Source organism: Melopsittacus undulatus, chromosome 4, assembly GCF_012275295.1.
Source record: "Melopsittacus undulatus isolate bMelUnd1 chromosome 4, bMelUnd1.mat.Z, whole genome shotgun sequence".
NCBI lineage: Eukaryota > Metazoa > Chordata > Aves > Psittaciformes > Psittaculidae > Melopsittacus > Melopsittacus undulatus.
This window is the reverse complement of record NC_047530.1, coordinates 27,820,300-27,960,438: the sequence shown is the minus strand read 5'-3', so window position 1 is coordinate 27,960,438 and position 140,139 is coordinate 27,820,300. Positions and strand designations below refer to the sequence as shown.

The following is a 140,139-nucleotide window of genomic DNA, read 5'->3' as shown; positions in this document are numbered from 1 at the left end:
CACCCTTTTGTGAAGGACACAGTCTGTGCTTCTCCATTTTTTTATTATAGAATTAGATTTTCAGTAAAAGAGACTCCAGACTGTTTTATAGCTCAATGTTTTTCAGCAAATTAGTTGTGACCCCTTTAGCCCCATGTGAAGTAACCAAGAGGGCTGTGAGATGCTGGAACTTTACTACACTATAAAATAAGTCCTGCTCCATGCTGCCCTCTTCATGTCTGAGGTCAGCTATGCTCTATCAGCTTCTCCAAACAATCAAGTCAGTCCAACAAGCACTGATAATTATTTCTCTTGCTTTTATAACAAATATACTGGGGTCAATGGAATATTTGTGTTACAATGAGGGGGCCACCACCCAGTGGAGGCTGTTAAACATAGATCCAGCTTGCAGAAGGCTCATTTAGTGTAGATAAACCTATTTGTGTTTTAATTCTGTATTTAAACATATAGGTGATTTTTCTTTTAAGTAAATTCACTGATCTGTTGTTTACATACAGGTAAGGGACTTGCCTATCATTACTAAAGATTCTAATCTTGCTGAGTTACACATACCTGACAGAAGATGCATTAAATGCACTTTCTTAAATCCTACCTGAACCCATTTAAGCATTCCAGGTCTTTGGGTATTCAGACCAGTTCTGGCTTAAGTGATAATTCTGCACCAAATGTTTTATCAGCAAGAGCTATTTAACACCTAGTCAGGTGTTAAACCTATAAATAGTTTCTCTCTTGGCAACATTTAGATCTTGTGCCATGAAAAGTCACTGGCTTGCTTTCACTGTGAGGTCAGGTCTGTTAGAAGGAATAGCCTGTTTAAAGGACACAGAAATCCCTATGCAGGCTTAAAAAAACCCAACCCAAAACCGCAGAAAATGTCCAAATGACCAAAATGAGAAAAAGAAAACAACCAGAAAACCCAAATCAAAACCCAAAATAAACAAGTTCTCTTAAAAACCCATTTCACTTACTGGTGTGAAGTCTTACAGTGGATTAGTTTCCTTGTTGGGTCACTACAGACTCTGCCTGTATTCATTCTCTATTCACAGAGCGATGCGTTACTTGGTGAAATTTTCTTCCTTTCCATCCTTATACTTTTCCCTGACAAAACCTTGATATGAAATCACTTCACCACCTCATTTTCTTACCTTTCCACATCCTCTGAGTAGAATAGTAGAATCCACCAGCAGAGGCACTTTACATAATTTTCTCACACCTCAGAGTAGCTGGTGCTTTGGACTCAGCAGATTAAGAAGTGGTCTTCACTCTTCAGGCAGGGGTGGGGAAGGAGGCATGGTGTATTTTTTTCCAAAGGACTCTGTTTCAAGCCTCTTCAAAGTTACAGGGAAAGGACCTGAAAACATGAAACTCACATTTAAAAACTGTCAAGCACGAAGAACTCCCAGTATCTATTTTTGGAATTCATGACTGTGGAGATGACCTCCAGATGCAGTAGAGGGGAGCAGGCTGAGTGCTGAGATACAAGTGCTCCTAACTAATCATTTTGAATTGATTCCCACTGCTAGACACACTCCCCAGCAGGGAGATTAGGCTGTTATGCAGAGGTCCTGGTCCTTCATGGATTTTGTGAGGTGCAGGCACTTCCTCAGAGGTGTATGAGCATTCAGAATAACATATCCTGCAGGAGGAAGCCTGTACCTCAGCAGGATTTGGTCCCTACTGTGCAAAGAAAGGACAGAAAGGTATATGTGATAGATGGTAAGTGGCACCTATAGTCACTTTATGGTCCATTTCCCTTGTGCCCTTCTACTGCTTATTTGGAACACAGTGGGAACCCCTTGGTGAGACCTGTCATCAGAAAGCACAGGAGTGTCTCAGCTACAAAACAGAACTTGATAAAGAATTTAGTTATCTTGTCAGATGACTAAAAAAAAAGCCGGCATGACCTTGCTATGGGAACATGGTACCACAAAAATCGTAGTATTATTAAGCATGTTATTTATGCTTTATAGAGTGTTATTTAGGTCAACAGAGTCACACCACCTAAAAATCAAATTCCCTGTGGTGCTGAATGTCATATTCTTGCAAGAAATCCTTAGGGCCAAGAGTCACATGTAACAGCTGACGAGGGGAATGTTTCTCTAGTTATTGCTGACCATAAATATTAAATATATCCCACTCATTTGAACAGGTTAGAAAAAAAATCCCTGTTGTTAAACGAGTGGTGTCAGTGGCCACTTCACAGCCTGGTTTCCGTCCCTGCTGGAAGTCTCTCTGGATATCAGGTGGCTTTCTGGAGGGGATTCAAGCGCAATTCAGGCCACAGTGATACACAGACATGGTTACTGAAGCCTAATTTTGACCCGTGTTTACAGAATGTTGCTACTGAAGCCAACTCTGTGGTTAAAAGACCACTCCTGATATTTTCAGTTAAATCAGTCACCCTTATTCATTATTTTAACTGGGTTAAATTGAAAGACCAAGAGAAAGCTGTCCCACAAAAGCTGCAGATCATTGCCCTGGATCTGATTCTCCAGGCCAGGTTCCAAGGAGGCTCAAGTGGTGCTCACCAGGTTTGGGCTGCATCCAGGCAGCACTCCTCCTGTCACTGACCTTTCTGCTCAGCAATGGCCTAGAGCTGACAGCAGAGCTGCATGAGGCTTACCTCAGCATTGGTGGTAAAAGAAGAAGGTGGCCCTGACAGCAAAGGCAGAGATCACAGCCCCCTGAACAGCCTTGGTACTTGTGGCCCAACCTAGCCTATGCTTGCTCCAGCCCAGCCCCAGGACCAGGCTTGGTAAATTTGCAAAGACATTCATAGCCACTTGGAAAGTCATTTTGTAACTGGAAGCCATCACAGCTGGCTACCTCTCTGCAAGTGAGAAGCACAACAGGAGAGAGAGAGCTTTCTGCTTTCTTCATCCAGATGCTGATGAGTGAGCTTTACCTGCTTCAGACAATGGGCAACAGCTCATGGAAAAAAAACAAAGACCTGGAGCTACACATCACCCAGGAGAAAGGTTGCTTCAGACAGCAGGTGAGCAGGTTGCACAGAGGCCAGCCCGAGTCACAAGGAGGAAACAGGGACAGGGACAAAAGCTGCAGTGCCATCAGGAAGCTTCCAGAAGAAAACCAGTATCTCCCAGAGATTTGTACCGGGCTGGATCCTTCTCAGTCCCCATGGGGTCAATGTCCTTTTCTGGGAAGTTGGCAATCCTAGACTTACTGTGGGGGACAGAAATTCATGCAAGGGTTTAATGCTGGGGCAGAGCCAGGAACAAGGCAGCTACTGTCAACCACCCATCATATGCAGCCTTGGCAGGAGGTTGGGTTGCTGTCAAGCCGGGTATGAGACAGGTAAGTGACAAAAACACTTTGAGCATTGCTGTGTGTGGCACTGCTCCGGGAGGAGCACACACACCCTCATGGTCAGCTAAACACCCAGCAACTCATCCTGTCCACCAAATTGCTCTGCAATGGCACTACCACCCAGTAGAGCAGCATCACTGAGGAGATCAGGAGTATTGCAGTGGTGGGCAGTGTCTTGCACAAACAGCCAGGAACAGGAAGATCCAAGCTTAGCTCCACTGACGTGTTTGTTACGAAGAGTGTGAAAAAGTCGTGTAACCCCATGCTTCATTTTCCCCACAAAAAGAAAAAAACAGCTTTTCTCCACCTCTCACATTTTCTCTGGAAGTTAATAGATGCATTGAACAACTGAAAAACTGGGTGGAAAGGTGCTAAAAGGGACTATATATCACCAGTAGCACATGAACCTATGCATGTGTGGTATACACACTGCACAGAGCATTGCTAGTCTGATCTTGCTGCTAGTCTGTGAAACAAACAGCAGTGGATAACTCTCCTTTCAGATGATCTGACAACAGCCAGAGTATAAAGCCAGGAAAAGAAGACTTGTATTTCTTGGCCAAGATATGTCACAACATGTTTTTCAAAGTTGATCTTTTCAGGATTCAGCCCCTGGGAATGTAAACCTGAGGAACAGAGTATCACTGGAGAAATTCACAGCGCATGCAGTCTGCTGGGATAAATTCATCAGCTTGGACACTAAGTTTAGCTATATATGGACATTTCTAGAAAGTGAGAACTGCAATGTTTTTTCCATCAATATTTTAAGGGCTTTTTCCAGCCTTTCCCAAAGCCCTGTATTAAAGTGGATTAGCAGAATAATCCTGTCTTGACAGAGATAACAGAGGCATAGAGAAGTGCTTGGTGAGAGGAGGAGCCATGGAAATTGCCAAGTGTAGTATCTAAAGACAGGTCTCAAACTGTTACAGCTTTGGGTCTAACTCTGAACCTTGCCTCATCTCTCTCAATCTTCAGTTGAAATCCTGGCCTTACTGAGAATAGACAAATCATTTTACCTTGCAAACATAAAAAGGAGGAAATTGGTTCAGATTATGGTCTCAAACCTGTATCATGGACCTAGTCTGCATCTATATGCATTTTATAGCAAGGACAGGAAAACCTAAAGATAGGATATGCTAATAAATAATCCCAGTACTGTCCAGTTAATAGGGTACAGAAACAGACTCCTTTGTTCACTTTTTCTGATCCACTCTGCCTGCTTTCCTGGCTACAGCACATTCCTGCAAGGCACAGCACAGCCCATGATGAGATCATGTTGAACACACAGGCTGAGGAGAGCAGAGCTGTAGACTCAAATCCTGTAGGTTAGGACAGGACTTGAGGCAATTAATGGTTTCCTGTGGAGGAATCCTCTCATTTTCATCAGCAGAATTCAATTCTGAAAAGATTAATATGTACTCCTGGTGACACAGTGAAGAATTTGCAAAGTTGCAGTCTGACTTCAGAGACAAGGCTCAGTGCAAGGTGCTGTGAAGAAGGCATGAAACAGGCTACTGGTAGGCAGTGGCTAGAAAAAATGGAAAGCATATCTTAGGTTAATGTTCTGCTGTTTCAACTGCTCCATCTCATTTTGCCCACGGGGTTTACATTAGTGCCTTTAAATTCCTTGAACCTGATGTTGAACAAGGCTGCACTGAGTCTGGACCCTCATCCTCCCTTCTCTCAGGGCACACCTCCCCAGTTCATTATTCAAGGGCTGAGACCACCCAGCAGCTCTGAAATCACCAACAGCCAAAAGAAGAGAATGGTATGCAATTCTGTTCCACTCATCCTCCTTCCTACACTCCCTCCTCAGTGGCAATCCAGTCCTTGGGGGGCTCCTCAGCTCTGGTGTGGAATAGGTAGAGGAGGGCATCAGGAGCAGAGGTTCTCTAGGGTCAGATGTTGTGAGCAGGAATGAAGGAGCAAGAAAGGGCAGGATGTGTGCCCAGCACTGCAGATCCCATGATACTATGGCAGTACTTGGGTACTGGCCAGTGACACACACACTGCATTGTGTTATTACAGCATCCATTACTCTGTATGAGAGGTGACTCATTACCTACAAAACACAGGGGCTCTACTGACTTATGCCTGGTGAACATCTTGCCCAAGATTTCCAATGTTGTAACAGCACATTCCATTCACAGCATTCCTGCAAGCTGCCAAATATCTATACTAGAGCAAGCTTGCTGGAAAACACTACCAAATTGGAAAGGAAGCATCTGACAGTGCTTTGCATGAAGCTGCAGTGAAACAAGCCCTTGACTTCTTCTTCACACCAGTCTAAACATGAGAGCTGGTTGCTAAAGTTTTGTTTCCTAGGTGTCACTGAATTAGATGCTTCGAAGTGACTCACCAGCTGATGAAGCAAAAGGCACTCATTGCAGGCAGCTTCAAGTTCTTTCAGATCTAGCCTCAAACTCTTTATCTGTTGTCTTAGTCTAAAGGAGGCATCAATTTTAATAGCTCTGGCATCAAACCACTCCTCAAGACCAGCCCTCCTTGAGTCACCAATTATCCAGCTAGTAAAAGGCCTGTGGGACAGCAGCTGAGTACTGTTCATGCCCCGTGCTTGTTGCCAGGCTCAGCAAGGAGTGGTACTGGTGCCGAGGATGCTAACCTTCAGGACAGGTGGGCAAACAGTAGTAAGAGCTAGCACTGGTGCCTTGGCTGGCAGAGGTGGAGCTGGACTCAGTGCATCTCACAGATGCTGCTAGCAGTGGAGCCAACAGGTGTGTCAGTTCCAGCCAGCCACACCGCGGACTGTGGAGGTTTCAGTCCACTGGAAATTCAGGAAAATGTTGGTTCCTGCCCAGTTTGGATCAAAACCAGGTTTTTAAGAAAAAAAAAATAAAAATTTCCCAAGACCTTTAACTTTTTTTGGTTGGCTCTGCTTATTACCTGTACACACAGCGCTTCATGCGGGGACCCTAACCTGGAGAGAGGTCAAAGATGTACAGTGATACCAAGCACAGAATACCAAGGCCAAGATCCAAATAGACAAATAGAGATTTGCCTCAAACCAAGCAATCCCAATCTTGTTTTATCCCATTGAAATTTAATCCATAGCTCACTCAGTATGAGAGCAATGGGATCAAACAATTGAAGCTTTATATTTTTTAAGCAAGACTGATTTTGTTAAATGAATATAAAAATTCATCAAGAACACTGAAATCCTAAACAAGTTTTTTAATAGCATCTGTCAAATTAATTACTCAATGGAAAAGGCAGCAAGAACAGTTTGTTTTATTTTTATTCTAATAAACGCTCACCAACCAGTGGGATAGCAATCTGATGAAGCTGTATCTGTTTCCAAAATTATCTGCTTCAAAATATTTTGTGTTCATGAAGTGAGATCATCATGCACAAGAGAGATTTTTTTTCATCATGTATCATGTTCTGCATAGAACAGCCATATCCCTTCCACCCAAAACATATTCTCCAGGGACAAGGGAAAGAAAAGGAAGGGAATGGGAAGAGAATAGGGTAAAAATCAATCTCCCACAAAGTACAGCAGATGCTCACAATGCTGGGTTTCAAAGTTTACTCCAATCTCTAATTTCTGGGATCAGTACAAGACCTCTGTGCAGGACCAATTAACTTGTGTCTGCCTGTCCCGAGTTGCTGGGTTTTTTGCAATGTTCCTTCTCAACAGCTGCCTCTGATTGCTGTCAGTGATGGAAGTTGGTCTACTGCTGCAATCCACAATAGCAATTCCTACATTTCACAGATCAGCCTATTGCCAAATGGCTGCATGCCCTCGGTAGCTACAGGTACATGTGTATCTCATTAAAACAAGATAATTATCACGTCAACATTATAGGTTTAAACACAGCAATCACAATTCAGTTCAGTTTCCTAGCTGAAGAAGCATTTTTTTATAACTTGATTGTCGTTCAGGGAATGTCTCTTGCTCTCAGTGTTAGAGAGAATTAAACCTGGGTGGTGTTTGATGTTACAGATTGAACTAATTCCAGTCTACTTTTGATTCGTACTCTCACTCTTTCATAGGAACCTGAGAGGGAATTGTAAACTTTGACTCTTGCTTTGGTCCTATAAAATAGGAAAATGACTGAAAACATTGAACACTGGTGGCAAAAATGTTCTATCTGACTTACTTTCAGGTAACAGAAGTACAAAAAACTGAGTATAAGCACTGACTGTTTAAAAGCTCCTGAAGCTTGAGAGTGAAAATTAAAAACAAGTATCTGGTAGATTCCCCTTAAATTTAAAATCCCCCATGTTTGTAATAGCAATGACTTGAATCTAGATTTCTGTATTTCTACAGCATTGCTCTGGCTCAGTCATCCCACTAAAGGGTTCTGGCAACTCCTGGACAGGCTTTCCAGGATGGCAGTGTGAGACCAAATGAAGAAGTGGGAATCCCTAAATCATTGTTTGCTGAGAAATACGTGGATGTATCAGGTGCAAGCAGGCACTGTAGTTGCTCTATTTGTTTCATGTCTTTTATAGGCTGGCTTCTGGTTTGAGGTTTTTGCTGTCAGTGTTTGTAGCAGGAGCAAGAAATCAAAGCCAGGAGAGGGCAGGTGCTGTGGGAAGCATCCCCTACTGTTTGTCATGGCTGTGCCAAATGCCCCAAGGGTACATGGGGACTTGGCTGGAGAGCACATCCCTATGGCTTTTCCCTGGGTTTGTGCTTTTGCAAGCACCAACAGCACTTAAGCAGATTGGGATCCAGCTCCTCCAGCATCTTGGTGGAAGCTCAACAGAGGGGTAGCCTGTGGATATCCACACCAAGATGTGCTTGGCAAACAGCCCCATTGCAAGCACCAGAGCTCCCATGGTGCTACTGTTGTCTCATGCCAGATCTGTATGCAGCTGACCAGTATAAATGGTGACCATCACAATCAGGACTTTACAGAGTGTAAGTACCAAAAAGTTAAGCAGCTGAGTGAGAATTGCCTAAAAGAGGAACCCACAAAAGCACCCACATAAGTGTGGAGAGTTAAAATATCCTTGTTTCAGGCCGGAGGCACATGGGGAAATAAATCAGCCCAGAAATGCTGTGACTGGACAGCTCTGGAACAGTAACAGAAGTTTGTTCATCTGATTAAATAGTGTTGGTCCTCACTGTCAAGACCCACATCTGCCTGCTTGCTCCACACCACTATTTTATTTAGGCCTTTTCCAGCTTCCTTTGCCCTGCCTCACTAGGGTAGACCCAAGGCACAACTGCAATAATTTTCATTCATTATCATCACTCAGTGTGACTGAACAGTGCGCTGCAGTGACAAAGAAAGCCAACGGGATGCTGGGCTACTTTAAGGGCATCACCAGCAGAGATAAAGAAGACATTATCCCACCCTACTCAGCACTTGTCAGGTCACATCTGGAATGCTAGGTTCAGTCCTCATCCCTGCTATACAAAAGATATGTGAACAGGCTGGAGAGGATACAGAGAAGGGCCAAAGGGATGATCAAAGGACTGGAAATCCTGTCATATCAGGAAAGGCTGAGAGGGCTGGGTTTATTCAATCTAGAGACAAGAAAGTTCAGGGGAGACCTTACCATCATGTCCCAGTATTTAAAAGGTGGCTGTAAAGAAAACAAAGACTCTTTACAAGGAGTCATATGGAAAAGATGAGGGGTGATGGGCACAAGTTACTGATGAGATTCTCTTTGGACACAAGAGGAAAATTCGTCACAATAGGAACATCAGACATTGGAATAATCCTCTCACGGAAGTGATGGATGCCGCAACATTGGATACTTTGAAGATTCAACGGGTTAGGGTGCTGGGCAACCTTGCCTAGGCTGTGCTTTTGCCAAGAAAGATTGGACCAAATGATCCTTGAGGTCCCTTCCTGGTACTTTATGTATCTATGGTTTCTGGGACTGAGCACACACAGATCAACACAAGTACACAAGAGCAAACTGCTGATGATTTAAGTGAGACTGAAGTCTAGTCTGCTTCATGTTCTTTGTGAAGTTTGGGCAAGTACAAGGGGCAGTGTTGGTATCCAATCCTCATAATTTAATCCATGAATCAGAGAGGAACATTTACAGATAATTTATAAACTTGGCCTATGACACTTCTTGCGGAAGCTAACGAAGCAGAACGTATTACACTGGTGGTTAATAATTACCCTGATTACACTCCCTTATGTTTCCCACCCAGGCACTTTCGCTGCAGAGGCCCAGGTTTGGTTCACGGGAGAGGAGAGGATGCTCAGGGCTCAGCCTAGTCCAGCCTTCCTCTTGCTTTGCAAGTGCATTTCTGCCATCTAGCGTCTGTTCTCCTTCACTACCGAAATGTCCCATTTTGAGCAGCCATGGTTGTGGTAAAGACATTCTGAAAAGTACTTAGTCGGCTAGTTGCTAAGGAGTTTACCTGGGTAAAGCTATACCTGAGACAGAAGATACACAAACTGCATTGCATCCATAGGTGCACAATCATCGAGTCATTAAACTAAAGGGAGAGATGGACAGAGTTACTTCTTTCTGCCTGTCTCTTTTTCTGCTACCTATAGAAAAGAAAGTACTGCAGTTTTGTCCTCTGGGAACCATGCAATGAAATTCAACTCAGAAGGCATTCAAAACTCTCTCAATGTTTTTTTAAAGTGCTTCAGAGCACTTGGATATTTCCCTCTGGAGAGAAAGCACAAAGTTCTGTTAAAACAGATGTTAGAGTTGACATTCCAGAGATAAATGAAATATGAAGTGCCTTAATATATTTGCCTTTTCATTAATTAATAAGCTGCTATTTAATCATAGCTTTCATAAGCCTCTGTTCAGATGGATCTGCAAGAACAAGATGGCATCTGCTTAGCAGAGCCCAAAAACCCCTTACATATATGCATCAAATGGGATCTTCAGTACAAGATGCCAAAACTATGTGTGAGCAGAAGAGAGCAAAGGAAAAAAGGCATCTTTGGTGTTGGTGGTTGCAGCTGTGGCACAAGCTTTCATAAGGGTCGTATAGATGTCTTCATCTAAAAAGTCGTCGCACTCCACGACACAGAGGAAGGACACCCACCCCTTTCCCCCCAAGTAATCCCACAAACCCACCAATTCCAGTCAGTCTGAATTTTACTATCATTTTTTAAATAAGACACCAGAGTTTCAATTTTATTCTCTTTCCCAAGCCCATTGAAATAATAAAGCATTTTATCTGAGGTGTGTGGCTTCAGAAAACACAAACAGGCTAAAACCTTACAGAAAAGTCACTCCCTGGTGTTTGCAGATTCAGTACACTCTGAAATACAGAACCTGCTGCCCCCTGCAGCAACCCTTTGACCCAGGTACTGGTCTAGGCAACCCTTTGACTCGGGCAAACAAGGTGTCCATGAGCTCTACCTACCATAGGCAGAACAGGAGAGTCACTTGCTAAGCGAAACTCTTGCAAGCAGTGCTGACATTTTGATGGGAATTTAAAAAGCACATCAAAGCAGCAACATGCAGCAGCCTGAAACATCTTTAATGATATGTGATGCTTTCAGTATGGCTAAAAAAAGCCCAGCCAGGCTGCTGTGTTTAGGTTCAGAGCAGCTGAACACATCTTTAAGGCATTGAGTAATATGCTGCAGAGGTGCTGGAGATTAGGATCTCCTGCTTGATGCACCTCCAGGTGATGCTGCAGCTGCTGAATGGATCAGCAGATGGATCAGCTGCTCAAACACAAACTGTTTCTTGCAGAAACAAGCCAAGAAGCAACAGCCAGTTGCAGAAAATTGGACAAAATATGGACAAAAGTGATGATACTTTGAGAAACCAGAAGACTCCAGGGAGCTTTCCTACTTGTATTGTGGCTGTGTCCAGTGGGTCAGGATGTAGAACTGAAACAAGCCAGGCTATCCCAGAAAAGCCTCTCTTTTCTCTTTTTCTGTCTGTGTTTTTGGGCCTTCCCAATCCTCTGTCGGTCCTGCTCCTCCTCACTGCAGGTAAGGTGGAGGTGGGTGCCAGCAGAGCCACCAGCGCCAAGGCCAGGTCAGAGGCACAGCTATAGCCACTGGGAGGGTGACGGGAGGAGTAGCCAGCCTTCTGCTCCACTCAGCAGCAAGGTATGGGGGCTGTCCAGGAGGTGAAATGTGGGAGATTTCAGCAATACAAGCAGCTGACATTTTAATGCTAGATAAACAGGAAGAAAGGACAAGTGTAGGCCCTCTCTTAGCTTCCCTTAACATGCTCCTGCATGCTTGGGAAAAGAGCTTTCCACAGAGATGAGCTGACAGGCAGGTACAGAGGATTTTGCCTGGAAGAGTAAGGGAAGGGAAATATGGCGCCCAGACTAGGAGTCCCCTACAATTATTAGGATTAAATTCAATTGTGATTTTTTAAAATACCATGTTAGCAAGAGACACTTTAACAACTCAGATGTTTGCTGTGTTACTGTTTCCATGAAGTGAATTATCAGCAGTAGTAGTTCTGTGAGTACTCATCTTCCAAGAACTCTCCTTGTCTTCTCAATCACTGCAGTGAAATGACAACTAGGAAGACTTGGGTTTAATGCAATAGCTGAATAAATAAATATGTAGAAAGCTGCAAATGTAAAAAGGAGAGATTGATAGGGATTTATATTCAGCATGGTGGTAACCAGCAAGAGACAGAGTAACAACTCATGCTCTGTTATTGTAATAATGCCTAGGGAAGAGGGGCAGAAAGGTAGAGGGGTAACTACAGCCAGTGGTGAGGGACCTTGAGACAGAAAACACTAAGGCAGAACTGGGAGGAGTGCAGGGCTTTCTTTCATCTTACTGTATTTCATTTCCCTCTTGCAAGGAAGAGGTGGGAATCCACAAAGAGAATATCTACTGTTTATGCAGCAGCACCACCCTGGTTAAGTTTTGTACAAGGGACAAAACAGTATCTCCATAAGAGATCTCTGCATGAAACTAATACAGGAGTTAATCACTATACCAGCTTATCTCTCAATGTATCCAGTGCTGCAATGTGCTGTGCACTTTATAATCTAATAGCAAAATCAATTTGTTTGTTTAAAATTCAGTGTTAGCTAGGGAAAAATGTACTATCAGATTTGCCAAGATGGATAAAGCCAACATCTGAAGCAGAGAGAAGGCCTGTTTACTTCTCACAACTGCAGCAGTCTTTTGAATGTGAGGGTTTCCTTTCAGAGCCTGATAAAAGTTTTTGAACGATTATGGCATTTTTATCCAAGGGGCACACAAACATGGTGTCTGATAGTCACCATTGACCAGATAAAGCCAGATTCTTTTAATGTGTTAATTGAGAATGATGCCTGTCTATCCCCTGGACACAATGCAGCCTGCTGAACTGCCTGGGTTCTAAAATGACAGATGATTTGACACCCAAACAGGCTCAGGCTTACAGGACTTGGACAATCTTTTGCTCAGTGTTTGTTATGCAAAGAGCACACAGAGACCTGGTCTACACCTGGTGATTCTGGCTATATTAGTGGTATTGGATCAGTAACTAATGAGAGCTGTCAGGAACTGGCAAGCTCCACTTGTAAAGCTGTCTCTTGAATCCAGTTCTGTGCCCCAACACTCCAAGTTATTTAATCAGTTTTCCTAAATGAGTGTTTACTTTTCACATTAACTTGTTTGGAAAGTTATGCTGATAGCTTAAAGACAAAGCAGAGAGGGAGAACATGTAGTTCTAGCAACTGCAAGGTCACAGAAAAGCTTTTTATTGAACTCCCTCCTCCTTAACTCCTCTACTTTGGCCACTCAGTAAAGCAAAGTGCATAACCAGCCCTGTGCATACCTGTATGTTAGTCCTCTCTTGGGGAAATGATGCTGTTCATTCAGGAGCCTGACTTGCTTTTCAGAGCATATAAAATGGTCATAAATAGAAGTACACTAAAGAGCAGGAATGTTTGTTTATGGCATTTGTGTGCCCAGCACTGGAACCAGTGTCTCACAGCTGTTTGTTCTTGCAACATAACCCAACCCTGGGAGGCTGTAATTCATTGTGAACTGAATTCTGGTTTCACCCTTTGTATATGAGGAACAGTTTAATTAAAATGCAGGAATAACAAAGGCAGCTTCTATTGACATACAGTAGATAACCCGTTCTCAGTCAGATTTCTTATGAGAGGCAATTTTCCCAGTATAGGTTTTTGGTTGTTTTCTGGTTTTTGTTGTTTTCTTCTGTTTGGTTGTTTGGTTGTTTTTTTTTTTTTAAATAATAAGGCATTGCAGCATAATGAAGTATAACAGAAAATGAAAGTGTTTTCTTCACTGAAAGCCAAAAGCAGCCCCTGGCTATTAGTACACCTGGACTTCTGTGTACTGAAAAGTACTGATAAATGATGGGAACCCTTTTCTAATGAAACAGTTCCTGATAAATGTTACTCAATGCTTATTTTTGAGATGTCATTCATCATACTTTAAATAGGAGAAAACAACGTGGAATTTCAACTTGATAAAGCTATCCTGGTTTTTACACTCCAAATATCAGGTCTTGCTTTCCTTTTCCTTTTAATGCCAATGAGCCAATGTCACTTTTGTCCTTGGATGGGAAAGAGCAAGAAGTAACAGTAAATCAGTATTGGGGATCCTGTTTCACCTTGGAGGAATGTGCATTTTTTAAGCTGAGGTTTAGTTGAGATTGAATGTTGAGGTTTTCTTGTTTCTTTTGAAAAGTGCAATGTCAATAGTTTTTCCAGCTCACATGCATTTATCATTTGGTAATCCTTACTAAAAAGCTAGATCCACACCACTGCTTTGTGGCTTATTACACAACTCAACTGGATCCTGAAGTGGCCATAAGTAATTCCTGTGTTAAAGCAAACCAATCAACAAACAGTGACTATCATAGAAAGAAGTAGATCATTAGTCCTGGATCACCCAACAACTGTGTATATCCTGCACGAAGTAGAAAATGATTCTTAAGTAACATGCTACACAAGCATCCCCACAAACAACACATTGCTATGAATTGATGATTTTAAATGTGGATAATATTATTTTAGAAAGATGTAATGTTTTGAAAACAGCAACTTCACTGCATGTTCCCTCAGATAGTGAACCATACCATGATTGCTTTTCACTAGAGCCACTTACAGGGTCAATCGCTAGAGAATTTGAATCTAACCCTTTTCACTGATGCATCTTCATACTATGTGAATGGAAAATAACACACAGGGTATGAAGTGGTGGGAAACATAGAGGCGTTTGGAGCAGAACCTTTACAACCCTTCATGAGTGCCCAAGGGGCTGAATGAACTGCAACAGCATGAGCAGTCTTGTGGGGATGTAATCAGTGGACAATTATTTACACTGATTCTGAATACACTTTTGTAGTGTGTCATGCAGTGGTTATGCTATCAAAAGAGTGAAGGTTCCTTACTTCAATGGGAAAGAGTATTTCTAATGGAACTGAAATCCAAATGCTATTGGAAGCTATAAAACTTCCGAGGGACATCCCTGTAGTACGCTGCCCAGATCATATCAAAGGATCCAGCAAAATTGAAATCAATAAGCCAGCTCAAATGTATGCACAGGCTACTCAGGAAGAATATGCTTAATGGGAAAGTTGAGAGGCTTTGTGAAATATGAAATATGAAACTGGAATTTGGAATTTGGATTACTGAGGGAAAACCCATTTTACTAAGAAAACAGACTAGGTTTCATGAAAAAACACATAGACAGTTGACAGCAATTGTTAACCAGATTGAAAAAATGTGGGAAGCCCCCTGTAATACATATGGCAGTAAAAAGGATTGTGAGTTCTTGTCGCACATGTTGGAAGTTTTCAGATACAAAACCCAAACAGGAGGTTGGAGGATGACCATGAGCACACTTCCCATTCCAAAGACTGTGAATTGATTATGCTTACATGCCTCTTGCAAGTTAATGTAAGCACCTACTGGTAATTATGGATCAGGATGGGTAGAAGCTTTTCCCACCAGAAAAGCTGATACTATGGGAGTGGTCAAAGCACTCTTGTGGCAAATCATTCCCAGATACAAAATAGCTGAAACTATATCATCAGATAGGGGTTCTCATTTTTCAGTGGGAATATTAACAGTATCTATAGAAGTTCAGCAATACAGTGACAACTACACACTATCATCCCCAGTCCTTAGGACAGCTGGAAAAAATGAACAGGACTCTCAAAAATAAAATTGCTTGAGCTTGTAGTCAGGTAGGTTTGAAATGGCCTGAAGTTTTAGGGGTCGTGTTATGGGATATTAGAAATACCCCTCACCAACTTCTAGCACTGGCATTAGCAGAAATGGTGTTTGGCAGGTACTTAGCTGTAGCCAGGACCTTTGTTCCTGCTAGGACCAGCCTCTTGGATGGAAAAGAACAAGGTACCAAATTTGTACTGGGATACAAAAACATCTACAGGAGGGGACAAGCCAGAGCCTTTCAAGCAGTATTAAGCAGTATCAGCTGGACTGCATGACATCCTGTCTCAGGATGCAGTAATGATAAAAGTCAACCCCTTGCAAAACAAATTTGAACCCTAAATGGGAGGGTCCATATACTATGTAATTAACTTCTTACTCTGTTGTAAAGGTTGCAGAAAAAGATAACTGGATTCACTAGTCTTATGTTGAATGACTGCCCAAAGAATATGAGTTACATTGACCACCATCAATACCACAGGACTCAGTCAATCCTAACTTGGAGAATGAAACTGGGACTGTTTGATTTTACAAAGGCTGAAAGAAATCCCAGAATAAGGTATTTTTTCTTCTCCTTCTAGAGCAACCTGGACCAGGGAGTCACCCATTTCTTGACTGAGTAGACCATCAGAGGCCATAAATCAAGGGCAATGTACTGTTTGATCCTTATGGAGTGGCAATCACCTCAGGATCAGATCCAAGAAGGAAAGGTTTGAGATGACACAAGCACAGTTGGCTTTGGCTATCCTGCAATAATTGTGGCCCATGTCATCCTGGAGTAATAAATAAATATAATCAGAAGAGGTGCAGCAGGATAGATAAACTGATGCTGTGTATGCAGGTGGTAACAGGTTGCCCAGTGAAGGAGAGTTAGCCATGAGGCTTGATGGTTTATTATTAGATTAAGATTATCCTCTATACCTTCTTAAAACAGGAGTGGTTACCCTAGTTCTGGTATCAATCCTCCTTTGCAAGGAGGTTTTAGATCCTTTTCTTTTCTAGAAACCAAGAGAATGAGTCAACTTCACAAGACCAGTCTAGCAACAGTGAAAATGAATAAGAAATCAAAAGATCATTGACCAGAATTAAGGGATTAGGGATTGAGTGATGGTTGGTACAGGTATAACTGAGAGGCGTGATCTGGGGCTGGGGTCCCTCTCCAGACCCAGCTCAAGTTGTAACCTCAAAACTAATAAAAGAAGACTTGGAAACTTTCACTCAGGCTTTACACTAACCAGTGAGATCCTAGGGTGAGACCCTGTTGTGGAGAGACTGGCATGTGTAAATCTGTAACAGTTGAGTGCTAAAATTGCTTATACTGGTGTAAATACTTTCATGAGAGAAGGAAAATAAACTCTACTCCTACAGAAGGATTCACAGTACTGATTAGACTGATATAATTACATCAATAATAAAAGAACATCAGACCTCTTATTAGCCCAGTGGTACCAAAGCCTGTGTGTACTTGCAGTGTTTATTCTCCTTTTCCAACCCAGTATTTGGTTCTGTGTTCTGCAACTGCAGCCCTCACCTACAGAGATTTGGCAATTTGTACCATCTAACATTGGTTGCTCTGGAAACAGGCTACAATTTCTTCCAGCTTCTCAGCAAGAGCTGTTGAACTCCAAGACAAACAAGCACAGCAGCCCTGTTCACTGGCTTCCCCAGGTCAATGAATGTGCCTCAGGAGTTGCAGATAATTTTTCTCTTTATTACCCACTCTGTGAGGCCAGCTTTTGATTGACTTGAGAAAACACTGAAGTTTTGAAGTACCTTTCACAAAAGGAAGCTAGAATAAGAAACCTCACTGTCCAGAAAAATATCAGACATCTGCCCAAGTATCAGAAGGGGGTGTGGAAAGGGTCTATGGATGGTTACAGAAGCAGGACCATTTCCTGAAAGACAGCCCTTCTATCTGGTGCCTTTCTTATTCTCTCCAATCCTATGACCTCTGATGTCCTACTTTTCTGCAAGGACTATTGGATATCACTTATATACTGTTGTCTACCATATTATCAGTCTGTTACTAGTCACTCAACTCATGGTCTTCTAAGCCCCTTCATTCATCAAGCGTTCATCACACTGGAATCACTCAGCCATCAAAACTACTGCTAGCACAGGACAAAGCAGTGGGTGTTTTAACACTCAAGAAAGCACAGCTTCTTTTTTTTTTTTACCAGATTTTCCTCCTGGTGTCAGGCTGCACCAAGCGTCCTTTCCCAATCTTCTCTCCCCCTTAGGAACCTGGATACATGAGTGACTGCAGGAAGTGTGCCACACACAGTCCTTTCCAGTAAGGTGCAAATTACCTCCCCTATGCCACATGGCCAGCCATGTGCCCGGGCTGCTGGCATATGGCAAGGCAGCATTCCAGATCCTGCTTTGCTAACTTGCTGGATTATTAACATACAGGAGAGAAGGGAAAGAAAAGGCATGGGGAAATGGGAAACTTTGCTTTTAGTATGTAAGGTCCTGTCCAAACTATCTCCTCAGCAGATGCCTTACATTAGGGACTCTTCCTTTTCTTCACAGGAGTATGACAGACCAGGAGCTCTGCAGCAAGGATGTCAACCGGCCTCTCCTACTCACAAAATGAAAAATGAGGGCTTAGAAGCTATCAGGGTTTCGGCTTTCTACTACATACAACTGGTTGCTCTGTATCAGTTTGTACCCTACCAATATTCTGCAGGACTCACACTTTTAATAATCTACTTGGAAGTTGCTGTGACAGCCTAAATAGACTTAATTAGTCCTTTAATTAATGGGTATTTTAGCAGACATAAGATGCCACAAAACACAAGATTACATGTTTGAGGCCTTAGTGTAACTGCTGTGTCAGCAGAACATTACAGAAACAATTTGATACTATGTATTTCTTAAAATACTAAAATAAACTGCCCAAACCTATATGATATAAAAATCTTCATGTTTAATGTGCACCAGTGATGCACTTGCAAATGATCAGAACTGGAGAAAACATTCTCCTTGGCCTTCCTCCCTTCCTATAGTAACCTGGTTCCCATTGGAGGAGGGCAGCTAAGTGGTAGTATTTTCCAGTTACTGTTTAATAACTTATTTAAATGAGGTAAAGCAAGTATAAGGTTTTTCTCTAGGTAGAGGACTCCAGGTGTGCTGGTAAGGACAAGGCAAAGCAGGAGGCCACAAGAGAGCTTTCACAGCACTAGACAAGTATTCTTTTTAAGACACAGATATATTTATACAGTCCAAGCTCTTCTTGAGCTCCTGTGGGGGTGCAGCATCGGCAGATTAAGCACTGAGAACTCATGCTGAGTACATCAGAGGCTGTGGGAGAAAACCAGCAGCAAAGCACGCCCCACAGGCGAGCATGAATGTGGTAAGAATGGCAGAAGTGTCAAGCTCCATCTTGGGGGGACTTAGCAAGACAGTGGGCTAGGAGTGCGAGAGCTAGGTTGGTAAAACACAGGTTAACAGAAGCAGCTGAAAAGCTTGACAGCAATGATGGAGAGGAAATAACAACCCCCTCACTGTCACCCAATTCAGTTCTCATAATTACATGGAATTATAAATTGCCAGAACTGTCCTGCCTTATGCAGATTTCAAACAAGGGAGGAGATGCAGAGCTCTACTGTCAGGATCCAGCCTTGATTTTGCTGATGAATTGTAAGCAGTAATATATCACAAGACGCAGAAAAGGCTCACCTGGTCTTTAATCCCTTCAGGGATGCAAAGTCAATGAAAGTTTCCTTTCTATAATGTAAGAATGTGATTAAAAAGACACAGAAAATGAAGGCATGCTTGCTTTTGCTCAGTTTTGGTTTGTTTTTTTTTTTCAGCTTTCCTTACAAGGCACATCCTTTAAATTAGTTTTTTTCAAATGTCACATTAACTTCAAAGATGTGTCATCTTTTCACATGGGTGAGGAAGCAGAACCCTACCATCTCTTCCCCAACAAAACTTCCCCCTTTTACTCTGACGGGCATTGGACAAACAGTGCAATGCAAGCAAAGCTTCATACATAACTGATTAGCTCTGTATGCTTATGTCACAGCTCTTCAGCAAGGCAAGAAAGCAAAAGAAAAGCCTTCCAGAGATAAGAGGTTGGAGGGGGCTTAATTACTTACATAGATGAAAGAGTAAAGGCTTTGCCGTTCTCACATAACCAGCAAGTAGCTGGAGGGGGGACTCAATGCCACAGATCGTTCTTTCACTAGCTGAGTAAATTGGTGCCTTCTATCCTGGCAGCAACACTGGTTCTATACTGTGTGACATGCAAAATCTCAGCCCAATCTACAGCTCACAGCTGAAGATTCCCTGTGCTCCCATCAGCACAGATGCCACTGCTATTTCTTACCTTTTGGGTGCTCTTCCCCTCCCCTTGCCTGCTAAGCACAAACAGCGTCTGCTACAAGGAATTTAGAAATCTCAAGTGACTGAAAACAGACACAGTCTTTGGGTTTTATAGCAGATATATTTTAACAAAAATTAAAAATATACTTTTCTGACATATTTTTAAAAATATGTTTTTAAAATTATTTGCTCAGGTCAGGTAAAATGATTTACAAGCATAATTCTTAGGAATCACTCTTCAGAAGTGACATTTCACAACATCTCTCCCACCCAAGCAAAGGTTCTAATGTGTTTTCAAATACAGACTTAACTCCAGATATTAATTAATAAAATACTGAGTAACAACATTAATTCCTCAAAAATCTACACACCTCCCAAGGTCAGTCATGGCCCACTGTCACCTTGACTTTTCCTGCACATTCTAAAACATATTAACACAGGACTAATGGAATTAGATCCAGTGGAGAAAAGAACAGAGAGATATTATCAGAGGAGAAAGAAAATTGGAAGAGATTTCCATAAGCACAATTATAGACTTGCTGCTAACACTGCCTGCATTTGCTGCCTTTCTCACTGAACTGGCTGCAGGAAAAGACAAACCTTCCACTAATACCAGCTCAGACTGTACTTGTACTGTATACAGCCTATCTTCCCCTGTCCTTTAAGGACATTAAATTTCAGATCAAGTTCTGTTTAAACCAAGTTTAAAATTTAAATCAAGCATGCCCACAGGGAACTTTACCCAGTAGCTTTTACCCACCTCACAAAAGGGAGTAATAAACAGTTATTTCAAACCAGATTAACTACTATTAATACACAAAGTAAGAAAAAAATCAGTAGAAAAAAAAAAGAAAACAGGATTCAAGATAAGATTCAACTGTAACCACCTGCATGTTAACAGAGCCCTTTAAGTCAACATTTTGCTTTGTGCCTGCACAACCAAGACACAGGCAATATCCTCTGATACTACGTGTCTTTCAGGTGAGTTCCTCCATAAGCACTGACAGCCTTGATAAGGATTGTCCTTGCTTCCATCACACTAAGTGATCCCACTCAGTTACCTAAATTAATTTTATTGATTTCTTCTTCTTGGCTTTTTGTTTGGACACGGTACCCAGAGCAGATTCTGAAATGCTCACTGATGTCTGAGGCAGAAGTAGTTTTCCAGACTGTGTTGGGTACTTGGTTTTCATAAGAACTTTAAACAGTGGCTGGGACAATGCATGTTTTAATTGTTTTTTCATCCCCTTCAACATCTTTTGCTTCTGGCTTTCTTCTTCTTCACTAGTTTTTCTTCCTTTGGGCAGAAAATAAAGACACAGAATGTTACAACAAGAGAAGAACTTACATTGGCCTCTTTCACCAGGCTTCTGTAATGCTATAGTGAGATGATAATCTCATCTTCCTCTAACAAGGTCACAACTCCCATACAGTCTGCCAGTCATCTGTGACACTTTCAGATCAGCAAGGCTGCCCACAAGATAATAAGATCAAGAAGAATCCTGACTACTGAGCAACTATAGCCAACGTAATATTCTACTAAATCATTCAGTGGACTCTTAACCCTGAACAGAATCAGGAACAAAAGGAAAGGGGGTCCAAAATACAAGGCATTAACCCAGAGCTTCTACCCCAGGCAGAAGCTTCTTCTGTGTATTTTGTTAGTTTATGCAGCCTTATTTCAGCATCTGTAAAACAGGAAGCTCTTTCCTCCTTATACATGAACACCACCGAGGTGTTCAGATATAATAACATAGGAGAAAGAAGGGCACAGAAGAGATTTGAGAGTTAATAGGGTCAGAGGTTTGAACTGGAGAAAATAAATTAAATCAAGGTTGCTGTGATGTAAATTGAAAGAACATTACTAAATCCTTTGTAACAGCATAAGAGGCATTTACTTTATGGGAGAAATGACTGTGATTTTAATTGGTCTCCAACAAACAGCAGAAGAATTAGAGAATGAATACATTTTAAAGCATGAATATGGCAAGATTCTGCGTGGCAGTTACAAAGTGCTTCACTTGAGAGTCACAACTTACTTGGACTGGATGTGCTGTTTTGAAATTCATTCCAAAGCACAGCACACTCAGATTATGTCAAAACAAGACAGCAGAGTGCTAATTACCTGAGAGTGCTCCTGAACAATTTGGACTGAGACAATCAGTGTTTGCTTTCAAAGTGGTTGAGAACAAGTTAGTCCAGCAATGAATAAAGAAAAAAATTAATATGAACATCCTTCAAAATTAAGGCATCTGCATATTTAGCAGCTAACACATTAGAGACACCTTAAGCTGAAATGGCCCAGGCAGCATCTACTCAGCATGCTTTAAAAGAACTGGTAAGAAATCATACCTTCAGCTCCTAAAACTTGAATACAGTGTGGCACTTTGCAGTGCATCTAAGCATTGCAAAACTTCATGGCACTGCACTAATAGGCACCTCTAGCTACACAGGGCTATTCTGTGCACAGCGGGCATTCTCTCAGGCACAGACTTCAGAACATTTAATTTTTAAAATGTAAGAAATTATTTACTTCTATAACACCACCAAAAACCTCAGCAATTTAAATCCAAGTATTGGTTGTTTAGCCCACACAGCTCAACCTAAGTAAGGCTCACACAATTTTGGTGTTAGCTAGCACTTCCTGGGTGTTCCCACACAGAGCTGTCAGGCTCCTGTCCTGCTGCCTGACTACAGGGGGCTGACAGAGATAAACTGAAGTAGAGAAACAGCTTTTTCTTTGACACAGAGGGGACAAAACTCAAGCAGATAGTTCTGGGCTCCTAAATTACTCTAAAATGTTTGCCAGAAGCTAAATGGTTCTTGTCCTATGACATGTGGACTTGTTTGCAGCTTGCCAGAATTGTCGCACCTCACTCCCTCAGCTCCAGCACTATCTACTGCACAACCTGGAAATACCAGCATCACTATATTCTAAGTAATGACAGTAATTTCCTTCCCCTTCTGCCCTGCAGGTTTTAAGAATTATTCTGCCATGGTGCAGCTGCTTCTGAATACCAGTTTTACCAGAGCACCTGAGTCCATAGGTTTATATCCATAAACAAGCAAAAATTTCCACTTGCCCATAAGCATGTCATCATCAAGATCAATCTCAAGAGCCTCTGCAGCTTGCTGGAGCCAAGAGTTGTGTTGCTTTGCACGACTGTTGAAAAATTCTGCCTTCTCAATCTGCCATGCCAAATTCACCCGCTCCTACAAAAAAGTACATTTTAGACACTGTGATCAAGTTTAAATGTGGGGCACTTCAGCAGAATCAGCGCTTGAGAACATGCATTACAATGCAACCAAGATGCAGAGAGACACTTCTGTTCCCTATTGATATCCCAAGCCAATGCCTCATATAATAGACCATTTGCTGAAGCATTCTCCTCCTGCAGTTCCATGATAGAATCTGACTTCTAAAATACCTCAACCACTAAACATGCCAAAATGTTAACTCCTGCTTCTTCAAATGAAACATTACAAACACTTCAGTGAGATAAAGGACAAACCATGATTCAGACATTTCCAAGGTACATGATGCACCTTATAGTAAAGTTACTAGTCTCAGGAGTAAAGGGCAGCCACTACCTTCATCCCACTCTGAAGAAGTAAGCTCCTGCCACCCATATGGAAGGTACTCCTGTTTTCAGAAATGCACCTGGATCTTGTTTAGGCACAAAATGTCCTGTCCTTCTCCCCAGCTGCACACAGATAGAACAAAGATGTCCAGCAAACCTAACATGACCTGCAGCCTTCAAGTTGGGCCAAGCTGTCTTAGATCTAACTCGTTATGGAAAGAAAATCTGCACTGACAATAATGGCCAATCCATCAGCAAGTTCTATGGCTTGGAACATGCCTGTGGATACACAAAACGAACCCTGTGCTGGACACCCTGGCCACCCGTACTGAATAATCTGGTGCTACACAGTAACTGCACCAGCTAGAACTGCCAGATAATTAAGAAGCAGAGAGAGAGGAAATTAAATGGTGTAGTAGCTAATAAAATAAACCAGTCACATCTTTTTAGACTATTACAAGAAATTTTAAACAGTTTTTCCATCTCTGTAAAACCTGAGTTCTCTTTCAATCTTTCCTCTACCATGGTTCACCGATTCTATTCCTCTCAACTGTGAAATCCCTTCAGACTTTTCCTGAAGGGAGGCAAGCAGAACCAGGGAATGGGCATGCCAAAGGGACAGACATAAAGACCCAGCAGTACTAGTTGTCCCAACTACAGTGGCTTTGTGACTAAGCCCAGGGCAAAGTGTAAATGAGAACTGACCCATTATGAAGGGACTGGAAGGCTAAAATCCTGTAATTACAATTACAGGCATCATTTCTGGGGAGAGGAGCACTACATGTAGGAGAGACCGTGAGATGATGGCAGTAAAATTTGAGTGTGGAAACAGTATCTATTTACTCATTAATTGACAGAGCATGATAGCAGCCAAAAACCACTTATCAAGAAACACAGAAGGGACCTCTGAAGAAACACCCTAAAAACAACAGATTTCTTTCAGTAACCAGAAACTTTTGGTGGGTGGAGGGGGCAGATGGAGGAGGAGATGCAATTAAAAAAAATAATTATCAAATTCTCTTTGTTACAAGAGGAGAAACATGAGACTTTGGAAGCATTTCTTTGATTCCTTCCTCTTTCAGAAAGCTGCATCTCCTGAAAGATTCATACTAAATACTGTTTTGATGGGGTTCAGTAGCCTCACAATATAGGAACTTTTAAAAACAGCAGACAATTCACTACATCAACTGAGAAAAGGTAGGCGAAGCCCACTGAAGATCCCTGGACCTGCTACTGTTCTCTAGTCTAACACTTAACAGAGCCATCCTAGCACCTGAGCCACAAACCATAGCTGCTTCCCTGTTCTCTCTTTGGGAAACTAGTCAGGAGAAGCTCTACATATCAACATGCAAGAAAACTGTAAGTGATATGTATGTGTGAACATCTTTCTTTGGCCAGTTATTGAAATCATAAATATTGTTTAAAATAAGATGAAATGCAATTAACTTCATTTTCAAATCCAGGCTCTGAGGAGGAAATTTCATCTGAAATCTAGAAAGAATGTGATGGGCAATGTAAACATATATTATAAGTAAGCAAGCAACTACTCAGGCTACAAAGAGACTGCTGTTCCTTTACCTTGATAGAAGTCATGCACTTAGTTTCAACTGGGAAAAATGGCAGTTCTTCACTTTTCTCCAATGTCTTATAGATTTTCCTAAAATTGATTAAGTCATCTGGGCCAATAAGCAGCAGGCTGAGGCCTTCATTGGCAGCTCGAGCTGTCCTGCCGCTTCGGTGCACATACAGCTCAGAAGTACGAGGGACCTGCAAATATTCAAAAAATACCATGAAGCTCACCATGGAAAACTAGCAGCAACCCAGTGTGCTCTGGCCAAGAGGTTGCCACAGGACATTGTTTTTTATATATGCATGGCACATTGCAAGTAATGCAGCTGAAGGTAATATAAAAGATGACGTCTGGAGACACTTCCTCTTCTCTAGTCCACTATTCTTCCTTGTATAATCTTTTGAGAGTCTCTCCTAACTTTTCACCCTCTGTCATTTAATTTGCAAAAATCTGTATGGGTCTTGAGAGTTATCTGACACCTCTGTATATCAAGGTTAATTAATGCATCATCAAAAAGCATCATCAAAAAGAATCATCTGTTATGTCACTCCTCATATATAATCATATATTATATATAGTCAGTCACTGCAACAATGAGATCCTTAAGTAAAAAAGCTTTAAGTACAGCTGAATTAATGATGATTAAATCTCTATACTTGGGACGATACACAGGACCAAGAATCACAGATTCAGTGTCCAGGATCAGCAAAATTTAATTACAAAACCAAAACAATAAAAGCAAAAAAAAATAATATTTAACCTGGTAGTGGATGACATGCTGCACATTGGGAATATCAAGGCCGCGAGCTGCAACATCTGTTGTCAGGAGGACACAGCTGAGAAAGTGATAACATTTAATGAACACAAAATTGAACAGTAAACCATCTGCCAAGGAACATGAAATACAGCAACCTAGAATTCTGCCACAGCATTTTAAGGAACAGATTTGTACTATATCATCTGCTGGAAATACACTGTTTGTTTTGCCTTACAGAAAATAACACCCAGTATTATATCAGAGGCAGTCTTGAAACAGCAACTCTTAAAGTAAAACAAAAAAATGCAAATGCTACCTTCAGGAGGTCTACCCTGTTTACAGTAAAAAAATTCACTACCTTGCTGGATCCTGTTTTCCCATGCTTTTATTCTCTCCCAGTTCACAGGAACACTAGTTCAATGACCTAACCCAACCATCTGGAAAGGGGATATGCTCCCCTTCATTACATTTTTCAGTGCTTGGCTCAGGCTGGGTTTAATACCTTTAGCTTGATATGACATTACTATTAACAACACAGCTGAACTTTTGGCAGTACAGTTTCACCAGTTGAGAATCGCATTACTAACTTTGTAATTAAGAGCTTTTGGGGGCTGAAATATCTTCTACCAAGTTGCATTCGCGTAAGTTTTCTCAGAAAATTAAAAGCTAGAATGACGGGGGGGGGGGGGGAGATTCTGTTCTGACAATTAGTATTTCTCCTTATCCTAGAAATGAAGACCTAAAAAAATTAATGACCTTTTATATAAACAGTCTACTACAGAGAAGGATGTCTCCTTAGAGTATGGAACAATTAGATTTTAAAAATCTCCTATCACTGAAATGAGTTACTTGTAGGTGACAGGAATTTCTTGAGATTTTAGGCATCCAACTGTATACTCTATTGCCACAAGATTCAAAGGAGAAATAAACTCAGAAAAATCAATGGCTTGCAATCTGCAAGATGCCACGATAGAAGGCCTCACAGATTTATTCTTGCCTTGAATATGTGCAATCTCTGAAAATGCCCTATCTGGCCTAGACCAATGCTATCGATACTACATTTTACCAAGGAATACTGCAGATCTGTCATAGCAATTCAATCTCTGTTCTCCCTGCCTGAGTCTATTAAAAAGATACAAATTCCCACACTCAGCATGCAGCACTTCACAGCAGGACTAAATTGAGGTGTCTGGGTTATGGAAGTACTGAGACCACCAACCTCCTCCCAAAGGCCATTCCAAAGCCAGCAGGAAACAGTAACTCTTCAAATGGCAAGACAGGCCTGCATGGGGAAACCTGACCACCTACTGCTGCTGAAAGACATTACGGCCTCTTCTCTTGCATTGCTACAGAATACCTTGACCCTCAGAAAGCTAATTCATCTAATTAAACCTGCAAAATTCCAACCCAGCAAAAAGTAGTTAGCTTTCTGATGGCTTAGTGGGATGAAATTACTTACAGAAGTATTCAAATAAGCTGCAGAACTAGGGCACAGGGGCAGAGATATGTGCAGGATAGTTATAAGAACATATGGCTGCAAATGGGGCAAGTGACAGCTCCTTCAGCAGCAATGAGCTGCCAGACCATAGGATAATTCAGGCTCCTAGAGACCTAAGGAGGTCTCTAGTCCAATTTCCTACTCAAAGCACGATGAGCAATAAGGTTGGAAGAGGCTGCTCAAGGCTTTATCCAAGCGAACCTTGAAAATCTTCAAGAACAAGTAGCCTGTCCCAGTGCCTGACTGTCCTCACAGAGAAAAAGCTTTTTCTTATACCCAGAATCCGTTATTTTAACTTATACCCCTTATCTCTCACTCTCTTACTATGCATCACTGTGAAGAGCCTGGCTCCATCTTCTGGATAACCTTCTTTTAAGATAGCTGAGGGCTGCCATTAGGTCTTTTTCACAGGTGATATACAAACCCTCAGCCTCTCACCCTTACAAAGTCAGTGCTTCTTGACCATCCCCGGTGGCCTTCCACTGAACTTGTTCTAGTTAATCACCTCAACCATCCTATGAAACCTCATCCTTAATTTTTAATAACCTCGCTTCCCCAGTTACCTTCCCCAAGCCACTCCTACTCTAATAGAGTAGTTTTCTTTCCCTGCTACCCTTTACATGATTTCCTCTACTAGGAAGCAGAAAATTAATTCACCTCTCTCGCTCAGCAAACCTTTCCAGGTTTTTCAGCCTTTGCTTTTGGTGCATATTGGCGTGCAAAGGAAGAGGATCACAATTTAAGATTGTGAGGAGAGAACTGAGGCGTTTCACACAGTCTATGCTGTTCGCAAAGACCATGGTTCTTCCTGGATACTGAAGAAGAAAATAATACAGATAATAGTCCTTCTCATTTGTATTACAGTGGATTCTGGTTTCTGTCAGTGTCTCAACAGTAGCCTCTTTTCTTGTTAAGTCTATTACTTTGGGTTTGCCCTTTATTCCTATTTTTTCCATTAACAATTCTAGTTTGGTCTTCTTGTCCATCTTTTTGGCATTCTTCTTCTGTAAAACTCTTGTGGGAGTCAAATGGACTAAGGTCAAAGTGGCAGAAAAAACAAAAGTCTGTCGCTGAGGGTTATACTGTGAATCATTTAAGATTTCCAGCAACTGAGACAGCTCTAAGAAGTGACCTTTCTCAACCATTCTGTCTGCTTCATCAATCACAAGGCACCTGTCGAACAGAAAACATAGAGTAAAAATTCACTCACACAGATAAATACAAACCTGATATGCTTAAACTGAACATTTCCTGATGAATACATTAGGGAAGTTCTGTATCTAAAACCCAAAGAAACACCAGGTACACCAGGGTAGCTACAGTAGCCTTACACTTCTTTTTCTTTTAAAAAAGATTTTTAAAGGAAAAAGGGTGTTTTTGCTACTGGTTTAATTGACATTTAATTGACATTTCTCATCAATTGACCCTCCATCAACATAACCAATGTGCATTTCAATAAAACACTCTGGCAAATAAATATTTGACCTTACGTAGTTTAAATTATTTAATCAGTTAATAAACACAATTAGCATGCAGTGATGCCCAGTTCAGCATCCAGCAGTTAGTCTAAAAGGCACCGTTACCTGAGCTGCCGAAGATTTGAAAGATGTGGATGTCTCTCTTTAACTAACTCCCACAGGCGGCCTGGGGTTGCAATTACAATTTCTGGCTTTCGATTCAGCACACGTTCTTGCTTCTGTGCAGCCATGCCTCCAACTATAATTGCAGTCTTAATGCCTAGAACATGTAAATAACAGTTTTGTTCTCAATAATTTATAAGTGAATGTCTTTACATGCATCCACCCAAAAGAATTATTTTAAGGAGTCTGCAACGCAACTTTCAGCAAGCATTTCGGCCAGGAAACTTCAGGGGTTTTATGTAACACTGAATTCACAGCAATGCCCTTAATTTTACAGAAAAATCCTCATTATAGTTGGATGCCAAAAATAAAGTAGTCTTTCTTTTACTGTACCTATCTTCCAACAGCAGGAAGAATCACATATACCCTTCATAGCTGTTAGCTTTGCTAACCCATATTTCAGAATCTCATGTTTGGTCAATGATATCTGCATGAACAGGTATGTTCCTGTTAGGAACAACCAGCACGCCCCTCCAAAAATAAGACCAAGAAATGCTTGTCTTGCTAGTAACTGCTCATTTGCTATGGAATAAACCTAACAAGAATGCTTCTGCCTGATTAATGATTTTCTGGGCTGCACAGAATCACAGAATCCCAAGGGTTGGAAGGGACCTCGAAAGATCATCTAGTCCAACCCCCCTGCAAGAGCAGGGTAACCTAGAGTACATCACACAGGAACTTGTCCAGGCGGGCCTTGAATATCTCCAACACAGGAGACTCCACAACCTCCCTGGGCAACCTGTTCCAGTGCTGTCACTCTTACAGTAAAGAAGTTCTTCCTGATGTTAACGTGGAACATCCTATGCTCCAGTTTACACCCATTGCCCCTTGTCCTACCACTGGATATCACTGAAAAAATCCTAGTTCCATCATCCTGACACCCACCCTTTACATGTTTGTAAACACTGATGAGGTCACCCCTCAGTCTCCTCTCCTCCAAGCTAAAGAGACCCAGCTCCCTCAGCCTCTCCTCATAAGGGAGGTGTTCCACTCCCTTTATCATCTTTGTGGCTCTGCGCTGGACTCTTTCAAGCAATTCCCTGTCCTTCTTGAACTGAGGGGCCCAGAACTGGATGCAATGTTCCAGACGCGGCCTCACCAAGGCAGAGTAGAGGGGGAGGAGAACCTCTCTTGCCCTACTAACCACACCCTTGCTGCACAGCAGCATAGACCCTAAGTTAGCTTTAATCAGTTTGCTCAGGTACTAAAGGGAGTTTAGCTTTGGAAGCAGAGTCCACACATGGCTTATTTCACCCTATTTCTTCAATGACTATACTGGCCCACGACAAACTCAATGCTAGTGTGCAAGATTCCTCCAGTACCTGAGCTACCACTGCTCTCTCTTCCTATTTCTTGTGAAACCCCATTCTTCCAGGTGGGAATTCTTTTCAAAGTGAATTTGAGACAATAAAGAAAGCCCTGCTATTTCTCTTCTGTTGCAGCAACTATACATCTTTTGGTGAGCAGAATTTTATGCACAAATAGAACTGCTCCTATCAGAACTGTACTGACATAAATTGAAGAGTTAAAATTAGCCTTGCAATTAGCTGTAGACTGATGAGCACAGCAGGATGTACAGATACCAAAGGAAGATGTGCTTAAAAGCAGTTCATTGCACTACATATCCTCACCAATAATTACTGCTACTGGAGAAGTAAGCAGGGAGCTGTTTCCCAGTTATCCCTATCTTGAACAGTTTCACATCCTTACTCAGTCACTTAACAGATGTGCTGACCTCTGGTTTGGAAAAGAAAGGAACAGGATGGAATGTCTTTCATTGGGCACATTAACAGCAAAATGCTGGGGCCTGACTGCTGCAGGAGGCAAGTCAGACAATCCAGCAATACCTTCCTATACACCCTTAAAATGTATAGCCATCATTTCTTTTTCTGATACACAGATAGGTAGATGAAAATAATATATATAGATATATCTGTATCTATTAGCTACATAGATTGAAACATCAAAAAGAAAATTATGATCTATATTTTTTATATATATACAAATTATTTTTCATATATAACCCACAGTATCCAAAACCAGGACAAAGCTGTGGCTGTGTACTGATTCTGTGTTGCTAAATCACCAGCTAATAGCTATTTGAAAAAAGATACAATTTAAAGCAAAATATCCCGTATTAACTGTTTACTTCCACATGCAACCCATTGAAGACTCTTAATGCATTTCTCAAATATCAGGGACTACAAACCCTAGCCTTGCAAAAGCCACCCCAATCTTATAATGTGGAAGAAACTGTGGCACACATTCTGGCTCAACACAAATGCTAAGATCCAAACCCAGCATAATCTGGGACATGATCCATGGGGTCTACATACCTGTAAACTTTGCAACTGCGTCAATGTGGTGTTTTACTTGTACAGCTAATTCTCTTGTGGGCGTAAGGACCAGTCCTAAAAGTGGCCTCTTCTTATGGTAATCAACAGTATGAGTCTCGTCACCCGAATCAAATTCAAAATTTTCCAGCACCTTCACACAACCTGTTGTGAAAGATGCATCATCTTCATCTCCACCATCTTCAGCATGCTGATGGGTTAGTTTTTCTGCCTCATTCTCATTTTCCCAGCTCGTTTCATCATGATGCTGATGAGAGTCTTTAGAAACACTGTCATTTCTGGTTGTTGAGCTATTTGATTTTTGCCACTGCAGCACAGAATGAATCATTGGAATTGCAAATGCAAGCGTTTTGCCGCTTCCTAAAAAAAAAAACAAACAAAAATAATAACACAGACCAACAAGTCATTTATCTGAAAAGATGAGAAAAGCAACAATCGCACACTGTTCTTAAAACATACAGTTGTAACAGACACACACTATTGATTTTCAGAAGACCAAAAACTTGGAGCAATAGCATCTTTAAGTCTTTTATAAATCTTGAGGTCACCAACAGCATATTCCCTGGGGAACAGGCATTTTTCCAGTCACTAGCAGGTCAGGCAGATTCATTTGCTCTCAGAGTGTTTTTTAAAAACTGCAATTGCAGCCAAGGTATTTTTATGCCCCTAAGGAGAATATCATGCCCTAATTGACAGTTCCAATCCATGTTCTCCAAATAAGGGAATAGCAAATAAGGCCAAGGACAAACTACTTTAAGGATTTGCTTCCATCTTCAATTTACAGCACTGTGTTTACTACTTTCTAAGAAACTGTATCTGGAAATACTCCACCATCTAATTTCCTGATCTCTCACCAGCTCACATTTTTGCAATCAAAACACATAAATCTGATCCAAAACAGATAATGCACTCTGGAGACAAGAGAGTTGTCAAATACAAAAATGCTCCCTGACTTTAATTTCAGGGGTCCACTGTACCAAACTCTAAGTCGCATTCCTGCCACATATTCACAGAATCACAGAATCCCAAGGGTTGGAAGGGACCTCGAAAGATCATCTAGTCCAACCCCCCTGCAAGAGCAGGGTAACCTAGAGTACATCACACAGGAACTTGTCCAGGCGGGCCTTGAATATCTCCAATGTAGGAGACTCCACAACCTCCCTGGGCAACCTGTTCCAGTGCTCTGTCACTCTTACAGTAAAGAAGTTCTTCCTGATGTTCACATGGAACCTCCAATGCTCCAGTTTACACCCATTGCCCCTTGTCCTATCACTGGACATCACTGAAAAAATCCTAGTTCCATCATCCTGACACCCACCCTTTACATGTTTGTAAACACTGATGAGGTCACCCCTCAGTCTCCTCTCCTCCAAGCTAAAGAGACCCAGCTCCCTCAGCCTCTCATCATAAGGGAGGTGTTCCACTCCCTTCATCATTTTTGTGGCTCTGCACTGGACTCTTTCAAGCAATTCCCTGTCCTTGAACTGAGGGGCCCAGGACTGGATGCAATATTCCAGATGCGACCTCACCAAAGCAGAGTAGAGGGGGAGGAGAACCTCTCTTGCCCTACTAACCACACCCTTTCTAATGCATCCTAGGATGCCATTGGCCTTCTTGGCCACAAGGGCACATTGCTGGCTCATGGTCATCCTCCTATCCACCAAGACCCCCCAGGTCCCTTTCCCCTTCACTACTTTCCAGCAGGTCAACCCCCAACCTGTACTGGTACATGGGGTTGTTCTTCCCCAGCTGCAAGACTCTACACTTGCTCTTGCTGAATTTCATCAAGTTTCTCCCCGCCCAACTCTCCAGCCTGTCCAGGTCTCACTGAGTGGCAGCACAGCCTTCTGGTGTGTCAGCCACTCCTCCCAGTTTAGTGTCATCAGCGAACTTGCTGAGGGTACACTCGGCTCCCTCATCCAGGTCGTTGAAGAAAATATTCAACAGCACTGGTCCCTTCTGAACTGTCACTAATAAAGACAGTAGGAGAAGCCTGGTAGCACAACCACCCCAGTTAAAGTTCTCATCAATACCAGTTCGTCAGCCACAAAAGCAACATCCAGAGCACAAGACACTATTATACCACTCCTGTAATAGGCTGGCCAGTGCTGGGAAGCAGTCCTCTGGAAATCTCAGTTCCTTAAGCATTGTTTGTCCATTATCACAAACCCATAATGGTTTGCCAAAATTTAGTAACACAGGAGTTTGCCTGTTTAGGGGAGAACTTTCATATTAGTTAATACATAGCTAGGCCCAGGACCATTATTCAGACTAACACTGCTGTAAAGTCTCTTCATATCCCCTTCCCCATGTTTCTCAAAGTCTGGGAGGTCTCTTACCATTTCTGCCCTTGAAGCAGAAAAACGTTTATATATGGACTTGCCACTGATATGGTAAGATTCTGCATTACCAAAATATCTGTTTTTAAGGTGAAGAACACTGCTGATCCTGAATTAAATGTAATGCAATTTGGCTGGTGCAAATACCACTACTGCACCCAGCTAGATTAGGGCTGTGATATTCAGAACTATTCTGCAGGCACTAGATTCACCCACAAATTAATCAAATAATCCCCTCACAGTGCACATTATCTTTACAAAACACAGTTCACATACCATAGTCAGGCCTGCAAAACCAGGAGAAAAGTACATCTTAGCAATCCCCAGACACTACAGCTCAAGTTACTTCAAGTTTTTAATGGTTTTAAATGGTAAGATTTTTACACAGATAAAATTGGGTTCCTTAACCAAAAACCTCACAAGTTCTACCTGGTAATGAACAGAACTGGGTAGATCCACTGCAGAAAGAGTGAGCCCTGGTATTCCCTGCATCAGATCTCCACAGGAATCTACTGCTGTATACTGTGTGATACTGCCATATCAAAATCTTATTATCCTCCATGTTACTAACAAAAAGGGGACATGAGTAATTCTTTGACCTGTCATGCTTCTCCCTCAGGCCCAATGCTATGGGAAGTGCTAGAATGTAGGGGGAGGAGGAAGGAGAATGCGTGTTCCTTACAGACAACTGTCCCAGTCTTCTCCCAAGTTTCTACAGAAACACTGATGAACCACTGGGCTCTCTGGAGAGAACCTGGCTTTCTCTCACCAAAGAAGAAAATAAATGAGCAAACCAAAGTCCTAATGCCTCAGTGTGATGCAAAGCTAGACAGTAACAGCACAACCTGCCACCACCCATTCTGCAGCTAGAGAGGGATTTGCTTTCCAGCAGTGCCCAAATAGCACTTTATTTGCACCACAAAACCACCATTTAAATTTTCAGTTTTATTTTCAAAAACTCTCCCTGCAGGCCTTTCTAATCCTATTAAAGTTAAGAGCACCAACCTAGCTTCTAATTAAAATAAAAATGCAAATCACTACATATCTGATTAGTTACTATACCTTCATGCTCATGAGTAGCAAATGGCTTTACAAGACAAGCAGTGAGATAAGGCAACTAAAACAGATGAAAAGGATGCAAAGGAAGCCTTTAAACCAAGGAGCTTCTAATTATACTTTCACAGCTACAGGTTGCGCAAAGAGATTCAGAGCAGCCATGTGGAGAAGGACTTGGGGGTGTTGGTTGATGAGAAAATGAACATGAGCCAGCAGTGTGCACTCACAGCCCAGAAAGCCAACCGTATTCTGGGCTGCATCAAAAGGAGCGTGACCAGCAGGTCAAAAGAGGTGATCCTGCCCCTCTACTCTGCTCTTGTGAGACCTCACTTTTAGTACTGTGTGCAGTTCTGGTGTCCTCAACATAAAAAGGACATGGGAGTGTTGGAGCAAGTCCAGAGGAGGGCGACGAGGATGATCAGGGGACTGGAGCACCTCCCGTATGAAGATAAGCTGAGAAAGTTGGGGCTGTTCAGCCTGGAGAAGAGAAGGCTGCGTGGAGACCTCATAGCAGCCTTCCAAGTATCTGAAGGGGGCCTATAGGGATGCTGCGGATGGACTCTTCATTAGGGACTGTAGTGATAGGACAAGGCGTAACATGTTAAAACTTAAACAGGGGAAGTTTAGATTGGACATAAGGAAGTTATATCTTTACTGTGAGGGTGGTGAGGCACTGGAATGGGTTGCCCAGGGAGGTTGTGAATGCTCCATCCCTGGCGGTGCTCAAGGGCAGGCTGGACAAAGCCTTGGGTGGTGTGGTTTAGTGGGTATTGGAACTAGATGATCTTAAGGTCCTTTCCAACCCTAACTGTTCTATGATTCTGTGCTTCCTATTTTTAGGGGTTTTGAGAAAAAAAAAAAAGATGTTCTGCTGCTAAAGATGACAAAACTTCAAAGGTATGAGCAGCAATGCAATGCTCTGAGACTTCATAGCAGTAAGTATAGAAGGAGCTATAACAAATTTCACAAAGGCTAGCAATATTCAAAGACAAAGGTAGGAGCTCATCAGAAGATAGAAACGAGACAGCACCTCTCTGTTACAGTTGTATACATTACAGCTATCAATGTAATACTTCAAGCACAAGCAGTGAGAAGGGCTGGTGACCACATACAGGCCAAGCCCAGAGATAGAGCCTCTTTTGCTACAATAAAGACCTAGACCATATTCACACCTAACACTGTGCTCCAAGCTAGTACTGAGTCCTCTTCAAAGCAACCTACTCCTCTGCTTTGACTTGGGACATGTACATCTACATAAGTTAGGCTGCTAGAAAAATGACCCCATCTGTTCTGTTAGTTTCCAAATGAAGAACAATTTGAGAAGCAACACAAAAAGACTTCTGTCAAAAGCAAAAAAAAAAAAAATCTCATTGAGACTTCAAAGTTTTGTGTGTTGTACTTTGGAAAGATGGAAACTCCTGTATTTGTAAGTTACGAAGATGTAATACGATACAATGAATCATTATTAATATGTTGGATACACAGAAGATACAAGCTCTTCTTCTACATATAAATGCTGCTTCTGTTACATACGTAAACCTGTAACCATGAGCTGTGTTTAATGAGGGGAGATGTCAAGTTCCCAGCACATAAAGCTAGTATAACAGATCTGTACCTGTTTCTGCAGCACCAAGAACATCCATATTATCCCGGATGGCAGAAGGCAAGGCTAAGGCCTGAATAGGAGTTGGAGCACTAAACCCCAGGTAACTCAAGGCCTGCAACACTGGTTCAGGCACAAAGAGGTCTTTCCATGCAGACACATCTGCTTTGCGATCAGCTGAAGCAGACAAAACTTCTGTTGTCCAGTTTTTAACTTTTTTAGAAGTAGGTACCAAGGAAAGAGCTTGCTGAGCTTGAGAAGCCTTATTTTTGGCTACGTTCTTTTTCTTTTTCTTTGGAGCATCTTTTGTGCTTGACATATTCTCTGCCAGATGTCCATGGTCATCATCATCTACCAATTTGATTGTTTTGTTATGCTTTGCCTCTTTATCAACTGGCACACCAAATTCTGCTGCGGTAGCATCATCACTTTCATCCATCTTGCTTCTCAAATCTTTGGTTTTCTTCTTCTTTTTGGGAGGGATGACAGGTTCTTCCTCCTCCTCATTACCTTCTTCTGAAACACTCTCAGCCTTTCTCTTCTCTTTTACTTTTCCCACTTTGGAAGAACTTACTTGCCTGTAGTCTGTAAGTTCCTCCAAACATACTATATTTTTAAACTCCTCTTCAGCAAATAGATTTGGGTCGATTTGCACAGTTTTCCATTGTCCTAGTACTTCAATGCCTTTTTCTTTCAACTTAAAAGAAGATCTGAATCTCCCTCTTTTCCTGGCCTTCATTTTCACCTAAAAAAAAAAAAAAAAAAAAACAACCACCAGACCAAGGGGTAAAAAGAAAACAGCGAATTGGATCAAAAGAATGAGAACTACTCTGACGATACGCAAACAAATGAGAATGCAGGACATAATCAAGCTTCCCCTTCCCATTTTTTTTTTTGAGCTATCATTGCTATGAATGGCCTGGCGAGTAAATACAACAGGCCAGGCCTAAGGCTCCTGTTCTGGAGCAGCCCTGGAGATAACAGCAGAGTAGCCGGATAAATCCCCGTAGGCCGCGGAGTTCTTCCGCTCCTGCCTACCCCGAGCGTCATCGGGCCCGGCCCGGCGCGGCCTCCACCGCCACACAGGGCTGAACTCCAGGCACCAGCGGGAGGCCCGCGGGGCCCCCCCGGCCTGCAGCCCAGGAGCGAGAGTCTCCCCCGCCACTCGCAGCACTTACCGAGCTCTGCAGCCCCAGGACGGAGAGAGGGGGAGAAGGAAGGAGCTATCCCGCGGGACTCCGACCGCCACCGGCAGCTGCCACTACCACCACCCGCCGCCGCGTGCACTGCCGGCCGCCACCATTGCCATGTGACGTCACTCTGCGGAGCCACGAGCTCATTCCGGAGTGGACGGGCAGGCGGGGTTAGCGTGCGCATGCGCCCTGGGGACAGGCGGGGCGCTGCTCTCCTGAGGAAGGCCAGGGCTGGCGTGCGTTGGTCGCGATCATTGCTGGCGTCGCTCAGGGTGTTCTTTGTGTGTGGGCTCCGTGGGCTGGGAGTCGGCCTGCGGAGTGAGGACCGTTGCAGTTGCGGAGGGGAGGAGAGAGCCCCTGCGGGGGTGGGGCTCTCTGGCAGCCGGATACATCGGCTGGTCCCGTCCTTCACGGCGGAGGTTGGTCTTGGGTGACGAGGGTGCTGAGGTGCGCCGTGTGGGCGCCAGTGTTTGATTTCACTCTCAGAGGTAAAGCAGGTGTGCTGGTAGTTGGTGGGTTTTGTTCTCAGCGAGGCCTTAGTTTAGATGCCCTAACGTGGTCCCTAAGAGTACTCGGACTCCCTCAACATTTGGCACAACATTGACCTTAACGAGACAAACTTTCTAATACGTAAGCTACTAACATGGAAAAATGAGGATATACCCTGTTCCTTCCAGGTTTTGGATTATGGCAGAGTAGCACCTGCTTGCTAGCGTTACTATTACATAACTTGTTACTGAAGTCTACGTTTTGAACAAAGCAAACAGCAGGCTAGCCGTGGCTTGCAATCCCTTGGGCTGACAATGCAGGTTGTGACAGCCACTTCACCAGCATGAAAACATAGCTTTTTTCCTAGTCAGGCACTGCCCTTTCACAAGAACCTTAGTATCTATGGTATTGTTCATGTAAATAATAATACTAAAGGGTAGAGTTGACATACTGCTGCAGCCCTGCAAAGAAGAAATAGGAAAATTTGTTTACCTTACTGCAAGTGAACAATTTATTTCAGAATGTAATCAACATCTCTATAGAGTATTATTGTATGCATAATACATTTCATTCCAGAAAGAATACATAAAGGGCCTCTTAAATTTCAACTCTGAAATTAGCAGCTAAGGTTGAATGTCATCAGCATTGCTCATTCAATAAAAAACTTGTTATTCTTGCTTGCTTATGTGTTAATGTGTTCTTTATTATTCCCTATTCAGAAGACTCTTATGGGTAAAGTAATAAAATTTAGAGAGAAGTTGCAAACAGCTACAGAAGCAAGCATACCACTGAGGTCACAGCATGATTTTTTTTTTTCCTCCTGTGTGATCAAGTGCCCTTGGCAGCTTGATCTTGGTGTAGGAAGAAACATCATAAATTATATACTGTGATAATGGAAGATTTTTATTTCTGCTGAAAAACTGGCAAATGCTCTGAGTGGCTGCTTTTGCTATGAGAAATGGGGGAGATAAAAAGCAGGAGATTTTTAGATGGTAGAGGCTAGGTCAGTAGATTAAGGTGCAGTTACAGCAATAACTACAATTCTCTGTGGTGTCTGCAAGTGTTTCTTGGTTCTGTGAGGACACAGGGAAATGGAGGGTTGTTTTCTTTCCTGTGCTTTGAGGTTGTTTTTTTTTTGGGGGGGGGGGGGGTTTGGCTGGGGTTGTGTGTGGTTTTGCTTTGGGTTTTGTTTGTTCATTTGGGACTTTTTTGTTATGTTTGATTGGTTGGTTTTTGCTGGGTTTTTTTGTTTTTTTTTTTTAATGTTTTAAGGCCAAGGGCAGAAATAAACATATTAAATTTCTCCAAGGACAGTTTCAGCTCCAGGTACTCATTAATGATCTGCCAATGCACAACATGAGGAGTTGCTTCCAACTGGTATCCTTGTGTGAGCAAGGCTAATGAGCATTTGATGCTCTGCCATCATGTTCTGTAAGAAATTATTTGAAATTAGTGAGAGTCCCAGAGTGACTGGTACTTGATGCCTCCTGTGCTTTGCAGGCTGTAGAATTCGCTCCTTTGTCCTTTCTGGCATGCCAATGAGGCCAATCATCCTGGTCCTGAGGTAAGAAGGTAAAATCTTGGTTCTCTCAGGCTTGAGGCCTTTGCTGTCATATTCAAAAGTTCTGGAATACTGCTCCAGGGCTGGCAAGATCTTAAGACATAGCACCATAAAAAATAATAACTCTGTGAGATGGTTTGTTAATTGGACAAGAGTTTTAGGTTGGATTTTTCTGTCTCTCTTCTGTAGCATTCCAGAACATTTTTTCCTGTGTTTCTTCAATTTACTAGTTCTCTATTGTTAAACCTTATTTGAAAACATATCCCTTTGTCTGTGCTTCTTTTTATTTTTTTTTCATTCTTTTTCTCTTTGTTCTTTTTTCTAACTTCACAGATACATTGCTTACCTCTGAAACATTTTGGTATATGGTGTGCTTTGTCTAAGACAGTGTTGCTGCTTCAGCTAGTATATTCACAGAGCCAGGAGAACAAGATAATCTCCAGGCATGAGATTGAAGAGTACTAGCTCATTTAATTCTAGTTACAATAGCAAAGGCTTTTTCAAGTACAGATGTATCAAGGTAAAGATTTTTTTTTCTGTATGATTGCAGTATAGCAAAGACTCCTACATTTGATACAAGAGAAACATTTAGAATTGTTGCAAATGCAGTCAGATGCAATAGATATTTAAGCATGTATTTTGAAGGGGAGAATGGTAAAGGAAGTTACAAAGTAACAAAAAATGAAATAAAAGGCTGTAGTGGTTAACCAAAAGTGCTTAACCAAAAGGAGATACAAACCCAAGCTATGTCTGCTGATAGAGTAACTGGAATTCTGGCAGAAAGATAAGGTTTATCTAAGCTATCTGATCATCCTCAAAACGTTTTCATATGGGAAATAATTAATAACAAGGAATAGGAGAGAACTTGGAGGTGAAAGTAGTTGACTAAAGAGGAAGAGAAATGCATGTTTCATTTGAGGGAGCACATTAGTTAATATCTATATCAATAGATTAGCTTATCAGGTATATGGAGTTTACTCAAGGAGTTTCTTGAAGTCTTGAGGACTAATCTTATTCATTAATAACTGTAACACAATGTTAACATGGCTGATGACACAGTTACTAATACAGAGGGGAATTGTAATATCCAGCAGATAAAAAGTACCTCAAGGACCAGAATAATTCAGTTAGTTTAGTTATAAAAAGTGCAGCACCATTCAGCTAAGGCTAATACTGAGAATTTATACTATTAAGATGGGGGTTAATTAGTTTTAGATCACTGTTTATGACAGTATTTATTGATTACAAGATAACTGTGAGCTGCCAATGTAGTATATTTGGTAAACTAATTCCTGTACAGATATTCGTTCTTCACAGGAGACATTACTTTCCTGAAATGTTTATTTTCAATGCTATATTCTGACCTTAATTCGGGAGAGTTGAAGTCAAACTGCAGCAGATACCAAGGGGACTGTGAGGGTGATGAGGAGAATGAAGAGACTGTTTTGGAAGTGAAGACTAAATGCTAAACTTAGCTTGTTTAACTCAGGATTATAGCAGATAATGACTGCAGTCTTTAAATAACAGGAAAGGGAGAATAATTTAAAGGACAACACTGTCACAAGAAGAAACTCAGTAAACTGGCCAACAGTAATTTTAGGTAGGAAATCTGAAGTTTCTATGGCAACCAGTGAGTAAGGAGTACTTGAAGGCAAAAAGTTGTTAGTTTTAATATGATGTTTGACATATGTATGACAGATAGTGTTCATGGTTGTCATAGCAAGGAACTGGACTCATCGGCTTGCTCTATGTTATGAATATAGCAATGCCAGGCATTGGCTCTGAGACAGACTGCTGTGGCTTAACCAAGTCCGTACTGGTATACTCTCTTCCCCTCCCAAATTAGGGTGCTTGCATCCTTACTGCCTTGCAGGGAGATATTTTAGGGGCACTAATGCCTGGCCTGAGTCAGGGAGCTGTGTGGGAGTATGCAGGCTGGTCTCAGGGACCATTGCACGAATAATGGAGCTCCAGTCCCTGTACCATCTGTTGTTTAAGGCTATTGTTTAATCTGACACTGTTTGCAGAGATGTTTTCTCTTCCCTGCTTATTGTTAAAGGTTAAGAAAATTCGCAGTAGAATGTGGCACAGACCTCCCTGCTGAAATACGGATAGCCCTGAGATTTTTGTTGTTATTCCTAAAATGTAAACAAATTCTGCTTTATGCAGATATTTGGAAATTAGAAAAAGTAAACCTGGGAAAAAATGTTCTTTTACAATAGCAAATAATTAATTTAAACTTCATAAAGTAGTTAGTTATTAGATCCTACTCTCAGGTAAAAAATCCTACAAATAGCTGGAAGATATGAGGAAAAATGTCACTTTCTGTTTGCTCTGTTGTTATTCTTTATTTGTGCATGTGCTATAACTACTTTGGGACAGAGGGTAGCACATTAGTTACCATAGGTGAAGAACATTATTAGTTCATACAGAAGGACACAGAACACAGTGATTGTAAACTTACAAATTTTGTATATTGCATGAAAACAAATTTAAAGATTTGTTTTTCTGTCTTGTGAATAATCATTTTTGTTTTTTAGATCATATTGGAGGGTACTAAGTTACATGAGAGAGTATGGGAGACCAGGCTACATATGATGAAGGCACAGTGAATACACTCCAGTGTTTTTTTCCTTTATAACCCTTTTAATTATACAGCTATTAGAACAAGATGACCAAAGTGGCAAAAGAACAATCAGGCATTTTCTGCAAATTACAAAGTAGAATGAAGCAACAGTTTCTTAGCAACAAACTGGAAAATAACTAATACTTTTTTCCTGCTGAGGTTGTGTATGCTATGTTCCAGGCATTGTTCTGAAGTAGAACCTGATTTTTGTGTGTTTTGTTTAGATTAATATTTACAGGTTTGTCTCGACATGGAGTTTTTCTGCAGAACCACTGTTCATGCAAACATTTATACCTGTGAGTATGAATGGAAATTAATAAAAAAATCTTGTTTTGTAAGGCATTAGATGGAACATTAAAGCTGAGGGAGTTTTTAAGGGTTTAGTGGGAGAGGCTGCTCATTTGGATGGTGAGCAACAGTTGATACAGCTCTGGCCATCTCACAGTGGTGATGAACAGACTGAATTGAACTTCTGCACAAATTAGGTGCTGAGTCCTGAGCAGAACTGTGATTACAGAGTTCATGATCTACACAGTGTACAGTATGAAAGGCTATTTATTTTTTGTGGAGTATTAAATTGATAGAAAAAAGGAAATGAAGAATGAACTGTTCGATTTAATTTTGACCTTTATGGAAATTATTCAGGAGTCCAAATAATAATATTTTTTTTTAAAAAAGGATAAAAACTCCCAACCAAACAAAAAAAAACCCCACAATGAAACATGAAAGAAAGTATTGCTTAGAAGTTAAACCAAAATGTATTGGGATTGTTTTGTTTGTTTGTTTTACCCTTTCAGCATTAAAAACAAATATTATCCTGGATTTTTCCTCCTTTTTTTTTTTTTTCTGGTTTGGCCATTGAATAAGAAATTCTGGCTTTAAATCTAGAGTGCACACATTTTGCCTGAAAGCATTTTTTGACATGTCCTTCTAAACCCTCCAAACCAGTTCCTTTATATTTAAGCTGATTCAGGCATTGCAGTACATTCTGACAATTCCTACAGTTTCAACTTCTCTGTAAGCAATTTGATTTACAGCTTAATTCTTTGAGAATATGTAACAGGTAAAGTATGAATTACAACCTTTTCAGAGCAGTTTCCAGAAGGCAGACACTTAACTGCTGAGTAGCAAAGGAGAGCTGTGCATCTCTGCCACATGACAAATCCCTTCACCCAAGAATCCTTGGTCAAGTCAGTCCAGTTAGTGTACCTGGAGAATCCTTAAGGTACCTGAAGAATCCTTCAGGTCCTTTTGCTTTTTTTTTGGTTTTGATCTTCGTCTGTATTGCATTTAGAGTTTCTTGCTTTAGAAGGTATGAATAGCACTATTTCTTTTCTTCCACTAGGTATAAATGCCATTTTTTCAGGTGCTCTGCAGTTGTCTCCATCAAGGAAGGATTATTTAAAATCAGCCCTGTTTTGGCTTCACAAGACTTCACTAGTTCCTGAGTTAAAATGGAGGTTCCAATTCATTCTGGTTTTCACAAAGCAGTGTGAAATATTTCTATAGTCTATTACAATTAAGATAGCTATGCCAATGTTAGAATGAAGCTGCAAGCAGAGCTTTATTTAGGAGAAGAGTGGAAAAGGGAGGAGCTGAAATCAGTAGCAGTGAGGGGAAGTCATACGTGACTTTCACCACAAATGAGAATGACAGACCACTTGGAGTGAATATGCCCACAGATTTATTGTCAGAGGGGATTAATTTTTATATATGTGGGTTTGGAACAAAATATGCAAGTTTTTGGTTTGTTGGTTTAGTTGTTTGGTTTTGTTGGTTTTTTTCCCTGGCAAACGTGTGGACCAGAAGGAGATATGTTTATATGGAACCTGGGCAAGCTATGAATTTACAGTGTTTTCCTGGATTGAGTTATAAGGACAGATTTTTAAATGCATTAAAGGTGCTGTTTACATGTTTATAAAAACCCCTCTTCTTTAGTGGCTTACAAAATTTATGTAAAACATAATATAATATATCAGCTTAATTGTACCTCTAAACTCACTTTTAGTGTTTAGAACCGAGTTATGGAATACCTGATTTGAAAACTGCAATGAATTCTTAGTCTCATAAGACCTTTAAGATCCATGAGAACTTTTTGCAAGGTGAAATAACCACAAATCGGCAGTGAAAGAACTTGCAAAATAATTTTCCTGACTAACTGATTGAGATTTACTCTATGATTCTATGTTTCCCTTATACTTAATCATTGGCAGAGGTCTGCATATCAGGATTCTGAATTTTGAGAAGAGAACATTCTATAAATATATTTTCTTTTTTCTCTTGTGGAGCTGGTTAACTAACTACTCTGAGAGGACTTAGTTCAGTTATAATTATTATATTTGTTGTCTGATGATGTCTCCTGGTTAAAAGGATAATGCAAAGAAGATGTTCAAAATAGTGTTTCTCATTTTAATGTCATCATGCTTTAAAAACTCTAAATGGTTTTGGTTGTCTGTTATATAACAGTTTAATTATTTATATATACTTTGGATTAGATTCTTCTGCTAGTAGTTCTGTTGTACATTTGAAATTAATGGAGATGGTTTAATTTTTTACTGTTTTACTGGTTTAACTGAGACAGGATTTGGCCTGACAGGTACACAGAGACACAAAGACTATGCTTATTTTTTTGCTAACTAAAAGCTGAGGTACTTGCAAATTATAAAATTGAAGTTAATAAAATTCTGGGCAATGTATGGCATAGTATTATCTAATCCTTACATGTTTTGGAATTATTTTTATACTTTATCAACAAAACTTACTGGTCATATGGGCATTTCACAGTAATAGTGAAATGTTGCTGCCACTCAAAAAAGCCTTTGTGAAATATTTACAGGTTTTTTTAACTCCTGGTGTGAGTGTTGATTGTTTACTTGTGTTCCATACAATCATAGAATCACAGAATAGAATCATAGAATAGTTAAGGTTGGAAAGGACCTTAAGATCATCTAGTTCCAACCCACTTGTCATGGGCAAAGATGCTTCACCCTAGACTATGTTCCCCAAGACTCTTTGCAGCCTGGCCTTGAACACTTTCAGGGATGGAGCATTTACCACTTCTCTGGGCAGTCTGTTCTAGTACCTCACCACCCTCACAGGAAAGAACTTCCTCCTTATATGTAACGTGCACTTCCCCACCCTAAGTTCGAACCTATTCCCTCTGGTCCTAATGCTACCATCCCTGATGAAGAGTCCCTCTCTGGCATCCCTGTACGTAGCCTTCTCTTCTCCAGGCTGAACAGTTCATAGAATCATAGAATAGTTAGGGTTGGAAAGGACCTTAAGATCATCTAGTTCCAATCCCCCTGCCATGGGCAGGGACACCTCACACTAAACCATATCACCTAAGGCTTCATCCAACCTGGCCTGGAACACTGCCAGGGATGGAGCATTCACTACCTCCGTGGGCAACCCATTCCAGTGTCTCACCACCCTAACAGTAAAGAATTTCTTCCTTATATCCAGTCTAAACCTCTGCTGTTTAAGTTTCAACCCGTTACCCCTTGTCCTATCACTACAGTCCCTAAAGTCTGTCTTCATACAGGAGGTGCTCCAGTCCCCTGATCATCCTCGTGGCCCTCCTCTGGACTTGTTCCAACAGTTCCATGTCCTTTTTATGTTGAGGACACCAGAACTGTACACAGTGAGGTCTCACGAGAGCAGAGTAGAGGGGCAGGATCACCTTTGACCTGCTGGTCACACTCCTTTTGACGCAGCCCAGGTTATGGTTGTCTTTCTGGGCTGTGAGCTCACACTGCTGGCTCATGTTCAGTTTCTCATCAACCAATACCCTCGAGTCCTTCTACACAGGGCTACTCTGAGTTACTGCAAAATCCACTGTCTCGAGGCTTGGATAACTAATTAGCTCCTTAAACTCTATGTGCACCTTGGTGTGTTGATTCTTGACCTGTGTGCCTTTTGCATCACTAACCCCTCCCAAAAAGAAAAGTCTTATTAAATTAAAAAAAGGTGTTTTCATGCTTATTTGAACATCAATTAGGGGTAAAAAGAGTATACCTTTATTTTTAAATAAATACTTTCCTTTGTACCTGCAATGTAGCCTGTGAGCCAGAGTGGTGATCCTACAGCATACGATACCTAACTTCATGGACTGGGAAGAATATCCATGGCTAAATCTGCCCTGCTGTATGAGTGGTGTGTAACCTGAGCTGGGGAAAGGACTCTAAAGGTGACGAAGTTAGGAAGAACCAAAGTGGTGCCTTTGGTGCAGATTCACAAGTCACTTCCAAGGACGTCAAATGTTTTTCTGTGGTTTTTTTTTTCTGTGGATTTTTATTTATTTATTTTTTTAAGGTTAATATATAAAGGCACTGAGGCAGGACCCTGCTTTGGACTTTTCATCAAAATCAGCATGTTTATAGGTTTATTCTGTGTAATTCTGCCTTGAAATGGCTGTGACAGCGGGGCAGGACACCGGTGAGGAGTCCTGGCACAGCTGGAAAGGGACGTTACAGGAGCTAAGGGAACGGTAGCAGTGAACGAGGAGCTCCGCGGAGGCTGCAGCTGCAGCGGGGAAGCCCGGCGGGTCAGGCTCCGCTGCGGGCGGCGGCGGGGGGCCGGGCCCCGCGGGCGGGGAGCGGCCGCTGAAGGGGCGGCGCCCTCCGCGCGTTCGGGTACTGCCGCGCTCGGAGCCGTTTCGCCCCGCGGAGGCCGCCCTAGGGCCGCGTTGCCCCGGTGACCGGCTTGGCGGGGCGGGGGCGGCCCCACCGCGGGGACCGGCGCCGTACGGCGTCCTGCGGCCCCTGGTGACGCGGCGCTCGGTCCGCGCTGCCGCGGAGGGCGGCTGGGGGCTGCGGGACGGGGAGCGTCACTGCACCGCAGGGACGTCCCTCCTCCGGCTGTGGTACAGAGGCGGCACTCGGGCACCGCGCCCTGCCCTGCCCCGCCTGCCCCGTCGGTGAGGAGCGAGCCCCGCAGCCCGAGCACTGCGTGGGGAGGTTCTGCCATCCCCTCCCACGGTGCAGCCTACCCCATCGCCCCTGCGGGCAGGGGTGGCCAATGAAGAAGGAAAACTCATCTCCAAACTCCCCTCCTCCGAGGTACTACCGGCTGCACCGAGCTCCGGCCCCCATCCTTGCCCGCCCAGGAGAAAGTTTTCCGTCCGGAGGCTCGGCTGGGGCGAGAGGCGGCCGCTGCCGCAGTGTGTGAGCTGAGGCGGGCGGCGGGCGCGCTCGGAGAGGCGCTGCGCGGTGCCTGCGCTGCCTCCTTCAGTGCTATGTGAGAGACGCTCGGGGAAAGCATCGCTTGCCGAAGCCTTTAGTTGCTACATGCATCCAATAATCATCTTCTCCAAAATGGATTTTAGTCAGAGCAATTTGTTTGGATACATAGAAGACCTGCAGGAGCTAACTATTATAGAGAGGCCAGTTCGCAGGAGCCTGAAGGTATACACTTCAAAATACATTGATGATTTAAAATCCATTTGAAATTGTGTCTGATTTAGTTATGCATGGCTAACTGAATAGGCAGTTTATTTTTTACAGCATCAGGATACTAAAAACTGTTTTCCGTCATTTTGGAATAAACAGTCTTGAATTCTATATAGCAGGGGCTTAATATTGTCAGTATAAGAATATTAAGCTGGGAGAAAAATATACTTAGGTCTTTAGATTAATCTATATGTGAATTGTTTATACTTTAAGTGATTAGTAGTGGTAGTGTCTGACATGGAACTGTACTTGTATTATATTCCATCTTTTCCTGGTGAAAGATTTATTTGGTAGAATTTGAAATATTGGCTAAAGATTTAAGGGATTAAATTCAAACTACTCATGGAACCATCCCTAGATATGTTGGGAAGAAGGGGTTGTTTTAAGAAGATTAAAATGATGAAATAGTAAGGCATTGTAAACTCATAAACTCTATTTCATGCTTGACAGACACCAGAAGAAATAGAAAGGTTGACAGTTGATGAAGAGCTCAGTGATATTGAAAGGGCTGTTTATCTACTCAGGTATTTCCTAAAATATTACTCTGAAACACTGCTGGCCATCATGCTTACATACAGCTTTTTTAGTGCTTTACTCTTCACTCATTTTATTTTCTGTCTTTCAGTAGCAGTTCTTTTTTACTTTTTGCTATGTAAAATGTATAGGCAAGATAAAAATAGGTACTGTATTCTTATTCTTTTTTAAAATGCATAGAATAGGATAACTGTGTACATGTATAAACATTTCTGAGTTTCTGATATGGCCCTCACCAAGACTGAATTGTACTTCCTCTTCTTTTCCCCTGCAGCTGATTTTGCAAGATTCCCTGAGTGTTAACATTAATAACACCAATCATTCAGAGATTTTGTATTCCCTGTAAGAGAATATTCACTCCTGAACAGTTGCCACAGGCTGATAACAGGCCTGTTTGTGCATAATGTATATGTCTGGGCTTTCAGAAGAGAAAACTTGAGAGATTACTTTCATAGTCCTTAGGAAATACTGTAGAAGATACTATATTAATACTTGTGTTCTGGTTTGTCATTTTTTGTCTTCCTTCTTGTTCCTTAAAGTATTTATTTGCAGCTTTTTGAACAACTTATATCCGACAGTTAAAAGATCTTTCAACTACTATGTAAGTAATCTTTGAGAGTACAAATGTTCTGAGCGATTTTGAGTTGAATATGCATTTTTAAACAATATCTAGTAATTGGAGAACCAGCTGCAGCTCCCTCTCAGTTTGCTTATTCTGCTAGTTTAGATGCTTTTCTAGTTTATGCCTGTCATCAATGTTCAGAGCAGATATTCCCAGTGCCTTAATTTTCTCTTTTTCTGGCACGTGGCATTATTTTTAGGTAAGCATTGATGCTACTTTTGATACTGAGTTTGGGGGGGGGGGTGGAGTGTGTTTCTTTTTTGTTGTTGTTTGCTTGTTTTTTTTTTAAATATTGAACTTTACTAAATAGTGGGTTTTAAAACCTGATTTGCTAATAGCTCCTGTAATGAAAGCAGTCTGTTGACTCTAGGGAAATGCAGAGGAAATAGTTTTCATGTAGTGCATATAATTGCAAAAGATACTTACTGGTTTGGGTTTTTACCTCACAGTAATCAGCATAGCTGACTTCCCCTGTGTGGCAGCAAATTTCTTTGCTGTTTCCCTAATTAAAGGTTATGTTTCCAGCAATATGTCTTTACTGGATCATTGCCTTGTTAAAGGGTAAAAGATCCTACTTCATGTCTTTATCTTACTAATTGCTTTTCAACCTGGCCTTGATCTTCTCCTGACATCTTCATCTGCTTTCTCTCTACTTGAGCATCTGTTCTGGAAACATTATTTTCCTTGTGGTGAAATTTTCACATTTGCCTCTGCATTGTCCTCATTGCTGAAAGGTAGCTTCAACTCTGCTTGATAAGCTTTTTGTAAGGCAATCACTTGCTGTGATTGTCCAGGTATGTAAATACAATAATCCAGTGGAAGCTTTTACTGTTCAGTAGCATATTGCCTTCCCCGTACTGAGTGAAGTGTAAGCAGAGTTGAAAAGCTGCCTGTAACACAGGCAGTATCCTTTATATGATGTACAAAGGTATGTATTTTTGGCTTGTCTGGCATTTTTAAATCTATTATAGTAAAATAACTTTGCCTGTTCCTGTTAGACAGTAATGTCAGTCTGGTCTTTTCAGCCTCATTTTCTCACAAAGATTAACTATTTGCTGTCCTTTAGGTTGTCCCTGATGTGGAACTTTCCTTGATGTTATCCAGAAACACACTGCCTTTTCTGAATATCCCACTATAAAAATTGCTTTAATGAGATTAAAATGAATTGCTAGATATGTCAGTGTTTGCTCTATTTGGAAAAGATGATGCTACCTCCATATAATGAAATAATATGCAAGAACAATAATAGAAAGCAAATCTCACACCTTAAATATCTACAAATAGTATTAAAATACTTAATGTTGTGTCACATTGTCTTTTAAATTGTCATTTATGTAACCCTAACCTGCAAGGTGGTGATTTTTTAATTTACTGGGGAGGATATCTTTAGTGTTGCTTGTACAGTACAGTGGAGCTGACTGAGTGAAACCTTAGTATGATACAGCAAAGCTAATGTTTACTAATTATTTTCTGTGAAACTCCATGAGCAGTTCTCATATTTCAGTGGCTTCGCTTCTGAACAAAAAAAGCTTAATCATTTTCTTCTCTTTTTGCATTCTCCTGTCCCGCAAAAACCTGTCCCAAATTTCTCCTCCCCACCATAGAACTTGGATACATATATGCGGAGTTGTTGCATGTTTAGTAGATACTTGCCTTTTCTAGAGTTATGCTTCTGAAGGCTTTTACTATTGTATTCTGAAAACAGCTACACTGACATCCTAGTGGGAGAGAATAGTACAGCCTTTTATTGTCTGAGGCGTTTGGTGCCTGAATAGTGTGTGTGTGGGGGGGGGGGGGGTGGTGTTTGTTTTGACTTTATGCTTTTTGTTTGTTTGTTTGAATTTTGATATTTTACCCTGATTCTTGCCATACTGTGTACAGGAGAATGTATCAATTTCCCACTTAGTTTCATCAGTTAGTTCTTTTTTTCACCTCTTGTGTTACTTCTCATTTGTCAGGAATACTATGGATTTTTTTGGCATGCTCTTTTGCTGCTTAATACTGTAAAAAGTTACTTGTTTTGCTCAGCTGGTTGGTATCCAAATAATGATTATTTTGTGTTTCCACAATGTTTTGTCTGTCTGTATCTAGTCAGGATGTTTTGTCATAGATTTTGTAAGCTTCTGTTCATTGTCTTTTCTTATGTGTGACATAAATCCATATCTATAAATGTTCTTAGCACATAGTGAGTACATTCACACATTAGCCATGTTTGAGATCTTATTTTCATGGGGGTGTGGCTTCATTTTAGTTGGTTTTCTATTGTTACCTGTCATAGTTTGGTTTTACATTCTGAAGTGATAATTGTATTTTTGATAATCCTAACAATTTTCTTTCTCTCCCCTGCCTCATTCTTAGGGGATGACTTTGCTTTCAGTCTCCCCACTTCTACCAGTACTATTCTTCAAGTAACTATGCAGCTATGCTGAAGCTGATAATTTTTAGTCAGATTAGTTTTCATCTAAATCAACTCCTTGATTTGGCTCATCATGTGAATATGGAAACAGTTGTGCAAGCAAACAGCAGGGGACTTGGTAACTCTCCTAATGGCCAGAATCACTTCAATATGACATAAGCATGGGTGAACTTCAGCTTTAGATCATTGTTGCTCAGAGTGCTCAGTTTTAATTAGATAGTGTTGAGCAATTAGACTAAACAAGTTCCAATTTAATAAGAATGTGGTGGCAAATTGGGTCATCATTTGTTGTAATCTCAATTAACCTTGATTCTGGTTGAGGAACTGGGCTTCCTTAGACCAGGTTGTCAGGGGTGTTTGTGAACTTCCCATTGAAATCAAATGGCTTTAGGCACCTAAAGTGCAAGAGACGTCTGAGTGTCTAGCATCTATGTTTTTGAGCTTCAGCAAGTGCTTGGTGGTTACTGGAGGATCTGCCTGGAATCACCAAGGAGCTGTATTCTGACTGCGTTTTGCATGTTGCTGATGCCACAGAACAAGGAGAGCAAAATAGCTTTGTGCATCTCAGCCATGTTGATGTCAAGATTGATGGCTTATCATAAAGCCATCAGCAGATTAAGACTAGCTGCCAAACTGAACTGAAGGAAACTGAAGAGTTCGCATTCTGCTCTAGGACATTGTCACCTCTACTGGCACAGTGGCAATAAGCAGCCTAGGGACAGTAATTTTTATTCCTGCTATGCAGTTCTGCCTGTAGTCTTTATTTCCATGTTAGCTGACATTTGATTGATGTCATTACTGATTTTTATTAGTCTTACTGCAGCTTGCCCTTTTACGTCACACAGCCAATAGCAAAATATCTATTCTTTGACTTATGTGAACCTGTTTTGGATACAAAAATGTTTAGTTTTCTGAGGACTTTTCTGACAGATATCCCTAGGGTTTTGTCCTGGGTTCAGCAGTAGCAGTCATTTTTTCTCCTTGGTAGCTGGTGCAGTGCTGTGTTTTGACTTTTGGGCTGGGAACGGTTGCTGATAGCACGTACATTTTGAGTTACTGCTCAAATGTTTGGTTTGTCCAAGGACTTTCTGAGCCTCATGCTCTGCCAGGGAGGAGGGGAGGCAGGGAGGAAGGAGAGACAGGACACCTGACCCAGGCTAGCCAAAGAGGTATTCCATACCATAGCACATCATATGCAGGATGTAACCGAGAGCTACCCAGAAGGCCTAAGTGTTTTGGGGATTTGGAAGAGGTATCAGTCGGTGCTCGGTCTGGCAGGGTGGGGTGAGTTATGGGTCGGTGGCTGGTGAGATGTTGTATTCTCTTTACTTGTTATTTCCTTTATCATTATTATTATTAGTAGTAGTAGCAGTAGTGATTTATGTTATACCTTAGTTATTAAACTGTTCTTATCTCAGCCCGTGGGAGCTACATTCTTTGGATTCTTCTCCCCAAATCTCCAGGAGTTGGGGGAACAAGGGGGGGTGTGAGTTAATGAGCTCTGTGGCTGGTTTTAAACCACTATAGGTTTTTACATTGTTCTGTGTACTTTATTGATTTGTATTCAGCTACTTTTTGTTTGTTTGTGCTTGCTTAGTGCTAAAGCTTCCAGGCCTTGACATTTCTGTCATACTCAAAATAATGGCGTAGTAATGAGTTCTCAAGGTGGAAGACTGGGTTCACTCTTTTTGGAGTACATTGTACTTTAGTCTTGGGGTGGCCCTATCTCTCAGCTTAGAAAACACCACAGTCCCCCTCCAAAACATAGTTTTTGAAGACACAATGGATATTTTATCTAGATTCAACAGAATTCAATGCCTATAAACTTGGCATGTCTTTGAACAAAACCAAAACAAACTAAAGCAAAACAAAACCCCAAGAAGTCATGCTTTTGTTGTCATTCTTGATAAGCTAGAATGTTCTCAAATTCTAAGCACCTCTTCATACAGTGTATGTTGTTAATTGTGTCAATTCCACTACTGTTTAAACCGTTAACTTTTTTTCTTTCAGTTTTTAGGCTTCATCATGTTAATCTTGGAGATTTACTTTTCTCTATAGGTGCAGGCATCTCACCTTTGAATTTAAATGAAAGCTTTCTTTCAAATGTAACTCTGGAGCTGATCTTCTGGTATACATATTGTGGCATTTCTTTGTGCCACGTAATCATGAAAACTGGATAGTCTATTCTATTTATAGCACTTCTGAATTTATGGTACTGATGCATACATAGGCTATTGAAAGATCCAGCTGTCATGCTAAGCGCATTGGAAAGCAATTCTTCCAACTATACTGGCAAGCTGTAAATACTAACAATAACCATATTTCTTCAGTTGCTTCTCCTAACCCCATCTTATTTTGTAAACTACAAGTTAAGTTTTATAAAAGTTGCATTCCTGATTCACATAATTGAATGGTTAAATTAGTTGCCTTGCTCTGTTGTGCAAATAAATTTACATATATGGAATTGATTCTTTCACCTTAAAGTGAAAAGTGTACCTGGAGTTTTCTGAATTTACACTAAGTCACATACTTTATTTCTTTTTCCCCACATACGTTAAAATTTAGACTTGTGTAAATACTTGTGTTGATCATATTTGCTGAGTTAGAATGATAGCTGAGGAACCAGCAGGAAGATGGCTGTGCCAGTCCTCTCACCCCTCTCATGTTAGTGCAGCTTTTGCCCATGTGCCTGCACAGCACATTGGGGGATTTATCTGAGGGAAACCCTGAAAATAATGGTTAGTTTTAAAACAGAACAACTAAATGATACAGGACTTTATGCACCTGAAAGACTTGTACCAGCACAAAGTGATTGGGTAGCAGCATGGGAACTGTGCTCAGGAGTGGGTGAAATGGCTTTGAGCCTTAGCCCTGTGTTTGGCTGGCTGACAGTGTTCATGGAGCTAAGGTTTCCTGATGTATCATTTCACAGTAAGGTTAAGCTGAATGAAGCTCTTCCTATAACAGAAAGAGTACGTCTTCTTTCTGTTCCTTATGTGACTGCATGTTACTGGTAAGTTATTGGTGCCAGCAATAGTCCTATAGCAGTCATGCAGGCTCAGTCAGGTTAGGGAAATAATACTTTAACAAATCTTTCAGGTACTCACTTCCAACAAAATGTGCAACTGCATGGCTGCTCATGCTTCTGTAAGTGTGAGCATGAGCAGAGACATCACAGGTGGTAGATTGCTCTCTCATGAATCACAGAACAGATTTAGTTCAGGTTACTCTAATCTTTAATCTATACTTTGTGTCTGTGAAGTCAAGTACTAGTTGAAATGACCAGAGAGTATAAAGTATCTGCTGTAGTGTACTTAATGAGCCCTTTGAAATGAAATGAATTTCTGGAAGTCTTATGTGTGAGCTGCAGTGGGTGAGATCAGTTGTAGCTCTTCCTTATGCATTGTCAAATTCTCCTCTGGAGTTCTAACATATGCTTCAGAGCATCTTTGGCCATGGCATAATAAGGAGAAGCTAGGTAGTTTTGTGGATGCCTTTTTTAATAACAAACAGAGTTGAAAGAACCTTGGGTTTTCTTAACTTCTAAAAATTGTTCTGTCGCCCTGAGAAAAATGCATCATGCTCTCCTAGAAAATATCTACATAGGAATATCCAGATAAATATTTAGAAAGTTTCTATATCACAAATCTCATACAGCATGTCACCCAGCAGGAGACTGAGTTTGTTTTGGTTTTCTTTAGAGGAGCACTGGCATTTAATAAATAACTTTAACAGCTCACAGTTCATTTTGAGATGGCACATAATTAATATATAAGTATAATAATTTTCCTTTGTATCACCTTCCTTAGAGTGTTCCAAGTGTTTATAACAATATTTAACACCTGTAAGGAGTGTTTATTCTCATGCTTGCTCAATATTACTAGTTTAAGTTTGTATCCTTTGCTTGATTTGGCAAGAGGAAGTAGTATTGCACTAGTTTATGTCAGAACCTAGAGATGCATCCAGTGAAAACTGCATGAGGATGTAGATGGGAAAATGTAATGATTTGTGTTAGAATATATCAATCAAGGGTATAAACTCCTCAAAGAGTTCAAGCTGTTGGTTTATGGCAACAAAATGAAGTGCTCTGAGAGCACTTCCACATGATTGTGCCATGTACTACAATGACTGTCGTGTTAGTGGCTAAAACAAGTATCTAGCAGATTTTCTTGCAAATTCATTCAGGTGTTTTGAGGACTATGTTGTAGGCGTTTAGAACCCTTCAGATGTCATGGTGTGATGATTCCTCAGCTCTGCACTCTGATTCTGCTTCATTTGTTGCTGACAAACAGCAGCAGCTAGTAATGGTCCAGCTACTCTTCCCCTAAAAGCAGTAGTAAATATTTCAGTTTTGTGAGTATCACGATAGTACCATTACCTGTCCCAAAAATCTGAGTACTCTGAGTCTCTTCAGAAGAAAGATTCTTAGTGCTGATACACCGCATATCTTTACATTCAGAGCTATGAATCTCCACAGAGTCGGGCAGATAACACTATTATGCGTTCATTCATATTGCTGCACTTTGTAAACTTTGTGTGAAGGGGAATTGTTTCACTGGGATGAAATTCTGATCATAATTTAAGGACTTCAGTGCCTGGGACTGTAGGCTTGGGCCTGTGCCTCAGCTGATAGGCTATGACAGCAATAATTAGGAATAAAACAGAGAATATCTTCATTTAGATTCAAAATTAATCCTGTACTTTGTGGTGTAGAATTGTAAAATCAACCAGGTTGGAAAAGACTTTTACGATCGTCAAGTCCAGCCTTTACCCCAGGACTGCCAAGTCCACCACTAAACCATGTCAGTGAGGGCCTCATCCACACTTTTTTTGACCACTTCCAGGGACAGGGATTCAACCACTTCCCTGGGCAGCCTGTTCCAATACCTGATTGCCCTTTCAGTGAAAAAGTTTTTCCATAATATCCAATCTAAATCTCCCCTGGCTCACCTTGAGGCTGTTACCTCTTGTCCTATCACTTGTTATTACCTGGGAGAAGAGACCAAACCCCACATCACTACAACCTCCTTTCAGGTAGTTGTAGAGAGCAGCAAGTTCCCCCAAGCCTTGTCTTCTCCAGATTGAACAACCCCAGTTTCCTTTGCCACTTCTCATCACACTTGTGCTCCAGATCCTTCACCAGCTTTGTTGCCCTTCTCTGGACCCACTCCAGCAACTCAAATGTCTCTCTTGTAGTGAGGAGCCCAGAACTGAACACAGTATTTGAGATGCAGCCCCACCAGTGCTGAGTACAGGGGGATGATCCCTGCCCTGGCCCTCCTGGCCACACTGTTTCTCACATAGGCCAGGATGCTGTTGGCCTTCTTGGCTCCCTGGCCACAGGCTGGCTTATGTTCAGTTACTGTCAATCAGCATTCTTTGGTCCTTTTCTGGCAGGCAGCTTTCCAGCCACTCTTCCCCACACCTGTAGCATTTCATGGGGTTGTTGTGACTCAAGAGCAGGAAGACCTGGCACTTTGTCCTGTTGGACCTCATACCATTGGCCACAGCCGATTGATCCAGTCTGTCCAGAACCCTCTGCAGAGCCTTCCTACTCGTAGAACTGTTTTATTTAGCTATATTAGAGTTAACTTTAGTGGTATTAACGTTTTCATCTTTTTTCCACCAGCTGGTAGTCTAAATGCCAACACTGTGGTAAAGTTACACTGGATCTTTGTCAAGCCTCAGAGCCCTAAAATTTATGTCACAAGAGAGAAAGCAGGGTTGTTCAATTTCATTTTTTTACATCAGAAAACAGACTTGGAATGTAGACAGTTCTTGAGACTAAGCAATTCACGGAGGTCTTTATCATTCATTGAGAATTTCTCCTACTTTGGTAGGAGTGTCTTATTTAATCTTTCAGGGGCAGCTTGTTGTATAAGAAAAGTTCTCTTTAGGTCTTGAAGACAAACTATAAGGGAAAGCTGAAGTGATTTCTATATAGTGAGAATTTCTATTCACATAGTCTGGCAAAGCCTGTATTAGAGCTAAAGAACCAACTTTAAAATTATGTACAGTTATAGGACTTTGTGCCTGAAAAAAAGGTCACTTCAGATTCCAAAACTGATACCACAAGTAGCATCTCTAGCCAAAGACAGAGTTATGTCCTCAAAAGAAGATTTTTAAAGCTAGGCCAGTGATGCAAAAGTAGTAAGAGTCTTTCAATATGAAGGTGATAGTGATGGGAATGCTATGTAGCCAAGATGTTCTTGAAACTCACACTCTGAGAAATAACATGTCTGTGCCATTCTTGCCTCTTGATTCCAGTGTATAATTGCCTTCCTAGAACAGGTTGTGTATGGGTCTTTCCAGTCTGAAAATAACAGAATCCTTTGCAGGCTTTGAAAATAAGTGTTCTCTAACTCTTACGGTTATCCCACTCACTGGAGCTCTTGAAATTGATCCTCTCTCCATGAATAACCTTCTTGGTCTAATGGAGACACTTTTTGGCAAAATGGAGTCTTTCAGATGAACCCCTCTGTCTAATGGAAGAAAAAAGTCTTTTTGCTCTATGAGTCATAATCAAACAGAATGAGAAAAGACAAAGAACTGCTTGCAAACATCTGCTAGTTCTCTTAGATTCTATCTGAAACATGCTTTATTGTCTCTGGCTGATACTTTTATACAAGCAGAAAAATGTACCACTTATTTCATACCCATGATATTATTCGAATGGACTCTTGATGATGCAGATATTTAAGTTCTACCATTTAGCTTCTTCTGTGTTCAGGTATGTTTCTACATACTTCTTTTTGAAAAGCATTGCCCTGTGAGGGGTTAATGTTAAGGAATAAAAATATTAGTCTCTGGATATGTCCCTCCGTATCCTAGTAGCTGTTGTTTCAGGAGCAGTTTTGTTTATTCCATGTTGCGTGACTGTGGGTTATGAGAATGTGTACAACTCTCATGTGCAGATTAGCTGAGTCATTGCTTGTCAGTTGTACTGATTCACAGCAGAACCAAGGGGAATTGCTGTGCTTTACTGAACTTGCTAGCTATTGTTGGAAACGTCTTGCCCATCTACCCTTAATTACTAATAGATTTTAGATACCTACCCCTTTCCTGGCAGATTCTACAGATAGACATTACTACTTAGTCACTGTATAATTTCAAAATTGCACACCATTTGCTTACAGAAACATGCTACAGTGTGATTTTAGTCCTGGTGTTTCTCAGTCGTTCCTGCTTTCCTGTTCTTCCACTCCTTAATTTACTATATTTAAGAAAGTCAGATGGGTTGAGTGTAAGCATGAATAGATGAACTGACGTTAATGGAATTGCATCATTTTAAGTATATGAATCCAAGCTGAGTACAGTAACTAGGGGTCTTGTTTTACAGACTTTATCTGCTTAGAGTAGCTGGGGAGGTATTTGTAGGACTTAAGGCTTTTTTTTAAACTTATGTTTTCTGTAAGAGTATCTAAATAAAGGTAACCAGTGTCACCAATTCAAAATAATGTTTAATGATGAAGAAAAACCAAACCTCAAAGAGCATAGTTTTACATTCCTTCTAATGGGAAAGAAAAAAGCCATTTATCCATTATTCTTGTCCTTATTCGTTTTTCAATAATCATCAAGTTTAAGAGAATTCTTCTGGCTTTGCAGATGGCTCAATACAGATCAATACAGACATTTTTCTCATAGGTTTTTGAAGTTAAATCTTCCACATGACTGTAGGATAAAAAAATCGGATTTTTTTTTTAATTTCCCCAGTGTATCTTAAATCAGAATGATGTAATTGATTTTATTTTGTTAAAAAGCAGTGCACTATAACTTTGAATAAAATTACAAGAGTTGACACAGGGTTTTCTGTGGCAGTCTGGGAGCATGAGGAAGGGTATAAGCAGAAAGTCTCCGAGCTCCTGTTCTTTTGCTTATGAAAATGGCTTTGTGTACAAACTACCAATTATATCCCTAGTAAAAAGTCCACATTTCTCGAAGTAGAGTGAATTAACTTAACTTTGGAAGTAATCAGCTTTCCTGTCCAATGTCTATTCTTGAACAACAAAGAGCAACATTAAGCACTGGAGCCATGATTTTATGCTAAGATTAAATAAAGTTGTTCAAAGCTCCAATGCATTTCTCTTTACCAGTTGGAGTAAGACAGGAAAGTTGGACTCAGGCTGGGTTTAAGCATTGATAACTCAATTGATATAAATAGATCTACACAGTAGAAGTGCTGCTGCACTCAGTCCTACCATTACATTTTGCTTGCAAATGGTTGTGTCTGCAAAATGGAATGATTTACTGTTTACCTGTGTTGCATGGGAAGTGCAGCTCATCAGCTTGTGGCCTGACATTCTAAAGCGGATTATACTTGTTTTATTTTTTTCTCTGCCCTCTGTTACCAAGAGTGTCTGAGGAGGATAGGCTAGGGACAGCAAGGAAATGCTTTAAAAATGCCAACTATGTTTTTGTTGTAAATATGAATTGATTGCATTATCTCTGACAGAATAAACATATGTAAAAGAGAAATGTGAAGGGCATCTGTTTAAATATTTGTATTTACATGGTGATACTACTTGCATTGTTGGGTAGGCCTGGAGATAAAAATGCTGGCTTTAAAGGGAGAAACAGAAAAGATGCCATTTTCACTGCTGAAATCGTAACTGAGCTTTTTGAGGAGGACGATTTCTGTCCATATTAAATAGAAAACATGAGTCACTGCCACATTGCTGCTTGCACCAAAATTCTTCTGTTATAAACAGTTAATCTTCTTTCTGTAATTTCATTTAAAAGCTCCGGATTAGGGTACTATATCTCTGCAATTGTGGGAGCTAGGAGTTATTTAGGTTATAGTCTTGAAGGCAAGATTTAATTTTATTTTTCTTTTTACAAATGCGCCAAGTGATAACCACCAAATCAATGAAGAAAAGAATGGATGCTACTTAAAATTAAACTGCTTCTTTAGTACAGGTTTTAGCCCAAAAGTATGTCTGTTTCCTCTGATTTTTATCACCATGCAGGTGTATTTTAAGGTTTACTTGTAACTTCTTTTGAGCCTTGCATGCCACTGTATCACACACAAAGAAAATACTTGCACCATGAGTTTGTAATAGTTTAGGTGCATACTGATATGGAAAAATCAACTCTTAAGGGCAGATAAACATATTTGTGCTTTGACCACTTAAACTGTACCACGTATTTGAGAATAATGTGTTATGGAGTAGATAAAGCACTAAAATTAATACCCAGATCTTAGTTTCTTTTTTATTTATTTCCAGTTCTGAAGGTTTTATATACCTTTCCAGTGCCTCATCCTACATTTTGATTAAATTAAGATGCCTTTATTTTTTTTAGTGAAAAATTGGAAAGTGACTGCTTCTGGATCTGTTGCGTATAATGACCCACACCTACAAGATCCATGAATTGAAGAAGAGTCTAAGTAGATTTTAGTACTTAATAGTTCATTTGAGGTGTTCATGACTCACTACATGCTTTTTGGTGAAGTATGCAAGTACTAAGTATATTTTATTTATTCTGTAGCTCCTGCTTTTTGAGATTAACATACAGATGATTGATGTCATTTTTCCCCAAATGCTATTCCTTCCCTTGCAAGTTCATACAGCTTATTTTCCTTTTTTTTTTGCTTTCATCCCTATAACTGAGTGTTTACTTTAAGATCATTATTCTCTCCTGGAAGAGACAATACACTGAATACCAGCTGAGATGGTTTGTGACACCTGTAAATACTATTGTCCCTGTGATACTTGTACAGACTTTGGGGTTCTGGTTGCACTACAGTGGCATTGATATTCTAAGCACTGTGTGCTGTTTTTAAGGTAAATTATACCTGTAGATATCCATTAGAATGGATGCCATGTCAGATAGGTAATAAAACTAGCATTAATATATTTTGGTAATATTTTACAATGAGTTTAAACTGAAAATGTACTGTCCCACGACTTTTAGTAATCAGTTAATTCTGTTCATTTTCAGTAGCAAACAAACTGAAGTGGGACTGAGGGGAAGTGGTGTGCAAAGGGTATTATACCAGTGATGGCCCTTTACCGTATTTTTTTCTTTTTCCATGTTACTTTTGTTTGCGTAGAAGGCTATTGATACTAACATAGCCAACAGATAAACCAGATAATCTGGTGGTTAACACTGGTGTGCTATGAAGGATCTATGCAGTGGAACATATTTGACACACATTCGAAGGAAAGAGATATTATTTTCTTCCAGAGATGATCTGAACTAATTTTAGTAAATGTGGGTGGAATTACTGGTAAATGCTTTATTTATTCTTTCCATTGCAGAATGTCAGTCTTTGGGGTATAATTATACCATTAGAAATAAGTTAAAATATGAGTATGTGAGTTAAAAAATAATCTAACAAAAAGCTATTTAAGATCACTGTAGTGATTTGCAAGGCAGGGAACAATATTTGGATTATAATTACCTAAACCTAGCTGAGAAGGCTAGAAGATTCTGGTGCTGTGCTCATAATGGTTTTAACAGGAACGTAAATATGGATGAATTATCTGTATATATAATACTAATTTTTATCTACTTTTTTGAAATTATTCTGCCAGAGAACTGGAAATCTGTAAGGCTTGTGTCATTACTTCAATTTGTTTATTATGTTAATTGCATTGTCCGGTTTGATTATCTGTCCACTCCAAGCTGTATGCTGTCAACGAAACAAATCTCATACATTTCTGAGAGACATGACTCTGACTCTTTCCTCATTTTAATTAAGTAGCTGAATTTCATCCTACTTCCCAAAGTGAACACAAATCAAGTAAAATGCTTTTTTGTTTGTCAGAAAGTGAATCAGCAACAGCTTGGAGTTGAGGTAATTTTTAGTTATTTGCATGTTTATTTCAGAAAGCTGCCTTTGATCTATGGTTGCTTCTGACAGATGCGAAAGCAACACTAGAATTAGTTCTTTCAGATTGTATTGCTGATGCATGTAACTGCATCAGTTTGAAGTAATGTCCAGCACTACTTGGAAATATTTGAATAATGAATAGAAGGCAAACAAGTAAAGCTTTCCCCTACAGGGCTCAGTAAAAGGTAGCTTATATGAGGAGTAAGTTCACAGTTTTGTGTTCATTTTCTAATTATTGTTTCTTCTGAGTCACCAGTCCCTTAGAGTATTACAGCAATAATTTGGTAGAAATCTAGTGTTAACTAAAGTAATTTTGAGATCACAGTCAGATTTCGTCGGCTGGGGAAAAAGAAACACTTATACAGCTAGAGCAAATTTTTTAGACCTGTGAGTCCATTTGCTAAAGAAGAGATTGAAATATACAAACACAGCTTTCTGGATCAAGAACCTTTAAATATTTCTGAGAATATTCTTATCACTTCCACAACTATTAGATTAGAGGTTCTATTAACCCCCACCCCTCTAAACAACCCAGAATTGACACAAGATGAAGTATACTATGGTAAGAGAGGATGAGAATGCATGCTTGAAAGACATAGATAAGTAATAAAGTAGGAGCTTTTGGATCTGTTGTTTATAATGCCCCACACTTAGACCCATGAGTTGAAGAAGACTATAAGCAGATTTTAAGTATTTATTAGGTCATTTGAAGTGTTCATGTTTTTCATACCACAAACCACGTACCACATCTCTGTGAATGAAATATACTGGTACAGTAAATAAGACTGGAGAATGAAAAGAGATCCGATGTCTAAATTAGACTGTAGAATAAATTTAGGTCAGCAGAAGTAATTTACCCTTCTAGAATTTTCTTAGCATCTGTAATTCTTTTTTTCTCACTTTCTGTGTAGAAAAATTACTGTGCAGAAGAATGTACTTTTTCAGAAGACTTCTTATATCATATAATGAACGCATGCTGTGAAATGACAAATCTTGTTGAAAGTGAAAATTAGAATTTCAGGGTCAGTGAATAAGGACTGGGCAGAGAAGAAAATATCAGCTACTGGCTCATTTTTGTTATGTGACCCAGAAATTAGAAATTGCATTACCTTGATGTTGGTGTGAAAAGACTGGTTTTACTCCTAAAATTTAGCTGCAAAAATAAAAAGCACAAGATGAATTCTACTCAGAGACCATGCAAAATGCAGTATGTTTTATACATCCTCTAAGGAAGAGGAAAAACTTCTCTTCTGGGAAATAGTAATCTTGATACAAGGGTAATATTTGAGAGGAAAAATGTGTTCCTTTGAAGCACTTTTTACATTATTGAAACTTTTATTAAAATTCAAGAGGGAAAGATTCATGTTTCTTCATAGTAACTATTGTCTAAACTCACAGAAGCTGATGATACTAGGAAGAATGAAGTGATTGTGTCATTGTAGTACATTTGGTTTGGCTCAGGAACAGAAAGGAGTATTTGTTTAAGTTAGACACCCTTTCTTGCTTTGACAGTTCAGCAAGCAAACAGAAGTAAGAAATTTCAGTTGGCCAAACTGATCCTGGTAAACAAGGTTACTATGAATACAAAACTACTGTGCAGCTAAATCTTGGTTTTCCATTCTTACTTTAATTGCACTCGAAGTTTCATGTGTATTGGTGCATGTTCAGATATGCACTAAAAGCAGATTAATTTCTTCTTTTTTAATATGTAGATCATGTAGATTTTACTCAGATGTGCTGTAAAATCACCATGGGCACATATATCTGAAGTAGAAGATCATGATGAGAAACTGGTTTTGAAAATTAGATTTTAATAGAAGGGGTACGTCAATTGCAAAGGGATGTTCATACTGTGATGTTATCAGGACTGCTGACTTCTTGAAAGTGGATATTAATAACATGCTACATTTTCAGATTCATTTTCTTCTGTCTTATTTTCAGCAAAATTATAGCAGCCTGAAAGTAAAATTTCTTCTCTTTATTTGCTCTGGCTAGACAGGTAACAAAGGAAGGGACAGAAGAGCTAAAAGACAAAGCTGCCTAATGCTTCTTTGGCTCCATCACAGTCTTAGCCTTAGTTATAGTCTGGTTTATATCTCTATTCTAGAATCTTGCCTGTTATCATAAATGTCATGTACTTGAAGGCATGCATATATAAATGTTATATAGTGCATTAGTACATAGATAAAAAGGACATTAACTTCTAGGACAATTTAAATTGGTTTTGACGTTGCTACATATGCTCCCTGGCTACCTGTGGTCTTCAAAAGGTGTTCCGACAGTGAAAAAATTACAGCATATTGTTTAGGAACCCCAATATTGTATTTGAATACATGAGATTAGTTATAGTGTATAAAAGAGTTAATATGATGCATAGATCTGAATTACGTGTATGTGCATGTCTAAATGAGTAATCTTTTTAAAATTCTTGTACTAGCTTTCTTTGAGAAAGAAACCTCTTCTTTTTTTTTTAGCAGTTCTTGTACAATGCCAGAAATGTAAGCAGTTTGATCCATCAGATATCTGATTAAAAAAAATTATCCCAAATATCTTGTGTATCTTTACACTTTCAAATCTTAGGGAAAATTATCAGGTAAAGCATTGTTTTGATTCCAGTTACTTTTGTTTGTCATTTGCAACATGGCATAGGATAATGTACAAGAAATTTTATACAGCACTTTGTCTATGAAATCTCCCTTGTAATATATATCTTCAAGGCTATGTTAATATTTGCACAGCTCGAGCTTTGCAGGCTTTGTTTAACTGAGACTCTTGTAGGAAGTTATTTCAATGAAGTTACAGAGCCTTTCATGGAACTGGTCTTTTTAATATACTTATAACAATATATGTCAGAGAGATGTTCCAACAGTCCTGTTATATAATTTGTTTACAGAAGTATAAATGTACATAACACAAAATAAAAACATAACACAAAATAAAAAGAAAGTAACTGCTTTACACCAGTGTTAAGAAAGGGTTATACTTCTAGAGAAAATACCAGATTTTATTTTATCAAAGGAGTATTCACCTTAGAATAAAATGAAAATTTGTCTTAAAATCACACATATTTGTTATTTCAAGACATTTTTTTACTTTCTGGTGTTTGTTCCTGTTGTGGTGGAACCCAGGACAGTTACCTTTTTTGTTGAAACCCGCTTGAAATTATGCAAAGACAAAATTAAAAAGAAAACTTGTAAAAGTGTTAGTTTTTACTGAACAAGAATAGCATGTAGAAAGCAGTTTAATAAATTCAAGTCTGGGTCTACCCATCTGTATAGCAAAGATTGCTATGTAAAAATCTTTACAATGAAATGAAGAAGGTTCTGTGAGGAAGTCTTATGAGACAAGCACTTTTATGTTATTGACAGAAATATTTATCTGGATTTCTAGTTTGCCTTGGCAACCAGTATATTGTAGAGGACAAGAGAAATCCTAGAAGGAGAACTGATATTGAATCTTTCTAAATAGGCTAAATCCTGTCAGATACTGAACTTTCATACAAATAAGAAATTGAGTTTACAGTTTATGACTCATGGGCAAAGAATAGTTTAAGTGGTTAAGGACCTCTGGGGGTTATTTGGTCCAATGCCCTGCTCAAAGCAGGGCAAACTTCCAAGGCTAACGTAATTTAGTGTTAGATCAGATTGCTGAAGACATTGTCAGAGGAGATTTGAACCTCTCCAAGGTTTCCCCAACCTCTGAAACCCTCTTCAGTGTTTGGAAGTGCTCTCTGTGAATTTATTCTAATACCTAATTAGTTATTGACTACCTTATTCAATTTTTATCTTGTTATTCTAATCCCTCATTTAATGAAATTGGTAAATTTTTACTTTTTTTTCCAACAAATTTAGGCCAACAGAGAACATTTTGTCATCTTGCACCAAAAATAATGTCATTTATGGGGGGTTAACATTGTAATCCCCTGCAGCTATCCATCAAAACTACTTGGTCTGTAAAACTAAGTTACACAAAGCACATATTTCAGTGGTTGATTCAAGAATTGCTATTTAGTGAATAATTTTTTGCTGAACTGATAGTTAGCCACACTTTAAATAAAAGTCAGTTCATAAACACAGTGCTTTAGTTAGAGTTTGGGTAAATGTTGTACTTCAGTCTTTTTTCCAATGAAACATTCTGCTCCTGGGTTTGTATTTTTCAGGCTAATGCAAATAGAGAGACATGTAAATCTATCTCCTCTTTTTCAGACTCCTTGGTGGTAATATTCTCTTTGGGAACATTCAGTGACTAACCTTCTTTCTTCATGCCATAAAAGGAGCTGTAGTTCTTCATTCCCTTTCCAGATACAAATGCTCCTAACTGAGTAACCAGAACTTTTAATATTTTTTTATTCTGAGTTTGCAAAATCTGATTTTTAGATTACTTTTAAAATTAAACTTATATCGAATTTTTAAGCATACATATTCCAGTAGTTAGTTGTTTTAAATATAAGAAATCTTATTGTCAGCCCTGAGCTTGCTGGAAGTCTGTAAATCTGGAAATACTTATGCTAAATACAATCATAGTATAGTTGTGGGAAGGGACCTCTGGAGATCATCTAGCTCACCTCCCTGCTCCAAGCAGTGCCTATTACAGCAATGTATTCACCTGTTGTTGCCACAAGGATGCATTGCTGGCTTCTGGTCAGCTTGGTATTCACTGGGACCTTCATATTTTCCTGCCAAGTTATTTTCCGCTTGGCTGGCCCCCAGCCTGTGCTGGTTCATGGAGTTATTCCTTCTCAGCTGTAGGACTTGTATTTCCCATCACTGACCTTTGTAAGAGCCCTCTTTGTTTCACCAGCTACTTGAGGCATCACAACCATCTGGTCTATCAGCCCCTCAACCTGGTTTTGTGTCATCCACATACTAGCTGAGGGTGTACTCTGTCCCATCACCCAGGTCATAAATGAAAACATTGAACAGTATTGCCTGCAGTGTAGACCCTGAGGTAAACCACTCATGGCTGGCTTCCAGCTGGCAGCCTTGCCATTGATCACAACCATTTCAGCTCAATAATTCAGACAGTTTTCAGTCCACATCACTTTCCTAGTTTAACTAGTTTGTCCTACATTGATTTATGCATGAGAATATTATGAGGCACAGTATCAAAAGCCTTGCTAAAATAAATTAAACCACTTCCACCATGCAAGCCAGTCATCTCATTGTAGAAGGCTGTCAAGTTGGTTGGTCAGGCGTGTTTTCCCCTTCACAAATCCAGGCTGACAACTCCCAGTCACTTTTTGTCATTTGTATGTTTGTAAATGATTTCTAGGAGGGTTTGTTCCAGCCTCAAGGAACTCCCAAATATAACACAGACTTCATTTTGTGAGGGTAGAAAAAAGTAAAACTAAATGCAGAGGCTAGAGGGAGAGGCTTATTACTATGCTTACATTTTAGAATTCTTCAATGAGCTATGTAGTTAGATCAGCTCTGGTGCTGCTGGCTGACAGTGAGCAATTGGTGTTGCAGAGGCAGTAAGTGGTAGGGCAGAAGCATTCAGGCATGAGAGCTTCCCCTCTGGTTGAGGTTTCCTGGTATTGTAAAGTCAGTGGGATCTCCTGTAGGATGATATCAGAAGATGAGTCCTGAAGTTTTATATTTAAATATTTTTATCTATATGAATTTTGCTAGCATAAAAGAGTTTGAGCAAAATTGCTTCTAAGTATAGGGCTCTGTTGAGTTCTTTTATAGTTAGCACACTTAATAAAGGAATAACATCTTCATTACATTGAGCTTACTGTGGCTCTAAAGAAAAGATTAAGCATTTATTTCAATACATTTATTATTACAAAATTGTCTAAATTTGAGCATCTAGCAATAATTCAATATAATCCCAAATTATTTAATATTTAAAGAAAATCTATGGTGCAGCTCCTTTGGTAGATATAGAACAAAAATAAAAAGCAGTTGGAAAATTACAGGCTGTGTAGGTGTTGAAATGCCTCCTGCTTCACTTTCTTAATTGGCAGCAAGCCAGATACTAAGCATTTCTGATTTAAAGCAAAACGGTCTCTTTTGCTTTACATTTCTGGTGGATAAAGGTTGCATTTTGTTTGCAGTTTTTAGCAGTTAGGATTTATTCCACCTAGATACAAAATGAATAAAATTTTCAATTGCATAACTTCTGCAAATTACCTTGAACTTTTGCATTATTGCTTGGTAATACAAATATACACATCTTTTCCTTGCAAGTTGTCTCATAAGAAGTTGTGGATCTCATCCACATTGTGACCCTTTTTTACTCTGGGAGCTTTAGATTTCTCAGTTTTACTTTAAAGCTTTGCTAGAATTAGTATGTGATACTGGGAGAAATCTGCTATAAACATGAAAGGCTTTAATATCCATGGCTTTAAATTAGGTAATAAAATGGATTTGAATAATGCAAAAATATTGCAAGCTGTAAATAGATCAATTATTAATCATTAATTAAATCCATTTTTAGTAGTTGTCAGAATACTGTCCTTTCACTGAGTTTAGGTGCTACTGGGAGATATGTTTTTGTTGAGAGCTCATAGATATTTATCAAATAAGATTGCTAATATTAAGATCAATCTGAAAAGCTGTACTTTCATCCATTCTTGCTGTTTTGAATGGCGTTTAAAAGGGCTTTAGTGTAGCTTTGTCCTGTCAAAACTTGTCAACTTTCTTGTGTTTACAGACAACAGTTAAAAATGTGGAGGGGTGTATATAGTAACCAGCCAGAACATTGGTTCCTAACATCTCTTCAGAATCATAGAACAGTAGAATTGTTAGGGTTGGAAAAGAACTTAAGATCGTCTAATTCCAACCTCCCTGCTGTGGGCAGGGACATCTTCCACTAGAGCAGGTTGCTCAAGGCCCTGTCCAATATGGTCTTCACATCAGCTTAATTTTACATCAGTAGCAGTCATAATCTATAATTTCAGTTGATCTTCTGGAAGACATGAATGCTGTGGGTGATGTAGAGCACTAATGGAATGTGTAAAGATGCTGCAGAAAGGCTTTGCATCTTAACTGTGAATTCCCTAATATACTGCAGAGGCAAAACAAAACGAGAGGGTGGCTGTGCAAATTTACTGTCCTGTGATCAATTTATGTGCCTAGTCTCCTTCTTGAGCTCATATATTTCACTAAGAAAACTTGGAATGATGATGGAATGGGGAATGATATATGGAAGTATTTTAAAGTAGGTTTACTAAGAATTTCTTTTAAAATTTTATGTATAATCATATTGTACATTTAGTTGTAACGTCACACTAAGCAAAATGCTTGCATGGGTACAGACCAGCTTTGTGTGCTTATTTAAAAATGAGTTGCTTAGCTGCTTTAACAATTCTGAATTTGTTTAGCAAAATTCATTTTATGCATTTAAACAAGAAAAAGAATGTTTTGATATTTAGTTTTATCCAGAGCCTTTATCTTTCTCATTTGGTTCTAGAAGTTTATCCACTTGGGTAGTTTTTGTCTTCACTTCATGCCTTTTCTTCATAGCTGCCTATCATTTCCCTCCCATTCTGCCCTTTTTTTTATCACTTCAGTTTTTTCAATTATGGGATACCATTGAGAGACATAGGATAAGGAGAAAGGTACAGATTTGTAATCTAACTAGGTTTTTGCATCCTTCTTTAATCATGTTTGTCAATATACATCTGATTATACATCTGACTGTTTTCCCTACATAAAGGAAAAAATGGTAGATTTCTGTTAAAATGTATGTTGAATGTAGTTTTCATTTATATTTCCTATTTGTTTTCACTCCCTATCCTTTATCACTTATATTGTTTTAATATTGAGCTTCCACAAAACCATTGCCTTCATCATTGAGTTTGAAAGATTTTTCAAACATTTTGTTTTTTTTCCAAAGCTACACTAAAAATTAGAACATTCAGTATTGGAACAGCTTTTATGGTAGATATATTTTTTAAATGTTGTTTTCTACTATATACTGTACAAAAAAGGGATAACGCCTCTCTTGATTTATATGAATAACCTGGGCAGTGTGTGTCTTTTGTTATGTTTTTTTCTTTTTTCTTTAATGAAAGCTATGAGTTTGTAATCATCATAGAGCTTAATGTGTTGTACGTATATATTTTTGTAAGTTCTGGCCAGGATATCCAAGGAACAAGTGTGGTGGCAAATCTTCCAGTCCTGATGCGACAAAATCCTGCAGAAACACTTCGTCGGGTCTTACCAAAAATCAGAGTAAGTTACTTGTAATGAATTTTGAAAGTATCTTTTCCTGCCAGTGTAAGTATCATAGAATCATGGAATTGTAGAATAGTTAACATTGACTAGCAGTTTAACAAAGGCAAAAAAAGGCCAGTTTACTGCAAACTCCATCTCTAGGAGAGGTATGTCCAGTTGATCATCTTCCACACTAATTCACTGAGTCTCTGAAGTATTGCAGGTAATATATTTTTTCTTGGGACCCCCACCCCCAAAAAAAACAAACTACAAAACAAAACAAACCCCAGGAAAAGTATGCAGAATTTATACTATTTACATATTCTAAACATTTACCAGTGATTTGACAGCTTTTTGAGAACTCTTCTTGAGAACCAGCCAATCATAATGGTTATTGTTGAAATTTTGTTTTGAAAGCATTGAACTGTATTCCTAATTTTATGGACAGACTCAGTTTCCCATGCATTTTTGGAGGTATGTTTGACATCTTCACTAATGTGACTCAGTCATGATTTTACCAGGACATTGTAGATTTATTTTTTTTTTCATATAATTTAAATTTTTTTCCTTTTTTAACAGTTTGCCAACAGTATCGTTATTTTATTTTGCAAACAACTTGTGCTTCAGAAAATTATTTCAGAAAGGAGGAAAAAGTTTAACTATTTGTTCTTTCTATAGCAAGCACTTCAAGGTTGAGAGGAAAAAGTCTTCTGTAGTAGCTGAGTAGCTGCTGTGAGTTTTCTTGCTGTATCTGTATTGGATTCTCATTGCCAGCTGTAAGACAGTATACAATTATATTAGTAACAAAGGTGAAATAGCTGAGTCACATTCTTATGTCATAGAGTTTTCTATCGACCAAGGAGGTGATTACTAAATAGTGAAGTGAGCCCATGTGAAAATGATACTCATTTCAGTAAATTCTCATTTATATTTCATTGCTTTCTTTGTTGAAGTTTGAAAGAACTGAATTGCAGCTTTTATTGAAGAGCAGTGTGGACATATATATCCAGAAAGCCAACCGTATTCTGGGCTGCATCAAAAGAAGTGTGACCAGCAGGTCAAAAGGAGGTGATCCTGCCCCTCTACTCTGCTCTTGTGAGACCTCACTTGGAGTATTGTGTGCAGTTCTGGTGTCCTCAACATAAAAAGGACATGGTACTGTTAGAACAAATCCAGAGGAGGGCCACGAGGATGATCAGGGGACTGGAGCACCTCCCATATGAAGACAGGCTGAGAAGGTTGGGGCTGTTCAGCCTGGAGAAGAGAAGGCTGCATGGAGAGCTCATAGCAGCATTCCAGTATCTGAAGGGGGCCTACAGGGATGCTGGTGAGGGACTATTCATTAGGGACTGTAGTGACAAGACAAGGGGTAATGGGTTGAAACTTAAACAGCAGAGGTTTAGATTGTATATAAGGAAGAAATTCTTTACTGTGAGGGTGGTGAGGTACTGGAATGGGTTGCCCAGGGAGGTTGTGAATGCTCCATCCCTGGCAGTGTTCAAGGCCAGGTTGGATGAAGCCTTGGGTGATATGGTTTAGTGTGAGGTGTTCCTGCCCATGGCAGGGGGGTTGGAACTAGATGATCTTAAGGTCCTTTCCAACCCTAGCTATTCTATGGTTCTATATCTCTCAGCATTTTTTAAATTTTTCTTTCTACTTTTAAGGCAGCTACCTAAATATTATATTAATAAAAGAATTCCAGAAATAATATCATATTATGAAAAATTGGTGTATTTCTTACTGTTTGTGGAATTGGTTTTAAACTGAATCCTCTCTCTGACCCCTACTCTTAAGAAAGAGACTGCTCAAGGGACAGTTTAGTCTTCATGAATAACTGATTTAATGACTTATGTTCCTCTTTTTTTTATGAATTTATTGACTGAAACATATGTATGTAGTCTTCAATGGTTAGCTAGCAAATATTCTTCTGTAGGATATTTAAATGCAAGCCCTACTGTAGAGGAGTCTTAGGTTCCATGTGGTAGATTTATTCAGCAATATTCTGTGCACTGACAGATGTGTGGGTCACTCTGCTGAAAACACATGTGGGTCATTATGGACACCAAGTTCAACATGAGCTGGTTGTGTGTCCCTGTGACAAAGCATCCTGGGCTGCATTAGACCAAAAATTGTCAGCAGTTTGAGGACAGTGATCCTTTCCCTCTACTCCTTCAACTCTTCTATACCTGGAGCGTCCAGTTCTGAGCTCCCCAGTATAAGAGACACATTGACATACTGAAGAGACTACAGCGAATGGCCCTGAAAAGGATTAAGGGACTGGAGCATCTTTCCTATAGGAAAGGCTGAGAGGGCTGAGGCTGCTCAGCCTGCAGAAAAGAAACCTTGGAGAGGATCTTATCAATGTATATAAATACCTGAAGGGAGCATGCAAAGAAGACAGAACCAGGTTCTTAGTGATGCCTGGTGACAGGACCACAGGCTATGGGCAGAAACCGAAACACAAAAGGTTCCCTCTGGGCATCAGGAAACACTTTTCACTGTATGGGTGACCAAGCACTGGCACAGGTTGCCCAGAGAAGATGTTGTCTCCCTCCTTGGAGGTATTTAAAAACTGTCTTGGACATGTTCTAGCTCTAGGTGTCCCTGCTTGAGCAGGAAGATAGAACAAAATGACCTCCAGAGGACCCTTTCAGTCTCAGCCATCCTGTGATTCTGTCAATATCAGATATCACCTTTCTACTTTTTATTATTTCCTGAACCTTTTGTGATCCTGAAGGGAATACAGTTTTTGATTCTAGTCTTAGATCTTTAATTATTAACGAGGAAAATATTTTAAGAGCATGATGAGGGCCTAGGACTTTGAAAATACTTGTTTAGTTAGAATTGGAGTTCAGTGTGTTTAGATCAGGCAGTACTTGATTACTTTGTAAAAATATCTTCCTGCAAACTATTGAAGGACATTTAACTGACAACTGCACATCAAGAAGGAAGAGTTAGAAACTGAAGACAAAAATATTAGAAATTAAGCCGGCAATTGTAATAATAACTGAGAAAAATAGTGTTTTTCATCTTGCAGTGCCATTTAAATCAAAACTGAATGCCTTCTTAGATGATAAATTAAATGAAATTAAGTTAACGTACTTAAGACAGAGGTAAAAGAATAAAATATAATGAGGTCAGTTTAAATCTAAATGTTCTTTTCAGGTTTAAACTTTATAAATAGAAACTTTCTGGAACGTATATGAGTTAAATTTTTTTCTGTGGCTGCACTGTTACAAACTAGGTTCTTCACTGATGCTGTGTTATCTCATAATTATTTAATCTGTAATAAAGGAACAGTCTCTTGTACCTATGTTCACTGCACTTTCAACTGCAAAGTCATTAACTTGACCTTTTTTTTTTGTGTTATCCTTTTTTTTTTTATTGGAGGAATAGTCCTGACTGTTAAATGGACACTGTTATAGTCTATAAAGTCTTAATTGAACTCAACTGCAATTAGAATTTTTCACATGTAGTCTGGCATTGCAGGGAAATAAGCTGACTTAAACTACTGCACTTGATTTCAGTTCTCTAGATCAGGAAAAATCATTTATGAATTTCGATTTGCACATAAAACTACTATACAACTCATTTTTCATAGAATTATGGAATCATAACAACCAAAACAACTCTTTAACACTAAGAAAAATGAGTTGTGTGGTAGTTTCAGGGTGCTGTTTATCTGAAGGTATTGTCAACATATGACTGGTAGGGAAACCAGTATATTTATTTAGAATACTTGCAGTAGCCCAAGGCAAGAATAGATACTACTTTTACTAAAGCTGAGGATAAAACAGCCAGAGGAAGTAATACATGCAAGGAATGTTCTGTCTGGATACGTTATAAATTTTTATTTCACTTGTGAGTAATTTTATAAACCTGGTTACTTTTATAAGTAAATATAGAAATTAATATATGTGAATTGCTTATCATTCCTTAAAACATAATTAAATTGAAATTATATCAAAGACCCTATTTAACATAAGTGTTTCAGGTCTGAGATGAGAGAAATCAAATATATTATATGTCAATAAATATGCCAGATCTAAGTAATGATTAAATTGTGCATCAGTATTTTGGTTATGCTAATAAAGCAAATGCATCGTACATCATTTAGATGTTAATGTAAGAATGAGATTATGAAATATTTTTAAAAATTTGATACTTAAAATGAAGTGGCATCCTTTTATGGGTTCTTTTGCATAGAGATCATCACTCTGGATTTCTGCATGCACCTCCTCATGAACCTTGAAAGTCATTGAAATGTGGATTTAGGGAAAGCTTAGACATTCTCATTAACATTTCTTCTTGTGCACCAAATGATACTATTAGTATTTTGCCTGTTACCCATCCTTGAGTACCACCACTGAAAGAAGTGTAGGTAGATTGCAGGTGTCTCATCAACTAATAAGAGACTTTTCTAAATGCTGTGATTGCAGAAAACCAGTGTTACTCTTGTTGAAGTGTATACATCAAGTCTTACTTGTTGCTGTTTGATTAGTTCCAAACTCATTTTCACAGTTACATAATTTTCCTAGTATAGCAGTCTCCCCTCGAAAGCTTCTATTTTTTCCCTAGTTGATTTTATAGTTTAAGAAGAGGTGGGGTGATTTTCATCCTGTCTTATGCCTAGTATTTATTTTAGGGTTCATCTTCCTTGTATCTTTGAGTTTCTGTATTCATCATTATTTCTGTACCTTTCTAGTCCTAAGGGAAGATTTTTGTTATACCGATTCAGTTACTGAAACATTGACTATGCTTCTGCTTGCAACATTCTTTCAAGATAATTCTGTTGCTGGAGCACATAAAGTGTGTTAAACTAAAGGTGAATTTTCTGTTTCCCAACTAATGGAGTAAGCCAGGCCTTCTAAATTTTGCAAGTTTGGTTGCCTGGGTTTAACTTGTAGACATGACAATAGTTCAAGAACATGCTAATACCCTCAAATTCTGTTAAATATGCTTGTCTGAATAAGACAGGAAAAACTTTTTTTCCTCTGGAATGAAAATCAGTGGAGGATCCATGTATGGAAAAATAACATTACTTTCTAAATAAATAAATTTATATTAAGTAAATTTAAGTCACTTGGGTTCAGTGAAATTAGAATGAGACTCATTTGCATATGTGGGACTATACGGTTCTGAGTGCTAGCACCAATGTAGGCAGGTGTGTAAGCAATCTAGACATTTACATTTCAATGTCTCCTGAGGTCCATGAGGAGGCACATCCAGAGAATGTGTTCTCACACATGGTTATCCAGAGTTGTGTGGATCTGTGGAGGAGACTATGTGGAAACTTTATTTGATGGTAAGTAACCCTGTTTGCATTGTGTACAAAGTCAATACATACATAAAATTGAATTCAGCTCCATTACGTTCCAGTCTGCAGTGCTGTCTTAGTATCCACAGTTTGTAAATAGCTCTTTTAATTATTTTTGGTATGGTTTTTTTTGAGCAAGTGTAAAGCAAATTCCCAGGACAGTGTGCACAGGTATTTCAATACCAGAAATATTCAAATTATAAAATCTCTAGGTGTCCTTATTCTTGGCTTTGGCAGTTGTAATAACAACAGAAGAACAAGGGCAGAGTAGGCTGTGGAGATAAAAAGAGGGTGGTTTCCATGGCTATTGAATGCAAATATTTTATAACACTTTGATTAGTAAGCTGTGCAGTGCTGCTTCTTTTATTCATTTGGGAGAACAGGGACGCAGAAAATGCTTTTACAAACATATGTGGCTATACGCTGAAACAGCTGCTGAGAGATAAGTAATGATTCTCTTTGAAATAAGATAATCTAAAAGTTCCAAATTTACACACACAAGCTGGTTGACATTTCAGTAATGAAAACTTGGTTTTGTTTAACTTTGAAGTAAGAGAAGTCTACTGCATTTCTCAGATGTTCTCTGCAAACTATTTTCTCAACAAAATTTATATGTAATACTTAGGTTCATAATGAATGTTTTCTTATTCTGGTATAGGTTCTTTTTTTTATTAAAATATCAGCTTATCTTTGATTTTTGATACAGGATCTGAGAAACCACTGTTCATCTCAGCACTTTTAAAACAGAAACAAACCCACATATATAACATGCTATATAGGAAGTATGGGCTTTAAACTCTTACTAAGTTTGTAATCAATTGTAAATGAATGTAATACTTTAGTAGTACAATAATACAATTTATTTTGCTATGAGTGAGACATGTTTAGACAAGTAAATAAATGCTCACCTAGCCAGTAGGTATGTACATACTTAAAATGAATGCTATGTCATAGATTGCATCCTACAAGCTCTTTGGCATGTGCATAGATCTGAAATTTCCTTGTTGTTTCATTTAAATTTAGTAATATTTTATTCCCTTATTACATTTAACTTCTAAACTGATGCTTTCAAAGACAGCCTGATTAATTATATTCTTATATGGTTAAAGCTAAGTACTTACATGATTTTACTAAGTATACTAGTAAAAGCTGAGTTACGTAGGTAAATATTCTACTACATATTGCTTTATTCTTAAGACTGTGTGTGTATATGTATATATAAATGCACACATTTTTATTTGTGTTCTGTGTCAGTTGGCAAGGGACAAAATATAAATTTCCTTCTGCTAGTTTAGTGTCTCTCACTGGATGGATTAAATATTTTTTAATCCTTTGTTTGAATTTTTTTAAAGTTCATAGCAGAATTGCAATTGTTAGCTTGTCTATTTTTACCTCTCATTTTGTATGGTAGAAAAAACCACGCATATGCATTGTTGAAGCTACAAGTCACAAAAATATTATATTTTATTTTTCTTTAAAGTTTGTGTGAGAGATTTTAGTATCTCCAAGTAATTATGTTTAAGAGAAAATACTTTTACAGCCAATTTTGTAAGTTACCTAGGTTGTTGTATATTCACTCTTAAAACCAAATGTTTAAATTTGAATGTTCTTTCAGTACATTTTTTTTCTGTATGTTCTAAATTGATATAATTTTAAACTATACAGGAGGTGCTGCATGTTGCAGGAGTGGAAATGCAGTTAACAGCTGCTGTTTCATTTTTGACTGTTCTGCAAGAGGAGTTGGTGTCCATTCATACATATTCCCACTCCTTCCTACACATCATTCTCCAACACCTGGAACACAGAGATGCAGGTCAGGGCTGTACAGCTATACTGATGACTGATCACTTCTGCATGTTTTGTTTCCTTAGCGACCGTACAATCCTGTGTAAAGCAGTGAGTGCAATCATGAATGCAAAGATTTTGACTACTAACATACTGATATTTAAATCTAATTCTGATTGAAGCAAACAAAAATCCTTTGCCTGGAGAGATAAAACCCAGTTGATACTGTGCCCAAGCTTCTACTGAAGTACCAGGATTTTGTAGCTGAGAAAATGGAGGATGTTTGAAGTTTCTTTTGTGATGATTAGTTTTACTTAACATCTTTGACACTATGTTGAGAATAGAAAAGAAAAAAAAGGCCTCTTAGAAAACTAGAAAATTTCAGTGGGCATCAGAAAAGAATGTGCTTCTAAATGAGGAAAATAAGTTTTTCAAAACAAAGAGAATAATTATTTTTGCACAGGAATCTAAAAGATATAAGAAATGGGGGCAGAACTTGCTTCTCGCATATTGTACTTCTTAGTTTGAAGTCTAAAATGTGTACTTTGGTGTCTTTTAGATACATAGCTCCTTGAAGAGATGAATGTATAAATAACTAATTCTGTGAAACTGAGGTGTGTTTTGTTATACCCATTATATGTACAACATAACGTATAACCCATTTCATTGTAACAGGTGTCAGCAATGCATGGCTAGAAACTCTTCTTGCTGTAATAGAAGCTTTACCAAAAGAGACTGTCAGACATGAGGTAATAATACTTTTAAGCTTATGCTAGCAATAAATTAATAATATTTTGTAAGATGGTATTTCCCTGCAAATTTAATTCTTGAGTTAAACCTAAAAAGCACCTTTGAGGTAGATTGGTTCAGGGGAGAGGCAAAAGGATATATTAAGTAACAAAATGAGCTAGACTATTTTTTGTTATCTTTCTGTGAGCATTTGAACTCTGGCAACTTAAGTTGGCTCTTCCATACAACTGTAGAATCATAGAATGGTTTGGGTTGGAAGGGACCTTAAAGATCATCTAGCTCCAACCCCCCCTGTGCCTTCATTAAGATTTGTGGAAGTTCTGTGGCTGTGAAAACAGTAATGCTTGTGGAACATACTGGAAGAGAAGAATGTGTTAAAAGGTGAGACAGGAAGGTGATACTAAAAATTTTAATATTCTTCAGCAAACAACACTTTTTACTGTAACACTTCCACTTAGTATTCTCTGTAACATGTTTTCATGTATCCAGTTTTAGTTTACAGGTTAGTATCTCACTCTGTGTCTTCATGAAGAAACTACATTTTGTTTGCTGCTGGACTAAGATTCTGATTTCTGTTAAATGGAACTGAATGCTAAAGATCCATTTCATTGTGTATTTCAGTTGTTTGTTATACACAAAACACCTAATATCCTGGAAGCACTCTTAATTTTTCACTGTGTAACTCAAGAAAGAGGAAGGAAATCTGTCACTAATTCATAGTATCACTTCCCTTTACTCTGATACCAGTTTTGCTCTAAGTATTCATATTTCATTGTTAAATTTAAAAGCTTTGCAGCAGGCATATTTTACTGTGTTTATAATTTTAAACAATATGGAGATTTAAATATATGATTGTGTAGTATAAAAATATTCATTAAAATTAGTGGCTAATTGAAATTCAGTACTGTTTAGAAAATAAACTTCTAAATGGTAAAAAGTTAGGTGGAAAATAAACAAAGGATTAATTATTCTAGTCACCTCCAAAATCTAAATGTAATACAGTTTCACAGATGCCATTTAAAGATGGTAGAGTTTTCCCCCTGATTTGTCTCTAGGAACACATGTATAAGTTTCCTCAAAGATTTGCTTTGGGAAGATCACAGCTGATAAAAGTGTTGACTCAGGAGCTATACAGAAACCTAAATCTGAAAAGAGGCCTTTCATGTTACTTGAATCTTTTCACGTGGCAGGAAGTTGGAACTAGATGATCTTTAAGGCCCATTCCAACCCAAACCATATGTGTTTTTGTATCAGAAAACATGGAATATTCTAGAGGGTTTTTTTTAAGTTTTGATTTTTTGTTTGTTTTTGGGGTGTTTTTTTGCTTTTTTTTTTTTTTTTCGTAAATAAAAACCATAGGACTATCATAGACTCCAAGGATATAAGGAAAGGTGTGTGTCTCAGACCAGGGGTCAGCCTCACCCAGTATCCTGTCTCTGGCAATGACCACTTCATGGGAGAGACTGTGTCTAGGTCAGTGATTGAAGTTAGTATTGCTAGATATGGTGTGTTTACTGTCATAGTTCAAAGACCAAATAAGTACTAAACAGTTTTTAGATAACTAATGGCATGCTTCTTTATGCAGTATTATAGGTAGAAGCATATTTTATGTACTAATTCTAGTTTGAGTCATCTATTTATCCTTACAGTGGTAAGATTCTCTCACCTAAAAATTTCAGCTGGTATTTTAGAATATTGGTGGACTTTCCTGCCCTGTATATTATCCTTTTTTGAAGCTCTGCAAAAGAGACTGAGTGAGGAATTGTGGCAGACAATGAGATACATTTCTGCAATGTTCCTCTTAGCCTGGCACCTGGTTTTCTGTGATTATTTCTGCCCAAAAAATAATATATCTGAAGGCCTTTCTTAGCTTATTTCTGGCACCATAGAGGTGATCCAACAATTGATGGAAGAGCTTCTATAAAGATGCTTTTTTTTCTGCATCTGTATGGAAAGAAAACCTCTTTCCTACAGATCCCCAAAGTATGCATAATCAAGAGGCATTATTGCCTCAAAATTTTACATCAGAGGAAGTGTTTCCTGGGAAAACTTACAGAAAGAACCTCAGAGAGGCTTCCTTTACCTTTCAGTGTGTATTTTCTTTTTTTCTTGTGCAGGAATATATTTATCAACTTTTGTGAAAATTACCAGCTAAAACTTATAAATATTCATATACAACATAGCTTCAAAATAAAGACACAAGTAGATGTAAAACTGTGTCTGTGATGTGAATCATAAACTGCTATTTGGGCCAAGATTTAGATTTAATATGCTATAATTAGCACTGAATATTGAATATGGGTTTCCAATAGGCTATTAAGACATAGTACATAGACATCATTACTGTTAGTGCTGATTAATTCCATGAAAGGGGTAGATGACACTTAGGATATGTTTTTCTAGATGATTTTTTTTTTTTTTTAAAGAGGAATACATTATTTACTGCACACATTTATTCTGTTCATATTTCTTTTTTTTTCTTTCATATAGATCCTGAATCCACTTGTTTCCAAAGCACAGCTTTCTCAAACACTTCAGTCCCGCTTAGTTAGTTGTAAAATCATGGGAAAATTAGCTAACAAATTTGAAGCTCATATGTAAGTAGATTGTACACATATTTTAATTACACAGTATATACCAGTGTTTCTTGGTTAGTGGGCAAAAAATTACTACAAGAAAAGTAGACTTTACTGCAAAAATTAAATGCTTTCTTTTTACAGACCCCTTTATCTGGATATTAATTACTGATAAAAAAATGTTCACTATGTCACTAGCCTATTGAGACTTGGAGATGTTTCTCAGTTATAATTTCAGGTTTTATGTTCTTCCAGAGGTTCAAAAGGGTTAATTTTCATGCCATTCTTCCGTGTTGTTTTTCTTACTAGGGAATAAGCCAAAGAGTTAATTTCTCTGAAATTAGAGGGACAGACAACATCACCTTAGTCTTTCTTGTCATAAAGAGAAGAATCCTGTACCTAACTTTTGATTTGTATAACCAAAATTAACATGTAGGTCCTTTTTTTTATTATTTCTATCCCTAGTTATATGGAGATGTATCAGGATCTGCTATTTTTATCTGATATTACCCAGTTCTTAGATTCAGTGTCTGTGGGGTTCAACAGCGGTGCAGAAGAGGGAAGTAATGACGAAAGTAAATCTGCCCAAAGTAGTTGGCATGATACATTCCTTGGACAGTTTATTCAGCCTTACAGTAGTGACGCCATTTCACCAAACTTGTTTTCTACCCAGGTAGTTGGCCACATGTGATTTTGAATTACAAAAGAAATCCACTGAGGGCTACTAAATGCATAGAAATTACATCTAGCTGAGGATTTCCTCTCTAATAATGATTTTGATTTGCTTTAAAATGCAAAAATTCAGCATAACAAAAAAGGTGATCAATAGGACCATATTTACAAGACATTTACGAATATATTTCTTTAAACTATGATTTTTTTTTCTTCATTAAAAAGAACTGGAAGCAGCCAAAAGGAAGCTGTCTACATCTTCATTTGCTTTGTAGTATATGCTTTTTGGACATACAAAAGTTAATGAGCATGATAAAGTAGTATTTTTTGATAATATAGCCAAAGCCTTCAAACCCAGATAGTAGCACCATTTCTGTACGGAAGCTACATGTTAAGAAGACAGCTGAGAATTTTCTGGGATGTAGTGATTCTCTGGTAAAGTGGTCTGAGTGCATGCAGTTCAGAGAGCTGAAAAGAGATCAGGATCCGCAGGTTTGGAATGTCACAGGTGGAGTAAGATTAATGATGCACTGTTGTTCCCCTAGCAGAGGAGTCTTGCTTGGTATAGTCTCAGGAAATGTACTTGACCTCTGAAGTAGGCAAGGTATAAAATCTACAAGTATATCTTCATGTTCTTCTTCAGAATGGCATAATTTTTCTTCTTAAAATTTATGCTAAAGTTAAAAACTTTTCTTTTGTATTTCACATGACTCCCAAGTTGGTTTTTTTTTTTTAGAGTATTGAAAAAATCCCAATCTTGGAATAGAACATCAGTTTTTCTAGCCTCTGTTCCAACAGCTAGTTAAAAACAAGTCTTTTTTTGGAAGTAGTCCCTACTTCAGAGAATTCTTACAAAGCCAGATTCCCAAGATGTAGAGTTTTTAAAACTTGAGTCCAAATTTTGTTGTAAGAAGTAAATCAATTTTTACTGAAATGAGGGGAGACTGAGCAAGCTGGCTTGAAAATTTCTTGTATGTTTCTTCATATTTCTATAGAGTTTTGCAACAACATAAGTGTTTGGATAGAGATATTTCATGAATACTCATGAAAGCATCTTGGGCAACAAAAAGAAACACAATGGCTGATTCTGCCAAGTTTTACTATGTGTTCTTACTTAAATAGATTCAAAATAGTTATTTTGTATCTGCCATTGAATACTTGGGTCTACTTCTCCATAAATGCACTGCAGCACTGAAGCTTTTAATCTTAAACTCTTTTTCTGTTTTTTTTTTTTTTTCCCCAAAATATCTCCTTGGTGATACATGTATACCAAAGATGAGGTATTAGATACTAACTGGGATTTACACTTCCATTTATATAATAGTTTGTATTCTTGCAGTGGCTGTTCAGAGATTGTACTGAAGATGATTATTAAATGAGGACATCATCTCTAAGCCTACCTACAATTTTTTGTATTTTTTTTTTAAAAAAGATGGAATATGAGCAAATTACAATGACTGTTTCTTTATAGAAATGTATCTGATGTCCACATAATTTTCTTTAGAAATAATATCTGGGTAAAATTTGAGTACTACAGAGTGGAATTTATATATTCTTGTCCTGTAAATTAATAAAAAATATTCACATTTTTAGTATTAAAAGAGACATTCTTCCATTGGTAAAATCACTGTGCCAGGACGCAGAATTTGAAGTTAGAAGTTGCATGTGTCGGCAACTGGAACATATAGCTCAAGCAATAGGGTGAGTATAATTTGTATAACAGCTTCTAAATGCAAAATCTTTCTCTGAAATACTTAATAGTAACCTCAAAAGTCCTTTTAAGATTTCTAACTTAATTCATGTATACTCAGTAATGAATTTGGAGTGTACAGATGTGTTCTTAGGAATTAGTGGTTGGTGCTTCACTCTTTTTCATTTTCAAATTTTTGTTTCTCTGTGATAGTAAAATTGCTGAACTATACAAACAGCTCTTTTTTTGTATATAATGAGTTCATCTACACTTCTTGAAATCATCTCAATTATCCATTGATGTCACTGTGTTTACTTAAAAGTGGAAGAGGATTATGGCAAGTTTAGCAGTTTCTAATAGTTACTGTGCATTTATTTGTGAAAAAATGCTAAATGTGTTTAGTTAGTGAATTTCAGTTCAGTATCAACTTTTACTCTAAGATGGAAGAATTTCAATATTGCACATATAGGAATAGAAAAAGTGTGGAACCTTTAATAAATAGTACATGTTAACTACACACACAGGAGTGGTCTTTGAGTGAACAAATGCATTAAAACTCCAGGTCTCCACCTCTTATTGTGTCAGGAAGAAAAAAAGCAGTAACTTCTCTTACAGACTTAAAGAAATGATCAAGCAAGGTTCCCTGCCCTGTGTTACACAGTGGGAACAGATTAGGTCTTAAGAGTCCCTGTAGCTTTCTAAAAGGTAGATTTATGGCAAATAGAAGGATGAGGCTGAAACTGAAATGTAATTTGAAAGATACTGTAACTATGTACTTTAGCATGTTGGTACTGGTGCTTATGGAAAAGATGCTTTCCTGTGGCTGTGGAATGATATTTTATTTTTTTAAATGGAGAATTATGTTGTGATTTAAATTCTGAGTTATTGAAAAAAAAAAACCCAACAAAATAAGCAAACAAAAACACCAAACCAAACTAAATAAAACCAAACCACCAGAAATTCTTGAAGCAATGTGATTTACCTCTCAGCTGTGGAATACTGCAAAAGTACAGGCAGTGTTTTAGCTTACTCAGATATAGGGAAGGGATATTCATGCCAGGAACTAAACATTACTGCCATATACTTAATTAAACTTTGGTTTGGCAAGCTCATGCAGGATAGTAATTTCTAGATTCCTAGATAAACTTGTCTTTATTGCATGCAAAATAATTTTTTATATGTGCTATAGTCATCTCTTCTGCAAGGTCTTTGACCTGAAAAAGTTCAGAGGATATGAATAATGTGAAATCATAGTATTACTCAATAAAGTTACTCATTCTTATTTTATAAGAAAACCTAGGTTGACGTGGTAAATCATTTTAACATTTTCCATACTGAATGGCTTTGAATTTAAAAGAACTTGTGATTGTAGAAATGAAAGGTAGTATTTGTCAAAATTGTTGATTTGTGAAACTGGAAATTTAACATTCATTTTACTAAATTGAATTACTGAATAATTTGAGATTACATTTCTTTTTACTGAATGCATATATCTTTATATATCTTAAAGTTTACTTTTGTTTAATGGGAGATTAAAGGTGAGTGAAAGAAAGGGTTCTGTTTATCTTCAAGGAGTGAGCTTTTTTTCCCCATAACTACCAAGATCTGAAGGGAGGAATAGTTCTAACTGTCATATTAGCTTGAAGATTTTTGATGCCACCAAAACAGAAATTTCCAGAAACACATTTGCAAAGCATTTATTCCCTCTTCCCCATTTGTTGTCATGTCTGTTCTCATTTCCTCCCACAGCTTAATTTCTGGGTGTGAAAAAAACGATGTATTTGTGCCCTTCTCTCACCTTCCTGGGCCATATGTTCTTCTCTGTCTCAATCACCTTCCTTCTTCTTTTTTTGTTATTGTGCAATCCCATGAGATTTTTTTGGTGTCTTATTTGAGATACCATCTGCATTTCCATGGGAAAAAGGTGGAAATACTGGATATGTCTTCCCAGTTCTAGTAGGGCTGCAAAAGAGATGTCTAATCTCTTAAAGCAGTCAGGAGCTGGTTATAGCTGGGATATGGGAAATTGTGCTGGTTGGTAGCTTCTACAGCAGCTATACTTTTGTTCCAAGGAGCAAATCTCTTTTGAACTGTGTAAATGTTTCTGTGTCAGGAGTATTTCACTCCTCCTTAGTCAACTCTTTCATTAAACTCTGGTTTCTAAGTCAGAGTTTACAGGACAATAATCTGCTGCCAGTGTATAGATTCAGGTTGTCAGGACCATCGCACACAGCAGCAGCCCTAGTAATTACCAATGCAAAAACAGACAAGCAGAACCCTTTCCTTAATACTTTAAAACAAGCCTAAGAGCTAGTGTTTGGACTAGTTTGGAAACCATGTTTTCTCTGAGCAGTAGTTGCTTACTCCTCTGTGAAGAAGGCTCATCCTTGAAGTGTAAGATTTCCAGACATTTCAATCCAGCATGATATTTAATATTTTTTGGCTTTGGATGATCGCATTGAGCAGTTTCTGCCTATTTGATCAGAATATTTTTTTTAATGACAGAGTGAATTAGCTGTATTCCTTTGGTTTTTTTTTTTTTCAGACTGTGTTTTCTCTGATTTGTTTTGAGCTAATTTGAATAATTTTTTAGTGATGAAGTTTTGTATTTTTAATTTGTGTGTTTCTTTGCTTGACAAAGAAAAAGGTCCTGAGATTGCCTAGAGGTTTTTATTTATTTTTTCTTTCTTAACAACTTTTCAATTTTTCATTCTTGACTTCCCCAAAAATACCTAATTTATTATTCCAAGGTAGAATTCTGTTTGGCTGTAGCAGTAGTTTCCTTGTGAGTTTTCTCTTGACTGCTTGCCTCACTTTGCAGGGCAGAACTAACAAAAACTGTTGTGCTTCCTGAGTTAGTAGAACTGGCGAGAGATGAGGGCAGCAGTGTACGCCTTGCAGCTTTTGAGACCTTAGTGAATCTGCTTGATATGTTTGATGCAGGTAAGAATTTAATACCGTCTTACTAGCCCAGTTCTTAATGCTATAATGCATCTTACAAATGTATTTAAATGTTGTGTTTGCATGTTTCAGGCATTTTTCATTTTATTTTGTTTATTGTTTCATCCTTCATGTATTTCATGCCTTGCAGTGCTTTATACATAGTAAGTTTTAAGGAAGGTGATCCAGTTGTCCATGAAATCCATTACCTTATTCCAAGTTTCTATGGTAATATAACTACATGGAATAAGTAAAATTACTGTATAATTGATAGGAATATTGGGTTGTTAGTACTTAGTTAATGGTATCACACACAATATAAAATGCTAGCTCAACAGACGCCATTGCTTGGAGTTAACTTGTTTGCTGGGTTTTTTTGCTGTTAACTATTTTTTGCCTCTTAACTGAAGCAAAGCTAAAACTAATTACGGACTGCAGCCTGCCTTCTGAGCTGAAGAACCCATACTGGGGAAATGATGTGATATTGGTGTGTGTATCAGTAAACCTTTCAGTTTTTAACATCTAGTGTTATACATAAAATACATTTATGAATTTTGGAACAGAAAATATTTCCTTATGTCCCAGAAACTGCAGTGTGCACAACTGATCAGTTTAAGAGGTACTAAGTGTCAGCAGTTACTATTTGAATCCCTTTAAACTTGTGGCTATGTGGTACTGAAAGCTTTCTTTGCAATGAGGTAGTGAGTGTATCTTATAAAGCTTTTTTTTTTTTTTAATTTGAAATAGGAAATGTAAATGCTTGTAATTTTCCCAGTGCTCTGTATCTTTTCTGTGATCAATGTGCTTACTTCATGCTTCTCCAGGTCTGGGGATAAGTGTCTGTATCTTCATGTGAGGAAGGAGAAATTCTTTGTTGTATCCTGTTCTTTTGGCATAGTGGTGGGCTACCGCATGCATGGTTCTCAGGTTCCCATCATAAACTGAGTTCAGCATTGATTGGGACAAACTTTAAGGAGAGATATTGTGACTGCTCCAGTATAGGAGCATTCTGGGTAACCACTGTGCCTTGTCCTCCAATCAACTCAACCGCTCTGTCTAGATTTTCTCAGGGGGAGGTAGAAGACAATATTAGGCAGCTTTTCTGGCTCTGTTTCAGTTGTGTTTTCTGCTGGGTTTTTTTTTTACAACTGGAAATGTACAAAGCAGCAAAGTACATGATAAGTCATTGCTATAGTGTATATGAAAAAATATTTTATATTGTTGATCACTGCTCATTGTTTGCTGCTTTGCCTTTTATACTATTGTTTTCCAAATTCTTCAGTTGTTTATCTTCACTTCTAACTCTATCTTTTGCACCACATTTCCCACTCCCACTCCCATGTTACTGACTCTATTACTCCTTCCAGATACATAAACGAGTAAAAAATATTTACTGTACAGGAACTTGGTGATGGACTACTAAAAAACGTGATTGCATATAAACCATATGGAGAAGTACGTAAAGAAATAAGATAATACAATAAGTGAAGTTTTAGCAGTTGCTGTTAGTAGTATGATAGCAGGTTAATTTTTAAATTACTGAGCCTTTTCATTGATGCTATCAAGTTTGTGCTTCTCTTTGCACCTCTCAGTCTTCACTCCTCCTCCTGCATTCCCCAATTGCTGTAACTGCGGCTTTTAGCCATTGAAAAAGACTTTGAGAAAGCAATCATGGATTATTAATTACAGGTTTGTAATGAATGTGTTCCTAGAATTTAGTTTTGTGCAGTTTCTGGTTTTGTGGCTGAACTAGAAAATTAATATTTTGGAGGTAGATGACCCAAAATTATATCCTAGAGTTTCTTTCCCACAGTATCAAAATATTTCTTTAGGTCAACCTAAATATTTTGTTCAGCCATAATTATGTGCTGAATTTCAGTGTTGCTTTTTGCATTAAAAAAATACTAATCCCTTTAAAACTTTTAATATGTATTTGTATGCAAATGCAAAGGTTTTATTTAAAACAAGTCAAAACACATAACTTTTTTAAAATATTTGCCTGTTCATTTTATAAGGACACAGATTACTTGGACTTTAATTTCTGAATTATTTAATTTCTTTCCTCCATCTTTAATTAATTTGTTTCTCTGTGAATTTATTATTTAGCACAAGATTTTCAACCTCCTCTTCTCAGTAGATTGAAAAAGTTTACTTCTGATGTATTCAGATTTTTATTTTACTGTCATGTTTGGTCTTGATCTCTCTGTATTTCTACTATTGTAGGAAATCTTATTGTAGGAGTATTGCAGTATAGTTTCAGTCACTGTATTCTTGGTGAATGGAGAAGTTAATGACTGTTCATTTATTCTCTGTCTCATCCTTTACTGAGTGATGCCTTTTCCCTAAAATTCAAACAACAAAATAAAACAAGTAAAATTTAGGCCCTGCATTATACTAGTATGTTCATCATTCTCTTCACCTCTTGTTTTCTACCTCCAGTGTGTGTCTGCCAAAAATATTCCTGAAATACTAAATGAGATTTATCATAACTTATTATGGAAGTCCACTCTCTGCTTTTTTTAGATGTCTACAAAAGTCTAACATAAAATTTTTGGTTTTTTTGTTTTTTTTTTTTTTCAGATGATAGGAGTCAAACTGTGCTACCTTTAGTGAAATCGTTCTGTGAAAAATCCTTCAAAGCAGATGAAACGATCCTAGTTTCTTTATCTTTCCATTTAGGGAAACTGTGTAATGGATTATATGGTATGATTTCATTCTTTTTTTTCTTTTATTTTAATCCTAAAAATCATAAAAGATTTGGAGAATTGGAAGCCCTTGGAAAATATCCAGATTTGAATATTTCATATGAAATTATATTTATAAAAGTCTGAAATAATCTATTGCATAAATACTGGATTTTGTGAACTTCCTCTTTGAGTATGCGTTTCTGTATTTAGATTTTTGTGCATGTATGCTCATATAGGGGCAGAGACGGAAACGCAGTGGTTTATATTTATTGGTTTGACTGATTATTTTGATCTCTTTGTGGATATTCTGGGGCTAGTGAGTTGGGTGGCTGAATTTTTGAAACTAGACACATTTGAAAACACGGTGTGATGTTAAATGTGTATAGTTACTTCTGTGATTGAGAACCTTTTTGAGGCACAGTAGAGAGTGTGGCCATTAAGGAACTTCAGGGGAAAAAGAAGATCTAATGGCTTGTGGATTCTTAAATTCAGCTGAGGCCAAATCTTTACTTGTATTTTCTGTGGTTTTCACTTGAGCACAGATCTTTCCTTGGTAATTCTGCTCACCACATACTCTCTACACAGAGCTTACCTGCAGAGGGACAGCACAGAATTACAGTTTTACGTTTTACATTATGATTTTACCCTAGACTATTAAACCCTTTGATCTTTCTCGCATATCTTTATATTGATCCTTCCTGATATGCTAGAGACTATCAAAATGACTGTTGCTTCACAACAAATAACTCAAAAGGGCTGTTGCACAGTGTCAAACTTATTTACAGAAACACAGAGCTAGGACAGTCCATCCTGGTTTTATTGTGTCTTTCCTGTCTTCTTTTCTCTGGGTTTCACTGACCTATTTTCCTCTACTTAAAGTTTCAGTCTTTGTCACAGTTAATTGTACTGAGCCTTTCCTCAATTGTTCTCTTATAACTAATGTACTAATAAAATTAACTGTAACTTTTGAAGAAATTTTTCTATTTGTATTCCAGTTTGTTTGGAGCTTTCTACTTTTATACCTCTGTTATCTGTAGCAAAACGGCCTAAATTTTCGACTGTCTGCAGGCATGCATTGTTCATGTGACTGAGTTCCATAAAGTCCTGAGTATTGCAGAATTACATAAACAGAAATGAAGATTCACTGTCATAGTCAGCTGTCTTTTTTCTCTAATTACTTTTTCTGTATGAAGTGTTGTGGTGATACTCTGGTAGACTTAAGGTGAGGGGAAAAGGAATAAAAATTTATGTATTCAATAGATTTGTAAATAAGACTTGTTTTGGGATGTTATTAACAACATTTGTAATGAGGAAAGTAATTTTTTTTTTTTATTTGAGGCATTTTTACTCCTGAACAACACTTACGGTTTTTTGAATTTTATAAGAAGCTTTCCACACTGGGTTTACAGCAGGAAAATGGACACAATGATAATCAACTACAAGTTCAAACTCTGGAACAGGAAAAGAAGTATATTTTGATCAGGAAGAACTGTGCTTACAATTTTCCTGTAAGTGACATTAATTTATGGTTAAATAATTTGTGTTGTGCATATAGTTTACTAAATAGGGACTGCATGAGTGATAGAGAAGTTATTTTCAAAATGCACATTTTTAGCTAGACTCTAGATCTTCCCTGGAGAGTTCAGGTTAATGGCTCAAAGTAGAGGTTGTCCAAGAGAGTCCAGGAAAGATTCCTTTTACAGAGCCTCAGAAAATTATTGACAAGTTTTGACTGAGCAAGTGTTGATGTTCTGAGAAGTTGCTGGTCTCACTCTCATAAGTTTTCCCCAAACACTTAACACAAACCCTTTGAGAAAATGTCTGTAAAACAGAAGTCCCCGATTTCAAACTGTCAAAGCTAAGTTTTCACATTTGCTGTGTGTCATGACATTGTATGGAGTTAAAGATTGAATGTGAATCGTTAGATTAATATTTCAGTCATGTTCCTGCCTGAATACAGAAAGTCTTTTCAAGTTAAAGTGAGGTCTTTAAAAGTACTACTCATGTTTCTGTAAATTTACTTTGTATTTTGACATTCTGTATTTATAGTAAAAGAAAATATGTTTGTAACAAGACAGTAGACTGTTATTTTTATTCTGCCTTTTAAAGACAAGCACCTTTTATGTAGGTAGACATCTGTTGGTTTATTTGAGCAAAACAAAGGTATGTACACAAAAAAAAACTATGCTGAAATTCAGATGCTTGCTTTGCTGCTTGCTAAAATGTTTGTTGTTTGTGAAGTCTCCAATTGCACCTTCCACTAGTGCATGGAAATGTTAAAAATATTTATAGAACTAAAGTTTTATATCTTGTGGATTTAGTCTATGTCTTGAGAAAAAAAGCCTGAAGCATTTCTGGAAGATATGTAAATCATAGTATCATAGAATAGTTAGGGTTGGGAAGGACCTTAAGATCATCTAGTTCCAACCCCCCTGCCATGGGCAGGGACACCTCACACTAAACCATATCACCCAAGGCTTCATCTAACCTGGCCTTGAACACTGCCAGGGATGGAGCATTCACAACCTCCCTGGGCAACTCATTCCAGTACCTCACCACCCTTACAGTAAAGAATTTCTTCCTTATATCCAGTCTAAACCTCTGCTGTTTAGAGTTTGTCTGGTGCCTGTGTTTTGACACAGCCATCAAAAATGCTACACTCCTTCTTTAAAATCACAACCTGTCACCTCCTATATGTCTTTCTGATTGTAGCTTAATGTTTTGATCTGATAGTGTGGCCCTTTAATTATGCAGTTAATAGAAGACTTTATCTTTCCACAGGCCATGATTGTTTTTGTGGACCCAAAGAATTTCCATTTAGAACTGTATTCTATATTCTTCTGCCTTTGTCATGACCCTGAAGTTCCTGTCAGACATACTATGGCCTTAAGCTTCTATGAAGTAAGTCTACATTGATTTTTTGTTAGTACTTACATGCTTTTACTTTGTTTTCTTTAAGCTTACATTTATGACTGTTTGAGCAAAATAAAAAGACTTGAGAAAACTTGTTGAAAGGATTCAGTTTGTCAAAGTTGTTCAGTCCCTTCTAACCTCTCTATATAGGCCATATACACACATTAGTATAAGTTGCGTAACATTTGGCTAGAGGAACCTACTGTTAGGTGAGCTTTTAAGGATTAAAACCTGGGAGAAGCTTAGAATGATCTAGTACTACAAGCATAAGCAATTGTTGCAATTGCACCATTTGAAGTTTTTCAATGCTACTAGAAAATAATGAGACATTCTGTAGAAAGGCACTTGCCACTTTTGGTCCTGAAAAATTGTTTAGAATGGTGGAGTTTGCTGGTGTATGCTGGTATTCTGTGGAGAATATTTATATGAGTCAAGTCTAAGTTAAATGCTCAATTTAATATGAAACTACTTGGAAATGTATACAGATGTAGAAGAACATGTATTCTTTTTACTCAATTCAGTTTACATAAGTTCCAGTATATTATTTTCATGAAAGTTAAAAATGTACAACTGTGTAGATATTATTAGCTATGTGGGGTGAATTCCAGAAAAGAAAATACACTCCAGATTGTAATGACCTATGTAGGATGATCTTCAAGGTTTTCATAGTATTTTACTGAGAATCCTTGTGTTTCAGTCTTCTAGCTAGCCTTTTATCCCATTTTCTTCCTGGGAAAATTGGTAAGTTAAGAAGCTTGCTGAAACCATTTAAATCACTAATAGAGGCCTAAATGGCTTTATTTCCACCATTATAAGAAAGATGGATATATATCCAGTTCTTGTTACCTATTGATGCTTTGCTTTAGGGAATGATAATCCAAAGTAATTGTTGAAATTATATAATTAGCATCTAGTTCTGCGTAATATTTTGTATTAGATGTATAATACTTTTAAGGGACTGCCTGAATATGAAGAATTTTAGCTCATTTTAAAAACCCTGTAAAACTATACCTTGGTCTGAATGTGCATTTGGTTGTTGATTTAATTTTAACACCATAACTAGGCAACCATATGACAGCCCAAAATGGGTCATTTATGGTATTCATTGCCAGATGAACTTTTTTTTTATATAAATAAACTCCCTGTAGACATTTCCTTAAAGCTTCATCTTGATAAGGAGCAAGCTTTTATTTTCACTTGGCTTATATAAATAAATAAGATCATTAAAAATAATCATCTAAATATTCAGTATGGCAAAAATCTTATTCCTCAAGGCTTTCTCATGTGAAAAGGTTTAAAACTCTTATAACAGTCTGGAGATGGACTGGGGGGTGGTTTTTAGAATTTCATATGTGATTTATGAATCGGAGTCAATAAAACCTTTTTTCAGTTTCAGGACTGAAATGGAGGACTTTGAAAGGTTGGGGAAACTTAAAATCCAGCACAGGCTAAACCAATTTTTATGTTTTACCTTTTGTAAATTATATAATGGTCTGAAATGTTAATTCTCCTAAGGAGGATGATCTACAACATTTGAATATTCCAGAATGATTTTTTCCTAGCCTCACAGTCTTAAATTTTTTTGCTAAATGCGAGAAAGTGTTAAATTTGAAAGCATGTTTGATGGTTAGATAATAGGCCAGTTTCTTGACTCATATTCTTTATATTAGCATATTTTAATGTGATCTGTGGGAAAGCACACAACTTTAGAAGTCTGATACTAAACAATTGCTCTTCATCCCATCTTCATGCTTGCTGTAAAGTAAGCGCATATTGTAGTGGCATGAAATTAGAGAATGTTTCACCTTGCTATTTTCCTGTCATTTTTTAGGTGGCTAAGCTTTTAAATTCTGGTGTGTATACAATACATAAAGAACTGGTTACACTGTTGCAGGATGAGTCACTGGAGGTAATATACTTTTACTAGAATTTTATTTTGCTTATTACATTGAGGAAGATTATCTTGATGCTTAATAACTCTTCAATAAGACAGTAGAGTAACAGTTTGAAAGGATCAACAGCCTTTCCTTCTGTTTCACAGATGCTCTATAAAGATTACAGCCTTCTGTGAATAAAAAAGGAGAGAAATAGGAAGGTGTTTAAATTTAGTAAACCCACACTGAATTTATAAGCTTTTAAAAATGTTAATTCTAAATTGTTTTAATCGCCATATAATTTATTACCTTAAAATTTTATGGAAATATTTGGTTTTGATACTGTGTTAAAATAATCCTTGATAGTGCTCAAGGTTTCTGCTTTGGTTTATTTTCATTTCTTCAGTTGAAGGGGAGATTAGGAAGTTGTGTATGGTTCAAAGATCAAGATTTGTAGAAAGAGTTTCAGTCCAAGGTCTGTTACAGATTCTGTGAGTGTTTATGAGACAGTTTAGTGTCCCTCAGTTTCAACCTGTGTAAAACATTAATCACTTAGCTAGATTACAGGTGACATACTGAGACCTTTTTGGACTTGAAAAAAGACAAATATTTAGGAGACAAATTTGTAATTTACTTTTGCTTTCAGGTTCTCTATTGTTACCCTTTTTTAGACATTTTCAAGGGAATTGAAAGTGTTCATAGAACATCTACTTATAGTTTATGAAATTCTGATGCATCTTTGAAGATTTCTCAAGTTGAACACCTGAAAGTTGAGACTCAGAAGCAGCTGGTGATTCTAAAAAATTCCCTGTTTTGATACCTGTAATAAAAAGTATTTGGTGCCTTATCTTATTTACCACCTCAGTCAGAACTGGTGCCAAAAATATTTAATTATGTACTTTCCTAGTCTATTTGTAAGCATTACAACATTTGAAAGTTTGGCTATTTTATTCATATAGGCTATACATTCTATTTTAATTTATCAACTGCAGTTTTTCTTAAAGCAGGTAAAGTTACTTTTAAGATTCAGTTGACAAATACAAAAACCCCATTTCTTTGTGTTTGTCAAGGCTCTTTTATTTAAGAATGAATGTTCATTATAAAATATCTTAGAAAGCATTGACTGTGGTATTCACGTAAATCAAAACTATAGTTTGTTTTCTTAAACTTATAATGTGTAGTACTTATATTACTACATTAAAACAATACTTAACTACATTGAAACATCAATTTTAAATCCCAGTCCTCATCAAAGCAAGTATGTTTCATCTCATTCTTTTTCATTGAGATGGATATGAGAGAACAGTACCATATGAGATGTCACTAGGGATATTGTTGGTGAGAGACAAAAATTGAGTCAAGTTAATTTACAGAACTCCATAATGCAGCCTTTCTTTACATAGGTGCTAGATGCCCTGGTAGGTCACCTCCCTGAAATCCTTGAACTAATGACTAATGGAGGAGAAAACTGTGGATCAGAGAACAAGGTGGGTATTCTCATGTTTTTTTAATTTGATTTGTAAATTAAGGTAATAGCAAAGTTTTTCAGACATACATGGTATGAATATGCTTTTGTTATAAATTTCTGCTTTGGTGAGATAAAAGTCTCTGTGTTTTTTTTCATTGTCCTTTGACTTCATAAACTTAATGATAATAATAAAAAGAATTGTGAAAGACTTGACATAATATAATGTTCATCCATGTTCTTCTTCTAATTAGCCACAGATTTGCCAAAATAAATAAAATTTTGAAATAAAATCATTAAATTAAAACATAAGTTGGCTTCATGCTAAAGGAATGACAGCTAACAGACTTTTTTTTTTTTATATTTATGTGGCAACTGCCCATGCTTGCCATTTTCAGACACAGTTTCTACTAGAAGAAAGCCTATTTGCTGAAGAAATGCACTGAATTAGGTTTTAGGAGATCTATATTCAGCTCCCAAATTCACTAATTTAATTTTATGCAGCTCTGGATGATGGCTTATTCAGTGAATCCTTACCTGTAAAATGGAACATAAAAGATCATCTCCTGCTTCAAGATTCTGTTTTGAGCATACTTCCTAAGTGTATGGAGAAATTGAGATATTCCAACAATATATGAAATGAATAAATTTATTTTCTTGTATGGAGAAAAGTTGAGAGTGTAATTTAAAACATGAACTTTTCAGATATATACTGGTGAAAATCTATATAACATGTAACAAGTGCTATGTCAAATGTGGCACTCTCATTTTGCTTTGTGCTAAAGAGACTTTAGCTTGGCTACTATGACGTCTTTGCTTCCTACTAAAATCAATTAGGGAGCTGAGGACAATGACTGCAAAATCAAAAGGCTAGAAGGAAAATGGAATTTATTTCCTTTGAAAAAGAGAAGACTATGGAGAGTTGTCGTAAAGCACTTTCATATCTCTAAAAGGGTACAGTGATCAGTTTTTCTTTGTCAGGGGAAGGGATTGGAAATAAAAATTTCTTTAGTTAGGTACTGTAATAGCTTTTTGAGTAGTAAAATGGAATTTACTGCTTAGAGAAGATTGTTTAAACCTGATCATTGCATTATTTTAAAACCAAGTTAGGCTAACATCTGCTGGAAGTGATCACACTGTAGTTGATCCTGTCTGAGGAGAGGAATTAACTGACCCCTTAAAAATCATTTCCCCTGCTGCATTGTTGTGATGTGCCTTTTAAGCATGGTAACATGACATAAAGCTAGAACATGTAAAATTATTTTAATGTTTTTATTTCTAGTTATTGTCTATTCCTGACTTGATTACTGCATTAACAACAGCAGAACAGAGAGCAGCAACTTCTTTGAAGTGGAGAACTCACGAGAAATTACTACAAAAATATGCGTGTCTCCCTCATATCATATCAAGTGATCAGATTTATTACCGCTTTCTTCACAGAATGTTGACAATCATTTTGACAAATGTAAGCCCACCTGTCTCTTTCATGTTGGTTTTTTGTTTGTTTATGCTATTTAGAACAATGACCACCATATATTTGCTATGTGTAGTACTCTTTTATTGTCTTAAAGTGCTACTTCTCATTGCATATCAGGCTGTGTTTTTTTTAATATAAGATTGAGAAATTGCTCTGAGAACTTCCCCCCGGTTTGAAGAGCAAAATTTGGATTGATAGGTTGTCATATTTTTCCTCCTACCCAAAAGTTCTTTTATTTCCTTGTGCTCATTATCGATTTGTTTCTAGGTAAATCAAAACTTTTTCCCCTGAGATATGCCTTCTTTTTCCTTATTCCATGCATTATATCACATTGTGTTTCATTCCTTATGAAAGAACACTTTATTCTGAAAATGAATATTTGCTGTAAGGGATGCTTTGTTTTCTAACACCCGTAATATAGAAGCCACCTCCCAAACATGAAATACTTCAAGGCTTTTAAGAAATAACTGAACAAACAGCTTAGGCAGAAGGGATAAAAAAGCAGGTGTTTCATGAATTGGCCAAACTTCCTAATTACCCATTACATTATGGCAATAATTTCAAAATTTATATAGTTAGACACTTTTTTAGCTATTTTTTTCTACTTCTAGGTTTTTTATACATTTTAGTCATATTTCTTCAGGTATGTTTAATTGTGTTCCCTTTATTTCTCTCAAGAATGTCCTACCAGTCCAAAAAGCAGCTGCTCGAACTCTCTGCGTTTATTTGCGTTATAATCGCAAACAAGAACAGAGGCATGAGGTTATCCAGAAACTGATTGAACGTAAGATAATTTTTCCATGATTACTTAGAGGTGCCAGTTAGTCTTGACGAAAGACCTATTTCTATATATAGTTATATTTATTCAGTGTAACTGTCTGCCTTCATTGGAGGAATTACACTTAAAAGTCATTCAGTTGCTCATATTACCACCAGGCAAAACATAGTGCATATGCAAGGAATATCTGAAACTTATGCAAATAAATTGGGAAAGAGACAATATGGGAAACTGATAATATGCCAAGCCCCCTCCAGCCCTGCTTCTTGAATCCAAAATTGCTCAGCTGAAAGTGCTGCAATATACAAAACAGAGTTCCTCTATAGAAATAAAATTCTCTAGAGGCTTCATCATAAGAAGTGCTGAATAAATCTTCTCAGAGATTAATTTATGAATGGGTTAGTCACCTAAGGTCTATGCTATGTGTTTTAAAGCTAGGTTACAATTTTGAATTCTCATTAGCAATCCTTAAAGTTTGCACAGTAATTTTTATATACCAATGACATGGTTTAAATGGCATACAGGGCTTTGCTCATCACGGTAGCTAGTTCAATTACTATTTCTGTGTTTTCAAATGGTTAGAGAGACCGATTGTATTTCTGAAAAACAATGCTTCCTGACAATTATCGTCATTGAATTCAGAAGGCTAGTTTTTCGCTGAAATAAAGAATTGAGATAGGCTGAGGTGTGTCTTGTGATGAGTGCGATTATCATCTTTGAAATGTTAGGTTAACCTTTGAAAAGTTACCTATTTGACATTGAAAACTTAATAGATACTATTTGTGCATTGTTATTTTTCAGAACTGGGCCAAGGAAAAAGTTATTGGAACAGACTTCGGTTTTTAGATACATGTGAATTCATTATGGAACTGTTTTCAAAATCATTCTTCTGTAAATACTTCTTTCTACCTGTTCTTGAACTTACACATGATCCAGTGGCAAATGTGAGGTAGTGTACAAAGAGTATGCAGCAGTGAACAGTAAATAAAAACTTTAAATGCTATATTTAGAAATATTGCTACAGGTTTTGTGTCATGCATAAATAATGGGACTTGAGTAAAAATGTACATAGCCTTTAGGGTGACCAGTATTAAAGGTGTAGGGAACTGTGGGAAGGATATTGGAAAACCAAATAAGTAGGTCAATCTGAGTGCTGGGGGGACTTATCAGAAATTTCAGGTTTTGGGACTGAAAGGAACAGTGAGGCAGAGGATCCAACTGTAGGTGAGAAAAAAGTAATTTGTTGTTTCATGAGTATAGAGAGAAATGTAACTTCAAAGTCTCCATTAATTTCCATCCATTTCAATCTCCTTATACGCAAAGTAAAACACACAAGCGATTCTTTAAGTAGTCTGAGCTTAACAAGTTAGCATAGGTTTTACCTTACTTGAAAGTTTTCCACTTCATTATTGAAGTTAAAAAATAGAAAAATATAAGGGAATTTGGTATGTATATTAATTTTTTTTTTGCTTTCAACAAATGTTTTTGTTAAAAGTGCTATTGATACAATATTAAAATTTAATGGAAACTTAACTTGTAAATCCTTAACTGACATTAAAATTATTTTTTTCATAATTCTTTTCTGGATTGTTCCCTAACACCTTTTACAGAAAGGATGCACCATCTATAGTGGACAGAAGTTTAGAAGTCAGATATAGTTGTTAGCTCCTGATTTTAAAATTAGCATAGGGAGATAGTCCAGCTTTTCACAGAGTGGTGTAACTCTGTAATGGAAGTTGTGAAGATTAAAAAGTTTTGAATGTGTGAAAACAGAAAGATGAATTTGTATAAGAAAATCTTTTCGAAATTTATCAGTCACAGTTTCCTCATCCTTGCAGTTGTATGCAAGTGCAGTTACATGAGTTTTGGTGAGAATTTGGCTGCCTTATACTGATGAACCAGATTTCCCGTGTATTTAGGTACCTGATAGATGTGTAAATAATTTTGAAAACCTAGAGGTCTGCTTATCATTCTAGCAGAATGAACCAACCAAATGAACAAAACCCAAACCCCTAAACCCTCAAACCTGAAACAACAACAAAAAACCCCAGCCAAACACTCAGCCAAAACAAAATGATAACCATTTAAAAAAAATAACAAAACAAAAACAAAACCAAGGAAATCTTTATTGGCTTTCAGATATAGGACTGTTTTCCTGATCTATGGAGTTTTTGAAAATGTTACAGTATGTCTTGAAACAATACATGAGCAACAATATTTTCCGAAAATCAAACCTACTAACTTTATGTCAAATGCTAGCATGCAATACAAAAAGTAATGATGATTATTAAACATCTGCATGAAAAGACAAATATATACTGTTTTGTTTCTTTTTTTAGAATGAAGCTATGCTATTTGTTGCCAAAAGTTAAATCTACGCTGAGGATACCCACTGATAAACATTTACTTCAGCAGTTAGAGTTGTGTATAAGGAAACTTTTGTGTCAAGAGAAAGACAAAGATGTCCTGACTATTGTAAAAAGAGTAAGCATTTTTCTTTTCCAGCAGCATTTTGCTTTGGGGTTATTGTTAAAAGATGATCAACCTTATTCTTTCTGTTGATTCTCTTAATGTAAGAACAGGAGACTAAAGAATTCATTGTCTATCATATAATTTTGGACAATTAAGAGAAGACATAGTGCAGTGCATTCTGTCAAATTTGAGAGCTGGTTTTTCCTTGGTTACTAATATTGCGGTTATTTTATAGTGACTGGGATCCAGGACTTCAGCTCAATGACCGTTTTTGAAAAAATAACAGATGACTAAGATAGGATTAAACATTGACTTTAGTAAAAATGATCACGTTTTTGAGGTAGAGATATCCAGATAAATATATTTGCAATATACAGATTCATGATTTTGAAATGTTACAAATGTCTTTGTACAGTGAATATTCATGAAAAAGTACATCTTTTAGGGATGACCATACTTAGTTTCAAGGAAGCTATGATGTGAAGTCGCTAAAGTAGGTGGCTTCCTTATAGGGCCAGTCTGCAGGACAGATTGAGTGGACACTTATGTGAAGCATCCTGGCGTATTCGCAAATTCCTGAATTGTTTTTATTGTCTTGGTTCCTAGTTCTGTGCTCCAGCCATTCATGCTTCTGTGCTTTCCTTGAGAGTAGTTTGAATTCTAAATAGATAGTCTGTCAATTATTAGACTGTGAGTCTCAGCATGGCTCTGAGAATACTCTCTGACAATTTTTAACTGCATGTGTAGAAAAAATGCAAGCATAGGCTTCAAATGAAGAAAAGGCATACTTAATTTTGAATATGACTATTCTGAGCTTCCTAGCTGGACAGTTTCTTAGTTGAAAGTATGGCATGCTGCTGAATAACAATAATGTTTCGATTTTCTTTATAGACAGTGTTAGAATTGGACAGAATGGAGATCTCTGTAGATGCTGTAAGTACTCAGTAACTTTCATATTTACAAAGTACTTTTAATTCCCATTTTCATGTAGTGATTTTTTATTTTTATTGATTTTATTTTGAAGTTTCAGAAAAGATTTTACGAAAATGATTTATTGGATCAAGAAAAAGAGAGACAAGAACATCTTTTGGAAATGGTATATCTTATGAGTACAATCGGTCCTTTTTTAATAGTTTGTAGCTAAATATTAATGAGGCAATAATTTTAAGGTAGAGGAAGTGCACATTATCAAGACGTCTTGTAGGTTCATAGTCTGTGTGTAGTTTCATTTTACAATTTACTGTAGGGTTAAGACATAAATAACATATGACTTCCTTTTCTGTATTACCTAAACTTTACTGTATCAGTTAGAAAACAAATTGTAATTTCTTGAAAAATATTCATCTGTGATGCCTCAATAGTTCTAAAATCCAAGCCCTTCAACACATCTTTATGAAATCTTTTTGCGGAAGCTTAGCAATTTTTCAGGTGTGTATAACATAATAAATTGAATAATGAAACATCTCAGAATTGACAGACAACTTCCATAGGCAAAGCAATAAATGCCCTAACGTTTGTGCCAAGGAAGCCGAAGAAGGCTCTGTGTGTTGCAAGCTTTCCTGTTAATCAGAAAAAATGCCATTGATACCTGCCGCTTCTCAGGAGGGAGATTTAGTGCAGATTGTATAGAGCTAAAGGTGCTGCAAGTTACTTACTTAGGATTTGGAAGAGAAGCCTGCAGAACAGTTTTCCAGCTTATAAAAGCTATTTATCTTCAGTCATGTTGGTAAGTGAGAGCTGCAGCAGACGCTTTGTCACTTAGCCTACTACAATTTCACAAACCCTAGATGAGATTGCTGCAGTCATCTCTTCTGCTAGCTCCTCTCCACCCAAAGGTGGGAGAAGCTAAGAAGCTGATAGGATTCAGAGAAGGCTGAATTTCATTATCATGGTTTCTCTGATTTTAGAAAATGAAGTTGCTCTGTAGTAAACCAGAACAGGTTCAAGACTGTCGAAAAAACACTTTTTCCAATTTAGGATTCTACAGAGCCTATATTTCTGGCCCACTGATGCCAGTAGGTACTGCTTGTCTTCTCTTGCATAGCAAAGGTTCAAGCTTTGCTCTCAGGACCTTAGCTTTAGCAGTTTTTAAGTAGTTAAAATAAATGTTTTTATAGTTAAAGCAGTTCGGGGCTGTGGTAAAATACCCCCTGGTATGCTCTTTGTTACCTTGTATTGTATAATGACAATTTTTACCCTATTTCTATAGTTGGACTTTAGAATAGCACCTGTATTTTTATGAAATATCCCACTGAAATGGGCACACATTCTGTATCTCAAAGGTCTCATTAAGCATTGTCTGTGATAATCGTGTGTTTTTGGAACTGGATATGTATATAGTAAATTGTGATACCCTGGCAGTGCTCAAGGCCAGGTTGGATCAAGTCCAGTGTGAGGTGTCCCTGCCCATGGCAGGGGTTTGGAATTAGATGATCATAAGGTCCTTTCCAGCCCTGACTATTCTATGATTCTATGTTGCAAATAGACGAGGAACAGGTGAACCTACTAATACAGATAAATGTATCTGACTGCTACAGATTTTAATATGGAATATGTTAATATGTTTCCTTAATTTTAGTAACTGACTTAATAGAAACTATATTACAACAAGCTTGACCTGAATGATTTTTTTTTAACTTTGGTAGTAATTAGAATGAAAGAAAAATAGAGTAGAACAATTATGATTCACTTGGAACCTTCTATTATTAACATAGTACAGAAAATAAGCTAACATTAAATAGCTTTTTGAAGGTGGAGTTGTGTCTATTCAGCAACAATCCTGAAGCAAGCATTGGCTTTGAAGTTATTGATGTAGCTATGTTAACACTATATTCTGTCTATGGATGTACTCTAAAAAGGTTCTAAAGCTAGCTAATATTACAGAAGGGCAAAGAAATTCCCTGCACTTGAACAATTGTAATACTTGGTTTTATTTTCATAAAGGCTTATCAAATGCAGAAACTCAGCTCTGAGGTTCCTTCATAATTACAATCAACATTTTTTGGTGTGACTTTTGTATAGGTTATGTACCCTCATTTAATTTTATTCTACTTGATTGGTTATCCAGATATTCACTAGGGGCTGTACTAAAAGTTGGAGAGAGTAGAAATTAACTGTTATTTTGGTGATTTGGAAGCAATTCCCAGTTGGAAACACAATTTTTTTTTTTCTGAAGAATATCTAAGAAAATTATCAATTTTTTTAGGAACAATTAGAAAAAGAGAAGCAGCAAAATGAAGGAAGATCTACAAATATTAATAACAAGATATTTGAAAAGAAGCGTAAGTTTGTGTACATTTTGTTTGTGCATGTATTGCTTTTCTGCAAAAGTAGAGGAAAGGAGCAGAGAAAAAACATTTTATACATTTAATAGAGTTTTAGAAAGTGGCAATAAACCTTTTTTTCTATATATTTCTAAAGATACAAACACTGGCCTCATTCTATTAGAGGGAAGACTTTTGGCTTTATTAATAAAACGCATGACAGTTCTTAGTTCTCTGGTATTTTTAATTTTAGCGTGTAGTGTACGTACTTGTCTGTGTTATTTCTGAACTATTAGTAGCACTGGATTTGATATTATTGCTCTTTACCCCAGGGCTGTAATATGTTATGCCATCTTTCTTTTTTAAAAGTTAACCTTTAAGAAGGGAGCATTTATACTTGGATATTTTTTTAGGCAGAGACAGTAAAACTTCATCAGTCTTGGCAAAAAGTATTACACTCTCTGTTCCTGGAAGCTCTTCTGCTACACCAGCAGGTAAAAATCTTCCAGAATGTTCTGGTGTCACATCAGCAGGTAAAAACCCAGCAAAGCTGCTGTTAGGATTTGTGGGCTATGCCTTAGGAAGTGATTCCACTCCTAGAACTGAATGTTTTCTATGTTTTTTAGTTTTAGTTTAATCTTTACTATATAAATAAATGTCATAATGTTTATTTATTGTTATTGTAGTATGTAAATCAGCTCCTTCAGCTAGCAAAAGCTAACAGAAAATTATATTAAAAGTTATTTTAATTACTGGGGAAATGCAATTATATATATGTTAAAAAAAATTTCCTACTTATAATTTTAGGCAAAGAAGACAAAAAATCCAAGTTGGTTCGAAGCCAGTCTTTCAGTACTCAAGCACTACATCCAAAATACAACACCTTAGACAAGTGTCCTAAGTATCTTTATTATCTTCATTCCTTAACTCCTAGGCAAATGTTATGAAATTATATGCATAAGGCTCTATAAAAGTAGTGATGTGCTCACTGAATTGTGACCTTAACTTTCAGCCTGTTTAATTGAGGCATGCAGTTTTTAACTGGGGGAATATATATCACTTTAAGGCATGCTGAGTCCTACTCATGTATTCCTTTTAAGTTAATATGTCACCTTTTATCATATATTAAAACAAGTTTCAATATGAACTGCTAAATCTAAAGAAATTTAAGCATAACGTTCACATTTATTTTTTTAATATAAACTGATAAATAACCTCCAATATTATATAAAGATAGGGATCATACAATTGGGAGAAACATGTTTCTGTAATAAACAGTTTGGTTTTAATTTATTTGTGTGGTTTTTTTTGTTTGTTTTTGTTTCTGTTTTTTTTTTAAGTAAAAGCTCTGCTACAGGATATATGTCTTCAGTGTCAGGAATGGGAAAGAATTGTATGTTACCCTTTACAGGTAAGTAGGTTATTCCATTACATTTTATATTATTTTTTTGGGGGGGTGCTGAATATGTGGGCCCCACATATACCTTATTTACCAGGCATTCTGTAAAATATCATTCTGCTAAAGAACATAGAATAATATATATCCCACATGTTTGGCCACTTAAATGCTGGCCTAGTTAGTGTACTTCTAATTTTTTTTGTTGCATTTTTGGTTTGCTTTTTATTTGTCTGGGTTTGTGGTTTTTTTGTTTGCTGGTTTTTGTTTTGTTTGGTATTTGTTATATGTAGGTTTAAAGTTATATCTAAATGTAGTAAAAGTAAAATGTACTTGACATTTCTTGATATTTTGGATGTCGTAAATAAATTGGTTTTGCAATTTGCCTCCATCCATTTTATGTGAGGAAAAGGTTATTATGTATACGTTCTCTTGAATTAGGGGAGGGAAACTGCTGTCTGGAAGTGCCCCTCTCTGTATCTGCTGTTGAAAAGTATGGATCATTAAAGACTGGAATGAGATTAGTGGCTTCCTGGAGGAACCTGTCTTTTTTCCATTCAGTACCAATAGACACTAGACAATTATCTTGGATTAAATAGATACATATTAAGCACCTAAAGACTGACCAATTAAATCCCCCTGTTTTCATATATGAAATGTATTAATCCGATCTTCCAAAATGTGTCTTCTAATTATTTTTATTTAGTGTTTTTTTCCACAAAAGAAGAAGAAATGCTAAGTTGAAACCATTCTGTTACAGAAAGTTAAACTTTTGGATTAGTGCCATAGGAAATATGCCACAATTGCCACAGGAAAACCAGCTCATTCTGATTACTGTCTGTGTACATTTTTCAAACAAAATTATTTTCTGAACTGCAACTCTTTACTTCAGATGATTCATTTCGGACTCATTCTGGTGGTAATAGCGGGAATGCTGCCTTCCCTTCCAGTTCTTCTCGCAACTTATATAACTCAGCTGACCAGAAGAGTAGTGGAAATAAGGAGATTCAGTCCCGAAAGATGAACATGTAAGTGACTTGTCAAATGGTTAAATCAAGCTTATGGGTAATATTTTTCAAAGGGAACTTAAGAGACCCATGTGAAATTAAGCCGGTATTTATGATACGTCTTCAACCAGATTTTGAAATACTGAACTAACATGGTAAAAATGGGATGTGTGCAATTAGAAGAGTTTTTAAGATTGCATTCCCTTTCAGTTAGTCTTTTACATTGTTTCCTCTGTGCATGTTTGCATTCAGCTGGAGCATTATGGAGAGGGTGGAATGTGAAAAAGTGAAGGTTATTGCATTTGATGTATAGTAATTGCAGTCACAGTGATTTAGCTGCCTGTAGTTAGAGAAATAGAAAATATGCATTGTTAGATGATTTAATTTTTCCTCTTTCTTTTTATGTACTTCTGTATTTTTGTGTTTGAGAGTTATGTTGAACTGGTACTGCTACTTGTCATTAAGGCTGCTGCCTTTGCCTTACCTTAATCATTTAGATGAAAAAATTCAATGCTAAGCATCTCCCTTAGGCTGATTTTCTTGCAAGAATGATATCAAAGATGATTTTTTTTGCTCCTGTGATAAAACTGTTAAGTCCTAGAAATTTGCTGTGATGTGTACATACGTAGTCAAATATCTGTAGACTCTAGCAGCTACTTCCCTTCATATTCCTTTCACACTATTACTTGTAGTTCTAAATTACTGTAATTGGACTGGCTGTAATTTTGGGTGCTCAAACTGAGATTTTTCTTTGCTATTGGAGATTTGATTTCTTAGCCAAGTCAGAATGGAGAATGGAAAGGAGCCAGCTATTTCAAGAAACGGAGGTTGTTTGGGAAACAGGAACTAGAACTGGGAGCTGAAAAAAAATCTGAATAGGTATAAAAGATCAAGAATAAAAGAAGAGTCCAGGACGTGAGGTTGTAACTTGCCTCAAAGATAATGGAGCTGAGATAGATGTGTAGATGGAGTCTACAACAGACAGGAAAGAGGAAACACCTTACACTGGTTTGCTAGGTATAAAGAGAAAACAACAGTGAAAGTGATATCTTTTGAGTGGTCCTTTCTGGGGTTTTCAAGTTCCTTTAAAAAGCAAACCAAAACACTCCCCCTGTCACCACCTTTACTCATGGATCAAAGTTAATAAAATTTCCAAATTGCAAAATAAAACACTTAAAATTTTAACAAATATATGAAGTTGTTCTCTGAACAGCATGCATTCAACTACTTGTGTACATTATATTATGATACACAGTCTTTTGCTGTGTGATTACATAGTATTCTTCTGCTGGAATTTTACCACATTCACTGTACAAGATAAATTTGTTCTGGAATGAAATCAAGGTTGCATAGTGACCTATTGTTTTTAAAACTGGATTTTCTCTGTAGAAAAGATCGAAAGATAAGTAGTGAATGAAGGCAGACTGTTTCTGTTGAGTCAGTGGTTTCACAGCACAAGTACTTTAAAGTACCAACTCAAATTGCACTCTACCCCTGCCTTCTCCAGAGTCTAATTCTTTCTCCTAAGAATTAACCCACAGTACTTCAGACTTTTTATAGGCGATCATTAGGTGGTCACTAATTTCAAAGCACACGACTTCAAACTCAACAGTCAGATCAGTTGTCATGCTGATGTTTTCAGCTATTTATAAAGTAAGTGGAACATGTACCTTGAGTACATAAAATGACATATAGTGTTCAGGATTTTCAAAAATTAAGTGTGGTCAAAACCCCATGTGCTTTCACTCTAATCACTGTATACCTCTGTTCTTTCTATTTAAAACCAGAAAATTAGTTCTAATACTATAAATTTTTTAGCAGTCATTGCAGAAGTTCCAATTACTCATCTGTCTCACAAAATTTTGGGGAAAATAAATGGATTAATACAAAGCAGAGGCTTTTCTATCTATCGCTTAAAACTGATATCTTTTGCTTAAATACAAAGGGACAGAAAAAGACTCACACAGAACAATTTGTACCTTTGTCTTCAGGCAGGAAAGTGGAATGTAAGAGTCTTGGCTTCAAGTCTCAGTGTACCATTGAAGTATATTGGTGAATACCTTAACAGCATACTATTTGAAATATCATGAACTGGATGCTCTCCCTAGTTCAGAAAGTCCCTAAACTGCACAGTGTTTTTGGAAAAGGAAGAGCAGGCTTAGGATGACCTACATTTAGTACTGAATAAGAGTTTTAGTGTTCCATGTTCTTATGGGAAAATGCGTCTCTCAAGTTGGCATACTGTCTGCTGCACTGTAGATTCAGTTTCTGTTTTGTAATCTAGACCAATAATTAATTGTACTTTTATCAGATAATGGAGCAGCTCTATAAGGAGATATTAAGAGGTACAGATACAGGAATAGTTGGTGTTCAGTGCACTTATCCACATTACCTTGTTGACCACAGACATGTTCAGCTCTACCTCTTATTTTTCTTTTCTTCAGAAAATCACCTCTGGTACTAAATATACACACATTAATAAAGAAGTCAGTTTCAAGGAAGAATGAGGGGTACAGGTTTTCCATCCTGTAAAAAGGTGGAGTAGATTTATTGCTGCATAGAAATCAATTTCATAATAATGAATTGATATTTACTGTTACGGAGGTGAGGCACTGGAATGGGTTGCCCAGTGAGGTTGTGAATGCTCCACCCCTGGTGGTGTTCAAGGCCATGCTGGACAGAGCCTTGGGTGGCATGCTTTAGCGTGAGGTGTCCCTGCCCATGGCAGGGGGGTTGGAACTAGATGATCTTAAGGTCCTTTCCAACCCTAACCTATGATTCTATATCAGTATTTCCTAAGATGTCCTCAACTGACCTTTAAGACATCCACATTGGTGTGTGACCATGTAGTAAGCATTATATGCATAAATATTTCAAAGTAGTGTCTTTCATGCAATCATGTGATTGCTTAGGAAGTTGAGCACAAGATAATGTAGTTCTGCCACTGATCTTCTGCACTTTGAGTTGGTTAATTAAAACTTCCAATCATGTTTTCATCCTGCTATTCAAGATGCTAGAATTTCTGAGCTCCAGTGGGTCTGGCATGTTGTTTGGGTCCCATTTCTAAGATGAAGCTAGTAGGTATTCTGATACTGATACATTATCATGATGGGTTTCATCAGCAATTTAAAAAATGTGAAACAGAACAATATATTGTGTTGTTTGTAAGTGATACTGTAAAATATTGATGCAAATTAATATTTCCATAGAGTTCTAAAAATTAAACCACAGTCTTTGACATATTTCTGACCAATAAAAATGGGTTGATAATTGACACAGCTACAATTCTGTGAAGTTGAGAACAGTATATTTAAAGATTAAGTCTATGAAAGATCAGAAATTGCCTAATTAACATGGTCAGCAGAAGACCTAGGAATAACATTGTATTCTCTCTCTTGCCCATCTCCACTTTCCCCAGACTATTATGGGTTAAGATGGAGACTTCTGGCATTATCTGTAGCAGCCAATAGACTGCTTGGTCTACCTTAACTTCTCACTTAGAGCGATCTCTACACAACCTTCTGTAGAAAGCTTAATGGAGAACAATGCACCCTTCTTGTGAAGAAAGCCCTCAGAATGTGTCCATTTGGTTTCTTCAGTGGGTACATTAGAGAAGCTAGTAATTTTTTCAAGTACAGCAGCTAAGAGTTGTATTAAAATGTTACACACAATAGCAGTTTATGTTATGTTATTTAAAAATATGGCAAAAATATGTTATGTGTGTTTCTTCTTTTGTATGAAGAAAATCCAGAAAATCAAACTCTTAAGATCTTCTGATGGAAAAAAAGGGAACCAGAAGGTGATAGAAGCAGCATTCTGGTGCAATAAGTGGGAGCAGCAGAAGGACTCTCTAATGCCTGGAATGAATAAAATGCATCTTGCAATGTTAAAACTTTTTATCTTTTAAATAAAATCCCAAGATGTAAAATAGGTTCCAATAAATAATGTAACAGTTGCAGAATTCTAATGTTGTAATGAAATGTTATGAAATATAACTTCAGTTATGTGCTCTTAATCTGCTGCAGCTAAAGACAGGATTTTGTTTTCTTCAGTTAAGCCTTTGTAGTTCAAATTCTTGGATTTAGAATACACATATCCATTACTTAATTGGCTTATTTACAATTTCAGCAATTCTTAGCACCCTTGTTTTATGCAAGAAATAGAAAAAAAATTAATGAATATGCAAAAGTAATACCACATTTTAAGGAATATTAAAACCTAATTTAAGACCAAAGTCCAGAACAATTGATCAGTCCGTATCATAAACTTTAGTAGCATTATGCTGTGAATTTGGAGGTAGTGTTTTTACAAGTGCTAAGTAAAGTTCATAAAAATACTGTGTGAGTTTCAAAGCAGATGTCTTCAGATGATATAAAAAAATTTATTTCATAAGTTTTGTTGTATAAATACCTGTTTTAATTTTTAGTATTTCAGATTGTATTTTCACTTGAATAATTTATAATGATGTAGCTAGTTTTTAATCAGCTGCTGTTGCGAGCTATCATACTTCAGTGATGTCCTCTGCATTTGTTTGTATTAATGCTAATGTTTCTATCAAAATTCGCCTGTGGGAAAACATGCAATTCTGTTTTAAAGAGTTCTATTTATGCCAATACTAAAGAGAGAGCCTATGAAGCTATTGTCAGCTTCTCTATTTCAGAATGGAAGCAGCATAAATATATTGATATCAGAAATATGTGATTTTTAAAATCTATTGGTGTATGATAAAGGTGATCTGATCTGTGAATACATATGCGCGTGTGATTGCTTTTTATAATGTAAAAATATGAATGATGAATTACTCAAAATAAAATGTAGGACAATGCTGTACATGCATGTTCTTGGAAAAAAAAAGCACTCTCAGGGCATTTTTTATAATTAAAATAAATAAAATCATTCTTCTGTAGAAGGTTTTTATTTAAAATAATAACAACACCGGATGTATGCTGTCTTGTGTGAAGTACAAAATGTGTCTTTGGATTTAGCAGTGTTTTGCTGCCTGAATTCTTAAGCTTCTTAGATAGCAGTTGGATATAGGAGTATTCTCCGTTTAGTCAAAAACATTGTCTGGATTCTGTGAAAACACTCAGGTTTTCAGTTTGTTCTGTTGCCTAGCATAGCAATCTTATAAATCACAGATTTCTTTAAAGGTTTCTTCAAGTATTGTGATGTTTAACATTCAGTATTGGTTCAGATGCACAGATGACCTATACTGACTCCTCCTAGGTTCTGCATTTGTCTTATCAATAAAAACAGATACCCGCAGATCCCCAGGGACAACTAACATCCCAGCTACAGCTTCTCACCCATGGGCAGAAGGAGACTGCTCAGTCTCTTCAGTCTGACTTCTGCCAGGGACCAAACGCAGATCAGAAGTGGCCAGCTGAAGAACAGGACTCAAAACTGTGTTTAACACTCCAATGCCTTTACTAGAGCAATGCAAAACAGCAAGTAAGTTCAGAAACTTGAATCCAATCTATTTCTTCCCTTAATAACCATGTGATAAGTTCTAATACAGTCTCTTTTGTTTCTTATTGGCTGTCATATGTCTGTCACTTCTAACTGATTAATTAATTTAATGCTGATAACACATGCTCCACTCAATAACCCTACTGTGTATTAAATCCCTGCTATGTAAGCTTGAATTGCTTTCTTTGGACATATTTTGGTCTGCACATCTGCCTTGTACAGTGCTCCTGACATCTTCTGTATACCTTCATAAGTCTGTCACACTACAGACCTCCATCCCAACAATCTTTTTTGGGGCTGCTTACTTCTGGGCTACTTCTGTTGGACAGCACCAATACTTCTGAGCCCTTTGCAGCATTGTTTTTACCTGAAACCTAGAATAACAGCTGTAGGTCAACTGTACAGGGCTAACCAGATGGCTCTTATATAGAGCAGCATTTCTCCAATTACTCATTCAGAAACAGAAATAAGTGGTTCTTTTTCTTTCCTGGTACATTCGTACTGCAATGCAGAGTTAGGTTAGGTGCACCTTCGCATTTTAGTCATATACCAGTATCTGCCTGCTAAACGCTTTTGCGGGTGGCTTACACCAGTGTCTCAGTTGCTGTGGGTAGACCTCTAGTGGTAACTGACATGATTTTTTAAGGTATTTATCAGCTTTAACCCTGTAATATATCTTCTACATCTTCTCTTGCACATGCATCTGTCTGTGTGTGTTTACTGATAAACACCTTTGAAGCTTCTATGTCAAATGATCTTGAAAACTCTTCTGCCTCCTTTTGGGCAGCTATTTGTGAAGGCTGTATGAGCAAGTAGAGTAATGCTTACGTCTTTTAGTTAGACATATCTGGAAGCAGCTTTTTACCTTGTTCTGTGCTTGTTACATAGGACTGCTGCTATTAAAAATGTACTAAATGTTAAAGATCTTGCTGTTTGGCTGGAATTACTGTGCTGCTTGAATAGAGTGAACAGATTTATTCCACTTTTATGGAAGTGCTTTTTTTCCTGCCAAAGTCTGTTTTAGTTCAGACATAGAGTCCTGTTATGTAGTTCACCCTGACATCTAGATGACAATACATGCAGAAATTCTGGTTTTAGGAGAGGCCCAGCTTGGTGTTATAAAGCAGTCCAGATTCAGATTTTACATGTTCAGAATATCTAAGTTATGTTTCAGAATTTTTTTGTCTTTAATAGAAAGAATATTTTAAAAGCAGACACACCATGTACCCAGAGAAAATGAGTGCTTTGATACTCTGAATAAACACTTTCAAAGAGGTCACAATCCAAGCCACTCCAGACTTCATGATAGACTGAGTGTAATTTCTGCAGTAATAAAACCTCTAGGCAGAGGTGGTGAATTCTCTTTTAGGGCTTGATCCTGCTTTTTTAAGTGGCAAAATTCTACTAACCCTTAGGTCAGTGGGTTCTTAAGTCTCATTTAAACAGAATATTGAAGAATATCAAGCCTGCAGTGTTCAGGAATGAGCTTCCTGAATATTTCCAACGTTCAGTTTTGTGTTTGCCTTTTTTTTTTAAATTTCTTTGTTTTTTTTTATTTGCAGGGCACATTTTACAAGACACATTTTTGTCACTTTGGGCCTTAGTGAATTTGGCTTGTTCCTTGGACATTAATATAAATAGGATGACCTATTGCTAGCTGGAGAGACAAAATAAGTTTTGATATTTTCATATTTCACTGTCTTTTTACTCTAATGTAAATCAATAAAATAGTGTCCTGGTTTCAGCTGGGATGCAGGTAATTTTCTTCCTTGTAGCTTGGCCCAGTGCAGGGTTTTGGCTTTAGTCTGAGAATAATGCTGATAATACACTGATGTATTGTTGCTGCTAAGCAGCACTTACAAAGTCAATGACTTTTCAGTTCCTCATGGTTTGCCAGTGAGGAGGGGCACAAGAAGCCTGGAGGGAGCAGATACAGGACACTTTACCTAAAGCAGCCAATGGGATATTAGGTATCATAGCGTGTCATGCCCAGTGTATATGGCCACCAGGGAAGGCCAGAAGAGGCTACTCGTGTCAGGCTGAACATTGGTCAGCAGGCTGTGAGCAGTTGTATGGTACATCAGTTCTTTTTCTTGGGTTTTATTCCTCTTGCTCTCTTTTTTTTTTACCTCCCTTTTCATTACACTTATTATATTTTACCACAAGTATTAAACTTATCTCAGTCCATGGGTTTTACCTTTTTCCAGTTCTCCTCCTCATTCACTAGGGGGACAAAGGAGAGCGAGCAAGCTGCTCTATGGTACATAGTTGTCAGCTGGGGTTAGACCATGACAAATGGAAATAAAGCCTCTTATATAGCCCAGTAAGCAAAGTGCTTTATTTATTTACATTTCTGTTGGATCAACTAACCTGCCAATGAACAGTAATGTTTTAAAAGTTTCTTCAAAAATCATAAAAAGGAATGGTCGGTCTACTTTGATGACAGGAGGCACTGTGAATGCAGTTATTTCAGACCCACTAGCTGCTGTGGCTTCAGTTCCTTCTTCATCCACTTCAATTACTGCCTTTTGGACAACCTGAAATGCAATTTAGAAATAAGCTATGTGACAGAGAAATATTAACATGACAAATGTTTTTCTAAGTGCAAGGTACTCAGTTTAAATAGACTTTTATTAAGGATTAAAAGCAGTAGGCCTGTGCAATCTAGCTCTGTCTGCTAGAATGGTAGGCCCTTGTGCTGTCTACTTTAGCAGCAGACAGGATAGTACAGCCACCATGACCACCATACTTAATTGTGTGGATGCTAGTGTACTTTTCTACATTTCTGAGCATAGAGGTTTTGTTCTTGCAAGTGGTAACATGAAGCAACTGTTGCATTTGTATAGTGCTCCTTTTTGACATCTAACAAGGGACAGTTTCTCAAAAGTGGGAAGTCTGTTGTCGTCAGTCACAAAAACTGACTGGCTGGATATGTAATTCACAGTTGATTTTGTGAGAGCTTAGGCAAATTTGCCAATCATCTTGTCTTTTTTTCCTCTATATTTTTAATTTCTATATTTCATAGCACAGAGTAAATATGTAAAGCAATGAGGTACAGTCCTGAATTAGTCTGAGGATCTTCCCTCCCTATTGAAACTGTGGCCTGGCAAGGCGTGGTGCTTTTCCCCTTTTATTTCTTTCAGCCTGCATGTGTCTCTGGGTACTGTCTGTATTTGGATCTGTATCGGCGAACTGCTTAGGCAGCTAGTGCAGTCCCAACTCCCAGACTCCTAATTCTAATACTGACTTATGTGAAGGCAGTTGAAGGACTTCATCAGTGTTGAGCTCTCTGCTAAATGTTCTTAAATAATGAAGCTGGATACCATCATTCACAGGGACAGGATGCTCCTCTGGCACTTTGTAGCTGATGAATATATTACTTTGAATTTCAGCAAGCACTTATTCAAGTGTGATTTTTTCATAACTCAGTAGAGTTAACTGCTGGCAATCAGCATGAAATAGTTGTATGATTAAGAGAAAGGGAGAAAAGCACTGCAGATTGCCATTGTGTTTCACAAAAGCGAGATAGTTCATACCAAACTGAAAATTACTGTGATTTTATCTGTTACATATTTATTTTTAGGATGTTATGTTTTACCAGAAAGGTTATTTTGTTAAACCAGCACAATTTTTAAAAGCTCTAGTTCAGGGCTCAATGTTTTTGCAACTTGTATAGAGGTGTTTATCATACCACCTATTAGCAGTTTTGGAAAATCACAAAGGCTTCTGTAAAGATTTGGTGTAGGGAGACTTGCAACAGCATCACTACTATTTTAGAAGTTTTCTTTCTGATAGAGTACAAATACCTGAAGGGAGAGTGCCTCCTTCCGTTCCTCCTTTTCTCCTTCTTTCCCTCCTTCTTCCCTTCTTCCTGCCTGCTTCCCTCACTTTCTTCCATCTTTCCTTCATTCTCTTGCTCCCACCCTCCCTCTGGCTTTTCCAATTTCACTGTCATTTTCAATGTCTTTCTTGCTCTTGTTTTTGTTTAATTGTACTCATTCTTTGCCAACCATATTCTTCTTCAGGCAGAGCTTTCCTCCTTTGATGAGTTAGCTTTGTGTTGAACACATATGAAATATAGCTGCCACTGATGTACACCTCATGCTTGAAGTAAGATCCATACTGGTTAAGGTGTGTGGATTGCATATATTTGGCAGATGAGATCCTTTGCTGTTAGTGCACCTGTAAGTGTATATGACATAGTCTCTTGCCTGGGCCATTTATGTACTATGATAATCCAAGTAGCAAATAATTTTGGCAGGCTTACCTGTGAAACTGCTACATACTCTTGATCTGTGAGATGACTGAGATCTGCTGAACGTGTAAAGAGATTTTTAATTCCAAGAGCATTAAGTAATTTCTTCATTTTGTATTTTTGCTCCAGTTTGAACTTTGGAAATGAAATATCCATTTTCCTGTTTTGAAAAAAACCCAAAGAAAGTTCCTTGTTATGCTTTGTTGCTTTGTTGTGATAGACATAAAAGATATGGCCAGTGAGTTTTAAACCAATACCTGGGTTTCATGTTTCCCAGCCAGGATTCCACAAGCTCTGTAGTCAAATGATCTTCAAGTGAAATGTAATCTCCCTCCTTTTCTGGGATGACAATCAGCATGTGGGCTTTCCCTCTGTAGGGTATCTTTATCACAGTGCATCTTAAGTTCTCATCAAAAGTTGAATTAATTTTATCTGACTTGAACATCATGGGTACCTGTACACTTCTATATTTGTTTATGTGGAAAGTCTCCATTTCTGTGAATTTGGAATTAAATGGGTATAGCCACTTGCCTAGGGAAAGAAAGAAAAATTCTATGCGTTCAGACTTGCTCAGAAAAAATGTTCAGAAACACTCAAAAAACATAGAGGATATTTTCTCTATCTATATAGTTGAAGTGGATGTCAGTTGTGTCTGGGATAAGTGGATAATAATTGCAGTATATTTAGTGTATGTGCTTTAATTTTTTTTTTACAGCAGAAAAAGAAATAACGCACAAAATAAAGTCCTTCTTTTGCAGGAAAAGAGAAATCTTTTCCTAACATTGATTAGTTGCCACTCAAGTTCAGAGCTGATAGCATTTATGTGTATTAAATGCCATATGATCATCCATCTTTAAATAGTGTATCACCTTTTCCAAAATTCTCCACCAGCTGTTCAACATCCCATCATTATATTAATTAGGCAATAGTTTGGATGAGCATTCAGCAATGCACTGACTTGTAAGGTGCATGGGAATGTGACCTCTTCTATACTAATGATTCTGATCTCTGCTGTTGCTTTCAAATGTAGCCTTAGTCATCTATCTCTTTGACTTTCTGCCAGGGAAAGTAACCCTGACATTGGACAAACTGCAGTTTTGTAAATGCAAAAGAATAAACTTAGTCCATAAGGAGGCTGTATGGTAATTTTCGTTGTTCTTATGTGTGTATTTATTTTAGTGGGGTTTTCATGGATGGTATGTGCTGAATACTTTGGCCTGGAGTACTGGCTGTGAATGTGGGTTCTCTGCAGAGTATTCCTCTTGTCCCCTTTGTCACCCTAACTCTTTCTCTTTGCTTTTTACTAACTGGGTATCTGTGGTTTCTGTATGGCTGTTTCAGAGTAAAGGGTGGGCTCCCTGTCATTACCAGGACCTCCTTTTGTAGTCCTTTATCTGTCTTCTAAGCTAGTGGTCAGAAAAACCCCAACAACAAAAAAAGGAGCGTAAGATATCTGGCAGTAGAGGTCTTCACAGAACAGTACAGTCTCTGCCTTCTACAGGTATTTTTTTCTCTTGTCTTGTAAAGTAATATAATGGGGTACTTTGGTTCATCTGGGTAAAAAGTTTCTTGACTGAAACAGAGATTTTACTTTTTTTTCTTCATTATTTTCTGTACTATGTACAGTCAGTCAATTATTTTATACCCAGTATGCAGCATTCAAAAGACTATCATGATTAAGACTTTTTCATTTTAAGTGGAGATGGACTGAAATGTTTGTTGCAGGGTTTTTTGTTCTCTTTCAGACTCTGTTGTATGAAAGAAAGCATAGAAGAACTGTCGTTCCCTATCATGAAAAATCATTTCCTATTGAATAAATGTAACAGAAGAAACTAAATTTAGATAGACATAGAGCAAACAGGGCACCTAAATTATTTTAAACTTCATCTAATGTAGCTGAAGTTAGAGTCCTGATTCTTTCATTAAATAATCATTTTGCAAAATAAAAACAACAGTTACCTTTAAAGACAACATAATCCACAAGTAGCAGTTTATTATGGTGGTTAAACTCTTCGAAAAGCTCTGGGATTTTTCCTTTGGTCCTTTTGTTAATGTTTTGATTTATGACGAATTTTGCCTGTGTAAAGTTTTCAAAGTCCACGCTCAGAAATTCCATATCAAAGTACTGCCTGGATAAATTGAGAAAAGATTCCTTGAGTCTGAAGTCCTTTTGGATAAAAGAAAGAGTACCTTGAACAAGGAGAAGTTCTTCATTCATTGTGATGTTATCTTTCAGTTGTTTAAACAAAGCTGGTAAATGATGGCGATCCACTTTGTCCTTCAAAGCATGGAGGTTTAGACCTTTTACTATTTGTCTGTGTGTTTCCCCTTTGGCTGCCAGCATATATGCAGTCATGAGAGCTGATACAGAAAGCGGAGAGATGATGACATTGTTATCATGTGTCATTGCAATTTTTCTATATAGGTTAAATCCAAAATTTGCAGTCTTTTCAGTGAAGTTGTAAAGAGTGAGTTCTTCAAGACTTTGGTCTTTAAAAGGCTTAGAGGTATTTTTGTAATGATGCCACTCTTCAGAAATAGTGACATTTTTATTTCTTTCCAATAAATTATTCTCTTTTTCCTGCTGTGGAATGTTAGGTTTGATGCCAGCCTCAATGATTTCAACACATATTTCACTTAAGAGAAGTAGGTAAAATCCTGCTTTCATGTTGACATTCAGTAATGAGCTCTTTCCTTTTCCTAGTAAAAATAAGAAATAAAAATGACTTTTTAGTTTGTTCTATTCAAAATACAAAAGATCATGGATGTGGCAAGGTAGACATCCTGCATCTTCAGTGTATTACTCTAAACCTAAGATCTGGTTCTTATCTGAAAGTTCAAATTTAAATTAGTGAAAGAGAGAACTTTCCAACATCATGAAGTGAATCCAGAGATACATCATGATCTTTTGGTATTGGAGGTCCACATAAGAAGTATGTCACTGATTTTTCCCTTGCCAATCTGCAATTCCTTTACAAAATGAAACCCAGATTTCAAATTACAATATGCAGCTCAAAGATTTAAAACTGGCTTGTTGGACCTGTGTCTCAGCTTTTGCTCCTGTATGATTTTTGTCATCTATAAGCACAGGAATTCTAGGCAGCGTGCGGTGCAATTACATGCTTGCCTTTCATAATTTCATTTCAATTTTCATCCTTCTGCTACAGGTTATTTATTACTCCCTTCAGATCTTTCTCCTGATCACATGTCAAAGGATTCCCTGTTGTTTCATCCTTTACAGCAAATGCTGAAGCAGGTCAATACCAGCTCTGAAAATATCAAGTTTCAGTGTCAGATAGCACAAGGATGAAACAATTGTTCTGTGCTTAAAATTACAATTTTTTACACAAATTTTTATTTCTGAGCAAAGTTAATACAGGGTCTCTCATCTTAATAAAATGTTTGAAGAGGACTTTACATATCTTATAGGAGGCCTCGTGAAAACTTTGGCATCATAGAATCATAGAATGGTTTGGGTTGGAAAGGACCATAAGATCATCCAGTTCCAGCTCGCCTGCCATGCGCAGGGACACCTCTCACTAGACCAGCTTGCTCAAGGCCTCATCCAGTTTGGCTTTGAGACATTGCATGTGTAAATTTGCAAACATGCACACTTTTCGAGCAGAAAATGCAAATAAGTTTATAATTCATCTTTCCATCAAAGCAATATGTGAACTTCTCTCCTGCACAACAGTGTTGAATTGCAACTTACGGAAAAATTTTGAATGGCCATAACCTTCAAAAATGCATTTTCCTGTTGTAAATTGGATGTTCAAATTGTAAATTGTAAATGGATGTTCAAGACCACCAAGCCTGCACAGAATCTTTTTGTCTAGCAGTGACATGCAAATGGATATATGAGATGAAAAGATGGATTATACAGCCATCATTAAAATAGTGTTTAAAAAATCTAGAAAACACATGGCAACTATTTACTCCTTTTACGTTAAGGATCTGTAACAGCAAATTACAGTCATTGTATAATTTGTGACTTGGCATATGGGAAATTTGGTTTTATTTGATTGCGGTTTATTCTGAGTTCAGCTGAATTTCACAGTTGCCTGATTCAGGCTGCAGAAGTTTGTCCTGAAAACGTATGTTGATGTGAGCTCTAAGATATTTGGGTGCCAAGTCACAGGGTGCTTTTGGCAGTCAGGAGATGTGCTATTTTCCTTGGAAAAAATAGGTCACGTTCTGTACTTGGTGCAACACAGTTGCGCTGTAATGACTTAATTGGGAGGCACTGAAATCCCTGAATGTTATGCCTCCTCTTGAGTGCATGGCAGGAAACAGTAAAATGTGCAGCATTCTGTGGTTGTGAATGCTTTTGATTTTTTTTTTCTTTCCCATTAATTCCTGCTTGATTTTCAGTGAGGTTCCCAGTACCTGGATTTGCAGGACTGGAATAGAGAAGGGGATGACTTGAATTTAGCTGGTGCCCTGCTGGCCAAACAGTGCATACAACTTCTGCATGTTTGGGATATTTACTCTCCCAACTGCAAGCAGTGCTGTTAAGAGTTAGTACAGTAATTGCTAGCCATTTCTGCTCCTTATGTAGTTACTTCTGTGGGAAGTAACACAGTCACTGAGGTACTGTTCCTGCCACAGTGCTGTGCCTGCCCTGGCAGCAAAGAAGTAGTCCTTTCCCCTGGGAGTCAAAGAGATATCCTTCCACATTGCAGAGTCAGCTCTACCAAAGAGTCAGGGATTGCAAATGTTTGCTTCTGATCACATTCAATCATGGAGAAAGGTTTTTCTGCAACAGCAGCTATGTGCCTACAAGAGCATCAGACCTATCTGCTCACAAGACACTGCAGAGTACCAGCTCTTTTCTGTGCATGGTGCAATACCCATGCCACATCTTGACAGTGTCATGCTCACAGACGTCACTGTTGCGTCTCTCTCTGAGAGGTTTGGGACAGTACACAGCTCTGGCAGGTCACCAGATCCCCCCAGGAGATGTGAAGGGACTTAATGGGGAAAACAGCTGCCTTTCAGAGGACTCTGCTTTCCTAAAACAAATAGGTTTCATGCTGGCAGGACGGGACAAACACAGAAGCCCTTGTTTACAGGCACATCCCAGACCATTCAGCACATAGAAGAGTCCTGCATCCTCAGGTATAAACAAGTGCTACTGATTTGGGTCTTATGAGTATCACAGAAATAAGAACCTCACAATTGTACTAAGCATTCAGTGCAAACCTGAGATTAGGAAAAATTAAAGTTAACATTACAGCAGCTTTATCATTTACTGTTTACCTTTTGTAACTGTTAGAAATAAAGCATGTCCCTTAGGCCTAGGAAAAACAGTTCTGAAAACAATAAAGTAACATATTTTTCACATTATAGACTTGTATTTTTAGACCTGAGTGAAGCTAATTTTAGAAAACTCACGTTATGCATAATGTAGACAATTCATTAGTAAACATATTAAGTATTAGAGCAAAGCGAACATTCCATTTTAAGAAATACTTGCTTCTAGTAGTCTCAGATATCAAGAAGTTTCTTGCTCAAATGTGTTTTTCTTTTGAAAGCACTACAGTAAGAGAAAAAATATATTAAAATGCTGATTAAGATCTAGAACCATTTAAAATATCACATCTAGAGAATAGGTGATAAATATACAAAATTATGTGTATATATATATAAATATAATAATCCATTCCTTTACAATTTAAATGCTTAATATAAATCTTGTCTTACCTATTAGGTAGCTGCCCTGTAACTTTTCTCATCAACTATGTTTAAAAACAAGATGAAGGTATCTGTCCCATATAGAAATCTTTCAACAAATATTTACTCTTCCAAACCAGTGATAATCTGGTTTTGTCTGTTACAAATTAACTGCTTTATAAACACCAAGTGTTTCCCATAAATGGCACAATGAGTGAGGGTTATATTCCAGTAAATACGTTGTGTCTTTCATGAGAAACAGAACAGTACACTCTTTGCATCCAGCCCTTAGGCACCCTGGTAGGATTTGGCCTTGCACATCCAATCACCCATGCGAATTATTTTACAGACAAGCTCTGAGCTGCTCTGTTGTGGAAGCAGTATCCAATCCCGCCTAAAATACCCCCTTTCGTAAAAGAACAGGTCACTATTCATCGTGGCAGGGGAGAACACAAGGGAGGGAAGGAAAAGGTACAGAACATTTCTAGGGGTGTTGTCACCTCTCTTGCTCGGCAATTCAGCCATTTCTTTAGAGGAAAGACCAAAATTAACCAACTGACAAGTGCTGAGCGATGTTTCTGTTAAAAAAGACAAAATGTGGGAAGCTGGTATTCCTGCAAAAGTTGTACAGAGCTATGGAAAGTAAGAGTAAACTTTTTGAGTTTTCAATTGGTCTTGCTTGGACAGATATGACAGGCTGGTTTTGGGTCTTGAACACTATTAGTTGGGAATGCACATTCGTTAAGACAGATAGTTTACTCAGCAATTTCTGTAGTGTGTATGCATGACCTAAACTCCTCACTATTTTGATAATTGGCATAATTCCAAATAAAATATAAACATGGAACTCCTTATGTTCACCTTGTGCTCTTAAATCACTTTTTAAAATACCAAATGAAACAACATTTAATTCTGATTTGGATTGTAAAAGAAAAAAAATTGGCCTTAAAATTTGAGATAAGGGAACAAGTCTCTGTTTTTCAACTGCACTGGAAAAAAAAATAAAAAATTACTATATTCAGTCTAAATGGAAAAGTTGTGAGAGGAAAGGATGGCATTTTAGAAAGCCCATAAAGTATTAAGGTATCCAGCACTCAATGCAAAAAAACTTTTGTTTGTTGTTGATGAGTATCAACCCCCCATGGCAGGGGGGTTGGAACTAGATGATCTTAAGGTCCTTTTCAACCCTAACTGTTCTATGATTCTGTGATTCTATGATTACTTCTATGAAAGTGACAAAACTGTTTGCTTACAAAGTGCAAGATTTAAATAGGAAGTGCTTAAGACCTGAACATATATAGCCCCTCTGTGGTCTGACCAGGTTTGTATCCACCATAGCAAAGACACATTACTGGAGAGGACTTACAGGTTTTGTACTCTTGAGAAGTTCAGCACTGGGGACATGAAAGATCCCAGGATCTAGGTACATAAATTCTTCCTTGGTTTAAATTCTTTGAAAATATTCTTCCTTTTAAAAATATTCTTCCTTTAGAAACAATCTTGGTCATGATAATCCCAAGTATAGGTGTTGTATTGAAGAACATGTGAACATAAGACAGACTTACTGAATGTAGGCCCTGCCCTAACATCCTAAACATAAAAAGCCCCACTGTGAATGCCCCAGAACTTCAGTTCTCTGTCCAGAAGACTGGACATTTATTTTTTTTTGTACTTACTAGACTACATTTATTTTTGGTTAATTCAATTGGAGTTAAAATTCCAATGTTTTCTCTTTATATGGAAGAAGTTTGTATCTGATATGATTGAACAAAACTGCATTACTAAGATGTGCTTCTCAATCTGTGCATATTCTGCAGACTGTGGTACTATGGTTGTGGTCCAAGAAGGCAGCACAAGGAAAACCTGATGTACACAAAGCCCGCACCCATTTGTTGTGCTCAGCAAAATTAGCCATATTATTTTCAATTACAATAGCAATCAAACCTCTTCCTAGCAATCAGACCTCTTTCTAGCCCTAGCATCATGACTCTGACACACATGGTTACCACTGGAAGCCCTGCCTGAGTTAAGATCCAACAATATTAATATTTAATATTAAAAAAGTCTTGTTTATAAATGACAGAGAAAATAGTTTTGAATAAATCTTTAAGAAGTCTTTGAATCTCTCAGTTAAGTCTTTTCTGAACTACAAAAAGTCCATCATCCTTTAAAAGAAGTACATCAATCCTATTTTACCTGGAAGAAAAAGAAGGCTGCTATGATAAATACTGCCTGTGTACAGAGATCTGAGGGAATTGTCTTTCTCTGTATTTACTCATGAAGCCCTTGCTCATTTTTATGCTGGGTAACACCTTGCTTAGAGTATCCTCCACACACTAGTAAGAGTAACGTATTCCTCCCACCAACTACTGTTTATATTGTCAGTCACCCCTTGCATTCAGCTTTCTGAGCAGTAGAACACCACACAGCATATGGGTAACACTCTGCTAAACTATACATATTCTCAGAGCAATTTACTGGGAGAGGGCTGCCAGTGTGTCACACTGGCAGAACTTAAGACAAAACCACCCCTGAGACCAGAACAAGGAAGGGCAATACAGGTGTATTGCTGCCCAGTTGCATCTCTGCTGAGCACATGTGCCAGCACAGCACTGAGGCTGGTCAATGGGCAACTGGTATGTCAGCAGTTGAGTTAAATACTGTCTGTTCTCTAACAGACAAATGGTTTTGTATGCACATACAACTCTGAAAACTTGGCAGTGATTATGTAGTCCAGGTTCTCAGCAATCTGTCAAAAGGCCCTGAGACTCTTGAGTACCTGGGGGGGATGCTGCAGAATCTGGCTCAGCTGCTTGTTCCAAATATTCAGAGGATTTGTGTTACAAGCCTCTTTCCTCCTTTTGCAGTTCTTGTGAGGCTGGCAACACCTCTGCTTCAGTGGGTGGTTTTCCATTTATTTATTTTCCCCAGTCTCATTCAGGAAACCTTCAGTGACTGTGGAACTATCATCTTAATAATTGGTTTGTTTTGGGCTCAGGTTCTCTGAGCTCTCTGCAGTTCCTTCTAGTTACAAGCTCCTCAGTAAAGTAGCAGTCCTTCCCTAAGTAGTGTTTTACATGCTGTGCCCCATTTTAGCAATGTTCATAACACAACCATAGCTGAGCTTCAAAGTAGCCTATGAGATACAATGGGCTTGATTGCAGAACTAAGAAATCGAGTTCCAGGAAGGAAACTAGTGGGTTAAATATGTGTATCTGTACAAGGTTCCCAGTAAGAGCTTTTTTAGGAGCTGAGTTTCTTGTTTGGCTCAAACAAAGCAATAATCAAAAGATACATTTCACTCAAGACCCTGTGAATTCCTGTTCCCTGCTAATGGCTACCTATTTGGTTTCTCAAGGGCAGACACAGGATATTTACAACTGTCTTGATGGAGCTAGTTGAAATCAGTCAGAAATACTGTCCAGACTGGAATCTGCTGAGAAAAAGAAACACTAAGGTAAAAAGTGTTGATTTGGAATATTTTTGCATTGAATGTAAGCTAACCTCTTCCATGTTTCTTAGACTAAACAAAATACCAGTGTACCAGGAGTAGTGCAGGAGATACACAGAGATGATTATCAAGGATGTGTATTTATTCTGAAATTTCACTGTAAAATTACTCATAAGACATCAACCAACATGCTCTAACAGTTCTAAACCAGCTATTTATATAGTCTCTTGAATATAATTAGTTTGTTAACGAGATGATTCATCAAGGTGGCTGCTGCTTCTCCCACTCAAAGACTGCACATTATAATTGAAATCAGCGGGATGCAAACACTCTCATGACTCCACACTGTTTTTAAGTCTGACCCTTTTCGCAAAGAGCTAGGACTATGCAGTTGTTCATATGGGAGGATTTGTGTAGTAAAAGCATCTTTGGAAGGTATGTATTCCTGTGTCTCACTGGGATTGAATGGGTGTGTTACTGTACAAGATGGACAAGGCAGTAAAGCTGTAATATTTCATAATGCATGGCTGAAATACCCCTTCATATTTTAAACCTCAGAGTCAATCACTGTCTAATTGTCCTTGAACACATAAATAAAATTCTAATTGTCTGCTAATAGGATATCTTACTATGGAACCTTTTCTAAGGAATGCAAAAATGATGAAAAACTGTAAAATAACAGGTAAAAGAATCATGCCTGGGGTAGGATGGAAGTAGCATGAATCCTACATTATTCCACAGGATGGAGTAAATGATCTTTTCAAATCACTCCCAGCCTTGTTTCCTGTGATTCTCTAACTCGCAGCGAAGGTGTGTTTTCATTCTCAATAATTCATTTGGCCTGTGTTTTCATATACAAGAATCCAAGAGCTGCAGCAGGGGATTCGTGTCGGCCTAGTCCCTGTGGAGCCAGCAGATGTCATCAGAACCTTCATTTCTCTGATGGGAAGAAGGATAATTTTGTATGCTTGGACATCTGCCCTTCTTTGTGCCTTACTAAGGTTGTATCACGGGGTAGGACTTAAGCAGACAGGGCACAAACTTAAAGAAGGCGCTGGAAAATATTTCTGTTCTCTTGGGAGGGCATCTCACAGTTTCTTCAGTAGATGTGAAATGCAAGTGCATTCCTATTTTAAATTCCTGAAAAAAAATTCAACTTTAAAGTCAGGAATTGCAAAGTGTCTTGGGGGGGGGGAAAGAGGGGAGCGAGTGGGGATGGGGGTGGAACTCATTATTGCATCTTCAAAGTGACAGAAAATTTTGACTTGCTGACTTCTGATTACCTGAACTTGGAATATCCTCTATCCATATTCCATATTTACATGCACTGAGCATGCATCTCCTTATTGCTGTGATAACCAAGTTGAGTTCCTGTGACTTACAGTCTTTGACTGTCTGGCCTAAAGCAATTACCTGATGCAATGAAGAAACCTCTGCACTTTGGCCTCTGTAAAGGATAAGCAGATGAGGCCCTCCTGCACTTGTGAAATGAACTGAGGTTTACTAAGTACAAGTTAGTTACCCACATTGCCAGAGTGGCTAGCAAAGAGCTCTGCATTGTGGGGTTGGGGTTTTTTGTTTGGTTGGTTTTGGTTTTTTTCCTTTTAAACATAGATATCAATACAGTAACCTGCTGCAGGTCTGGTACTAGTTCTCATGGCTTGAGTGTGGGCTTCCTGTAGGCTGCATGTAGTGGGTATTCAAAAGCAATTCTTCTTCCTAAAGTATGTATCAACCTGGCTGTGCCTTCATAAAAGCATTTAAGCAGAAGTTAGTTTCCCTACAGGACTTGGTTTCTCCATTTAAGCTGCTTCAGCACTTTGCCCAGTCTTTGATGAGATGAGTCAGTGTCTGTGTACTTCTGTTCATTTCTGCATGCTGGTCTTGGAACCAGTCCCTTTCTAAAAGACAATGTCTGAGTTTACCTGAAAACAAAAAAGTTGAGAAGCAAGGGCAGATAAACACATCTTTCAGAAGGTACAAACATTTTCCTCAACTTCCATATGAAGCTGTCATATGGCCACAGCATAGTTCTCATGAGGTTGAGTTAAAAGCATAATAAATTACATGCTGCTACATACAGGAGACAACCAGAACAGTCTCAAATGTAAGGCCAAAGACATAAGATACTTGTGCCTATCACTCAATCATATCTATAATATTAATTTTCAAGAAACAGGCATACTAAGAATCCATTATCAGTTGAAAAATTGTATTTAATAATTCCACTGTTTCTTTCCTATAAGGAAAAATATTTAGACATTGAAGTAGTTAAATGAACAGCAACCCCTGTCTGTGAGCTGCGTGGGAGTTCAAATACTGTTTTCTTTCTGTTTCATAAGAATATTGCATTTAATATGTGGGCAGTGCCAGATGTGAGGTGTTATTTATTCATTTCCTTGATTTAAGTGCTAATATCACTTAGCAACCCTACTCATCTTTGAAATGTAGCTTTTTAAGGATGCACATACATTGCTAGTGAGAATAACATTTATATTAGAAAAATGATTTGGAAAATGGAGAAAATGCATGAATCCCCTTCCTGATGGGACTGAGCGAAAAATTCATAATTCTTTTGAGAGGTTTCCTTTAGACTACTACAGTATTTAGTTGCTTTCCTGGCTAAAATGCCATCCAACTTTGCAACTTTGACTCAGTGAATTTTCAACTTGGTTGTTTTCTTTAAGGAACCTCAGGTTAAACTATCTCATTCTGTCTCACCTTCTCTCCATTTTGTTTCACAAATTGGGAAGTATTTTTGCATCCAAACTGGAAAAACAATAAAGGTCTGAGACATATCAAATTCATACAGATTTCATGAAGTTGAATGACCTGATCTAGGTCAGAAACATTTTTACTGCCTGCACTGTGGGAGGAGCCAATGAGCTCATCTCTGGTAGCCATCAGAGAACCCACACCAAAGCAGCTATGGAAACCAGGTTTCAATGAAGCTGTGGTCCAGATAACGATTTCTATATTAAAAAAAAAAAAAGTGCATAGATTTGCTTTTTGATATTTTTATGCTGGTAAATTAAGCCCACCAGTGTGCTGGAGGGAAATGAAACCTTAATATTCACTTGCTGGATAACAGAGAGTAGGAGATATGATTATGAGCAATTTTTATGTAAGTATCCATACCTAGAGGGTGAGGAGACAGCAGGAAGGAGGGGAAAGGAAAAGGCAGACAACCAAGGTTGCAGGAAGTTGAGACTTCATTGAACAGAGGTCAACTGAACAGATGATCCTTGGCTAGCAGAGCATTTTGCCATGTGGTTGGTGCTGTCAATACAGTCTCTTCGCATACTGACTCACATGGAGTAGAAAGTTGTGCTCCCACAAGGTGTGGACAGTTGGCCAGCTTAAAGCATCTTCACCTTTAGGGCCTCTGTGGAGATTCAGCTGTAGGTTAGTCTTGCTTTTCTGTGCTACAGCCATAAGCACAGTATCAGCACTGCTCTATATGCCTTTTCTTGAAAAGATTTACAGTCTCCTGCAGTCAGGATTTTGTGCTTAACTGAAGTGTTTAAAAGCCTGTAATACACTGTATTATATATCCTTTTAAAGAGAATGGTGTCTTCAGTGTGGGAGCAGTGTTATTTCAGACCCTTCCTGGATCTGTGCCCAGGTAAGAATAAGTCACTGAACACATCCAAGACATGCTTCTTACCATACAGAAGGTCTCATCTAGCATCTTCAGTTGTTCCTTCTTAGACATTTTTGATTGAAAGCACCTATTTTGTACCCTATATAATGAAACAATTTTTGGATCCCACTGAAGTAACTCCATAGTGAATGATAGTAACCTTGGTCAGCAGCTGATTATAGAATGAATATGAGATTTCTGCATCATATAATTTGCTTTTGATAGAGGTATTAATTTTTCTTTTTGGCATTCTAATAAGCATGGAAGCATTTGCATTGACAGGAGGTTCAAATTACAATCCACCACCCATTCTTCTTCAGTGAGCAGTGGTGCCCTCAAGTTCCAGTCTTTATCCTAAAGAATAGCCAGTCCTGTGGTCAGACTTCTTGTCAGCCAATGTTTCTATTTAGTAGAAGATAAATGTTGGGTGAATATCATATTCCAACTACATTTTATTGAGCGAGTGACTATATTTAACAAGACTTTGCTCTCTGACCAACAGGAAAACAAGTGCTTTTGTGAATACCAGTGCAGTAATAGCATGAAATTGAGGAGTTTTGTATCAAAAGAGCACTCGAGAACAGCTTTAGTCTTTAGCATTATACACTTGAAACCCAAACTTTTATCTTCAGCTTAACCATAGTTATTTTATAGCTTAGGCATATCATATCTATAATACACACAGGAAAATCTAAGTTTGGACACAAAGATGTTCTGCAGTCCCTTACAGTAAGGATATAGTCATTGGACCTACTTCGATACCTGTCAGACTCAGTGATAATTCACCTTGTCAGTACTGCATATAGGTAGGAGTGTATAGACAAATGTGCCAGGCATCAGTTCTCAGCTCCTTCTTAGACTTGTATAGAGTCATAGAATGGTTTGCGTTGGAAGGGACCTTAAAGATTATCTAGTTCCAACCCCACTGCCAGGGGCAGGGACACCTCCCACTAGACCAGGATGCTCAAAATCCCATCCAGCCTGGCCCTGGATATGAGTAATATGGACCATATGTGACAATGTGCTCAGATGCTCATACTGCTGCTATTGTTTATCAGATCACATTATTCTTTCCAGATAATGCGTAACATGGTGGGCTACAGAAGAGGCATGTCTGCTAGCAGACACTTTGGAAGCACCAAAGAGAATATGGAAAACAGAGAACTGGTGTTTTTCATCTGAAGAAAGAAACCTGTAAGATAGAGACCATTAGAATAATACAGAGAGGAAAGCTAACAGTCTTTTCAGTGTGGATATGTTTTATCATTGTATCAAACTAAGTTTAACTGACATAGGGCTGTCTTCATGAGGAAAGAATGCAGTGGAACTGCCACAGGAAAATATTGCTATGCTAAATCCTTTTGTAAACTTTCATTCCAGCATAAGAATGACTTCTTTAAGTTTAAATTCTTTGCCAGGTGACAAATTGCTGTGGTTTAAGTGCAGTCAGTAACCCACACAGCCTGCTTGCTCCCTCCCCTCCTTTCTCCCCCCGCCCCTGCTCCCGGACAGACTGGGAGGAGAATCGAAAGTATGCAACTCCCAGAGGCTGAGATGAGAACTGTCCAGTAACTAAGGTATAACACAAACCACTACTGCTACCACCAGTAATAATAATGATAAGGGAAATAACAAAGGAAGAGAATACAGTACCACTCGTTGATACCCAGCCCAACCAAGCAGAGAGCCAGCCCTTCTGGCTAAGTCTCAGTTACATCATGGGCATGACATGCTGTGGTATGGAATACCCTTTGGCTAGTTTGGGTCAGCTGTCCTGTCTCTGCTTCCTCCCGGCTTCCCCTCCTCCCTGACAGAGCATGAGACTCACAAAATCCTTGGTCAGATTAAACATCTGAGCAGTAACTGAAAACATTGGTGTTATCAGTGCTGTTCACAGGATGAAAGTCAAAGCCACAACACTGCACCAGCTACTAAGAAGGAGAAAAAATGACTGCTACTGCTGAACCCAGGACACAAATAAAAAATAACTTCTTATGACATGGAACTGTTGGAACAAGTCCAGAGGAGGGCCACGAGGGTGATCAGGGGACTCGAGCACCTCCCATATGAAGATAAGCTGAGAAAGTTGATGCTGCTCGGCCTGGAGAAGAGAAGGCTGCGTGGAGACCCCATAGCAGCTTTCCAGTATCTGAAGGGGGCCTATAAGGATACTGGGGATGGATTCTTCATTAGGGACTGTAGTGATAGGACAAGGGGTGACGGGTTCAAACTCAAACGGGGGAAGTTTAGATTGGATATAAGGAGGAAGTTCTTTACTGTAAGGGCGGTGAGGCACTGGAATGGGTTGCCCAAGGAAGTTGTGAATGCTCCATCCCTGGCAGTGTTCAAGGCCAGGTTGGACAGAGCCTTGGGTGACATGGTTTAATGGGAGGTGTCTCTGCCCATGTCAAGGGGGTTAGAACTAGATGATCTTAAGGTCCTTTCCAATCCTAACTATTCTATGATTCTATGAAAGAACAAAGGTTTCTGTAAAGAAACATTTTACTTTAGAACTATATGGCTTTAAACTAATCCTCCATATCATAGGAGAACCTTGTTCTTCTGTGCATGAAGTATGTGAAGGTAATGTGAATTTTTTTAAATTAACACAACTGATTCTGAATTTTTGACCAAAATTCAGCATGTGAAGCCTTGAAAACTCATAACTTCTGCTGCTAGTCAGCACCATAGGACTAGGTGTATCGCCCCGCTGTGTCTGTGTACTCCTATGTTTACCTGACAAAGTGGTTCTCACCCTAGGTGTGCCCAGACCTGCCATAGTGTGATGGGTTTTGAGCTCTCACTGAGAGCTGAGCCAGTGAGAGACTCCTGCTGCCCAGGGAAAGGGGCATAAACAATCTGTAGAAAGCAATTGTATAATGACATAACCTCATAATTGTATAATGACATAATTGTATAATGACATTCACTGAGCAGGCTGTTGTTTTAACTGTCCTTGCTCAGGCAAGGAGGACCAATTCAGTAGTTGATTATGCACATGCTACTGTTTAAGTTGGTAAACAGCACATCTAGTTCTAGCAGATGCAATGGATGCAGGTGTTGAGGCCAGTCTGCAGCATGAAAGCCTGTAAGCAAACAAGATAAGCTGCAAAAGGAAAAGTTGAATCCACGCTGGGAATTTGGTCCTAAGCACTCATGAAATGAGTTCTGCTGAAAATAAAAATAAGCTGTGGAATGGATTCTTTGCCCAGAGGTTTATCTCCTAGTTTAAAATCAAGTAAAAGGGTGTGGCGGTGGAAGAAGTATGCGAAGTCAGCGTGTTCACTGCAAGTCAAACATAAAGGTTATCTTAAATTTACCCCTAGAGACTGGAAAAAAAAAATATATATAAGCTAGCAAAGCATTTTCTCATAGCATATCTGTGACTCACTGAGAGTGTCTTAGCTACAATCTGCTATAGAGTAATTTGGTTTAATTATAACAACAATAGTTAATGCTTTTGTGTTCCCAAAACGTACACCAAAGATGAGCGTGTTTGTGTGCATGCACATTTGTGTGTGAATGCACCTGCAGGAAGGAAATACAGTAACACTGAACACAGCTAAATGCTAGGACATCAAGAGAACAGGCACTGAGCTGGTGGTTCAGCCTTGTCACAGAGTCTTGGTCACTTCCCCTCTGTACCCCGTGCGAGAGTCACCTCTTTCTGAAGCACTCCACAAGTCATTGTACCCTGTGCTGGTACATATAACCAGTTAGTTACAGTTTGATTTACACAGTAGGCAGAGCCTAGCTGAAACAAGATGTGCTTGCTGTCCTGAAGTGTCTATTTTTGATTCTGCAGTGATACAGTGACCCCAGTTGCTATATCTGAAATTAGTGGGGTTCACTTTTATCAGGTTAAAGGGGACATTTGGAAATTGGTATTTCTTCTGTAGGGCAGATAATGTCTCCAAACGTGGCAGCAAACACACTTCTAGTCCCAACTCCAGACTTTCAACTTCCCCTGCTGTCCCCCTGTGTGCTACCAGGGGAAGGACAGCACAGGCAGGGGCCCAGTGTGGATGACACAGGGACTCTTGCATCATGATCAGCAGCTCTGCACTTGGGAGTGAGTTTGGGAGCCACAACCCTGTCACTCCTTCCACACAAGGTCCTGTTTATCCTCACCCTTCACTGTAGGGATGTCCCTGATTTCTCAACATAAGTGGCCTTGCACAGAGTCAGGCTTGGCCCCAACATCGTCAGTCCCGGTGGCCATGGGCAAAAGCAGAGTGAGCTGGCCTCCCATGCTACCCAGGGAGGCTGAACTTTTCTGCAGCCACCAGATTAAACACACCCTTTGTTTCTTGAACTTTGCACTTGTATGTCACTAAACCCTGGAACAATTGGAAAGGTTTTCTTCTGTGACCAGGGGAAGCTGACCTCTTGAGAAGTAATGCATATGAAATCTGCCTGTTTAGGAAGACTGCTGAGTCTGCCACACTTCCCTGACTGATGCCAGTGGGCTACAAAGACGGCCTCACCGTCATTGCCCAGTGTGGCAGGCTGAGCTTATTGCCACTATAAAGCTACTCAGGAAGTGTATCTTTTCCCCACTAATGTGTGAGGAACTCAAGATATATTTTGAGAATATATTAAAAGTCAATCCCTCCAGTGTACATTGCTAAAGCTTTAGTTAAGTTTTGGATGTTATACAAATATTAAGTCATGCTAGACTTTTACGTGTGGCCAAACATGTTACATTAGTTAAATAATTATCTCCCTTACTTTGAAGCCAGATATTTCAACATACTAGGGAGTCTGATGATCTCTCAGCTGTGTCACTTAGCAGGCAAATAGATTCTCTGTGTAAAGAAAATACCAACATAGCAAACCCAGGGATATAAAATAATGGATAGAACTAGATCCAGCCATAACATGAGTACTTCAAATCCATATACTCATATTGCCTTGAGAGAGATCAACAAACACAACCAGATTCTCACTCTGGTCTCCTATGATCGACAAGCCACACAACCATGTTCACACCTGGCCTGCAACAAACTGTCCTTGAAAGTGCTGATACTCATCAGTACTCCAACACCAACAAAACTGTATGTTTCAATGATAGCTCTGGTTGGAGGCTGATCACTCTGGGAGCGGTGATTCTGACACACGTGAATGAGCACACATGGGTTTTGCCATAGCAGCTTCAGTGTAACTGTCACAGAAGGACAGTCTTTTACACCTGGGAAGATTTATTTTTAATAGTTTTTTTCCAAGTAACCGTGAAGAAACCAACCTACTAGAGTTTTTAACTGTGATTTCTCCTCCTCTTGAAGAGCTACTATTCCTTGTCAGTGAGTAGAGGCATGCCGATGCCTTCTACTAACCTGCAGCTGATTAGTTTAGTTACTGAAGATAAGACAGAATAAATAATGCTGAAATCTTATTTCTTATGGGTATGCAGTAAAAAAAAAAAAAAAAAAAGAAAAAGAAAAAAAAGGTGCTGTTGGTCAAGTTGCTAAATGTCTAGTGACTGAGTAACAGTGTATCAGTGTATCAGATAAGATAAGGAGGCAAAGAAAAGGGAGTCATAGTGATGCTTGTTGTACTGCCTTCCACAGTTTCCAGACTCACAAAGCTGTTTGAAATACTCTCCACAGGACAGGTGTCCTCTGGCCACCTCAGCAGAGTGGAGGGGTGCCTGTTAGCCCTGGAATGGTCACCCAGCATGCCCCTAGGCTGTGGGATGCAGCCTCCTGCCAGGGGCTGTCCCCTTGCACCCAGGAGTGAGGGTGGTCTGGATGTCCTCCCTCTGCTATCCAGATCTTGTCCTTCCATGACATGGAAGGTCGTGTCATGGCCTTCCATGACACAGGTCATGTCACAGCCCTGTGCCAGCCGTCCCCTATGGTCTCTCCACCCAGCTGTGGGCAAGAGTTAGAAGCCCTGTGGTCCAACATATGGAAGGGGTCTTGATGAGAAGGCAGGCCAGGCAAAGGTCCCTAGAGGTCCTTGGTGTGCCCTGAGTCTCCTTGCCAGCTGCCTTCCCCTTTTGCCAAAGAGGTGTTCTGTACATGTCTGTTGTCACTGATACATTTTTGCACTGATATGTCAGCTGTTCAGGTGTCACTTGGTAGAGGGAAGAAAAGTTGTAGACAGCCATGGGTAACAAGTGCTGGTGCCTTCATGGTGAAAGCTCCCATTTTCCCCAGCCCTGGGGTCTACCTCAGTATCTCTGACATCTTGCAGTAATTATGATGACAGAGAGCAAGTGGGAGATTAGACATGCTGTCGTGGTTTAAACTGTTGGCAAGTCAGATGCAGTCTAGCCCCCCCCCCCCCCCCACTTCCAGAGGGACGGGGAGGAGAGTCAAAAGAATGTAACTCTGTCCTGTGTTTATCAGTAGCAGTCAATTCTTCTCTTTCTCAGTAGCTGGTGCAGTGCTGTGTTTTGACTTTCAGCCTGGGAACAGCACTGATAACATTGATGTTTTTAGTTGTTGCTAAGTAATGTTTACTCTGACCAAGGACTTTGTGAGTCTCATGCTCTGCCAGGGAGGAGGGGAAGCCAGGAGGAAGCAGAGACAGGACACCTGGCCCAAACTAGCCAAAGAGGTATTCCATACCACAGCACGTCGTGGCCGGGGAGGTAACTGGGGTTACCTGGAAGAGCACGTTCTCTTCTTTGGGGGGGGGGGGTGGGGGGTGGGAGGGGGTGGGTGTGAGGCTTGTTTCTGCATGTGGTACTGTATTCTCTTCCCTTGTTATTTCTCTTATTATTATTACTGGTGGTAGCAGCAGTGGTTTGTGTTATACCTTAGTTACTGGGCTGTTCTTATCTCAACCTGTGGGAGTTAAATTCTTTCGATTCTCCTCACCATCTCTATGGGAGCTGAGTGGGAGTGGAGGGGGGTGAGAGAGAGACTGTGTGGCTGACTGTGTTTAAACCACGACAAACTCCCATGGGTTGAGATAAGAACAGTCCAGTCACTAAGGTATAACACAAATCACTACTGCTACCACCAATAATAATAATGATAAGAGAAATAACAAGGGAAGAGAGTACAATACCACACACCAAAAACGAGCCCAACCAAACAGAGAGAGTGCACTTCCTGGTCACTCCCAGTTACATCATGGGCATGACGTGCTGTGGTATGGAATACCTCTTTGGCTAGTTTGGGTCAGCTGTCCTGTCTCTGCTTCCTCCTGACTTCCCCTCCTCCCTGGCAGAGCATGAGACTCAGAAAATCCTTGGTCAGAGTAAACATCAATGTTATCAGCTCTGTTCCCGAGCCGAAAGTCAAAACCACAGCACTGCAGCAGCTAATAAGAAGAAGAAAAAATGACTGCTACTGCTGAACCCAGGACACATGCTCGTTCACATCTGTGGCCTGCAACAGCCTCCAACTTGTGCCTCAGTCAGGGGAGCACTATATTTTCTGGCAGCACTGTCTCTTCTTAAAACGACAGGGTTCTGGTCATGCTCCTCCTCCAGATCCACTCATTTTAGAGATTACCTTGCACTGTATGGGGTGTTTTTATATTGCATATAGGAAGTAATAAAGAAGTAAGGCTGTTCTACCCATTGGCTCTACGCAGGTATGTGTGGGACTCACTGATATTACCAATATTTTTGTATCCAAGGAACAGGTAGCTGGCTTGAATTCCCACCAATTTCTTGTACTCAAAATCCTGTTCTGGTAAAAGAAACATGCCTTGTATGCAAAGATGAGAATTTATTAGTAGTATATTTAAAATCTTAAGAGTCTCACCCAAGGATTATTAGTGTGATTACAATACTAAGACTTGCAGTTCAGATTATGCATAGTTAAAATTTTAATACACACAAACTTTTTAGCATTTTCCCCATTATGTGGTTTTATGTTTACCCTTTCTTTGTCCCATTGGTTCCTTATGCCAATGACTTCAGTGCAAAGGAAAGGGGACAGCAGGACAGCCACATCCTGCATCTGTGCCAGGAGGGGTATGAGGGTAGTGGGTGTAAACTCTGTGCTCTGGGGTCTTCTTGGGGTAATTTTTATACATTTACTCACATACTCTACCCTTTGCTCTTCCATTATTGGTTCACAAGTCCACATTAAACCTCAGTTTACTAACTGTGCTGTGTTTTGCATACACTGGAAAATCAATCTCTGTTATCCTAGTTATCTCTGAAACTGGTTTTAGCCATCTCCCAAGGATGCAGTCATTTGATGACCAGTAACTGAGCCCTGGTGAGCTTTTCATAGCCCTGAGGCTTCCAGTATCACCCTATCTAGTGCTCTCAGTCCCCTGCTATCATCTTGCCATGCCTGTACTCCTTTATTTTTCATTCTAGAGCCATAGACACTTCACTCTATGCAGAATAACTGCTTGTTCTTCATACCTCTAGGTACAGAAATGTCTCTATGTGTAACAATATGTAAACGTTATACCATATGATTGTATAAAGTTAAGAAAAAAAACCAAACCATAAACTAAGTAATTGCACCTGATTGCTGGATAATAACTGTTACAAACAAAGAAGCTAAACAAAACCCCAGGCAAGCCAGGACAAGTCCAAGCAAAGCCTGACACGAGCAGAGATGCAAGTGCTGCACTGTTATCTTAACACAAAGCAGGTAGCTGTGTTACAAGCAGCCCTCCTATACTTGCAAAGCTAAAGGCTATGCTGACCCATGCCTTTCTTCATGCTGAACAACAACTATCAGATTGCACCTGCCTGAAGTGTAAATAGGAAGTTTCTCCATTGACTCCTCTTTGTAGGGGAGCTGAAGGACATGGGATGGGAAGTGAGATGAGTTTTGGTTCCCTTCTCCAGGTACAACCTTGGATTATGGTGAGAAAAGAGCAAAACATACCCTAAATATCTCTTTCCAGAAAAAGTGTGTGAGCCAGGAAGGTTGCTGAAGTCTTGGGATGTGGTACTTGACTGTCAAGTTACAGCTGATGACACAGCCCTAATGCCATCAATGAAATGGGTTCCTCTGCTTGGCCACATGATAAACAGGTTGCCCAAACCTGGGATCACCTATTCTCATACTCTATAGCTGTGTCAGCTGTATCAACAGCTGATGAACCTGGCACTTAACTGCTCCTGAGATGCACCTGTGGCTCATTAATATCCACACATTTCTTATCACATGGATGTGGAACAGCTCAGTGATCTAAAACCTTGCCTTTCTGCTCAGCCCTCCCTGCTGATCTACGAATGCCCTTAAGGTGGTTTGCGGGAGGCAAGGAACCTCCCACCTTCTATTTTGGGGAAAGGAGAAAAGTAGAACCTGGTGGTGGAGCAGGTGCCATAGCCAAGCTGGCGGTGTCCACCTCCTGCACAAACAAATGGTGCTGGTGGGTGGGAGGGATAAAATGTTAGTCTGCAGCAGGGAGAGTGGGAGGCTGTGAAAAAGAAACACAAAGAGTGAGCTTAATAGGGAAAAATCTGTTTAGTGTTTCTTGTAGTGTTGAGAGTAGGATTAGGAAAGTAGGACTTGGTGGATGGAAGCAGAGATGAGCATGGGCCACATAACAAGCAGTGTAGTACAGCATAGATGCAGGCAGGGAGCAAGCTGTCTGCTGCTCTTTTGTGCTAAGTGTGGTGCCTGTCTCTTCTTCAACACCGGCTGGCATATCCTGCAGTGAAAAATCACAGCACTATATCAATACAGCAGGAGCTGTTGCCTGACAAACAAGTCTGGCAGATGGCTCCTCGAAGCTGGTCTTGACATTGGCAGGAAATCCCCTGTGGGAACAGCAGACATCCCTCATCTCCCCATGGCCAGCACACAGGTAACACATCACTCACTGCCCCTCTCCAACACATTTCACAAACACAAAGAAATAATATAGGAGATGCAGTGAAAGGGGAAACATGAGCTGTGAAGTGCCTGTTCTGAGTGGCAGCATGTCTGTCTCTGTGCCTATCTTCTATGGCCCTGTGGGCTCATTTTCTTGGAATATGGGAGGAGAATGAAACTCCCACATCCTGCTTCTGAAGGGGGCATGTGTCTGTGAGAGTACGAAGATACTGGAGGTAGGAAAGAAAGGTGTCTCCTTACCAAAATATAGATTAACAGCCTCCAAAAGCTCTTAGTCTTCAAATATCCACAGAACCACATGGGAGATATTTTCCTCCTACTATGCTGCATTTCTCTGTATGTGTCTCCACCCACTCCAAAATGGTTTGCAAGTGAGTGAGCAGTATTTAGTCCAGCAGCTGCCCCAGATAACTGCATCTGGGACCTGTTTCTTCTCCATCTCTTCATGTAGACTGAGGGTCACTCTACTAAATGAATTATGCATATTTTTCAACTAGTGCAAATTGGTGTGACTAGGAAATTCAACACATAGCTAAGGATTTCACTTCTGAGCTCTCTGATCCCTAAAGGTTTTGCTATTGCTTTGCTGAATGCTCGTTCTCCAACAACACTTAACAGTATGAAACATAATGCCTTAGACTGACCCTATTGATACAATGTCAGGCTGTAAAGCCATCAAAACAGATGGAGGTGAGTGCAGGAGGAAGCCAAGAAGTTGATGTGGTGCACATGCATTCTTTTCACTGGGAGTCCTGCCATCAATGTCTGTGAGTTGTTCATATACTTGTCTATATAGAGACTGTATCTATTTAGTCAAAAAACACTGTCAAGCACCGGGTTTGGGAGTTAACAGAAACTTTTTACTCAGAACACGGAGCAGAAAGCAAGTTTTCCTTTTGACTGTGAAAGGGGACAGTGCTTTGCACCAGATTGATAAAATCACACTTGCTGTTCATTTCACAGAAGGCACACAAGACCTTGCTGAGGTTGTGTTAGCTTCCCAAGTTGATTGACTCCTTGCAGTGTGAGTCCCAGTGCCATGACATCATTTCATCTCCTTCCAAAAACACAACTATAGGGAAGAAAGGTGCAACTGTGCTCTTTCTGGTACCTGTTGCCAAGGCAGGTCTGTTGAAAGTGGTTACTAGCCAGCTCTCAAGCTGCCCTAAGTCCTATGTGGGTGTCTGCCACCCCCTGGGTCAGGCTATCCACTTATGGGTGGTCACTACCTACATTTTCATATGTAAGAGGACAGAACTTGAAGTATTTACCGTTTTATAGACCCTCATTATATGTTTTCCACAAAGGTGGTGGTATGCTTGTGTAATTTCCATCCAAATACTTCATCTGCCCATCAAGCTACTTCCTGTTTTTGACCACTGATGGATATATGTGTGAGAAGTCAGCTACTTGCAAAGGCCATATATAAGTTCATTAAGTTGGCACTATGTGGTTGAAAGTCTTCAGGTTCAAGAGTGGATTTGATCCTCTTGCTCTGTTTCGAGCGGCAAGAAACTCAGGAATATTTGCTGCTAGATTAGTACCAGAAATGATAAAAGGTGTATGGTGAAGAAAGCAGATATCTTTCTCTGTTGAAGACATCCCCAGTACTGTCTCCATTAAAAGCTTCTGTTTCCCATGACCCTGCATTGTTGATCCAACTCTTCCCATCCCTTGTTTACTTACTTATGGTAAATTACAGCCATTTCTGCTTTGTTTACAAGAGTGTTAGTCATTTTATCTGCCATTTGGCTGACAACCACATATTAAGCAGGAGTCTTCCATTGTAATTCAGACGTCTCTCTCTGAATGCTGGCAAATCTTAGGTCTTACCTTGGTTTTCAATCAAGTAAAAGAAGCATTCTTTGCTAGGTGAATTTAAAACATTTTCCTTGCTTCCTCTTGAGCAACTGTCATGGTCAATATCAATAATTTTTGGTAATGGCATAGAATAAAAACTCTTGCTAAAAAATAGCCATATACTAAGCTGGTACAAATGAAAATAAATTACATCATGCAGTTTCACATCTTCTTTAATCAGTAACAACAAGCAGAGTTCATATGTCACTTCAGCTAGTGATAGTTGGGTTAACTATTTTTCCTATGAAGAGGGTACTGTTTGTATCTCTATCAAAAATCAGCATGAGGAAGGGACGGTTAAATTCGATGGCTGGAGGAAGAGACATTTTCATTATTTCAGCTGCAGTTGCTGCTGCTGCCTCAGTACCTCTCTCATCAACATCCAGAGAAGCCTTATGAACAACCTAGGAGGAAAGAAAAGAGGCAGTCATTCTGGGCAGAGAACAGCCACCTGAGAGATGAATCAGACCCTTTTAAAGCAGCCTTACTTTTATAGGATCCTCTGAAAGTGAATAGAGGTAGCAGAGATATAAGCGTGTTGCTGTAGTCATGGCTATTTTAAAAGAGGACCGGGACAGAGCTACAGAACTCTCTCTCTCAAAAAAAAAAAAAGCCCCAGACTCTATTTCCTTTGTTTTAAAGACTGGATAAAGAATGTGTGTTTGGGAACATTAGCGGATCCCCCTGAGGAGCCAGAGGTTGATGTTTCTTTCATGTTCCAGATACTGTCCATGAAATCTTGGCTGATAGCAGTCTTTTTAAAAAACAGACATGCAGCAAACTAATACAATCTCCACTGTCCTTGAGGGCTAAACTCCTTGTAAGCTTGAAGGCTGAAGCCAGGGTGAGCCCAGCTGCAGGCAAGCTGGGAATCTGGGAGCTGTATTTAGCTGGTGTTTCTGGATGCTACCACAGAGCGGTTTTCCTGCATGTTTG

The 140,139-nt window shown here is 38.5% G+C and overlaps 4 protein-coding genes across 4 annotated transcripts in view; 1 reads left to right on the top strand and 3 right to left on the bottom strand.

The window, feature by feature from the left end:
- Window positions 1-20,575: 20,575 nt before the first annotated feature.
- DDX24 (DEAD-box helicase 24) lies at window positions 20,576-37,445 on the bottom strand. The gene is made up of 9 exons (XM_031049378.2): window positions 37,312-37,445; window positions 36,146-36,878; window positions 31,118-31,495; window positions 28,725-28,878; window positions 27,799-28,314; window positions 25,647-25,722; window positions 24,895-25,083; window positions 22,819-22,948; window positions 20,576-21,032 (listed from the first exon to the last, which is right to left on the bottom strand). The coding sequence occupies exons 2-9, from the start codon at window positions 36,870-36,872 to the stop codon at window positions 20,797-20,799; spliced, it is 2,406 nt and encodes an 801-aa protein (XP_030905238.2). The 5' UTR covers window positions 36,873-36,878; window positions 37,312-37,445; the 3' UTR covers window positions 20,576-20,796.
- Window positions 37,446-47,237: 9,792 nt separating this feature from the next.
- PPP4R4 (protein phosphatase 4 regulatory subunit 4) lies at window positions 47,238-109,976 on the top strand. The gene is made up of 25 exons (XM_005149522.3): window positions 47,238-47,407; window positions 47,903-47,976; window positions 69,936-70,038; window positions 77,003-77,150; window positions 77,798-77,871; window positions 80,363-80,469; window positions 82,714-82,821; window positions 85,632-85,753; window positions 88,331-88,453; window positions 89,776-89,945; window positions 91,219-91,338; window positions 93,182-93,259; window positions 94,628-94,711; window positions 95,972-96,154; window positions 96,845-96,950; window positions 97,746-97,893; window positions 99,284-99,428; window positions 100,308-100,349; window positions 100,441-100,512; window positions 102,622-102,697; window positions 103,093-103,173; window positions 103,487-103,580; window positions 104,020-104,090; window positions 104,968-105,103; window positions 108,825-109,976. Exons 1-25 carry the CDS (start codon window positions 47,291-47,293, stop codon window positions 108,847-108,849), a joined length of 2,607 nt encoding a protein of 868 aa, XP_005149579.1. The 5' UTR covers window positions 47,238-47,290; the 3' UTR covers window positions 108,850-109,976.
- Window positions 109,977-112,896: 2,920 nt separating this feature from the next.
- On the bottom strand, window positions 112,897-117,474 carry SERPINA10 (serpin family A member 10). The gene is made up of 4 exons (XM_005149523.2): window positions 116,766-117,474; window positions 115,064-115,337; window positions 114,819-114,966; window positions 112,897-113,088 (listed from the first exon to the last, which is right to left on the bottom strand). Exons 1-4 carry the CDS (start codon window positions 117,472-117,474, stop codon window positions 112,897-112,899), a joined length of 1,323 nt encoding a protein of 440 aa, XP_005149580.1.
- Window positions 117,475-139,412: 21,938 nt separating this feature from the next.
- The window catches only part of LOC101876561 (alpha-1-antiproteinase 2-like), a 9,501-nt gene continuing 8,774 nt past the window's right edge, over window positions 139,413-140,139 (bottom strand). The window contains exon 5 of the mRNA XM_013129180.2: window positions 139,413-139,607. Coding sequence (XP_012984634.1) covers window positions 139,413-139,607 — 195 coding nt within the window. The remainder of the gene's footprint in view (window positions 139,608-140,139) is intronic.

Coding starts and splice junctions, on each gene's coding strand:
- DDX24 (XM_031049378.2), bottom strand. CDS start 36,872: ATGAAGGCCAGGAAAAGAGGGAGATTCAGATCTTCTTTTAAGTTGAAA. Junction 28,315..28,724: donor TCAAATCTTCGGCAGCTCAG/GTAACGGTGCCT, acceptor TCTGTTCGACAG/GTGCCTTGTGATTGATGAAG. Junction 22,949..24,894: donor AGTGCATGACTTCTATCAAG/GTAAAGGAACAG, acceptor ACTTTTTTGTAG/GAGCGGGTGAATTTGGCATG.
- PPP4R4 (XM_005149522.3), top strand. CDS start 47,291: ATGCATCCAATAATCATCTTCTCCAAAATGGATTTTAGTCAGAGCAAT. Junction 77,872..80,362: donor AAGAGACTGTCAGACATGAG/GTAATAATACTT, acceptor TCTTTCATATAG/ATCCTGAATCCACTTGTTTC. Junction 105,104..108,824: donor CAGTCCCGAAAGATGAACAT/GTAAGTGACTTG, acceptor TTTTGTATGAAG/AAAATCCAGAAAATCAAACT.
- SERPINA10 (XM_005149523.2), bottom strand. CDS start 117,474: ATGAAAGCAGGATTTTACCTACTTCTCTTAAGTGAAATATGTGTTGAA. Junction 115,338..116,765: donor GGATTATGTTGTCTTTAAAG/GTAACTGTTGTT, acceptor TTCTTTCCCTAG/GCAAGTGGCTATACCCATTT. Junction 114,967..115,063: donor CTGGGAAACATGAAACCCAG/GTATTGGTTTAA, acceptor TTTTCAAAACAG/GAAAATGGATATTTCATTTC.